A 138,308-nucleotide genomic window follows, 5' to 3' on the forward strand; every position below is an offset into this window, starting at 1 on the left:
GAGCCGGTGAGAGAAATTCTTCACTTCTCACCAGAGACAAGAGCCACTTGTGGGCGCCCCTCTCTGGGGAACTTCACCTTGTACTTTCAAAAGTAAACCCTCAATCCCCGCCATGGCGCAGAATGAGCGGCTCAGCAGGAAAGGCCAGGAAAGGAGCAGTGTGGGAACCGGCCCCAGGCTGGCGGTCCCAGGTGCCCCCGGGGCCACCGCCTGGCCCCAGAGGGCTCCTGCCGGCCGGGCGACAGTCCGCTTGCTGTGTGGGGGATGCAGACCCGCAGAGATGTGTATCAGGTTGTCGGGGGGAACGGGGGCCCCCACCCCGCCGGATGGGCTCTTCCGCAGCAGTCAACCCAAAATAGATTCGGAAACTTAATTTGTGTTCGTGATTGACCCTCTGTGTGCTTTACAATGAGCTCTGTTTTTAGAAGCCCCAGAGCGGGGCCCACAGGGACACGCTGGGAGAGGTCGGCCCCGGCAGATGGGGGCAGAGAGGGGACCCCTTCAGAGGGCAAGGGCCCGAGCTTCCTGCCGGTCTGCAGGCCAGGCAGAGGCACGCGGGACTGGGGGGTGGGAGGCCCACCATGAACGTCCCCGAATGTCACTGTGGGCCTGCAGGCGCCGTGCCCGGCGGGGCCTCTGCCCCCGGCTGTGCTGCCGGGTTTCACAGGGGGAAGAAAGACGTGCCCCGTGGCAGCTGCATACACCGATGCACCGGATCGGAGGGGGCTGAGGCGGGGCCCGGGGAAGAATGCGAGGGCTCGGGTGACTCAGAAGCCACTTGTAACTGTCGTTGGCCCGCGGAAGGCCTGGTGGCGAATGCCCGCACAGGGGGTGTCAGCCCGCACGCGTGACAGAGACAGATGGCCCGATTTCACACACAGGACACAGGCGCCTTTATATGGCCAACGGGCGCTCCCTCCACCTGGATTGGCTGATTTTATGCACAGCAAATATTAGGCCAAATAATTACGGGGGCCCCTGTTTAGAACAACAACTGTGACTGTTTTTCAGAGAAGTTGCCACACTAACTCGGTCTCTTAACAAACTGCCTCCTCTCACCCAAAATAGGGCTGTAGGCCCCGGGGGGGGGGGGGGGGGGGGGAGGCGGGGGGGGGCGGTTTTCACAATAGCGTTACTGCCATCTAGCGGCCACGGCCAGCCGCCGCCTGCCAAGGATTCAGCTGGGCTGTCCACCCCGGTATGGAAGAATCTAGAAGGGCCCCCCCCCCCCAGCCCCAGGGGGGTTCAAACAGTAGGGGCAGCTAATGGGCCTTGCAAGCAGGGCCCTCCCTGGTGGGTTCGCACGGACATGGCAGGAGACCCTGCCATCTCCTGGAGGGCTCATCTGCAGAAGCACATCTAGGGTCCCGTCTAGAAGGGGAGAGCCTGAGCAGGGGTCTCTGAAGCTGTGGGTCTTCCTCTCTGCTGGACGGAGATGGAGCACTGGACCCTGCCCCCACGCCCCAGGCCAGGCAGAATACACGGTCAAGAGAACCTGGCGGGATGTGCCAAAGCCCCACAACTCAGTCCAGAGGGGAGGGGGCCCACCAGGACCCCAGGGCACACCGAACGGGTCCAGCTCTGAGACCCAGGCCCCTGCAGCAGCTTTACCCCCAGGCCATCAACTGCCTCCCCCTTCTCCCGGGGGCCTGTCCCTCTGAGGACACGCTCTCCAGAGGCAGGAGCTTTGTTTTCTGCCTGAGCCCAAACCCCCCGGGGCTGAGTGGGCCTGCCCGAGCCCACAGCACGTTCAAAGTCCAAGGGCCTAACACGGCTGGCCCCGGAGAAGTTCCAAAATGCCCTGCGCCGTCTCCTCCCATGGGGTGAATGTGCTTGGAGCACCAGCTCCGCCTGGGGCTTCACTGGGGATTAGGACTAAGTGCAGGCTCTGCCCCGCGTCTGCCATGGTCCTTGAGATCCTGCCTCACAGGGCCTCCCTGGGCCCCAGGAGGGGGCCGCTGCACAAACACGTCCCCCGCACCAAGGTCACGGTCGTGATAAGTCACGCCCAGGACTTGGGACTCTGCCCGAAGCCCACTCACCAGCTGCACATAGGCCACCTTGTAGTCTGGTTTCTTCATCCTGACGTTTCTGTAATCCCTCTTCCTGTTGGAACCTGTTGGGGAGGGGGAGACACACTTTACTCCAAGCACGAGATTTTTAGTCCAACTCATCCAGGAACCCACTTTCTAGAAAGAGGCAAACATGTTAAGAATTGGGTGGTCTCCTACTGATGACAGTGCGTCACAGCCGAATGTGACCGGCTCACAGGTCCAGGCTGTGTTTGAGGAGCCAGCACCACCACCGTGGATCTCTGCTCCGTTAAACGCCCAAACGTGTCTAAAAGAAGTCAGGAGACCCACTTCTCCCGTTTGTCAGCATAGCGACCCAACACAGAAGGCTGCCGTCCCTAACAACTCAGAGTGCAGTGGGGGGTCAGGGAACCAAGAGGAAAGTGCCCTGCTGACCCCGCTTCCGAGGCGGTCGAGGACAGAGCTTAGAGCAGAAGCAGGGTGGCCCACCTGAGCTCCAGCCCGGGCTCTGCCCTGTCAGCAGCGTGGGCCTGGGGAAGTCGCTGCAGCCCCGAGCACCTCAGCTCCCCAGCAAGAACCAGCCCCCCGCAGAGGCTGGGAGGAGGCCTTGTGAGCTCTGGGGGCGCACCCACCCCCACAGAGGGCAGCAGGGGCCTAGCACGCACCGTGCTGCACCCTTGTCCGCACGGCGGCCACAGGCACGTTGTAGATGCGCTCGAGGTAATTCCTGAGGTCCACCCTGGTCATCCTGGGGTAGAGACGAAAGAAAAGCAAGTCCCAGCCAGGATGAGATGAAAAGCAGCCACCCGACCCCACCCGGTGCTCTCTTGTCCCCCACATACGAGTGGGGGGGCCCTAGGGGCCAGGGTCCCAGGCAGAGCTCTCTCCAGGGAAGGGCCAACATGGGGGTGCCCCCAGGCTGCCAGGAGCCCAGCCCACCAGGTGGCCACGGTGCTGGTGGGTTAGGCCCCCTCCCCTTTCCACCTGAAATAGCATCATCACCGTGGCCCTTGGCCACTCCTGCCCGGCCTCTGAAGGCTGCCACTCAAGCTCAAGCTGACCCCAGGCCCATGCACTGGGACGGTCACATCCTGAGGCACCCTGCAGCCTGGGGGACAGTGCCCGGGGCCTCTGCGAGGGAACCACTGGAAAACTAGGTTTTTGGAAGCTGTGGTGAGAAGCTCTGAGAGCCTGGGCCCAGGCGTCTGGGAAGAGCATGGAGCTCAATGCAGTTACAGAGGCGCTGGGCCCTCCACTGGGCTTCCCCCGGGTGGGGGGGGCAGTGGGGGGAGGGGAGGGCGTTGGGGGCAGCCCGGCCTCACCCCAGGCTCTGCAAACAGCAGGCCCTCGGTCAATATTTGCAGAGCAGCTCAGAGGGCTGCCTGTGGTGTTTTCACAGCGGGGAGAAGCCACACGTAGGAGCCAGGTCTGCGACACCAGCAGGGCAGCCGGCCCCCAGGGGCACTCCCCAGCCTGAATTCCTCAGGGGCTTACTCCATGGGGATCCGGAACTGCACAGTGTCCTCAGGCTGGACCGAGCCGGGCCGCACCAGCCGAATGAAGAAGTTTGTTCGGAAGACACGGAGCTGGGGGTTGCCCAGCTGGTACAGAGGGTACCTGAGAGGGGGAGATTTGTCCACATCAAACACAGAACACATGACCCCGGGGTCGCCCCCAGCAGACCTCCGTTTGTTTACCCGTTGCAACAGGAGTGGGAAGCGAAGGGGGGGGCAGCTCTCCACAAGCCAGCGCCCCAGAGCCCCCTCTGCTCACTGCACAGTTCTGCCCAGTGTGGGCCCCAAGACCCCCAGTGCCCATCAACTCGTGCGGGCTGTGGGCCCTTAGGAAGGGGCTATGGAGTGACTCAAGAAATAGGCCCGTAGAGAGCGTAGAGAGCACACCCACCGTGGCCCCCAAAGCTGCTGGTGGCCAGGCTTGGAGACCACACTTAAAGTGACAGTCCCACAGGCAGGCTGCCTGCCGTGGAGTTGCTCCCAGCCCTGGCTCACCCCGCAGCAAGGGCGGGTGTCACTTGCACACTCTCCGTGTGGGTGGGAGAAGCAACCGTCACCCCCACCCTGAAAACCCCCAGGGCGAGCAGAGGCAGCTGGAAAGCAGTGAGAGGCCACCACCACCCACAGCTATTGCCAAGTGCACTTGCACTCTGGGCTTGCGAGGGCAACGCAGCCAGCCAAGGGGGGCGCCTGTGGTCTGCAGAGGCTGCCGGGAGGCCAGGGGGCCGGGCCTGGGGCGGGTGGGCGCACAGGCCACGGGTCTCACCGGTAGCCTTGCTGGCCACTCTGCAGCACTGCCCGTGGCCCCTGATTTGGAGGACAACCAGCACCCTGAAAGGGGGGCTCAGGGAGGCCAAATTCTATGCTGGGCACAGGATGAGGAGGGCCAGGGGGTGAAAGGACCAGGGCGAGCCTCAGGGCTGAGCAGGCACCTGGGGCATGTGGACGGTACGGGGGCTCCGGGAGGCTAGGGCACCGCAGGACTGAATGGCCAAGTGCCATCTACCCAAGGTGGCCAGTGACCAAGTCAGGGCGTGGCAGTGGCCCAGCAGCACGCCCTGGGGCAGTCTCCACCGCAGGGTGGGCAATGGTGAGAGGCTGGAAGGGTGGCTTCTGAAGGGTGCAGGCCTCGTCCTCTCAGGGCCCCCCCCCCCCCCCCCCCCCCCGAACAAGAGGTCTGCCTTGTTGTACCCTCCGTTGGAGTTTGGGCCAATGGCTGGCCACCCAAGGGGCTCACTTATTCCCCCTGGTGACCAACTGCGGCACTGCATGGGGGCAGGGGCAGGCCCTCTGGGGAGCTGTGCGGGTGGGGACGCAGGGGTTCAGACCCTCCTTCTCTCCAGATCCCTGGGCTTGGGGATGGAGGAGTGCCCTCGGCTGGGGGTGGAGGGAGGCCCAGTGTGAGGGTTAGAGGTTCAGAGGCCTGAGGTGGGCAGGACATGAGTCTCCCGTGGCGTCCACGGTCTCGCAAACCCCCTGTCCTTCCCCACCCACGGGAGGGCCAGAACAATCCCAAGGGCCGGCCCGAGCGCTGCTGACTCCCCTCCTCCTGGTCTCCCATCGCAGGCCCGCACCACCTGTGGGCCCACCCCTCTCCCTCGGCCCGCCTGACCCTCCCGGATTTCACAAGCCCGACACTCCACACGGCTCAAGTGCAACTCAGAATTTCTCCTGCCTGCTCCCAACACAGCGACCTGGCAGGCTGCCACAAGCCCTACCTCCCTGCGGCCCCGAGGGTGACTCACCCGCGATCCCACCCTCCCCCTCGCCCTCACCCGCCAGCCCGCCCCGCCGGCTCTCCTCCCGAGCCTCCCCGGCCGCTGCGTGGACACGCCAACCCCGAGGCCAAGCCCGCTGCCCGCCTGCTCCCCAAGCCCGCGCAGGCGCCTTGGCCCCTCTGCCCCTGCCGGGGCGCACTCGCGCCCCCCCAACACAGGGCCCCTAGCCGCGGACCCAACCGGGGCCAATGCGCATGCGTGCATGCGAGCACTCATTCATTCAGGGGGCCGGTCGCGCTCGACGGGGACACGAGTGCGTCAGCCTCAATTGTGGGGGGCGGGCCGCGGGGGTCCTGGCGACGCGGGTGGGGGCGACCCTCCCGGGCGGGCGCTCGACGTCCACGCCGCGTCCGTAGCCCCCTGACCGTCACCGCGCCCCTCCCCGCCCCCCCCCCCCGCCGGCCCCCCAGGCCCGCGCCCCCGGCCACTCACAGCACATTCCGCGCCATCGCCAGCTTCCGGGCCGCGGGCGGAAGGAGGGGCACGCACGGACCGCGTGGACCCGTCACAGCGCCCCCTGGCTTCCGGGAGGGCCCGCGGCGCCCCGCCCCTGGCCCCGCCCCGGCCCCGCCCCGCGCACCTGCCCCACCGCCCCACCCCAATCACCTGTCGTCCCGTCCCGTTCACCGGTCCCGTCGCCCCGCCCACTAGATAGCCCCGCCCACGACCCGCCCACCGTCCCGCCCATCGCATCGCCCCACCCCGCGCACGTGTCCCCCCACGGCCCCGCCTACTGCCTCGCCCACCGCCCCCGCCCCGCCCCGCCCCATTCACCTGACCCACCGCCCTGCCCCGCCCCGCCCCTTCCCGTTCCCCTGACCCACCGCCCCGCCCAACGCCCCCGCCCCACCCAGCGCACCTGCCCACGCTGCCCTGCCCAGTGCCGCTCCCATCGCCCCCCACCTGCACACCTACCCCACCGCTCTGCCTCCCGCACCTGCAGGACTTACTGCACCTGTCTCATTCTGCCCCACCTTCCTGTCTCCTTGCCCCTGACCCACGTCCCTACCCCACTGCCCCTTCCCTGCCCGCTGCCCCTGCCCCACGCACCTGGCCCCTACCTGGCCTGCATATCTGAGCCGCACCCTTGACCTGCACGCCCTGTAAGAGCCCAGAATCCCTCATGCCCCTGGGTCTCTCCCAAGTCCCGCAAACCCTTCAAGTGTCCAGAACCCATCTTGCCCAGTCCCCTCACCCTGCCCAGGCACCTCACCCTGCCCACTCATTGCCCCTCACACCCGGCCAATGCCCTGCAGACCCACTTAGTCCAGCATGTCCCCCCTACACCCTTCTGTACCCCCTACGTCGTGCCCTGGTGCCCACAGCAACTGTAGACCATGGCCAGCCACCCTTCCAGCTGCTGGCAGAGGTGGGAGATGGGAAAGTGGGGGAGGGGTGGGTGAGTGGCCCTCATCTGAGGCCAGTCTCTCCACTAGGCCAGGGTGGCTTCATCCCCTCCCTGATCTGGGGCTCCAAGGCCCCTCCCAGCCCTTCTGGCCAGCCCTGGGCCCCACTCCCCATCTCCTGGAACCCCTTCCTCCTACAGCTTCCCACACAACCCTCACTCGGGGGACCCCCACTCTGTAGGGCACATCTGGAACCCTCCCCCCCAACAGCATGAAGACCTTTGGGGAGGACCAGGCTGCAGCCCCGAAACCTCACTCTTGACTGGTTTCCTGGGCTCCATGGCTTCTGGCCATTCCTCAATCCCTTTAGCTGCCTCCCCCTGCCCCCCTCCCCCACCCCCAGACTGGCCTGTTCTCTCTGACCAACAGCAACTTCAATGCTCTTCAAAGCCAAGAGGGCATGACGTGGGTCAGGCAATCTGCAGGGAGAGGAGGGACCCCCAGGAATCAGGGGAAGTGTCTCATCTCTAGGGTGGAGGTGGATCATGGGGAAGGCTGCAGGGAGGCTGGAGCTGATGGCTGCCTCAGGCTGAGAAGAAGAGGGACTGGGTTGGTGCTGGAGTGCATAAGTGGGTTCACCTAGGATGGAGGTACTAAAGATGAGGAGTGGGCACTAGGGACGAGTTAGCTGAGACAGCGGGGTTCAGCCTGCCTGCTGGGGGAGGCACGGAGAAGGGAGAAAGGCAGGGCCCCAGGCCCTGTGTAGGAAGAAGTCAGTGGGGAGGAGGCACACTGGGTGGCAGGGAGAGGGATGCAGTGGGAGCATGGGGGTCCCTGGGGCCAGGAGGCTTCTATTTAGGAAGCGCTGACTCTGGCCATATTTGAACTCCAAGGCATGATGTTGCATGGGAAGGGTCTGCGGAGGTGTGGCTGGATGCTGGGCTCCGAGTTGTGTGTGGCTCAGGGGGGAAGGCAGTCAGTGGACTCTGTATCGGTTGAGGGGAGCTACTGCTCCAAGGAGAGGGGGTCCCATCTGAACAGGGAGCTGAGGTCCTCAAGGAGGTTGCGGGCAGGAATGGGGTCTCCATGGTGCAGACCCCTCGACACTTAGTCCCCACCTCTCTGATTCTCTGCCAACGGGGCTCCTCCCCAGCAGCCTGGGATTTCTGAGCAGAGCTGGTCTCAGAGCTGGGGGCACCTGCGTGCACCTTCTCTCTTCCTCCTTCTCTGGTCTCATCAGATCCACCCCATCACCAACAGCATGGCTTCCCTGGGCTAGGGTTGCCAGATAAAATGGAGGATGCTCCACTAAATTTGAAGCTCTGATAACTTTTTGTTTGTTTGTTTTTAATTGTTTTTTAATAGACATTATTTTTAGAGCAATTTCAGGTTTACAGAAAAATTGCGCAGAGAGTACCAAGAAATTCTTGTATCCCCACCAGTTGTCCCTATTGTTTTGTTGTTGTTGTTGTTGTTGTTTAAAGATTTTATTCATTTATTTGACAGAGAGAGAGACAGTGAGAGAGGGAACACAAGAAGGGGGAGAGGGAGAAGGAGAAGCAGGCTCCCCACGGAGCAGGGAGCCCGATGTGGGGCTCGATCCCAGGACCCTGGGATCATGACCTGAGCCGAAGGCAGATGCTTAACGACTGAGCCACCCAGGTGCCCATTGTCCCTATTGTTAACAGCCTGCACTAGCTGGTACCTTTGTTACAATTGATGGACCAACACTGATACATTATTACTAACTGAAGTCTCCTGTTGACCTTAGGATTCACTCTTGATGTTGGGACGTTCTGTGGGTTTAGACAAACGTATAAGGACATATATCCACCATTGTCATTATGGGGTCATGCAGAGTAGTTTCATGGCCCTAATCCCTTGTGTTCCTCCTGCTCCTCCCCCCAACCCCTGGCAACCACTGATCTCTTTGCTCTCACCATCATTTTGCCTTTTCCAGAATGTCACATTGTTGGAATCCCACAGGGTCTTGCGTTTTCAGATTGGCTCCTTTCACTCAGTAAGATCCAGTTAAGCCTCCTCCATGTCTTTTCATGGCTTGATAGTTCATGTCTTTTTAGTATTGTTAATATTCCCTTGTGTGGATGGATTACGGTTCATCCATCCACCTACTGAAGGGCATCTTTGCTCCTTCCAAGTTCTGCCAATTATGAGTAAAGCTGCTACAAACATCTGTGTGCAGGTTTTTGTGCAGGCATGAGTTTTCAGCTCCTTTGGGTACATACTAAGGAGCACCACTGCTAGATTGTATGGTAAGAGTGTTTAGTTTTGCAAGAAAATGCCAAACTGTCTTCCAGAGGGGCTGCCCCATTCTGCATTCCCGCTGCTCCTCATCCCTACCAGCATTTCGTGTTGTCAGTGTTCTGGATGTTGGCCATTCTGAGAGGCGTGCAGGAACATACCACTTTTATCTTTGCGTGCATTTTCATTGGCTGACGTCTGACACCCCCACCTGGGCCCCCCCTTCAGGGTCTGGTGCTGGGGAAGCCCTGGGAGTGACGTGAGCTGGCCTGGGGGAGGAGGAGCCCCCAGTGGGCAGACAAGGAGTGGGCCCAGGCAGGAACCATCCTGTGAGGGCAGCTTACATGCTGAGCTTCCCAGGCCAGGTTGGGGAGCTGGGGCTCCTTTCAGAGAGCGGCGGGAGACTCTGGGCTAGAGGGGACGGACAAGGTGAGCTTGGAGGTGACTTCAGGCTGCAGACCAAGAGGGTAAGAGGCAGGAGAGAGGACATGTGTGCACTCACTCATTCATTCATTTTACCCATATTTGCTGGGAACCTACTATGTGTCCAGTGTCCTTCTAGGGGTTGAGTCCACAGCATTAGAGCATACAACATTAAACCGTTAAATTTACTGCCTCCATGGTTCACGTCCCCCACGTGAGAAAAATGGCACCCAAGTAAACCAGCGAGATACATCAGATGCTCTTGGAGCTGCATGTAGGGAAGGGTAGCAGGAGGTGGGAAGGGACAGCACGTGCAAAGGCCTGGTGGCACGTGTAAGCCCATGGCCCTCAGAGGCTCCTTGTCACCTGAGTGAAGGGCAACCTTAATCCTCTGCCACCCCGTCTTCACGGAAGGGCTCCCCCCCCTCCGAGGGCAGGAACAGTGGGCAAGGATGGGGTTGAGAAGGCTTCTGGAGGGAGAGGGTCCCAGCTCCCCGGAAGCGGGGTTCTGGGCAGGCAGATGCCCACAGACCAGCCCTAGGTAACCCTGGGGAGCAGGGGGCCTGGTGGGGAAAGAGGAGAGGAGGACCTGGAGGGGCAGGGGTGACTGAGACATCCCCCTGCCCCGTCTGTATATACAGCTGAGTCTGAACTGCTTTGTAGGAGTAAGCACAGTGGTCACCTGGCTACCTGGTTTGACTTTAGTCTGCACTGGGCTCCAAAGGCCAGAACGGTGGGCCTGCCATGGAGACAGGCACGAGGTGACACGGTGACACAGGTAGAGGCTTGCTTGCTTCTCGAAATCCTGCCTCCTCAATTGAAACCCATGAGAGACCATAGCAAACAAAACATTCTGGAAGGGGACAGGGCATCTCCCTCCCCTCCCAATGCCAATCGCAAATCCAGGTTGTCACCTGTGCCTCTGAGTGGTGGGCTATAGGTTGGAGCTTCCCACAAGCCCCTCCTTGGGTGCTATTACTAGATCATCAGTTCATTATAAAACCCATGATCGGAACAGCTTCACAGGGGGAGGTGTGGGGGAGGCCGTGGAACCTCCAGCTCTCTGAGGGCACCACCGTCCCCGAATCTCCACAGATTCGCCAGCCCGGAACCTCTCCGAGCCCCTTCCCTGGGCGTTTGTTTTATGGAGGCTTCATAACATGGGCGATCAGGGGGCGGGACTGAAAATCCCAACCCTCCTCCCCTGGCACCCAGCCCCCAACCTTAGGCCCTCTCACAAGTCCCCTCGTGAGCGTACACCCAGCTGTGGGGGAGAGGGGCTGGTTAAGCAGAACAAGACACCCGCTTCACCTTCGTGGCTCTGAGGGGAGTTCCGGAACTGCGGACAAGGGACGGACGGTGGTAACGAAAGATGCTCCAGTCATCCGTAGGAATTCCAAATGTTTTGGAGCTGAACTGCAAGCCAGAACCAAATATCTACGAGAAATATACTTGGGTCATCTGAACGACCAAATATCTATTTGCTATAAATCTCAGGAGTGCAGTCTGGTTTTGTACCATGGGAGACGCCAACTGCCAGGCGTGCCCCTCCACGTGGTAGGTCTCCTGGCTTTCTTGTTCCAGGGGCCTCAGGCGGTGAGCAGTCCAGCAGGGCCGGTGTCCCTGTGACGCTGAGTGCCTCCCGTGTGGTTGGGATGGTTCCCTTCTGTGTGAAGGCTCCGTAAGGAAGGGGTGGCCCTGCTTGCTGAGGGTTAGATTGGCTGGGCTGCCCAAGCTAGGGCCGCAGGCTGGGGGTCCGCAGGCCAGTCCTCTGCACCTCACTGGGTCCCAGTCCCGGCTTTGGGGTTCCCAGTAGGCCACACTCCCAGAGCCCAGCTCACCTGCCCAGGAGAAGGGATCCCACCGTGGGACGCACCTGCCTTCATGGGCCGGCTGTGAGGCTCTGCCCTGTGAGCCCACAGTTCCCTCCCCAGGAGCTCCTGCACCTGCTCCGTACCTGTGTCATCTTCCCCTTGACACTTGTTCCTGTGGGAGCATCTGTAGCCAGATCTGGCACACAGTAGCAAAGCCTCGCGACCGTCGTCGCCCAGGGGTAAGACGCGGTGTCTCACGTTTGCACTTCTACATTTCTCATTCATCGCTCATTTGCATTTCTGATTCTGTGACTTGTCTCTTTATGTCTTTTGCTCATCTGCTCCCTGTGACGGTGTGCCGAACTGTGTCCTGTCCAAGGTCCTATGCTGGAGCCCTGGCCCCCAGCACCCCGGGGTGCGGCCGCATCTGGAGATGGGGCCTTCACAGAGGGGCTGGAGGTAACACGGGGTCACTGGCATGGGCCCTGATCCCGTGTGACCGGGGTCCGTACAGGAAGAGGGAATCAGGACACAGACCCGCACGGAGGGACGACCCCGTGAGGACCCAGGGAGAGCAGGGCCGTCCGCACACGAGGTGAGAGGCCTCAGGAGGACCATCACCCCAAATGCATCCTTGGACCCCTGCAGCCCCTTCTCTCATCCCTCCCTGTGCCCCTCCTCATTCCCAATCAAGCAACCAATGACCTAGTTAGCTTGCATTTTCTGGAGTTTTCTATAAATGGAAGCATATAGCTTGTCCTCTTTTCTGTCTGGTTTCTTTCTCCCAGCATAACTATTTTGGGATTCATCCGTGCTGTTGCGTGCCTCAACCCTACATTCCTTCTGATCGCCATGGTATGGATGGGCCACAATTTGTTTATGCATTCATCTGCTGATGGACATTTGGGCTGTTTCCAGTTTTTGACGATTAAAAATAAAGCTGCTATTTACATTCATGTGAAAGTCTTTGTGAGGACAAACATTTCCTTTTCTCATGGGGAAATGCCTGGATGTAATGACCACATCACATGGCAGGTGTATGTTTAACTTTTTGAGAAAACAGATACTGCCAAACTGTATCGTTTAACATTTCCACCAGTGATGTGGGGTCCCTCTACATTCTGCCCAGCATTTGTTATGTTTAGAGGGCTTTACAATTTTAGCCATTCTTATGGAGTGGCATCCTGTGATTTTATCTTGCATTTCCCCAATGACAGGGTTTTGCATCTAGTCACGAGCTGTTTTTGCCATTCATCTATCTTGTTTAGTGAGGTGCCCATTCTAATCTTTGGCCCATTTTTAAAAATTGGGTTGTTTGCTTTCTGATTATTGAGTTGTGAGAGTTCTTTCTGTTCTCTGGATCAGCCCTTTATGAAATATGTGTTTTGCTAAGGTTTTCTCCCAGCTGGTGTCTTACGTTTTCATTCGCTTTACAGTGAAATACAATGAAATTTGAAGAGCAAATTTTAAGCATTTTTGATGAATTTCAATTTGCCAATCTTGGTGGTGGTGGGGGATTATGCTTTTGGTATTATGTCTGGGAAATCTTTGCTGATCCATATTCATAAAGATTTCCCCTATGTTTTTATAGTTATTTAGGTCTACAATCCATTTTGTGTATTCAAATAACCCTCCTCTTTCTTTTTCTTCTTCTTCCCTCTCTCCCTCTCTCCCTCCCTCCCTCCCTCCCTGTCTCTCTTTCTTTCTTTCCTTCTTTCTTTCCTCTTGCAGGTGGATAGCCACCTGTTTTAGCGTGATTTATTGGGAGAGCTATCATTTCTGCATATGTGTGGGTCTATTTTATTCTCTTGATTTATTTGAATATCTTTACACCAATACCACACTGTTTTGGTTACTCTAGACTGATCCTAATTCTCAGAATGTTAGCCTGATTTTATTCCTCTTTTCAGGGATTGTTTTGGCTACTTTGGGGTCCTTTGCAATTCCATATGAATTGTAGAACAGGCTTGTACATTTCTACATAAAAAAAACCTGCTGGGACTTTGGTTAGGACTGTATTAAATCCACAGGTTACACTTAGGGAGACTCGGCACCTTAACAGTGTTGAATACGCCTTCCAATCCATGCATACTGTTCATCCCTCTGTTCATCCAGGTCTTTAACTTCTCAGCAATGTTTCATATTTTCAACATGTAGCTCTTCCACACCCTTTTTTGCATTTATCCCTATTTTTTGATACTATTAGGAAGTGGTGTTTTTTAAATGTCAATATCTGATCATTCATTGCTATTTTACAGAAGTACAACTGACTTTGTATGGCGACCTAGTATCCCAAAACCTTGGTAAACTTACTTGTTAGTTCTTGTAGCTTTTCCTATAGATTCCATTGGATTAGATGATCCATTTGTCTGTGAATAAAGCAGTTTTCCTTTTCCCGCTACAGTTTGTGTGAATTTTTCTTGCCTAATTGCCCCAGCAAGAACCTCCAGTACAATGTGAAATGGAAGTGGTGAGCAGACATCCTTGTCTTGTCCCTGTCTTTAGTGAGAAAATTTTTGTCTTTCACCATTAGATGGCAGGTATTAGGTTTAGGGAGTTCCCTCTACTCCTGGTTTGCTAAGAACTTTTCTTTTCTTTTCTTTTTTTTTTAAAATCAGGAATGGGTGTTGAATTTTGTCACATGTTTCCTCTGCAACTATTGAGATGGTCCTATGGTTTTTCTTTTTTAGTTTGTTAAAATGGTGAATTACTCTGATTGACTTTTGAATGTTATACAAACCCTACATTCCTGGGATAAACCACACTTGATATGTAATCCATTTTATACATTGTTGAACTCCACCTGCTAAAATTTTATTTTTGCATCCATGTTTGTGAGGGATAGCGGTTTGTAGTTTTCTTGTATTGTCTTTGGTTTTGGTATCAGGAGAATGCTGGCCTCATAGAATGAGTTGGATAGTATTCCCTCTTCTTCAACTTTTTTTTTTTTTTTTTTTAAAGAACTGGTATGTAATTGCTATTATTCCTTCCTTAAATGTTTGGTAGAATCCAATAGTGAAGCCATCTGGGCCTGGACCTTTCTTTGTGGGAAAGGCTTTAACTGCATTCCAGTTCTTTAATCAATGCAACAAGGTTCCTTGGGTTGTCTACTTCTTGAGTCAGATTTGATTTCAAGAAATGTGTCCATTTCATCTAACCTGTCAGACTGATAAGCATGAAGTTGCTCACAATAGTTCCTTATTATTCTTTTATCTCTTGACATCTGTTCAATCTGTAGTGATGTCACCTTCCTTGTTTCTGATTTTGGTAATCCCTGTTCTCTCTCTCTTTCCTGACTAAATTGATTAGAGTTTTGTCAATTCTTATGGATGTTCTCAAAAAACAAGTTTTGATTTGATCTTTTAAAATTTTTTCTACTATTTTTCTGTTTTCTATTTCATTGACTTTCATTTGATCTCTGTTATTTCCTTTCTGGTGCTTACTTTGGGTTTCATTTGCATTTACTTTTCAATTTTCCTTGAGGTGGGAGCTGAGGTCATTGACTCGAGATCTTTCTTATTTTCTAGGATAGTCATGTGGTAGTATAAATACCACCCTCAGGACTGCTTTAATGGCATTCCGTGAGTTCCCTTATGTTGCATTTTCATTTTCGTTCAGTTGACAACACTTCCTAATTGCCTTTTTTTTCTTTGACTCATGAATTATTTAGTAGTGTGTTATTTAGATTCCAAACATTTGAGAAATTTCCAAGGATCTTTCTGTTATTAATTTCTAGCTTAATTCCACTATGGTCAAAGAATATAATTTATGTGACTTGAATCCTTCTCAACTAATTAAGTTATGTTTTATGGCCCAGAACATGGTCTGCACTGGTAAATGATGTGTATTTGAGAGGAGTGTTCTATAAATGTCAAGCAAGTCAAGTCGGTTGGCAGTATTGTTCAAGTCTCCTATGTCCTTGCTGATCTTGTGCGTCCTTGTCTGATTAATTGTCGAGAGAGGGTGTTGAAATCTTTGACCAGGACCAAGGATTCGTCCGTCTCCTTTCAATTCTGTTGGTTGTTGCTTCATATAACTCTGTCATTCCTTGTAACCAGTTGGTATGTTTGTTTGTTAAAACGAGTTTCTTCAAACTGAGGGTTGCTGGAGGGGAAAGGGGGGTGTAGGGCTGGGGTAACTGGGTGATGGGCATTAAGAAGGGCACATGATGTGATGAGCAATGGGTGTGATATGCAACGGATGAATCACTGAACTCTACCTCTGAAACTAATAATACATTATATGTTAATTAACTGAATTAAAATAAAATAAAATGAGTTTCTTATAGGCAGCACACAGTGAGGTCTTGCTTTTAAATCCAATCTGACCATCTCTGCCTCTTAATTGGGGTGTGTAGACCATTTATACTTAATGTACTTATCCGTGTGGTTGAGTGTGAGTTAATCATCTTGTTACTTGCTTTCTATTTGGCTCACCCATTCTTTTAACTCCTTTCCTCTTCTTCTGCCTTCTTTTGGAGTTCATCAAGTCTTATTTATTCCCTTTTATCTCCTCTGTTGGCTTTTTAGCTGTGACTATTTGTTTTATTTTAGTGGTTGCTTTAGGGGTTTTAGTTTACAGTGTTAACTTATCACAGTTTTTTTTTTTTTAAGATTTTATTTATTTATTTGACAGAGAGAGAGAGACAGAGAGAGAGGGAACACAAGCAGGGGGAGTGGGAGAAGGAGAAGCAGGCTTCCCGCTGAGCAGGGAGCCCAACGCGGGGAGCCCGACTCAGGGCTCGATCCCAGGACTCCAGGATCATGACCCAAGCAGAAGGCAGACGCTTAACAACTGAACTACTCAGGCACTCCTACAGTTGGTTTTGATTGATTTTCTCCTCCTTATGGGTCACGTTCTCCTATTTCTTTGCCTGTTCGATCATTTTTGATCTGATGCCAGATGTTATGAATTTTTCCTTGGTGGGAGTTGAATGTTTTTATATTTCTACAAATATTCTAGAGCTTTGTTCTGAGATGCAGTTAAGTTACCTGGACACAGTTTGATCCTTTCTGGTCTTCTTTTTCCAATTTGTAAGGCAGGTCTGGAGCAAGTGCTCCGTTATTTATCCAGGGTTAATTATTCCTGCTACTGAGACAAGACATTTCTGAGTACCCGATGCCTCACAAGTATTCACTTTTCCAGTCTGTTTGCTGGGCACAGACCATCTTCCCACCCCTGTGTGAGCAGCAGGCATTGGTCTCTGCAGTCCTTTTCAGCGGCTCTCTTCTCAGTCTTGGACAGTTTCTGCTGAATGCTGGAGGAGCCCCTCTGCATGTCTCCAAGGGTTCTCTCCCTGGACACTCCACAGGTCCTCCATCCTGCACCGAAGCCTGGAAACTCTCTCAAGAAAGCAAGCTGGGCAATTGTAGGACCCAACCTGACTCTTTCACATCTCCCTGGGACCACTGGTGCTTACTGCCTAACGTCCACAGTCTTTTTTTTTTTTTTTTAGATTTTATTTATTTATTTGACAGAGAGAAAGAGACAGAGAGAGAGGGAACACAAGCAGGGGCAGTGGGAGAGGGAGAAGCAGGCTTCCCGCCAAGCAGGGAGCCCAACATGGGGCTCGATCCCAGGACCCTGGGATCATGACATGAGCTGAAGGCAGATGCTTAATGACTGAGCCAACCAGGCGCCCCTAATGTCCACAGTCTTGAAAAACATTGTTTTATGTATTTTTGTCCTTTTTTTTTCTTTTTGGGTTGTTTCAGGCAGGAGGATAAATCTGGCCCGTTACTCCATCTTGGCTAGAAGTGGATGTCTGCCTTTTGATAAACATTTTTTGGTATATAGAAACCTAAAATTTCCAAGTAATGAAATTTACTGAGCTTTTCCTTTACTTCCCTGATGTTTCCATTGTTTGTGAGCTTAGAAAAATTTCCCCAGCATGAAAGCAGACCAACGTGCACCTACATTTCTCACTAGTTTTAGTTTTAATAATTTTTTTCATACTGAACTCTCTAATTCTCCTGGCATATATTTTGGTATTTGGCATGGAGTGAAAATCTCATTGCCTTTTCTTCTTCACACTCACATCTGATTTTCTCAACCTCCTTTATTAAATATCCTACCACCCCTTTTTCATTGAGATGCTTTCAGATGCTTACATAGACGTGGTATCATGCTGATAAATACTGTAGAATTGGAAGAAATTTTGCAACTGTCAAGAGCAGAGGGTGTGGAGTTGTAATTCACAGTCTACGGTTGAGTCCACCACTTAGTGAGTGGCTGTGTGACCTTGGGACTTGGTGTAGCCTGTTCTGAGCTTCAGTTTGCTCTTCTGGAAAATGCATATGATGAGAATATTTGCCTCTTTGGTCTACTGTGAACATTGCATGAGGCAAAGCAAAAGAAGCTTTGTCAGACCATGGATCTGCAGGGAGCACTCAGCACATATCAGCTACAATACCTTCACTTTAGAAATCTGCTCTTAATTTTCAAGTTTTTCTTAGCTATTCCTGCCTATTTTTCCTCTTCTATGAATTTGAGATTCATCTTGCCAACCACCTCCCCACCCCTGGCTCACCCTTCTCTCCCAAGTACATCCTATTCGAATTTTGGTTGAAAATCTGGCAAACCTATACATTAATTTGGGAAGAACTGATTTTTATAAACTTCTTACTCAAGAACAAGTTGTATTTTTCTCTCTCTCTCGTTTTCTTTTTTTTCAAAGTTCATTTTTATGTTTCTCATTAAACTTTGTCCTTCTCTTCCTACAGACCTTGGACATTCCTAAGAGGGTTATTGCTAAGTATTTTACACTCTTTGTTTTGTTTTGTTTGAGAATAATATTTTTATTCCACTTTATCTTCTTGCTGGTCGTTGCTACAAAATAATAAAAAAATGTCTATTTAAAATATGTATTTTGCATCTGGCTACTTTCCCGAGTTCTCTCATTTATTCTGAAAGCTCTTCCGTTGACTCTCTCGGGGCTCCTAGGAATGTGGTAGTTTGGTTTCCTCCTTTCCAGAAGTTATACATCTTATTTCCGTTTAACATCTTTGTCATTGTCTTCAGTTTCCAGCCCAGGGCTGAAGAGTAATGGTAAAAGCAGGCATCCTCATTTGGTTCCTGTCTTGGACTGAAATGCCTTCGTGTTCCACCACCAAGCGTAGATAAAGGAAGTGCTTATTTATAGTTTTCTATAGTTTCTTGAGCCTTTGTTTTGTTCTCAGAAATAAGGATTGATTTTTGGCAAGTGCCCTCCCCCCGATGTTTAACAATTATGAACTATTTAAGATACACCAGAAGGTATAAATAAAAATAGGAAGAACCTGCATCTACCCACCCACCACTTGGCTTAAGAAATAAAACATGATGAACCCTGTCTCAATGATCTGGGTCGCCCCTTCACAGTAAAATCCCCTTCTCCTGCCTGGAAAGGACTCTTCATCTGCAATGTGTGTTCCTCACATCGAGGCATGGATAATTTGTTTTCATACTTTAAAAAATGTTATGTAAGCAATTTTTTCCTTCTGCAACTTGCTCATGTTGTATTTTCAAAACTTTGCCAGTGGTTGCATTTAGCTGTAGGTCCTTTCTTTTAACTGTGTGCAGTCCATCTGTGACTATACCATGATTTACCTAGCTACTGTGCTCTGGATGAGGGCTCGAACTTTCTGTAATTGCCCACAGCGATCTGTGCCAGGAGAGGAACTGGCACACCTCCTCGAGCTGATCAGGTGTGGCGAGTCGCCTCCGCGCACCCCCTCCCAAGTGCAGGTGCCCACCGCCGTGCCAGTGCTGGCCGCGTTCAGACCCGGTTCTGCCGTACCTGCTTCCCACCTCCCTCCCTCCCTGAGCCCTGAGGGAGGCTTGCAGACAAGTCTCAGAGCAAGGACCTCCTCCTCCACAGCCATGTTTCCACCACCACACCACCAACACAAGGGTCGCAAAATGTCCTCTGGCGTCACTTTGGGCTTTGGATGTGGTATGCAATCAGGGCTGATGCGTTGTATTTAATTGGTCAATACCCTTCCTTCTTTTTTTAATTTTCTTTTTGGGAGGCAGGGGGCTTTTAGGTCAGGGACGGTTTTGAAGAGTCTGGGCCAGTTGTCTTGAAGTGGGTCCCACAGCTGGATTTGTTGGGTGGTTTCTTCATGATTCGAATCAGGTTGAACTTTCGGGCTAGAACATGGCTCAGGTGGTGTGTCCTCAGCGCAACCCCTTGCCGGGGGTTACCGCTTGGCTAGTGTGCTGCCACCCGCTTGCTTCCCCGTTTTCAGGGTACCTCGCTCTTGACAAGTAATGGGCAGGTTGCTCCATTCACCACCCAGGGACTGGACTGGGTGCGCCGTCCGCGCCGTGCCGTCGTTGCCCCAGCCAGTCCTGACCCTCGCCTCCAATAGCTGTCCCGCCCGTGGCTGCAAAGCGGAGCCTCTCCCAGCCTGTCCTTTGCCACCTGCATGCAGCAGCTGGTGTGCTCCTGGAAACACGAGCCCCCCTTCCCCTAACCGACATCTGTCCTTTGCCCCCCTCGTGTGTGTGGACTGGCATTTTGTGGCGGTGTAGGGTGGTCTCCTGCTTCCCACTTCCGGTACATTCACTCACCATCCCGGGCTCTTCTCTGTGAACTCTGTACCCCCTTTGCTCATTTTTCTCTTCAGCGGCTTGCCTTTCTCCTCACGGTGCCCTGAAGTTCCTTATATACGCCCAACACGGACCTGCATCAGGGATGTGCTACAAATACCCGCTCTTAACACGTGGCTTGTGGTCCACTAGGCTCAAGGCATCTTTTGGCGCAGATGTGGGAAGAGACGGCAGGACCCAGATGCAGTCCCTTGTCCCGAGCCCACGCCACCAAACTGAGACTTAGTAGTGGCCCAGTTGCAGGGATGAGGTGGCGGCTGACAGAGCCCCACATCCCCCCAGGCAGCCAAGGCTGCCCTCCCCCGCCCACACCCCTCTCCCTGTGCGACCTCATGCCTTGTTCCCCGGGGCCCCTTCCTGCCGGCTCCACGGCGCTGCCTGAGTCCAGAGCCCCGCGTGAAGCCAAGAAGGCCTTTAGAGCTCGCTCACTTGGACCCTGTTTTTTAACCGAGAGAGATTCATGTTCTTAAAACTTTCTTTACGCCTGTGGAATTTATCAAACTCTTGTTTTATGGTTGGGAGGTTTTACACCTGGTTTAAGAAATTCCCCTGTTCCGATGCTCTCCTATAGCTGCTTCCTAAAAGTTGTAATGTTTTCCTTCTCAGATTTAGTTCTTCAAACAGGGGGTGGGGGTGGGGGGGCTGATTTTTGGTGGCTGGTGTGAGGAGGTGGTACCCTGTTTTATTTATTCTCAGTGTTGGTCTGTCTGCCTCCGCAATACCCGCCCCCCGACACAGCAGGTATGCCCGTGGCCCTGCACGTGGGCCTGTCTTCTGTGTCCATGTCCGAGCCCGTGGCCCTGTACGTGTCTATCTGGGAGCCGGCACCTCCCCTCACACGGTCTGGGCTGTCCACAGCCCCCTTTCCTTCCCCACGCATGTTAGAATCAGCATGAATTTACATTATGTCCTTGTGGGAACATGGTTAAGTTGCCCTGAATTCATAGATTAATTTAGGGAGAATGAACACTTTTAAGCTATTACTGCTTTCTTTTAGGGAACATATAACAATCTCCAGGTATTGGTGCTTTTTAGATATTTTCAATAAAGTGATTTTATTATCTCTCTGGTTGTCTTGCACATGTTTTGCTAGATTTATCCTTATTATTGTTATGTTTTAACATTTCTGTTGTAAATGATATTTTTAAACACTGTCCCTAACTCTCGATCTTTCTATCTTATGCTCTCGTGTACCCACACAGAACTCTTAATTCTAATAATTCAGAATTGCAGATTTTCTTTTTTTTTTTTTGTAGATAATTATTTGGTTGGGAATAGTGGCAATTTTTTAAGGCACAAGTAGATAAGACAAAATACTTTTCTCCTTGCCCTCCTATTCTCTCTTTTTTTTTTAAAGATTTCATTTATTTATTTGACAGAGAGAGAGAGAGGGCCTGAGAGGGAGGCAGAGGCGCAGAAGGAGAGAGAATCTCAAGCAGACTCAGCGCTGAGCATGGAGCCCGACCTGGAGCCCGATCCCACGACCCTGGATCGTGACCTGAGCCGAAATCAAGAGTCAGATGCTGAACCTACTGAGCCACCCAGGCGCCCCTCCTGCCCTCTCTTTTGTTTTTTGGGAAGTTTTTCTTTCTCGACCTAAAGCTCTGGCCCGGACACCTGGGTTCCCCCCAAGCCTCTGCTCTGTTAGTGACTCAAGAACCACCGCATTAGAGAGGAGGATGTCGTTTAAAACAGTTCTTCGTACTCTTGGTGGCTCAACCTCTTTAAAACAAAGTCAGTCTATTCACGTTTTGCTCTTCACCTTGAGTCAACGCAGTAAGTCCCATTTCCCGTAGAAATTGGCCATTTTACGCAGTTTTCAAGAATACCGTCATGAAGCAGTTTCTGATGCGCTTGTGCCAGTAGCTCTGTTTCGGCTACAGCTGTGCTCTCGTTCGGCTCCTCACCCTAACCCTCCTCATCCGGGCCTTCTCCCTCCCGCTTGCCCATGAGGCTGATGTGGGACGATGTCACCAGCCCTTTTGCAAAACCGACGTCCGACCCTTGAGCTTGTGCATTCACTGGGAATTCCCATCATCTTCTCTTTCCTCATTATCCCATGCTTCTCTTTCCCTGGGTTTCGGTTTCAGGCTTATTTTCCAATTTCTTGAATTAGATGCTTAACATTAGCATTTGGGGGGTCCCTCCCCGGGCTTTTCCATTGGGCCCCCTTCAGTCCCCAGCCTCCTGCTGCCGCTCAGCAGAGCCCAGCCTCCCCCAGATGTGTTCACATTTCTAAACATATGCTAATGAGTTACCTGCCCCCCGCCTCCCCCCCCCCCCATGGGACTTGGCCGCAGAGGGCTGGCCTCAGGCTCCACGTGCTGGGTGCTGGTCTACAGTTGAGGCAGCTCAAGGGAAGGCATCACACGTGCTCCCCGTTTGCAGGAACGGCCTTCCACCAAGGCCCATCTCTGCCGCCTGACTGTCTGGTTCATATCAGCCCCCATCACTCTGGTCCTCCCGGCCCGGCAGCAACGGAGATGTGCTTTAAAACCTCCCACTGAAACCCCAGACTTGTTCGTGTTCCCTGTGGTTGCGGGTGACTCGGGAGCTCACACTGCTCTGCATCTGCACCACTCCAGGGGTCAGGTGGGGGGCTGGCCCTCCTGCCCTTGTGCTGACCAGCTCCCCAGGGCAGCCTCTCAGAACTAGGCAGCAGGTGTGGGGGGTGGGGGATGGAAATGGGGGCTCCGTGGCTCCCACCCCCTGTTCTCTTAAGGTGTCCCCCTTTGCATTACTGCAGTAACGGTCATTGGCTGTTAGTGCACCTGCATACAGGTGTGGCATGTGGAGCGGGGGGTGCATGTATGTGGGGGGCATGTGTGTGCCGGTGAATTGGTGTCTGTTGGGTGTGTGGCTCCATGCGGGATGTGTGTTCATGTGGGGCACGGATATGTGTGTTGGGGCAGGCACACGTGTGCATGTGCTCTCTGGGGGTTCACCCTTGTTGTTGGGGTCCCGCCACCCCATGGCAGACCGCAGGGCACGCTTGCTCTTTCCCTCCACTCTGCAGAGCCTTCCCGGAGGGGCGGCTCCGGACTCTGAAATTCAGCTTCCTCCATGAATACTCCGCTGTGCAAGGCTCTACGTCTTCATCCAATTTTTGTGATTTATATTTTCCATAATTCTGTTTGGTCAGGATTTTCAAATTTATTACACAGTTGTGCACTGTGTTCTCTTATAATATAGAAAGAACGGTCTGTGTTTGCTGAGTCTGCTCTCTTGACACGTGCTTTCCTGCTCCTTTCCTCTGGGGGCGAGAGGCCCCTCCGGCTATGTGCACCCCCTTGTTCCGGACCCTGCTTCTGCCCCCACATTTCCGGGGGACGCCTGTAAGCTCTCCTACTGTGTTCCCGCTCCCCTCCCCCAAGACCCCTCTAAAGGCAAAGCTCTTCTACCCCAAATTGGCTTCAGAGCAGACTCAAGCGGTGGGGGACTGCTCACGGGGGGCAAAGACCCCCGCTGAGGTGGAGAACTGAGGGTCATAGGGGCTTGCAGGGTCGGGGGGACAGATGTGGAGGCCACTGGCAGGCCCGGCCATGTGCCCTGACCCCTGAAGGGGACCCCAGTGTCCCTCGGACCCCCGACTTGCGCTTCTGTCCTCCCTAGCTCGGCCCCCTCCTCCAGTCTGCGCGCCCCCAGCACCCCCCATCCAAGAGCCAGCGCACACTTGGTGGAGGGGAGTCTGCCAGCTTTATTCACAGACCCCGGGAGATGGGGGCAGCCAGGACAGAGACGTGGGGGGTGCTTGGGGGTGGGCCCTGCACCCCCATGCCTGGGGGCCGGATGCTGCCGCACAGGCTGCACGGGCCGAGGGTCTCTGCCTCTGGGAGCTCCTCTGGCTGCTTCACTTCCAGCGCCCGCCGACTTTGCCCTTGGCTGGGGCCCCGGCCTTCTTGCTACTGCAAAAGGAAGCAAGTTGATCTTCAGTGGCTGGGTGTTTGGGCCCCCGGCCCAGCCCCTCCTCGGCCCCCGGCAGACCCCCAGCCCTGGCAGCTCTGCCCACGCAGGCCGCTATCAGGGCGAAACGCCCAGTCTGACCTCAAAGCCCCGGGCACACATTCCAAGCAGCGGCGACTCACCTGTACCTGGCCCGGCTGGGCCTGGGCGCCTTGTGCTGGGACAGTTAGTGTGGTTAGGGGAGGGACCAGAGAGCACAGGACACCCCCTAACCCCGGCCAGGAGCTTGGGCTCCAGGGGCCCCACCTCGGGGAGACCCCAGGCCTGCCAGGGAAGCCGTCTCTGCAGATGGCTATCATCCTCCCAGGGACTGTGGCCTGGAAAGAGCCTCCTAGGTCACAGCCTCCTGGGGCAGGAGAGGCTCTGGACAGTCAGCTACCTTGGTCCCTGACTCTTGGCCAGCAGACCAGGCCTGGTAGACTTGGGGCCTGGGAGGCCTCTGTCCGGCCTTTAGTCCCCTGTTAGAACTGGACCGTGGAGTGGGGGGAAGTCAGCACCTTGCAGGGTGGCCATCCTTAGGATCCTGCCCTGTCTGTCGGAGGCCCTCTGTGCACCAGGGAGCCAGGAGGGAGTTGGGTGCTGGGTCAGGATGCCATGGGTGGGGAACAGGGTGTGTGGGCCCCGGAAGCTGACCCTTTGGGACGACTTCTGGCTGGAGAAGGCCATGCAGTTCCCAAGGCTGGCTTCGGGAGAAGCCCTGGCCCCGGTGGCCGTGCCCGTGGTCCGTCCTGCAGGGGTTAGCCTGAGTACCCTTACACGCATGCACACACGCATGCACACACACATGCACACGCGTGCACACGCATGGAAGGGCTCTCACAAAGCCCGCATCAGCCTCACACAACAGAGCCCAGGGAGGAGGGGGTCACCTTCACTAGTCCCCCAGGGCGGAGGATCCCAGCCCTGGGAGCAGTAAGGGGGCAGGGGCCAGCAGAGGAGGGAAACCCCCGTCCGAGCAGTCCTGGGGACACTGCACCGTGTGGGGTGGGAACGGGCTCAGCGCAGGCTGGGAGGAACATCCCAACACAGGTGGAGCCAGAGCACAGGCCTTCTCCAGACCTTTCCCAGCCGCTGTGCTCATGGGTCCCGCAGACCCCAGGGTGACCTTATGGACTGAGGGTTCATGTTCCGAGGAACCAGAGGCCCCCCCGGGGCTGCAGGGAGACCCATGACAAAGCCCGGGCTTCTGATGGCCTGCGCCAGCTCACCGCTGAGGCAGCTCAGTGTGGGGATGTCCAGGAGCCCCATCTGGCTTTGCCAGGCTCCTGGGGAGCTGGCCCGGGACCGCCCATGTCCCCGCAGTCGGCCTCCTCCTAGGCTCTGGGGTGAGGAGAGGGCAAGAGGAGCCTGCAGGTCCAGGGGTGCGGGGCCCAGGCATGCGGGCTCCAGTGGCCGCTGGTTAGTCTTGTTACTGCTCTGCCGAGGGTCGGTTGCCACCAGGACTGGCCGAAATCGCTGGGCCCGGGGTCGGGCAGCGGCGGCCAGCCCCGTGGGGCCACGTGCCCCGAACAGAGCCCCAGGGAGGGGCTACTCACTGCTTCTGGGCCTGGTCGATGCGGCTCCTGAGGTTGGTGATCTGCGAACAACACAATGACTTACCTGGCAGGCCCGGGCAGGGCCACACGGGTTGTGGCCGGCGTGCCCTTCTTCAGTGGATTCTCGCCGCCTCGCCGGGGCCGCCACGCCCTTACTGTGTCCTGGCTCCTCTGGGTGGAAGACACCAGCCCTCAGCCCATGGGGCTCTTGCCTCTGACTTACTTTTGGTGGCCCGCGCTGGAGACCCGGGCCAAGACACACAGCAGCTCTGGAGCTGGCCACTCACCTGTAGCCTGCGGCAAGATGCGGGGCAGGGGCGTGGGGAGGGAGGCGAGGTTGGCAGAGCCCATGAGTCTGGTGGCTGCTGAGCGACCAGCCCTGCGGTCCCCTGGCTCCCTCCTCCTGACAGCCCGGGCAGAGAGGCTCAGGGAAAGGCAAAGCCCTTCCCCCACCTGCCAGCAAGGACAGCAGGTCAGCCTCAGCAGCCACGGACTGCAGGTGGTGGGGACGAGGTGGAGGCTGGAGGCCGTGCCCACCGCCGCCATCCGCAACGAGCCAGTTTGCCATGCGAGAGGCTCACCGTGCATTGCACACCACGAGCCTGGTCCAGGGTGGACTCTGCCTACTTACAACTTGGCCAGTACCTCCACTCTGGCCCGCATGTTCATGATCTAGAAAGACCAAGATGGTTAACAGGCTGGGCGGGTGGCTGAGGCTTTGGGGCCTTGCTGTGGCTGGGCTAGCCCAGCCCTGGGCCCTCATGGCCCTTCCAGTCCCCCCCGGGGACCCACCATGGGTCGTGCACATGAGTGTCAGGAGGCAGTGGGTCCCTGATTCAACCCCGTGGACCCACTTCTGCAAGCCAGCCCTCCAATCCCAGGGGACCACCGGGAGAGGGCAGTGCTGTCCCTGAGCCTGGACACTGCGGAGCCACAGGGATGTGTGTGCTCGGCGGGGGGGGGGGGCAGCCCCAGGGCCAGTTGGATGGTCCTCCTCCTGGTAGAGGTGAGCAAACTGAGGCACAGAAGGACCAGGCAAATTGCCCTAGGGCATGGCTCTTGAGAAGGAGCCAGGAGTCACTGGACACCCTCTGTCTTGGTGGCCTGTAGGGATGGCCATGGGAGATGCCCCTTGGGTGTGAACTGTCTTCCACCAGGGACTCTGGAGGACACTGAGGGGTGGGGGCCATGCCTCTGACAGGGAAGCTAGAGGTGTTTGAGTCTGCACAGAGCAGGCTGGTTACCAGGACGGCACCCTCTCCCCAGGGCCCGAAGGGCCTCCGAGGGGACAGTATCTGCACGGGACTGCTGTTCTGAGTTGTGAGCCCCTCGCAGGCAACTCTAGGGAGCCACCCCCCACATGACCCAGTCCCAGACCCCTTTCCCAGCTGCCGAGCGGGGACGCGTGGCACCCTTCTGCCTGCTCTGACCGAGGAGGGGACAGCTCGGGGACCGAGCCCGGGGCCCCCAGGGGCTCTGAGGAAGCAGATGTCTCTGGCGGACACAGCTGGGACCTGGCTTTGCAGAGAAGGCTGTGAGGGAGGCCACCCCGGTGCCTGAGAAACCTACTGCTACCCAGGGTGGGCTTTCCACAAGCCCCAGGCAAATCGGAAACTGGACCCCGAGACTGCTCAGCCCTCTGCTCTCCCTTGCGGCCCCTCAGAGCAGGGCCGATTGCTTGGGGGCATGGAGGCGGGCTCAGAGGGTGCCCCCAGCCACAGTCCCTGGCAGGGTCCATGAGGACAGCCAACATGGGCTTCTCAGGCCTGAGGCTGTGGGGACTTGGGGAGGCGGTGGCCCCCAGTGGGCGGCCAAGCTGCAAGGTGTCTGCACTCACATCATATTTCTGGCGCTTCAGCTTCTCCCCAAACTCGAACTTGTCGGTCTCCAGTTTGTAGAGGGTGTCCCAGAGCTCCTTGGCCTTGTCCCTGGGAGGGTGGCAAAGGTGCGGCTTGGCTGGGTAAGCCCTGGGAGGCAGGGTCCAGGCCACCTGCTGTCCCCCTCTGGCCACCATGGAGAACCTGCCCAGCGGCCTGGCTGCCACCCCTGGGCCGCGACACCTGCCTACCTCAGCTTGTCCTCGCTGAGGTGGTCGATGTTGAGCGGCTTGCGTCTCTCTGCTAGCACCTTCTTCTTCATCTCCCGGGCGGTCTGCTTCTTGCCTCTCTTCTGGTCGGCCTGTGGGGACACAGCAGAGCGGCCTGGCCTCAGGAGGGGAGCACCGCACGGCTCAGTGGCGGTGGCTGGGTGTGCTGTCGGCGGCCGTGGCTCTGAGGCCCGAGCTCACCTTGGCCAGGTAACTGCTGTAGTTGGCGCCCATGGAGGACAGGGCCTTCTTCTTCTTCAAGTCGTCCTCTGCTCTCCTCTTGGCGTCTTCCTCCTCCCTCCGGGCTTTCTCCTCCTGCGGAGACCCCGTCCCCAAGGCCCTCAGTGCTGGGCCGGGGCAGCCCCCAGCTCCCGGGCAGGCTTCCAGGACCCACCCTGGGCTTAGCACTCTCTGCAGGGGCTGCGGGGCATGGGGACCTTAGCCAGGGTCTCCGGCCCCGACCGGTGTCAGGGGGCTGCTCAGGAAGAGGAGAGGGAATCTGCTCTGGTCACTGGCTTGGGGTCCGGGGTGGGAGAGGGGACATGGGCCTCACCGCCAGTCTGTTCTGGCGCTCCCTCTCCTTCTCGGCACGGATTCTCTGCTGCTCAGCTCTCTCCGCACGGCGCTTCTCCTGCGGCCAGAAGAGCAGGAGCAGGTCAGCCCAGCCTTGCCAACCGCAGCGCCCCCCCGCCAGAGTGCCCGGCACCTCCACCCCCACCCGCAACTGCCCCGACTCACTATCCTCTCCTTGAGAGCAATCAGCTCCTCTTCCTCCTTCTTCCGCGCTTCAAAGTGGCTGTCGATGAGCGCCTGGAGCTCCATGAGGTCCTTGTTCTGACGCTTCTTCTGGATGTCCTGTGAGTGCAGGAGGCCCCTTCTCTCGAACCTCATCTTGCCTGGCCCACGGTGCAGCAGGTGGTCCCTTCCTGTGCTCCAGGAGGGACACCCTGCCTCCTCTGGCCACCGCGAACTCCGAGGGTGGCCAGGGACCTTTTGCCCTCGCCACGTCCCCGCGGCTGCTGCCCTCCTGAGGACCAGGGGCTGCCCAATCCCTTAGCTCCAGTGCAGGAATGGTGCCCTCCCCATGGGTGAGTCTAGGCCCTGCACAGCCCTGAGGTCATCAGCACCCCCGGGATGGACTGGCTCTGGCTTGGCTCTGTTGTCATCCCCAGAGATGTTCCGAGTGGGCCAGACAGAGAGGGAACTGGTGAGTGAGGTACTTTGTTAAATAGATGGATGGATGGATGCATGGATGGGTGTGGATAATGGATAGATGGACACATGGATAATGGGTGGATGGATGATGGATGGATGATGGATGAGTGGGTGGGTGGGTGGATGATGGATACATGGGTGGGAGAGGAGGGAAGACAGATGTCTCACACTGAGGGATTTTCCTCTGGTCCAGAAATAAATTAAGGCAGAATTGCCTGCAACCAGGAAGTGCTAGTTCTGGCTGCTTGAGAGCAGATGACCTTCACAGATCTGGAGCCTGAAGGCTAGGGGTTGGAGGGTGGAGGCCGTGTTGATCCGGGTCCCATAAACTTACATCAAAGTCTACTTTCTCCCCTTCCGGGATCTTAGGAGCAGTGAGTCTGAAGAAGAGAGAGGCTCGTGAGCGGGGGCAGGGGGAGACCCTACCAGGGGCCTGGCCCTCCTGCACTCCCACCTGGGCACCCAGCTGCGGACACACTGCCTGACCTTTATTCTAGTCAGATGTATAACCCTCTGTCCCCAGTGTGGCCTGACCCCTTTGAGAAGGTTTCAGTCTCTTCACGTCTCTCTGTTTTACCAACATCTGGACATCGAAAGGGCTGTTTCAGCCCCGTCTGATCAGGAAGGGCACTCTCCCTTTCGTTCTCAAACAAAGAAATGCAGCTAGGCCAGGCCAGAGGCAGGCTGGTCACTGCAGGCCCCCGAGGGGTGTTGGCCTCTGTGGTCAGGAACAGCTGTCTTGACCCTTTGCGGGTCTCCGACCCCTCTTGAATCTTTCCTTCTGGGGACCCAAAGGAAGGGGGCTGGGCAGAAAGCAGTTTGGGGAAGAAACGGGACCCCCGGATCCGGTCGGCCGTAACCCGCCATCAGCCCTGGGCCCAGCCCCCGTGCATTCCAGATGGAGCAAAGAGTTAAAACAACAACAAGGTTTTTTAAAACAAGCCACAGAAGGACGTGGAACTGAATATGGACCCAAATGCTGGAACGGGAGAGGCTTTCCTAAGCTCAGAAGCACCAGAAGGTCCCGCTAGGGGAAAGATAGCCAGACAACTCCACGCAAATGAAAAACTTATGTATGTGAAAAAAAAAAAAAAAGCAAAAATTGAAAGGGGAAAAAAAACCCCAGCCCAGACTAGAAAAATATTTTCAGCAAGCACAGAGAAGACTTATATCCTTGTGCAAACCGATGGCTGAGAGCACGTGGAGACGTCTCTGCCGTTAGATAAATGGGCAGGAGGCACACGCTGCCAAGTCTGGGGAAGAAAGGCGGCCAGTTAGCAAGCACGCGGGAAGGCGCTCCTGGAGCCATCCGAGGCGTGCGGACCAGAGCGGCCCTGAGAGGCCCCCCTCATCCATCAGTGTCCCTGGGCGCGGCGGCAGCGTGGGGCACAGACCCGCTCACGTCCACGGCGGAGCCTGCACTGGCACGGCCCCCATGGAAAGCAATTTGGCAGCAAACGTCGAAAGCCTGAAGAACGTTCATACTCTTTGACCCAGTAATTCCAGTTCTGGGAATGTGGCCTAGGGAAATAACCCGAAAGACAGAAAATGCTTTCCACCCAGCATTATTTATGATAGTAAAATATTGGGGAAGGCCTTAATGTCCTGCAGAAGAGGAACGGTTAGAAAAATTATGGTTTGTCCAATTGATGGAATATTATGTGGCCATTCAAAATATTTAAGAAGACTATGTAAAAACACGGAAAAATACTTATGAATAGTGCTAAATTTTAAAAAAGCAGAATTGAAGTTTGTATAGACAGTATGATGTTTGAAAAACAGCTCAGAGTTTAAATCTTTTTTTCCGAGCCCTACGCACGGAAAGAGTAGGAAGAAGTAGGGCTTTTATTCCTCCCTGCGCCTTCCCGCAGTCTGGCTGGCGGGCTGAGAGAGTTATAGACGGTTTTTTTTTTTTTCTTCATTGGACTTTTACGTATTTTCCAAATTTTCTTTAATGAGGTGTTTTATTTTCATAATGAAAACACAAACATTTTTTTAAAACTAGAAAATATCTGGGACCCAGCAGTGTTATTTAAAATTGCTGAGAAATAAAAGTGCAGGGGCTGGGGGCGTGCTGGCCGGACCCCTGACGCGCCGCAGTGCCCGCGGACCCCCGAGGGCGTCCCACACGGGGGGCACAGCCCCGGCGCGCTGGTGCAAGTCCAGCCGGACAGCGCGGAGCGCAGGAGGGACACTCAACTGGACCGGGGTGGGGAGTCACGCACCGTGCGCTTGCAAGTGCTCGTCGAACACAGAAAAGTCAGGGTCGTCAGGTTAAAAAACAAAATCTCTGAGATGCTCACAAGTGGGTAAAACGTGGGAAAGACCCTCCAGATGAGGACGACAGTGCCCCAGAGGACCCAGGGCCATGAAAGATGGCGGGTCCACTGGTGGTTCTGTTCTGAAGGGGCCACGGGGGCAAGACCCTCCCTCCACCCGCCTCTCAGGGCCGCCTCTCGGCTAGGGCCTGGGGGGGTTCCCATAGCAGGCCGGCAGCCACGGGGGACCAGGGAGCCCCCCTCTCTCTGTCCCGTCTCCCCCAGCCCCCACCCCCCTTCTTCGTGGGCCCCCCACCTCCTCCCACAGGGAGTCCTCCTTGCCTACACTGGACAGTGGGGCACAGCCACACCCTGCTGGGCCCCCAGAGTTCATCTGTGCTCCTTGCTGGGGAAGAAGCACCCAGGTGAACTCTGCTCCCTACCTGTGGGGGAAGGCACCAGCCGCCCCAAATAATCCCATTTTCATCAGAGGCTTTCGTCAGACACCTAGAGCTTTAAATACCAAATCAAGGAGCAAAGACGTGGCCACCTTCTCTCAGGGGTTTGGGGGTGTACCCTCTACAGAGCCCAAATGCATTGTCTTCTGTGGGACCCCAGTTTCCCAGGTGACCTTGGTCCTGGTCCCCCGCCCCCCCTCAGCGTCCAGCCCTGCCCGGAGCCCACATTCACCTGGGTCTTGGCTTCTCCTCTGGTCACCACGGCGCCAGCATGGGGAGAGCGAAGAGAAACTCGGTGAGTGGGGTGGCCCCCTCCTGCCTACAGGCCCCTGGGGGCTGGGGCCTCCCGCCCGCACGCCCACCTGCTTCTCCCTCTCCAGCTGAGCCTACCAGCCATGCTCCTGTCCTGCCAGCAACAGGAAAAGGTCCCTGTGGGCTCCCAGGAGGAGAGCTCAGGGCACGTGGACCAGGACGTGGCCAGGAGAGGGAATGCGGGACGAAGGAGGGATTGGAAACCAGAGACACAGAGTCCTCAGGGGCCAGGCAGGGCAGGGGGAAGGAGGAAGGAAGGTGGTCTGATGGGAGGGGGCAGAGATGGGGACTGAGGGGGAGGGGAGGATGCACCCCTTGTCCAGGCCCTTGGTCTGTAGGCCGGTCTCCACTGACCGCCCCACTTCTGTCTGGGGCAGAAGTGTGCAAGGGCTGGGCTGCAGAGCCCCGTGGCGGACGCCCTGTGGAACAGCAAGGCCTGACCCCGGGAAAAGGGAAGGAAAACAAGGCAGGTGAGGGAGAGGGGTGGGGAGCCAGGGGGTCCTCTCCATCTCAGGGTCTGTCCAGACACAGCCTGGACCCTCCCACAGCGGGCCGTGGGGCCCAGGCTGGATTGCCCCCAGGGGTGAGGGCACTCCTGACCTCCCTGCAGAGCCTTAAGAGGCTTCTCTTCCTGAGGCTGGATGGGCCCCCCAGCTCTCCCTCCACCACCTCCTGGGCCCTGCCGTGTGGCGGTCCATGTGGGCCTCCAGACCTGAGACGAGCCCCCGCCTGCCTGCATGATCCTGGCTGCCCTCATGTGGGGGTGCTTCCTCTGACCACCCCCACCCCCAGGCCTCGGAGAGGTCCTGGTTGGCCGGGTCACAGCCTGGGGTCCACACAGCCTAGCAAGGTCTTGCCCTCAGCCCTCGGTCTCTGCTCTGGGCCCTTGGCCGATCTGAACCCAAGGAGGCCTGGCTGAGAACATGTGTTGGATCTTCTGCACTCCGTCCTCTGCCTGCGGGAGCCCGGGCAGGGGCCTGGGGGGCTGCTGCACATGCACTGGGTGTGGCCCCCTTGGCTCCCCTTGGCTCGGGTTCCCCTGGGTGCTCAGGAGCCCGCCACATGCCCACTGACAGCACTTTGGCCACTTAGCAAGTGGGCTTGATGTCACCCTCTCCCTGCACTTTGCGGGGGGTGGGGGGCTGTGAGCATGGGGAAATGGAGCAAGAAAAAGGGGTGCTTTGGGAGCAGGAACCTGACAAAGGGGCAGAAGGAAGGCTTGGTGGGGAAGAGGGGCGCTGCTGAGGTGTGCTTGCCTTCTCTGGGGGCCGAGCTGAAGCGGTTCCCGGGTGCAGGGGGGCGTGGGGGGCGGCCGAGAGCCGGAGAGGGAGCCCGTGGAAGGAGGGGCCGCGTTGCAGCACTCCTGCAGCGGTGGCTAGCGGCGGGGGCGGGGGGGGCTGATGCCACCCCCACCCCCCCACCATCTGCCTGCCTTTCTGCCTCGGCCTCAGTGTGGGCTCCAGGGTGCCCTGCTGACCATGGGCCCCTACAGGCCCGCAGCCCCCTGGACGCCTCTACCTGCTCGGCCGAGCGTCCGCCGCCCCACGCGGGGGCCAGCACGCCCCTTTATCGTGCAGGCGGCCTCTCTGGGGCCCAGGAAGGGAAGATACTCTCAGGCTTGTGCTCGCGGTTCAGGCCCAGCCCGGAGGCCCCCGCGGCCCCACCGAGCAGAGGGGCCAAGAGCTCCCTGACACGGGCCCCTGACTCGAACCTGCGAGTCCCCTGCCCCCGCCCAGGCACGGCCCACCCAGGGGCCTCCTCACGCCAGGGCGTGCCTGGCTGCGGCCCAGGTGGTGGGTGGGATGCGGGACCTGACTGATTGCTCCTTTGCACGCAAGGCCCCTGGCTGTTCCAGGTCGCTGCCGTAATGCCTCGAGCCTCAGCCTGACTTTCTGTTTCACCCCACTTGGCCCTCCACCCTCCCTTCAACCTCACCCCTCCTGACTCCCCCTCTGACGTGCTATCCAGGGCAGGGTGGAGGCATCTGCCCTCTCTCCTCCTCTGCTCTTCTCCACCCGGCCCTGTGCAGTCCAGAGGGTCATAGTGGACCTCAGCACCCTCCTCCCAAGGCCAGCACCCTCTCGGACCATGGGCTCAGCACTCGGTCTTGGGGCTGGCCACGCCCACCTTCCTGCTGGTGGCCCCAGAAGGGCCTCATCCCCACACCCCTGAGGGGTGTGCGCCAAGGGGCCAGGAGGAAGCCTGCACCCAGACCCAACTTTCCCACCGTGTCCCCAGCCCGTGGGAAGGTGGTGGGAGTCAGGCAGGGAGCGAGGCCGGGGCGGGGGGATGTGCGGGGATGTGCGTGGGGGCGGGGACGTACCTTCTTGGACCTCCTCTGCAGAAGAGCACAGTGGGGCGGGGGGGAGAGAGAAAATCAGCCGTGAGCCTGGGCAGAGGCTGGGGGCAGGGGTGGTGGGAAGGGGCAGAGATGGCGGGGTCTGAGCAGAACCACACTGTGAGTAGGTTACACGGGGGCCCTCTTGTTCCTGCGTGGCCTGGGTGCCGGCTCACAGCCACACGTGGTCACGCGTGTGCACGGGCACCCACACGGGACTGAAGTCATGGCACATACCTGGTTCATGAACTTCATGGGGGAGGGAGGGCCACAGAACAAGAGGTCAAAGGAGGAAGGATCCGAGGTTAATGGAAACACCGGTCGCCATTCGGGAGGGTCAGTGGCCGAGGATAAGGAGCAGGGAGCATGCGGGAAGCCAGTGAGACATGGTGAGTGTTGGCGGGCACCGCCACCCCCAGGTCCTGTCCCTGCCTCGCTGACCTGACGGGGAACTGGGGCTCAAGGGTGGACTTGTGGGGGGCATGGGGTCCCCACCTGTCCTTCACCCCCCAGGAGGGACTGGCAGGGGCTGACAGGCTCTGGCTGTGGCCTGGTACGGGGACACCGGAACCGGCAGGGCAGGGCCCACAGCCCAGGGGAGCAGGCCCAGAGGGCACCCCACTTCCTGCCCCCACTGCCCTTCTTGTCCTGGCCTCCGAGGGCACACTGACATGGGCACCCGCCTTGGCTGCTCTGGCCACTGATCAGAGCGCAGGCTCCCCAAACCTCTCATTGTCCCCCGGGATCCCGAGGAGGGGCCCACGGGGCAGGTCTTGGGGACATGGCCGGGGAACGTCCCTGCTGGGGGCTGATGGGCTGTTTCTCCATCACCCCATGCTCACCCGCCATCTGGCCTGGGGCCCTGACCTGGTCAAAGGGTCAGATTTGGCCGCGGGCTCTCAGTTCCCCACGCTGGGCCGGAGGCCGAGTTTCAGGGCTGGCAAGGCCAGGCCGGTCCAGCAGTCCGCCCACCGACCCAGTCTCCCTGTGCTGGGGGCATGAGTCCCATCTGCCGCTCAGCCTGAGTCAGGGGAGTGCCGGGCCCCCACTCTGGTCAAGCACTGGCCACGGTTAGTGGGTGATGTTAGGGCCACATGAGGGAGTCCTTTGCTGGCTGGCACCTCGCTGCCTCCCTGCCCTCTCCCCCACCCTGCGTGGGCTCCAGCCAGGCCCTGGGCCCCACATGGGGACCAGAAGTCCTGTGTCCTCATACCTTCTTCACGGACTTCTGCAGGTGGAGGAGCGCCAGGTGTGCAGGCGGCAGGAGGAGAGAGGAGAGGTTAGCCAGGAGCACACAGCACGTCCTTAGAGGGTGGGGGCACACTGGGGGAGGGGCGCAGAGCGCTAGGGGTACCTGTGGGGGCCGGGGCCCTGGACCCCGCTTACCTTCCTCCTGGGCCTCTTCTGAGGTGGGAGCGCCGGGAGGGAGAGAGGAAACAAGGACAGTCATTTAGGGGTGCACCCGGGGTGGCGGGGAAGGAGGCCAGTCCCCCAGGAGAAGGGGTAACTGGCCCTCAGAGCCGGAGGTGGGGAGCCCTGGAGACCTGGGCCTATACCCTGCCTCTGTCCTGTGACCACCCCTGGGGCCCCAGGGTCCGGCTTCTTGCTCCCTCCTTGGGGCCTAGGCCCCCCAGATGGGCCTTGGGACCCGCCGCCTGCCCGCCCGCCCCAGCACGGGTGTGTCTTCGCGGGAGGGCCTAGCCAAGTCCTGCTCCACGGGTGACGGAAGTGAGGGCAGGGGACAAAACCCACTGTAGTAAGAAACGCCCGGGAGGGTCCAGGCGGGCAACGCGGTCCCTGCGCATGCCCGAGGTGACGTGGACACTGAGGGTCTTGGGGGAAACGGGGGCAGGAGACCCTTCCTGTCCGCCACGTGGCCTTCCCTGGGGAAGGGGCAGCTCCCCAGGCCCACATGGCCTGTTCAGAAGTGTGTCTTTCCACCTTTTCAGCACAAAAAAAAGAAATGTTTTGCTCACGTTGTTAGGGTAGCCAAGTGTTTTCAAAATATTTCCAAAACACAGCACCCAGCATGCCTCACAGCTGGGCCCTGCCTGGTGAAGTTGCGTGAACGCTTCCCCGGGCCTGAGCGCGTGCCAGGGATTTCGGAAGAGCACCCACCCACCCGGGCTTGAGAGCCGCCTCTCCGCGCGGTTCCCAGGTGCGGCAGCTCCCCTGCGCCCCACACCTGCCCAGGCACGACCGGGAGACTCCCACAGACGCCGGGCCGCGCGAGGGAGGGGTCTCCGGATGAGCCCGGAGGTTATGGCCGCAAGGTGGGGATGCTGGGAGACGCGGGGACACAGAGACAGGGGAGGGAGAGACAAGCGGGGTCCACACGGCCGGCCCTTGATATTAATGAGGGTGAGTCGTAAAGCACACGTCAGGTCTGTCCACACGGCACCACCAGGATGGGTATGACGAACGATTAACGAGTGTGTGTCTATTAGTGGATGAAGATGTGGGGGATTAGAGGTGACAGCAAGTGGTCATTAGTGATGAGGAGGACGGGGTCCGGGAGTCCGAGAAGCCCAGTGGGGGTGAGGCCGCGTCCCGAGCCGAGCGGGGCGGCCTGGGTCGGGGGCGGGGGCATGTGGGGCCGCCAGGATTACCTTCTTCCTCGTACTGCTCTGCAACGGGGTAGAACACGGGAACCGTGTTAGCGGGCTGCCCTGGGAGCCAGCTGCCCCACCCCGAACCACTGAGGAGGGGGCCTGGGGGGCTTGGGCTCTGGATACCCCGGGAATCCTGCCGGGGCAGGGGACGGGGGGCCCAAGTCCCCCTGGGAGAGCGCGGCGAGGCCGCCAGCCCTGGAGGCCCTGGCCTGAACGCTGCCCTGGACAGCTCTGCAGGGCCCACTGGGTGTACAGGGGCAGGGTTCAAACGTGACCACATCTCGGGATGTGTCCTGGGAGGAAGAGGGGGCCCCGAGTGCAGGGGCAGGAGTGGGGAGCCCATGTTCAGAGGGGGTCGGTCTAGCGCCCACGGCAGCCAACGTGGCAAAACTCGGGCTTCCCACCAGGGCTTCCCGAGGAGAACCGTGCTGTCGACAGCCATATGGGCCTGTCTCACGTGTGACTTTGTCCCTGAGGGTGGACGCAGAGGGAGAATCATTTGACACTTACCATCGACCTGTTCACTGTTGGGGCCGGGGGTGGGGGGGGCGGAGAGAGAGAGAGAGAGAGAAGGGGTGAGCTGGGCTTTCACCCCGTGTCTCCTAAGACCGCGGGTCCTCTGGCCTCTGCACACAAGCCCAGGTTCAGGGGGCCCGCGCAGGGCGGGTGGCTCCTGGGACTGGTACTCACACTTCCTCGTCCGACATGGTGGTGGGACTGTTTCTGTGGGGGAAGGAACGCGACCAGAGTCAGAATGGCCTTGGTCTGGAAGTGCTGGAAGGGGCGAGCGTTGGGCTCCTAGGGCTGGGGGTGTGAGGGGACATCCAAGGACAGGGTGGAGGCCAGCTCCCGGCCTGGGACGGGCCTCCTCCGCAGCAACCCCACCCCCCAGCCCTCCTTGCTGGACTCTGACCCCTCCCCGCCCCCCTTCCTGCCCTGGCCCCAGCCTGGAGCTTGGAATCTTGGGGCTGGACGGGATGTTGGAAGGCCGTGGTGTCCACCCCCACCCAGGGCAGACACCCTCTCTATAGCATATTCCCCGAGGAGGGTCATCCAGAATGCACGGTGCTTGTCCAGACTATTTTGGACAGCAGAGAAGCCCTGCTGGTGTGGCTCGAAACCTGCTTCTTGATGGTCTCTGCCTTTGGGCTGAGGTGGTTCGGGGTTCGCTGGGAGCCCCTAGGTGACAGAGCCCCACTCCCCCAGTGGGCGTGCTGAACCTTCCTGGGTCTTCGTGCCTCACCATCCCCGTGACAACCCCTCCCGGTGTGAGCCCAGAGCTCCCTTCCCCAACTGATAGTTTCCTGCAGGGACCCCACATTCTCCCGTGGGGGTGCCCTGGGAGTCCCCCACAGCCCCTGTTCAGTCCCCTCTCCCAAAACCACAAGGGTGCATGAGCCATTCTCCTTGTCTTCCCCCACCCCCAACCCCCACCCCCACAGAGCAGACTGGGCCCCGAGCTCATGGGGCCAGGGTCTGGGCTGTTTCTCTGTGCGTCCCCCAGCCGGGGCCCTGAGCAAGAACTTGAGCGGACAGCCCCATCCGGCCGGCCCCTCTCAGCCTGCTTTCCCAGGCCCCGTGGATGCTCTTGAATTTGTCAACGTCTGCAGAGAAGCTCTGTGCTCGGGCCCGGCCGCACGTGTGCAGGTGCGGCCGGCGCCCGGCCAGCGCGCTCGGGGACACTCGTTCCGTGAGCTGGCCACTGCACATGCCTGAGGGGCCCGGGGCTTAACACATGGCGTTCAGGACAACATTTTGCAGCTTAGTGGAAGACGGTAGTTGTGCCCCACCCCCCCAGCCCCGGGAGCTTCGTATACGAACACAAGCTCATCATCTAAAGATGCATGTACATCACATCACCAAGGTGGGAACGGCTTTCTGAAGCCTCTGTCCAGAATGTTAATTTTCCCAGAGCAGTTTAAGCTCCATGCAAAATTAACCCCCAGATCTCTGCTCCCCCACCCCAGCCCAAGAAACGGCTCTTTCCTGAAAGAGGACTCTGCTGCCCCCTCAAGTTAGAGCCTCCCGCCTGTGTGCAGCTGGGGGTCTCAGCCTTCCTGGTGGGCCACTCTCCAGGGTGGGAGGGCCAGTGAGAGCCCGGGGCCCCCCTCGACCCTGGCAGGGCCCTACACCTGTCAGCAGCTTCAAGAGGGGGCGGTTGTGGCCTGAGCCCAGTGGCTGGTTATTTTTAAGAAGACAGTGGCAGCTGAGGTGTCCAGAAATAGGCACCCAAATTAGCCAAGACACCTCTGCCCAGAAACCCAAGACGCGGGGAGGGGGGCTGTGAGGGGAGCCGCCGGCTCAGGTCTCCTCCTGGCCAGCTCCCCACCCCCCCCCGGCCCCCACAGGTGTCCCAGGCCTGCCAGAGCTCCTGCATCTTGCTCTCCCGTCTTCTGGGCTGGAGTCCAAGGGGGGCACCAGGAGGACCCCCGTATCCCCAGGCAGGGTGCCCGGAAGCCCCTTTCGTGAGTCAGGGCAGCAAAACCTCACCGACGTGGGGGAAGCTTCTCCAGAATCCTGCCCCTCCGCCCAGTGGAGCCCCGAAGGCTGCACCACGGGGCGGCTCTGTGCCCCCAGCTGGCTGGCTGTCGGGGAGGGGCCAAGGTGGGGTGTGCTGGAGGGCAGGGGGCAGCATTTCGACAGCCGGGAGGGAAGTCAGTTGTCCATTTCGTGCTCTGCCCTCAGTGTGGAGTGGGGGAGGGAGGTAGAGTGAAAATAGCTCCTGAGGTCAGAGCTCCTTGGAGATGTACACCCTCCTTCCCTCCTTCCCAGGTGACAAGATGGGGTGGGGAGGGTGGGAGGCCCTGCCCCCACCGGCTGGGGGCCCCGGGCTGCGTCACCCGGCACAGCCTCAGCCCCCATCCTGCCCTGCAGGGGCTCCTTGCCCGGGTCCCCCCCCCCCATGATGGGATGGCCAAGGGCACGCAGAAGGAGCCGGCAGGGGAGGCGCCGGGAGGGCGGGGAGGGCAAGGAGCGTGGGCGGGGCCTCTGGGGCGCAAGTGCTCCTCCTCCACGGCTAGAGGTGGGGGACGGATCCCAGGTCCCCACTCCACCCCCGGCCTGGCCCTGTTTGCTCCTGTCCTTGACCTCTGGGAGCTGGCCCCGAGGCCCCCCAGCCGCCTCTCCCCATGGAACCGCTCCTGGGGTGAATTACACGAGACGCCTCATGTTTGGCTCTCCAAATGGTTGGAGGCTATGACCACTTGAGGCCAAGAGCCCCCCGCTTCTGAGGGGAGCCGGCCTCGGGCCCTGAGCTTACTGGAGCCCCATGGAAAGGCCCAGATGGCCCCGGGGGCGAGCCAGGACCCTGCGCCGGGTGGCCCTCTGAGCTGTGGCCCGTGTCCTTCCTGGGCTCTTCATCTCGACCCCTGGGCCTCCCTCCAGCCCTCCACCCTGCTTCCCTGCAGGGAGCCCGCACCTGCCTCCTCAGGCCTCCCCGGCTGCTGGGCTGTGGTTTGGAATATGGCTATTCCCCATGTTCAGGTTGGAGAGCATCACCCTCCATGCCAGCACCCTTGGGACCTGGGGGTGGCTCCGTGGGTCCTCCAAGCTGCCGTGCTCAGAGGGGAGACATGTGGGAACATGGCTTCCTGGACCCTCAGCAGCCCGGGACCCCAGATGCGCCTCGAGTGGCGGGCCGGCCCTGCCCAGCCCTGGGCCATACCAACCTGTGGCTGAGTCTGGAGAGACGGGCTGGAGCTCCCTGTGGGCAGGACCGGCTCAGGCAGTGCCCGCTCCGCTCACGAACTCATGTTATAGTGACATTTGATCTTGCCCAGCAGCCCATTGGCCAGGGGCTGGGTGGCCGGGCGCGGGGGGCAGGCGGGAGGGGGCTGTGCCCATGCAGGCCCCTTACCAAGTATAGGAACAGCCGAGGAGGAGGCCTGAGGAGGCGAGGATGGGGGCGCGTGTGCGGGGAAGGAGATGAGGAAGAGTGTCAGCTTCTATTTTTACCACCCTCCCCCGCCTCCGCCGAGAGAGAGGGCACATTCCTGACGGGCTGAGGAGGGCTGACAGGACCGACCGGGTGGCCCGGGGGAGGCAGCCCAAGGCTCTCTGAGGGCCGGGCTGCCGTGGGGGCCCCTGCCTGGGGCCCCGACTCCCCTAGCCCAGCCGCCCTCCCTGCGCGGTGTCTGGGGCGCGCGTCCTCTGCCACGGGCCCACCTGCCTCCTCAGTCACAGCACGTGGCCCGAGGTCCCGGAGCCCTCCGTGGAGTGGAGGGCTCTGTGAGTCCCCGGCCAGGTGTCTGTCACGTCTGAGCCCTGCTTAGTGACCAGACCTGGGGCCTACGGGCCAGACGGGCCCGAGAAGTAACAGCCCAAGCAGGATCTTGAGTGCTAAGGGTCCTCATCGACCCCAGTGGCTGCCCCCCCAAGGCCAGGGCTGCACCTCTGCCATCAGCCTGGGAGCTCCCCGTCTGGGGGTCCAGATCCTGGAGACCTCTCCCCCCTCTCTGCCGGTGGAGCCTGGCCCTTCTGCCCGCGGGACTCCAGGTGATACCATCCACCCGGCAGACATCTTGCCCGGGCCTCTGATGGTCCCCTTGCTTGCCTCTCGGATTAGGGAAACCGAGACTCAGAGAGGGGCCAGAGCTGTTGGGCACCTCTTTCCAGACCCGAGGACTCCAGGCAAGGGGCTGCCGAGCACGGATGGTGGGGTCTGTGGGACGGCTTGGCCCAGGGCAACAGCTGGTGGGCCAGCACACAGGACAGGGGTGAGCCCTGGGGAGACGCAGATGAGGCCCCTGCCCTCTGGAGGCTCCGAGTGAGGGACGACAGCGTGACTGGCAGGAGACTCCCACGCCCTAGCCCCAGCTCCACGCTGGAGGCTCCGTGCCTGCTCTGGGTCCTCAGAGGCGTCTGGAAGGGTCCCACAGGCACCCCATTCATCCCTCCATGTTGGAGATAAGGTCACAGGGACCCAAGACAGGAGACGCATGCCCATAGCCACACAGTGAGGGGACAGAGACCCTCGCCTGCCCGCCTCCCCGAGGCCCGATCTGCTGGGGATGGCCCTGCCCTCCTGTCTGGAAGTTGTTCCCTCCAGCGGTCCGGGTCCTCGGATGGGCAAGGGCTTGGCGGGCCACATGCCGCTGACCCTTGGCCAACTCTGCCCAGTGAGATCACCTGAAGAATCCCTTCCAGGGAAGGTCCCCGAGGAGCTCCTGGGGGCCCGCCATGCCTCCTCCCCATGGTGGGGCTTCTTGCTCTGCTCACAAAGACCTGAGGACACCCCCCAACATACATACACAGACAGATGGGGGCACATATGTGGGGACAGCACATTTGGGAGCATTTGGCCTCGTCAGTAGGCCGTGCTGGAGTCTGGCCTGGGAAGCCCCGGGCAAGCCCAGCCCCGCTCAGACTGCGGGTGGCCCGCTCCCGGCAGCTGCCGGCTGCCCCTTGGTCAGGCCAGGTCATTCTTAGGAGCTGCACCTGCAGATGGGCATGCCACAGGCCCTGCAGTGGCCCTGCTCGGCCAGCAGAGGAGGGTGGCTGCCCGCTCAGCGGCCTTGGCCTCTGGCAGGTGCTCTCCCTTGAATGGGCCGAGCCAGAGAGCGGGCGCTGAGGTCAGAGGAATCGCACAGGTTTTATTTTGGGTATCCATGACCTCCTTCTCGGGGCACCAGGCCCGTGATGCAGTGGGACAGTATTGCGCCGGCACTGCTGGACAGGCCGCAGGCCTCCGAGAGCCTTCAACAGGTAATCCACACCCCAGTCCACCTGGCCTGGCCCGGCCCGGGTGGGAGGAAAGGGCAGGGCAGGAGCCTGCCCTGGGGGCCGGAGGAGGTCTGGGGACCTGGGGTGGAGACAAGGGATAGGGGTGGCCCAGCCCTGGTTGGGGCGGAGGACTGATCTCAACCCCAGAAAGGAGTTGGCTAGGGGGACCTCAGGGAGAGTGCAGCCCAGGGACGGTGGCGGGTGGGCTTCTAAAGCCGGCAAAGCTGAGCGAGGCCACAGAGTACGGGGAAAGCCGTGAGAGGGAGAGGAGGCCCCCCCAAAGATCTTGACTCCATCTGTCTTCAGGGGTGACCCCAGCGGTGGGGGGGAGAGCAGGCTCCCCCCAGTCTGGGTTCTGGCCCCAGTTTGCATGGATGGGGGTGGTGGGGCCCCAAGGGACCTTGAACGGGTCCTGGGCACCCACACTGGTGCCAGCCCCACAGGCTTGGGCTCTGCCAGGCCCCAGATAGAAGCTGCTGACACAGCACTTTGGGGACAATCCTTCCCCAGCCCTGTGCATCTGCCACACCACACGCCTTGGGTGCTTCTGCACCATGGTAGCTCACTGGTTTGCTCCTGCTGCGGGGGGGCATTCAGTGCCTGGGACAGGGGAGCTATGGGGTAGCTGGGGATCTCAGGCAGGCAGCACAGAGCAGGGGTCAGTGCTTGAGCATCCCAGGCCAGGTACCCCTCGGGCAGTGGCCCTTCTGGTCCTCTGGACCCTTTAGGTGGGCAGGCCCTGGCCCAAAGGCTCCGAGGGGTGGAGGCTTGACATCATGGCAGCAGTGGGGTCAGTGGCTCTCAGAGGAGTCAAACCCTGGGTCCTCATCCCTGAGGCTGGCCTGGGGTGCTGAGTATCCTGAGAGGGGCCCCCGTGGGTCAGGGCAGCCTGCGTGGCTGCCTGCCTGGCACCGTCCACCCCATCTGCCTCACATCCCGCAGTGCCATCCACTCTGGTTCCCGGCTCACTGCCCAGCCATGGACACCATGGCCACCTCTGCGGCTGCCCTTGGCAGATGTCCCATCCGGGCTGGGTGGGAAGGGAGAGAGCGGTATGTGCCCTGGGAGATGCTCCCCAGCTGGTAGAGCATGGCCCTGGGTGCAGTCTCCGGGGTGGGCCGCGGATGAGAAGAGATGGCTGTGGCTTCGTGGAGTTTTAACAGTCCTGACTTGTCCATATTTACACTATCCTCGGGGAAGCAGGCAGACTGTGACCCTGAAGACTTCAAAAAACGTACATTCTGAGCAGAGCCAGGCCTAGAATGCCAGAGGTCCAGCGGTCCTGCTCTTCGAAGGGGTTCCCCAGACAATGAGGCCATCCGGGCTCAGGGCTGGGAAGCACGGTCGTGCTCTCCCCCTTCACACTCTGGTCCACTCCCCCCACCACCCACCTGCCCATTTGTTCCCATGCGTCCATTCTCATATTCACTAGCTTCCTTCTTTCCTCCCTTCTACTGTCCATCCAACCAGCGTCCAGCCATCCACCAGCACACCCACCCACCCAGCCACCTAGCCACCCACTGTCCGGTGCACACTGACCCGACTGCCTCTCCACCTCTTCTCCCGTCTACTGTTCTCACAATGATTTTTCTGTCCATCTACCTTCTGTACATCCACCCATGTACCCATCCATCTATTCTTTATCGACCCATCCATCCATTACCCAAGATTCATCCACCCATATTTCTATTTATACATCAATCCATCTATCCATCCATCTCTCCAGCCCTTCACCCATCCACCCATCTATCTACCCACCCTCCCATCTATTATCCATCCATCCACCCACCCAACCACTTACCCACCCTTCCATCCATCCCTCCACCCATCCATCATCCATCCACCCTTCCACCCATCCACCCATCCATCCATCCCTCCATCCATCCACCCATCCATCCATCTATCCATCCATCGATCCATTCTTCCACCCATCCATCCATCTGCCCACCCATCCATCCTCCACCATCCATCTTCTACATCTGTCCATCCACCCTTCCAACTATCATCCCTCCACCCATCCACCCACCCACCCTTCCAACTATCATCCCTCCACCCATCCATCCACCCACCCACCCTTCCATCCATCCATCCATCCATCCATCCATCCATCCATACATCCATCCATCCATTCTTCTACCCATCCATCTACCCACCCTTCCATCTATCATCCCTCCACCCATCCAGCCACTGATGCTTCCATCCATCCATCCACCCTTCCATCTATCCATCCATCCATCCATCCATCTACCCACCCATCTATCATCCCTCTACCCATCTACCCACCAACCCTTCCACCCACCCATCCATCCATCCATCCACCCATCCACCCATCCATCCATCCATCTATCCATCCATCGATCCATTCTTCCACCCATCCATCCATCTGCCCACCCATCCATCCTCCACCATCCATCTTCTACATCTGTCCATCCACCCTTCCAACTATCATCCCTCCACCCATCCACCCACCCACCCTTCCAACTATCATCCCTCCACCCATCCATCCACCCACCCACCCTTCCATCCATCCATCCATCCATCCATCCATCCATCCATACATCCATCCATCCATTCTTCTACCCATCCATCTACCCACCCTTCCATCTATCATCCCTCCACCCATCCAGCCACTGATGCTTCCATCCATCCATCCATCCTTCCACCCCTTCAACCATCCATCCATCCATCCATCCACCCTTCCATCTATCCATCCATCCATCCATCCATCTACCCACCCATCTATCATCCCTCTACCCATCTACCCACCAACCCTTCCACCCACCCATCCATCCATCCATCCATCCATCCATCTACCCATCCATCCTCCACCCTTTCTTCCATCCATCCATCCATCCACCCATCCGTCTCCACCCACCCATCGTCCATCATCTACATCTGTCCATCTGCCAAATCTTCACTGAGTATCTCCCAGGTGCTAGGATGGGGGATAAGCCCAAGGGGGTGTGTTGTTTTCAGGGGGTGGCACAGTCTAGGGGCAAAGACCAGAAAAGCACACTTTTTCAAGGGCAGTAAAGTTTAATCAGGCCATTCAAGGGGAGGGTAGCATCACAGATGTTCTGGAAGAAGACTGGACCTCACCCGTCAACTGCACCCCAACTTAAGCCACCATACACCTCAGATTGCAGAGTCTAACACTGCAGAAGGCCATGGGACCGAACGCTATCTGATTCTGGAGGCCAGAGACCTGGCTGCTACCACTGTCCAGTGTGGGTAGGGAGGGATTTCCAACTGGGTTGGCACTGCTCCCTTGTTGCTCCCCCAGTTAGTGAACACAGAACGAGAATTTGGAACATACGAGGAGCTTTATTGCACTAGAAGGAGGAGGCTGCAAGCAGGGGTTGGAGGGGGGCGGGGCAGGGTCTGAGAACGTGGTGCAGGATTCACTGTCTCTTGATCTGGAGGTTCCCCAGCAGGTGTTCTCTCTCTGCCCAGCCTGGGCCTTCCTTGGGAAGCCTTGGCCTCTGTGGGGGTGGCCCCTTGGGTCAATCACCAGTGACAGTCCCTTTCCTGCCCCTGCCATGAGAGGCAGAGTGGGGGTCAGAGAGTGGGAGGGGAGAGAGGTCAAGGGGGTGGAGGAGCAGAGAGGTGGCGATTGTGCTGGATGATGGAGGGGTGCGGGCAGGCCAAGCAGGTCATGGCAGTGGCTCCCATGGCAGGGCTAGGGTGGGCATCAGGCTGGACTCTCCCCCTCGAGCGTGGAGGTTGCTGCCAGAGGCACCCGTAGTCTCAGGAGAGCTGAAACACAGGCGTGGGTGGGAGCATGAGGCTGCGGTCTGGGGAGGGGCTACCTGCCCTGCCCTCCGTGCTTCCAGTCTGTCTCCGAAGGCCACCCTCGCCCTACCTACACTCCCCCCTCCCCCCAGGGGCAGCCTCCCTGTTCCAGCCATCGAAACCCTGCGTCTGCTTCCACGGTGGAAGCTTGCTTTCCCGACGCTGGGCCCCGGGGCCGTGGGCTTTTGCATGACTCCTGGTGGAGGGGTTTCTGCCCATTGCCTGCTCGCCTGCTAGCCTGGCAGCCCCAGAGCTAGACCTGGCATTCCCGTGGTTCCTGGGGTCCTGGGCCCCCAGAAGCAGGCACAGCCAAGAGTGAGCCCCGGGCAGACCCCTCAGGCCCCTCCCCAGGCAGATCCACTCCTGCCTGACAGAGCCAGCCTCCACAGGGCAGCAGCTCCAGGCCTCCTTCCTCCCACAAACCGGCCGGCCTCTGGCTTGGCCCAGACGCCATTTGTCAAAGTCCTTGCAAGCACGTGGCGCCCAGAAACCAGGGCGGGCGGCTTGGCCAGGACCACCCCAGCCAGGATGTCTGCGGGAATATCCCATTTAGCGTAGCTCAGCGAAAATTGCTCCCACCTCCCGGCCAATCTACCTCTGATGATGCAGCCTCAGCTTTCCTGAGCCTCTGGCCGCCACCCTTACCGCTGGCTCACAGTGGACGAGCCTGTGGTCAGACTGGCGACGGCACGGCGCCCCTCACGCGTCTGCGGGCAGGCGCTCTTCCTGCCCTGGTGGGCCGCTGGCCCAGCACGTGCCTCCCCCTTGGAGCTTGCCCACGGGTCTCACGGCCCAGGCTGTGCACCCGGGCGGCACCCTCGTCCATCACCCACTGAGGGGCTCAGGCCTGGGTGGACTCCTTTCTAAGCCAGCCAGAGGTGGAGCCACCCTGCCGAGTTGCTGATACAGACAGATTTGCCAGGGACGCACCTGGCAGGTGCCAAGTGCTCGGGAAGCAGAGCTTCTGATGGTCAGGTGGTGACCCCTTGGCCTCAGGTCCTCCCACATGATGGGGAAACCACGTGCCCCTGCGGGAGGAGGGCTGGCAGGGCTGAGAGCTAACCTGACGGCTGTCCCTCTCCTCCCCAGGGTGCGACAATGCTCATCGTGGCTGGCCTGTGCCCCCAGGGGCCCTCTGGACCCCCACCGCCCCTGCTGCCCAAGCCAGGGAAGGACAACGTGCGTCTGCAGAAACTTCTGAGGAAGGCCGCCCGGAAGAAGATGACAGGGCCGCCTGTGCCACTGGGGGCTTTCCGCACTTCCCTGTCCCCTGTGAGCGAGGCCAGCCATGACCAGGAGCCCACGGTCCTGCGCCCAGCGGAGGCCCCACGCTCCACGGAGGCCCCGCGTCCCGCGGAGGCCCCGCGCCCTGTGGCCGCCCTGTCCCACTCCCCCCACAGCTCCATCATCCACCACGTGGCACCACCCCTGCAGAAGTCCATATTCCCCTTCAGCTCCACCCAGCGCAGGAGCCTGGCCGCTCACTTCAAGGCCACAGGGCCCCAGCTCACGACCCCGGCCCCAGACCCCGCCCGGTCCCCCAGTGGCTTCACACAGGTCTCAGCCCCCACAGCAGGGGTCACCCACGTCAGCCAGGTGCACATCCGGCTAGTGCCACCCCCACAGGCCAGGACCCCTGAGCCCCGCCAGACGGCCCCAGATGGGGGACCTGGGAGGCAGGACCAAGACACAGCCCCGTGCCCTCCTGGGGCCCAGCCCCTGGTTCCCGTGGCCCACGTCCGCTCACTGCCCACTGAGGCCCAGGCTGCCAGTCCCTGGCCTGAGGCACCCCCTGTGCCCAGGCCGCTCCCAGGCTCTGAGGTCTCAGTGCCCAGAGAGGCCAGCACACAGGTTGTGGTGCCCATCGCCCCCACCTACTGCTCACCGGCACCCTCGCCTCACAGGCCAGCCTCTGAGGGCCCTGAAGCTGAGCCCTTGGAGGAGCCCCCTGTGTCTGGCCCTGCCACTGCGGCTGAACTGGTCTCCAGACCCTGTGGAGCCTCATCCCCTGCCCCACTCTCAGGTCCACACCCATGCCTTGTCCCCAGAGTTGCACCCAAGCCCCAGCTCAGTGGCTGGACACGCCTCAAGAAGCAGCTGATGGAGGAGGCAGAAGCGTCCCCATTCCCGGGGCCAGAGCAGAGCCCAGAGCGCGGGGAGCAGGAGGTGACAGCCCCCGTGGGCCCAGTGTCCCGGCCCCCAGCCTCCCGGGCCTCCAGGATGTGGAATGCTGTGCTGTATCGCATGTCAGTGGCCAAGTCCCAAAGCGGCCCGGCCGGGCCCAGGGACGGGGCTTGTACCCTGGCTGGCCTGAGCCGCTTGCCCTTCCTGTGCAGGCCACGATTCAACGCTCGGAAGCTGCAGGAGGCAGCCACCCGGCCCCCTCCCACAGTCCACTCCTCTGTCCTGGACCTGAACCCCAAGCCCAAGAACTTCAACCGGACGGCGGCCGGCTGGAGGCTCCAGTGAATGGCCTGGACGGCACCAGGGCCCAGGACCACGGTGTGGACAGAGGAGGGACAGGGGGTCCACCTGGGAGGCCACGGCCGCTGAAGAGGACACCAGGGCCAGACGGATGCTGGGCAGCCAGGAGGGGGCAGGTTGGGTGGGCGGCAGCATGAAGGACGGCGGTGGGGCGGGGGATGAGGCCGGGGGCAGGTGGGGCGAGGGAGGAGGCCGATTCCAGAGGAGGGGCCTGCATTGGGGTAGAACGTGGGGGTTGACGGGGCAAAGGATTGGTGAGAAGGAAAGCACACACCGCAGCTATGGAGGGGGGCGGGTGAGTCCACCTCGCACGGGCCGGCCCTCGGCTTGGGACCCAGGGCAAAGAGGTGCAGGGGTGCACCGGGGCTCCTGAGGGGCTGCAGGCAGGCAGGGAGGGCCTCTGAGCATGACATGAATGCTGAGGCTCGACAGGGTGGGGAGGACGCTGGGGCTGTAGGCTCTGCGGTGCCCCCCGGCCCCCGCCCGCCGTGAGAGCCTGGGGACAGATTTATGTTGGCTGTGCAGAGTGGACCCGGTCAGGGTGATTCGGTGGTCGGTCGGCACCCGTAGCTACCTCAGTGGTTTGACTGACATTTCGGGGAGCTGGACCCCATGCCTTGTCCCTTTCTTTGCCCACCTCAGTTTCTCTCACCCAGGGGGCAAAGCATGACAGGGGCCCGCTGCTAGGAGATAGGGGGAGGGTCTCACCATCAGTCGGGACCCAGCTTCAGTGGCTAGGTGAGGAGGGTGTCCTCAGTCCTGGGGCAGGAGAGGAGCCCAGCGGAGGGGGTGAGGGAGGGAAGGGCACCCCAGGCCTCACGCAGCTCTGGGGCCCCCAGTCTGCAGCCAGCTGGGGTCTGACCCAGGGGGAGGGCCAGGGCTCTGATGGGGTCAGCAGCGATGGGAGAGGGACATGGCGATGCCTGGGAGCAGGCGTCTTCCCCGGAGGGAGAAGAGGCCAGCAGGCGGCCAGCTGCATCACCCAAGGCGTAATGGGTGCCGGAAGTGGACCCTGGGACCCAGGCTACTAATAAAGTGTGTCTAACTGCGGCAGCGGACCACGTTCCTTCACTTGTGATGGGCAGGGTGGTGGGGACTGGAGCGGACCCCTGATGGGAGCGCGAGACCAAGGCTCTGGCCCCTCGAAGACACAGACCCAAGCTCCCAGGACCCCTCCCCGTCCACTTCCTCTGACGCTAGTCCTGCAGTGGTCAGGATGAGCTCACCCACCTCCCAGAAGGAGGTTCGAGCTGCCTTGCACAGTAAAGCCGTATAAAGCTGAAGCCAGCCGTGGGAGAAAAGCAGTCGCACGCGGTGTAAGAAGGGGCTTGTTCAGGGAAATCTGTAGGGCAGGGAGACCGAGCCAAGCCTAGGTTGCGGCCAGCTCCGAGGCCGCCCTGGCAGCCTGTAACAAGCAGGCCCTGTCCACGCCACCACATTCCCACCACATGACGCCTCATGCTCGGGCCACTGCCCTGGACTCACCAGGAAGGGCTGCCTAGGGCCCCGAGCCCTCATCCACGAGCACCTTCTCATACTTCCCATGTCCGGTGGCCACGAACTTGTACCTCTTTCCAGATGGGGTGCTCTGCTGGGGAACGAGACCAAGAGCAAAGGTGAGAGCAGGCGATGCTGCCTCTGAGGAGCCCTCCCAGATGCACTGAGGATGGCCCCTCTTTGCTCTCAACTGCTGGACCCGCCGTCTTTACATCAACCACATTTACACCCTACCTTAACTGTCGATGATGTCTTGGAGCCTCCTTTCTGCTCCCAGAGGCTTTTCTTGCTCATGTCTCCAGCCACAATATCCTGGGGGCAGAGGAAGGACATGTTACGGGTGTAGACCCTCGACTATGGAGGATTCGAAGTGCTGGTCCTCTCTCTCCTGCCTGGGCTTTCCTGACCGGGGCCTAGGCCTGCCCACCTGCTTCCTTATGTGAGAGCCCAGGGGAGGAGGTAGGAAAGGGAAGGTGGCACCATCTACCCGCCCTGGGCCAACCAGTTGCCCCATATGACCTTCCACTCTGGGGGCCAGCGTGGTGAATGCCACCCCCCAAATGTCCCAGTGTTCTGTCTACCCACACTTCAGCCTGGACGGTCTCATACTTGTCTTAGCAAGGGAACCCCGACTCACCCTGGGATGAGTCCTACCTTGCAGGAGGGGGCCTTGGCAGTGGACTGAGCCTGCACCTCTCCTGTCTCCCACCGGCTCTTGGTGCTTGCCACGGCCATGCTGGGCAGCTCAATGGAGGGCTGGCGGGTTAGCTTGGAGGTCCGGCCAGCAGTCTGCAGAGGAGAAAGAGCCCACTTATTGAACAGCCACATGGGACATGTTAGAGAGACCAGTGGGAGACCCTCCAACACATAGACGATGTCCTCTATATCTTTGTATTTCCATAGGAGTGCTTTCCCAGTGAAGGGCTAGAGCAGGGCACTCTGAAAAAAAGGCATGTTCCTCCATTTGGAGTACTTGTGAAACATTCTCTTAATCCGAAAAGCACAGGTGACATGGTGGGGTTAGAGACAGATATGGTGCTGTCATGCTGCTCATGGCATAGGGCTGGAGGAGCATGGGTAGAATGGAGGGGTGTTGGTTGGAGAGAGGGGTATTAGGAGGATGGAGGGGTTTTGGTTGCATGGAGGAATGTAGGTTGGAATAAGTAGTGGTTGGATGGAGGGGTGGTTGTTGGATATAAGAATATAGGTTAGGGCACCTGGGTGGCTCAGTGAGTTAAGCATCTGCCTTTGGCTCAGGTCATGGTCTCAGAATCCTGAGATCGAGTCCTGCGTCGGGCTCCCTGCTCAGCGGGGAGTCTGTTTCTCCTTCTCCCTCTGCCCCTCCCCCCACTCATGTGGTCGCTCTCTCTCGCTCTCTCCCAAATAAATCAATAAAGTCTTTTTAAAAAAAGAATATAGGTTAGATGAGAGGGTGTTGGTTGAATGGAGGGGTGTAGGTTTGAATGAGTGGTGGTTGGATGGAGGAGTGTTGTTTGTAAGGAAGGACACTTGTAGGATGGAGGAGCATTGGTTAGATAGAGGGGTCTTGGTTGGATGGAAGGGTATTGGTTGGATGGAGGGCTCTTGGTTGGATGGAGGGCTCTTGGTTGGATGGAGGGGTACTGATTAGACAGAGTGGTCTTGGCTAGATGGAAGGGTATTTGTTGGATGGAAGGTGTAGGTTGGATGGAGGGCTCTTGGTTGAGTGGAGGGGTATTGGTTGGATGGAGGGGTCTTGGTTGGATGGGACAATGGGTGCATGAATGGAGGAGGGACCCAGCAGAAGAGGAGAGGCCTAAAGCATACCTCGATGGCCTGGGTGTACTGCTCCAGCCGCTCATCAATCTTGGAGATGGGCAGTGCTGGCTGGGACTTCTTCACACTGTTACTGGAGGGTAGGAGAAGGGTCACACCCCATGCTCTCTCACTTGGCTTGTACACCCCACCGCAAGCCCCTACCAGATCTCCCTCAGGCCCCTGGATCTCTGGCCCCCAGACCCCTCTCTTCAACCCTCTCTTGGGGAACCCTGAGTCCTAGTCTGGAAAAGAGCAGGCACACCTCTTCTTGACGGAACGGTTCAGGGACTCGGTTCTGTCGATGAGCTGCGGAGAGCAAGCCGAGATGTGAGCCTTCAGCCAGAGCCCACACCAGCCCCCCCCATTGCCCCAGTGGCTCCCGTCCACCAGTCCAGCCTTCCACGATCCATTTCTCAGGGTTGGGCTGAGTGCTGGGCTTGGGGGAATAGCAGAGAAAGAGCAGGAGGTGCTCCCTATTCCTGGAGGTGACGTGTGGCTGCCTCTCTGGGGCTGTCATTTGGTCGTGATTCTGGGAAAGAGGAAAAGGCAGCAGGCTCTGGGGCTTGACCTACTTTGGTGCTGGGGCTCAGGGGAGGCGAGCCCTGCTCAGCAGCGCCCTCCAAGACCAGGGGGCTGGGTGTCCTGGGCTGCTGGCGTTTCTGGTGCTAGAAACAGAACATCTGAGGTTATACGATGAGCACCCCCTTTGCACCCCTCCTGCCCCATCCAGGACTTGTTGGATCAAACATCTTCCCCTCCCTGGGCCTCAGGCCCTTTCCAGCCCTGACATGCTCTGGTTCTCGAATTCTCTGCAGTTCTCACTTGATCCCAGGGTCAGCAAGCCCCTCCACCCTCTGAGAATGCGGGTGCTAGAGTCTGGGGGTGGGGCGGTTCCCCCTTTAAGCCGGCCGAGCAAGGCTCATAGAACATGCAGTCAGCAGACACAGACCCAGCCCAGCGGTTCAAGTGTGCCCACCCCAAGGGGAGCCACCCCCACCTGCTCATCTGCCTCCTCAGCTTCTGCTGGCCCCAGGCTGCCCTTCATGGTCCCCTCTGGGCTCTTGGGCTCTATCTCCTCTGTTGCCGGCCCCTCCTGGAGCTCTGAGCTGGGGCTCAGATGCAGCGCCTCCAGGCAAACGCTGGCTGGGCTCTGCTCATTTCCATCCTGGTTCCTGCAGGCATGCTGGTGGGACCTGGGGAGGAAGAGGAAGGCAATCCCACAGAAGGTCGTTCAATTGCTTGTCTCAAGTCCCTTCCCGTTTCCAAACCTCAGTTTCTCCATCTGAAACACCAGTTGAGCGCCAAGGAATCCTGAGACCCCAGCCTCATTGGAGAAATGGGTCCAAGGACCTCAGAGCCAGCCCTCCGTCCCTGGGGCCCCTTGGTGAATGGTGCCCACTGCCAGAGTTCTGCTGCTCAGGGTGCTCTCTCTTGCCTGGGGGCCACCTGCACTCTGAGGCTGGACCCAGTCTCCAGGCCCCAGCTCAAATCATGCTTGTCCGTGTCCCCCCTGCTGGCTGTGGCCCCCACTTGCTCCTGCCCTGCTCCGCGAGGGAGGCAAGGAGCCTGAGGAAGAAGGGTTTTGTGAAGGAGTGGGGCAGGGTCTGTGGGTGGTTTGGGGGCTGGTCCGCTGGAGGACAAGGCGAGGGCAGAGGTCACAGTGAGGATCGCTGCCTACTGTCAGCCAGCGTGGCTCTGTGTTTGAGCAGGACTGAACCTGGGTTAAGACGGGAAATTCTCGAATTTTCCATGATTTCACGCCCCTTGGTGTTGGTGCCAGCTCAAGACCCAGACCCACCGCCCAAGGTGGGTCGGTCCCAGGCAGCGGCAGGCGCACAGAGGGCCCATTCAGCGGCGGCAGGTACTGGGACGCGGCAGGTGTGGGGCAGGGAGGAGGGCTGCTGGAGCGCTGGAGGGTTCGACGGAAGAGCCAAAGTGCCCCCTGCTGTTGGGACAGCTGTGGCCCACGGCCGGCGGGAGAGGGGAGGGAGCCGGCAGGGCTAAGCCACCGGACGCCAGCGCACAGGCCAGCCTTGCTGACCCCAGATCCGTTTCAGACATGCAGAGTGTGCACTGACTCCCAAAGGCAGATGGGGGAAACTGAGGCCTGGAAGGGGCACCGGCGGGCAGAGGGCCGGCCAGGCAGCTGGCTCCCAGGGTGTGGGAGCTTGCTTGTAGGGCAGAGAAAGGGTGGTGGGAGAATTGGATGGGTCTTAGCTAGAGCTCGAGGCTCCTGAGGGGCCTTGAAGGGCCGGGGGGTGGCCCAGAGAGGGGAGAGACATGGGTCTGGGGACATTCAAGGTAACTGGGGGACCCTGCCCCCCAAGCCTGCAGCTCCTGAGCAGAGCTTGGACCCTGTCCACAGTCGGGGGCCTTGAGCATGCCTGCAGGGTGTGGGGAGCACTCAGACCCCTGAATCGGGGTGGGGGTGAGGCTCCGGGCGCAACCCCCATCCCATCCCTGGGCCCCAGGGGCGCTTCGGCCCCCACCCCCGCCTGCCCGGTTCAGACCAGCAAACACGTCTGCACATCTGGAAAGCTTGTCCCTCCAGGCCGGCTCACAGGCCCGCACATCTGGAAATACCTGCTCCCCTCCGTGGGAATGGAGATCAGCCAGCCCCGAGGGAGGAAGGGGCGGGCGGGCGGCAGGGGCGCAGAGCCTCCATTACGTAAGTGGGCTGCAGATGTGTGCTGACGTGGCAACACCCCGGCCCGGGCCGCAGCTGGTCTGGACGGGGCCCAGGGGCCCTGGGGAGCCCAGGAATGAGATTTCCTCCCCAGCCCTCCCCGCAGCCCCTCGGCCCGCCGCCCCGCTGTCTAGTTCTCTTCCTCCCTTCCCCCTGCTCCCAGCTCCAGGGCATTTTGCGGGGCTGGTGGCCGGTTCTCAGGCACCGGTTGGGGGCTTGGAGAGAGCCCCTGCCCGGCAGCCCTGCCTCCAGACGTTGACCCCCACTTGCCTGTCCGCCTCCTGCTGCCCCTCCGGACTCTCGCCCCAAGGGGGCTCCCCGCAGCTGGAGGTCTCCCCGGCCCCCCAGTGCTGCCGTTGCTGCTCCGGCTTCTGGGACCAGTCGCTGAAACCCTCATCCTCGTCCAGTTCTGGAGCCTCTGAGGGCTTCAGGCTGAGGCTGAAAGAGCCGCACAGGGTGCTCAGAGCTGGGCCAGGCCATGAGGGGCCGTACACACACTACCCACACCCCTCCTCCCTTCCTCAGACCCTGGGCTCCAGGGGTGGGAGACCCTTTCTGCCAGAGGCAGCACCCCGTGGCTGCGCTGAGCCTCCCCATTGTCTCCCACATAGTCTGGAGCTGCCTGAGGCCAAGGTTGTGTCTCACCCTATTAAGCCAGGGCCCCCCAGGAACAGGGCTCTATCTCCCTCATGAGTCTGAGGTTCCCAAAGAGCTGGGCTGTGCCTCCCCCATCAGTTCAGGGCTCCCTCAGAGCTGGGTTGTGCTTCTACCATCAGTCTAGGGTCCCTTCAGAGCCGGGCTATGCTTCCTCCATCAGTCTAGGGCCTTCTGAGAACTGAACTATGCCTCCCCCGTGCCTCTTGAGAGTTGGGCTATGCCTCCTCCATCAGTCTAGGATCCCCTGAGAGCTGGGCTGTGCCTCCCCTATCAGTCTAGGGTACCCTGAGAGCTGGACTATGCTTCCTCCATCAGTTCAGGGCTCCCCAAGATCCGGGTTGTGCCTCTACCATCAGTCTAGGGTCCCTTCAGAGCTGGGCTATGCTTCCTCCATCAGTCTAGGGCCTTCTGAGAACTGGGCTATGCCTTCCCCATCAGTCTAGGGTTCTCCGAGAGCTGGGCTGTGCTCCCCCATCAGTCTAGGGCCTTCTGAGAACGAGGCCATGCCTCCCCCATCCATCTAGGGTTTCTTTTGAGCTGGGCTATGCCTCCCCCATCAGGCTAGGTTTCCCTGAGAGCTGGGCTATGCCTCCCCCATTAGTCTAGGGTCTCTTGAGAACTAGGCTGCGCCTCCTCCATCAATCTAGGGTCCCCCAAGAGCTGGGTTGTGCCTCCCATCAGTCTAGGGTCCCCTGAGAGCTGGACGATGTCTCCCCCTTCAGTCTAGGGCCTCTGAAGAGCTGAGCTATGCCTCCCTCATCAGTCTAAGGCCCCACAGGAGCTGGGCTGTGCCCCCCTCCATCAGTCTAGGGTCCCGGAGAGTGGGGCTGTACTCCCCCCTCAGTCTAGGGCCCCCTGATTGCTGGGCCGTGCCTCCTCTGTCACCCTGGGGTCCCCGTGTGCGGGGTTGTGTCTCCCTCTGCCCCCTCAGCTGAGCCCCCAGGGCTCTGGTGACATGCTCCTTCCCAAGGAAGCCCCTGCACCCCGTCCCCCCCACGGCAGGCCTGGGATCTGGTGCTGGTGGGCTCCCCCTCTGCCCCCAGCCCCTGCCATCTAGAACGAGGACCCGGCCTGAGGGGCCATGACCGCTGCGGCACCCCACCCCGCCCGGAGCTGCTGACTCGGAGAAAATGGAACAAAACAGCGGCGGGAGGAAGGGGGGCATTATTGTAAAAACAGCCCAGCCCGGCCGCGGAGGCCTCCTGGGCCCAGGGAGGAAACGAGCCGGCCTGCGGCCCGCCAAGTTGGACGTGGCCTCCATGAGTCACCGGCAGCGGGGAGCTTGGGCGGGGGGCTCCGGGGCCAGGGCCACGCAGCTGGGGTCAGTGTCGGTCCAAGCAGGGGCCAGGACTGCGCAGGGCGGCCAGAGCCTGAGTCAGCGCTCTGGGAGGCTGGCTGGGAGGGGTGGCCGCACGGGAGTCCATCCGGCCGGCCGGCCAGTAGGCTCTGCTGGCGCCGGGGGCTTCGGGGACCCTCACCCTGAGAACTCTCCCCACTCCTGCTCCCGGGCTGAGCTCCTCCGTGGTCTCCCCTGCTCTGGGACCTCTAGCCCAGGGCCCCGACCATCAGCACCCCCCTCTCTGCCCAGGGGTGAGGGCCGGGCGAGCTGGTGGGAGGGGGCAGCTTACAGGGTCTCCTGCTCGGGCAGCTTGGGGGACTGGCCGCCTCCGTCCTTGTCTTGGGCCCGCAGCTGCCGGTCCCTCTCCCGGCGGCGCCGCTCCCGGGCGGCCTCCTCCTCATCTTCCGCGCTCCGCTGAGTGGTGAGCCTGGGGGACACGGAGAGACGGTCACACCGCAGCCCGCGCCCTGCCACTCTGGTCCAAGCCGCCTCCTGTCTAGGCCTCAGTTCCCTCGTCTATAGAGCAGAGTTCATGGGAGCTGGTCGCAACGGTGCCCTCGGGGCCCAGGGGGCGCTCCCAGGGCTCTGCAGGCCTGGGGATGGAGGGGCTCCAGGGACAGGCAGGCTGGAGCAACCCCAGTACTGAGTAAGACCCCTGTGTCCCCTCCACCAGCTAGGTTCCCTTGGCCTAAGCAGAGCTGGGCCGCAGAAGGCATGGAAAGAGGCTGCCGGAGGTGCCACACGTCCTACCTGCATCAGGTGGATCGGCCTCGGCCAATCAGGCACTGCCGGGCTGGGCTGGTGGATCAGCCTCGGCCCAGGGACCCCCTGGGTCCCGCCAGGGGCAGGCCTGGCTAGGCAGCCACCTCCTTAGCCGACCCGCCCTGCTGGGGTGCTGCCTCCTGCTCCCCAAGGGCCTGGCATGTTGGAAGGAGGTGGCCCCCCAAAAGGGCCCAAGGTCCACAGAAGAGGCTGCATCCAGCTGGAGGCTGACTCCTCTCTGGGCTGTTTCACAGATGAGGAAACTGAGGCCCACCGCAGAGCCAGCATCGGAGAGCTTCCTCCATCAGTGCATGCTGGCCCCACAGCTTCTCGGGGTCCCTCGCTCAGGGCTACGCAAGGGGGGCCTGGGACAGGGGGTCCACAGCCTGGTCCCCCTGGCCCTGGCCCAGCAGATCTCAGACTGTCGGGGTCCGGGGGGCACCCCAGGCCTTGGCCACTGACATGGCCCTGCCTCCCCCAGCTCCCCCGGACCCCGGGAGGGGAGTCCTGGTCTCTGCTTCTGCAGGGGTTCCCACCGCCCCAAGCTGGGGTCTCAGTCCCGTCCTGCTGGTGTCCGCTGCTTGACCCCACAGCCCGCTCCTTCTGGGCCTCCATCCCTTGGCCGGGATGGCCGGCTCCACGGTCTCGGCAGCCCTGCCAGCCATGATCTAATCTCTCCTCAGCCCTCCCAGGGCCTCCCAGACAAAAGCCAGGCCCCTCCGCAGCCCCCGCTCGGGGCCCCCTCCCCCCGCCGCTGTGGCCCCCGAGACCTCCGCCGCGCTCAGACCTCAGCACCCCCGGTCCGCCCACCCTCACGCCTCGGCAGGACCTCTGGCTCCCACCCCCGGGGCCCCGGGGAGCCCCTCCTGCCCCACACCCGGCTCCTATCCTGCTCCAGGCCCTCGGCTGGGAAGCTGCAGGGCTGTGTTTTCTGGGGAGGTAGAGCCTAGGGTGCTCTCAGGCTGTGGGGACTTGGGGTTTGAGGTCCGTCCCCGCCATTCACCCCCGCAGACCCTCTTCATGGAGGGTGTGAGCAGGTGGATGCAGTGGGAACTTGGTGCTGTGTCCCTGGCTGTGGGGTGGAGTGTGGGCCCACCAGCCCTCTTGTGGGGTGGCCCCCGGGGGCACCCCAGGAGGGATTCCTGGCCATCCCTGACTGCCTGGACACCTTGTTCCCCTTGCTCCCGTGTCCTAGCTGCACATGCCTATCAGCGAGTTTGTGTCGGGGTGTTGGCAGTGTTCCGGCCAATGGGTGGTGCGTGGGTGTGAGTACGTGGGCCCAGGTCGGGTGCGGGTGGCCCGGGAAGGTGTGCTTGCATCCGAGGCCTGAGCTGAGCCTCAGGTCCCCCTCCAGCCTGCTCTTGGGAACCCCCGTGGGGGCCTCTCTCCAACATTGCTCCTGCTTCCCAGGCCCCTCTGCCGAGATCTGAGCGCAGAACCCACAATGTGTCTGGTCACCCCAGACACAGACATGGGCTAAGCCTCTGGGGTCTGCCCATACGGCGATAGGTCCAGGCCACAAGAGCCCTGTGCGGGCCCACACTCGGCAGGGCCCCACGCATGGACACACAATGCGTGGCTGGTCCTCCCTTGCACACACAGAGGCATGCATGCACACACACACACTTCCTCCATGGGCTCTATCCACACTCAGGCCAACGTCGGCAGACGTGCCCGCCCTCCATACGTGGTCCCAAACGCCCCCCGCACGCACACACGTGCCCATACGCGGGTGTCCATCTGTCCACGCAGACTCAGAAGTGGGAACAAGGTGAGAGGCAAAATGGCAGGTCCAGTACCCCCACCCCGGCACCCTCACCATGGCCTCGACAGCGGCCCAGGATGGAGACCGAGGCATGTTTTCTGAGAGCAGCATTCCCGAGGAGCCGACCCCTCCGAGGGTCACCCTTCATGACCTGACTTCTGCATGTGGCCCCGAGCCCCCACTGGCAGGAGCTTGCAGGGAGCAGAGCAGGGCTGCAGGGTAGGGGTCTCCTGCTGTCCCCCAAGCCCCATGCTGGGAGACCCAGCGGCCTAAGGACAAGGAGCCCTCCCCCCCTCGCCTCCTCCCTCCCGCCAGCCCCAGGATGTGAGTAATGCAGCCCCTCCTGGCCCCTCCCGTGACCTCACCCCTCACTGTTCCACAGCTGGGCTCCGTTCTGGGAACTGAGAGGGGGCGGCTCTCCTGGGGTGGGGTGGGGGCCTCTGGCCTGGGAAAGGCGCCCCCCTTCCCCGGCCAGCAGCCCAGACCCCTTGGCAGGCTCCATGGAGCTGTCAGGACACGGGCGATGGCCGCCCCCCACCCCCCCACCCCCGCCCCGTGGCCCCTGGCTCAGCCCGAGTGCAGCTGTAAGGGATTTGGTGTTCCTTAGCAAATGCAATTAGGCTGTTTCCTGTGTCTGTTCTCACTCTGCGCAGCCAAGGGTTCAGCCCCAGGGGCCGCGGAGTGGGGCTCTGCACCCCAGCATCAGGCTCTGCCGTGGGGCCTCGCTCCACCCAGGTGCACAGTGTGGCCAGACCCCAGCAGGCCCCAGGAAGGCTCACAGCTCCCCATTCTGGGTGGGGGTCCCCCAGTCCAGGGGCTGCTCCTGCTGGTCAGGTCCACTGCCTACCGGCCCCGACTCGAGGCACCAGCCCCCCCCCCCTCCCTCTGCAGCATCCCCCTTGTGGCCCCCCCAACCACTAGGGTCCGAGGATAGAGGATTGGAGGATAGGGTCCTGAGCCGACTGGCCTCTCCAGCTGTCCCCCCCCCCCAAGCCTGCATGGGCTGGTCCCAGCTTGACTCTGCCCCCTGCAGGCGGCTTGCGGGCCACCCCACCTGTCTCTCCTGCCAAAGGTCAGCTCAGAGTCACGGGGAGAGCTTGGGGGCTGGGCTCGGGGGCCAGGCTCCAGGGCCAGGCCCGCTGGAGGAGAATTCTTCCTTTAGGCTTGCAGGGGACACTCTCGGCTACAGGGGTCCCGGACACAGCGCGTGGGAGCTGCCCGAGAGGCTGGGGAGTGGGACTGGCCGCCCCGCTGGGAGCAGAGAGCACAGGTCTCCCTGAGGACCAGCATGGTCTCTGTCCCCTCCATGCCCTGCCTCCCCAGGGTCTCCAACACTGTCCACCAGTGGACACTTGCTGAGCGACTGGTCCCTCATGAGTGAAGGCGCGGGGTGGGGGGCGGTGAGCCCACGGAGAGGCCTTCTTAGCGCAGGCTTCCAGGGGTCCCCAACTACCAGAGAGCAGGGCCCCGAGGGCAGAGGTCAGCGGCCCTGGCAGGGAGTTCAGCGATGCTTACGGCCGTGCAGGGAGGGTTCTGCGGGTGTGGCACGGCCAGGGTGCTGGCTGTCCCCCGTCCGTGCCGAGAGGCAGCTGGGGGGAGCCCAGAGCGCAAAGGCAGCCCCAGAGCAGCAGGCGGGGGGGGGGGGGGGGGGGGCGGGGCGGCGGGAGGCGCACACTGCTGCCCCAGGCCAGGGGTGTAGGCAGGGAGCTGCCGCTGCCGGGAACCTAGCTCCCCGACGCCCCGGCCGCCTGCCCTCCCGGCCGCCCCTCCTCCAGCAGCACCTTTCTGGCTGTGCCAGGGCCCTGGAGCGCATGGGGAGAGACGACCCCTTTCCTCGAAGGCCCAGCCAGTCAGTGGGCCAGGTAGACAGCCCCCCGGGCACGCCCAACCCCACTGGCCCGGGGAGCCCAGGAGGCGACTTTGAACTTGGGTCTGAAAGATGAGCCAGGGCTCCTGGGCCAGGGAGAGGGTACTACAAGAGGAGAGCCAAGGCGGCCGTGGCCAGGAGGGGCAGCTGTGGGGAGATGGACAGGAGGGTCTCCGAGCCCCTCATGGGGCACAAGAGGCCTGGGAGGGGGACTACCAGCCAGGAAGGTGGCGTGGGCCGAGGGACAGCAACCTCCAGAACTCCGTGCACCCCGGGAGGGAAGGGGGGCGGGTTGGGGGAGGCCCCAAGGTGAGCTTGGGTGAGCAGAGTGTGGGGTGCATGGGGACTCCCAGAGAGGTGGTCAGGAGGGACCCAGGCCAACCCGGGGAGAGCCCTGGGGATGAGTCACCCCTGAGGGAGCTGAGGGGCAGTGGGGGAGCACCAGGGTTCCGGGGTGACGAGGGAGCGGAGAGTGGCCAGGGGCACAGGGAAAGGCCTGGAGTGCCAAGCCCCTAGGGCCCCTTCCTGTCTCCCTCCCTCCTCCCCCATGCTGGGCGCCTCTTAGGGGTTAGAGCTGCAGGGGCGGGGCGGGGACAGCCTGGGCCTTCACCCCAGCCCCGGGCCTCAGTGTCCCCGCTGAGCGCTTGGCTCCTCCCCTGCTGTGCAGGAGTGCAGCCCTTCCTGACCCTCCCCTTTGTGGTCGCTCCCAGAAGGGACAGCACCCGGCGGCCTGGGGGTGTTGTTAGGTCTCTGGAAGACCCAGGGCAGAGCAGCTGGGGACCCTGGGGGCTCTGGAAAGTTCTGAGCAGGGAGGAGCTCAGTGGAAGGCAGTTGGAGGAGACGTGAGAATCATCGGGGGGGGGGGGGGGGGGGCTGAATGGAGGGAACCACAGGAGGTCACCCCAGGAGGAGGGGCTGGGGCCAGGGCAGGGCTGTGGCTTTGGTCTCTCTGATCCCCTTCCCAGGGTGAGGCCCCGGGCCTGGCCTCTGCTCCCCAGCTGTAAAAAGGGGTGCAGGCCTCGCTCAGTAGGGTGCAAACCAAGACCCCTCCCCAGGCCACCCTAGGTCCTGCTTCCTCTTGGCTGGTGCTATTGGCAGACCTGGGCCCCCAAAAGGAAGCTGAAGCACCACGGGGCAGGCCTGGCCCACACCCCACACCACAGCCCTCCTGGCCCTGGTGGGCAGGTAGGTGTCATCTGAGAAGCCTCCCCGGAGGAGGGGACATCTGCCTGCAAAGCTGGCTTCCCCAATACCACAGGAAGGCTGGCTTCCCGAAAGGCACAGGCTAGGGGCACAAGCTGGCCCTGAGGTGTGGGGAGGGAGCGAGGCCCTGAGGGGCCAGCACCGCTGGGCTGGTGCTGGGGGACATGGGGCACAGCGGCAGCCTCCGGGAGCCCACAGCTGGCTGGACCATGTGCTTTGTGAGCTGCGTGCCGCAGGCCAGGCCACATCCAAAGGTGGCCCCACGCATGACTCCAGACCCACCCAGCCCCAGGCAGAGGAACAGGGCCGTGTGGCCTGGTCAGGGGCTCTGGGCTCTCTGAGCCCGGCGTTGGTGGGAAAGGCCAAGCGGCCTGCCTACTGGCATCTTTCCACACATGTGAGCCCCGAGCCCCCAGCCAGGACTACCTTCTGCCTGGGCAGCCCCTCTCACAGCCGAGGCCGGCGCCTCCTTCATCACGGTGTCATCTCCGTAGGGCCCTCACTGGCCCTCTTTGTCCAGCACCCTCCCTCGTCCTTCCACAGTGGGGGCAGCCCTTGGGGGCCTCTTGTTGGGGGGGACCCCCTAGCTGCCCCACACGGCCCCCAAAGCCAAGGAATCCCCCTTCTGCCCTTCTTTCCTGGCCGGCCCCAGGGCCAGACTGCGAAGGGTGGCCCCTGCCTCGGGCCTCAGGCCACAGGGACCCTTCCGGGGCACAGGCGCCAGGCCCTGCTCAGCCTGAGATGGCCCCACCACTGGCTCAAAATGCCACCTGGTTCTCACCCCATTCAGGGGGGACTGTCACCCCAGCGTGCAGCTGAAGAGTAGGGTTGGGGGGTCTCCCCCTGGGAAGGGGAGGCAGGAGACCACAGTCCCCTGCCGCCATCCCAGGCTCCCGCCCTGGGCTGGGCTCCCACCCCCCCCCGATGACACCCCCATATCTGCTGCCTGCCTGCTCCATAACCTCCCAGGCAGCCCAGGCTTGTGGTCCAGCCCTCTTCTCACATGCCCGGGCTGGCCTGTCCCCCTCAGCCTTGGGCTCCTCCCCCTCCCTGAGCCGGCTGTCTATCCAGCCGGGTGCTAGGGGCCCACAGTGAGATCCCTGCTCCTAGGGACCTTAGGGGCTGCCAGGAAAGCCAGGGCTGACCTCAGGGCGAGGCTCAGGGACCCCAGAAGAGGGCCCCTATTTGGAGCCGGGGGCGGGGGGAGCCCGCAGGAAGTCCCCTCAGGGGAGGGGCGCCTGTGCCTGTGCCCAGCCTGGAAGGACAGGGGAAGGGGACGTGGTGGGCGGATGCCCGTCAGAGAGGATGGGGCAGCTAATCAGCATGCAGGTGTCCTCACCCTTCCCCTCTGCCCCCATCATCCCTCCCGGGTGACCCATGCTCCCAGCACCTCCCACGCGGGCGCCCCTCGGGGACAGAGTGGTGTGGAGGGCATCTGTGCCCACGGGCTCCCTTCCTCCCCATCCTGCCCCACGCCCCACGCTGAGCTGCTCTGCTGGTCGCTGGCTCGGCCAGCCCGCCGTCCACGCGGGCCAGATGGGTCCCTCCCTTGATAGCCCCCGGGCAGCCCCTGGCCCCCAGTCTCCTGCCACTACTGTCCCCCCAGGCCTGCAGCGCCCTGGCTTCCCGGATCCACGAAGGCTGTGGGGGGGACCAGCCTCCAAATGCCGGTCAGGGCAACCCCAGCTGAGGCTGGCCCATCACGCCACCGGCCCCAAAGGCGTCCAGGCCGGGCAGGTGGGACCCTCCTCGTCTGCTCAAACGGCCCGCCGGGAAGGGTGCCGAGCAGGGAGTCCTGGCTGCCCGGGTGCCCACTCGCCGACAGGGCGTGAGGGAGAGGGAGTCTCCGCCCCCAAAACCTTCCTAGTGGGGGCTTTGCCTGTTCAGGGGTCCCCTCTACAGCCTGGCTCCACAGAGCCCCGACCCACGGGCCCATGAAGAGCTTTGGGTCACCCAAGCCCCTCTCTCCCAGGCTTCCCCCTGGTGCACACAGGCTGGGTCGGGGACCGTCCACTTCTGCCCCAGAGTGGGGTCCAGAGCAAAGCCCGACGTCCTGCTGGCTGGCCCATCACCTCCCTGTTGCCGGGGGGGGGGGGGGGGGGGGGGCTCCTACCTCCTGTGATGTGCTCCCCGGTCAGCCTCCTTGCCCTCGCCCCTCTGGGCCTGGGGTCAGAGGTCAAGGCCAACCCTCTTCAGGTTCGGCCTGCCTGTGGGGCGCCGGTGTGGCTGTGACCGGCCCCGGCCCTGCACGTGCGGTTCCCCCCTCTGCCCTGCACACGGTACTTGCTGCGCAATCCCTTCTCTGAGTCCCTGACCGCAGCGCTGCAGGGGTCTGGGCCAAGTGTCGCGGCCGCCCAGGAGACTGCCCGGGCACCCCGCCCCCCGCCACGCCTGCGCAGCCCTCGGGCCCACCTCCGGGACCGCACGAGGGGCTGACCACAGGGCCTCACCTCCAGGCCCTGCCCAGGCTCCTCCTGGCGCTGGACGGCCCTCCGGGGGAGCCCGTCACTCCCAAGATGGGCTGGGGCTGCCTGGCACAGCTCTTGCCGTGCTCACGAGGCCAGGCTTTGGCACATTCCGTGACACGCGACTGGTGGCTGGCACCGGCTGCAGCCTCTGCCATGGCTCTCCCCTTTCGTCCTGCCCCGGGGCGGGGTGGGGCGCAGGTTCTCCTGACAGCCCAGGGGTCCCGCACACGGCTCTCCTCCTCGGGCTGATCCCGTGGCCTCCAAACCTGGCCCCAGGTGCACGGAGCAGCTTGACCCTCTGCCTGACGCCGCCGCACTGTTTCTGCCGCTGGAGCCCTGGGTGCCCTGCCTGTCCCCCGGCCCGGCCCCTGCTCTGAGCTGCTCCTTGATCCCCGGCCCCTCTGCGCGGGGCATCCGGGGGGCACAGGGGGCTTGGCAGGAGAGAAGGAGTCAGGGCCGGGCCACCCCCTTGGCCGAGCGTTCTCTAACTCTGCAGAGACCCCCGCCAGGCCTCAAACCTCCCCGAGCCTCAGCCTCCTCATGCACACACATGGGTACGTGGGGCCAGCCTTGGGATGGTCTGCCGGCTGAGGTGGGGTGGGACCTGCCCCGCTCTCGGTCCCTGAGGGCCCCGCCAGGAGCTGGGAGCTAAGTGACCCCCCACAGCCAGCGTGCGGCTCGTCACCGCCTTACAGGAGAGGAAGCTGAGCTTAGCAGTGAGCGTTCTGCCCTGGGGCTGCCCCCACCCCCAAGGCAGGCAGACTGGGGTTCCCTCCCCACAGCGCCTGCAGGCCGGTGCCGGACAGCAGGGGGTCGGGGGCGGGAGAGCCTGGGCGCCGCTCGGGGGCCCCGGTTCAGAAGCACACAGCCCACCCTCCGTCCCCTTTCCCGTCCTTCCTCCCCGTGGGGGTTTTTGTTCCTCCGCTCCGCCCCCTCTTGGCCTCACTGGCTTCCCTCCCTCCTTCCTTGCGGCTCCTCCGCGCTCCCCCTCCCATCTCCCCGGTGGGCCAGGTGTGGGCAGTAGACGGGGCTGCCGCACCTCCTGCACTCAGCACGTGCACCACCTGGCCCTTGGGGCCTCCTTCCCTCCGCTGCTGGGGACAGCGTGGGACAGATGGTGTGGAGCCAACGGCCTGGGAGGAGCAGGGTGGGAGGGACAGCGAGGGACCGTGTGGGAGGGACACGTGGGAGGGACCGTGTGGGAGGGACGTGTGGGAGGGACCATGTGGGAGGGCACAGCATATAGGATGGAAGGTGTGGGAAGGAACACCCGTGGGAGGGCCACGTGGGCGGGACCACGTGGGAGGGACGTGTGGGAGGGACCATGTGGGAGGGACAGCGTGGGATGGACCATGTGCGAGGGACCGTGTGGGAGGGACACGTGGGATGGACCACGTGGGAGGGACCACGTGGGAGGGACACGTGGGAGGGGCACGTGGGAGGGACCGTGTGGGAGGAGATTAGTGTGGGAGGGACACGTGGGAGGGGCACGTGGGAGGGACCGTGTGGGAGGAGATTAGCGTGGGAGGGACACGTGGGAGGGACACGTGGGAGGGACCGTGTGGGAGGAGATTAGCGTGGGAGGGACACGTGGGAGGGGCACGTGGGAGGGGCACGTGGGAGGGACCGTGTGGGAGGAAATTAGTGTGGGAGGGACATGTGGGAGGGCACAGCATATAGGATGGAAGGTGTGGGACGGGACAGCGAGGGAGGGGCCACGTGGGAGGCCCACTGTGGGACGGGCATGTGGGAGGGACAGCGAGGGAGGGGCTGACAAGGCCGCCCGGCCCCCCTCTCCCCTGGAGCGTCCCCATGCCCTGCCTCATCCATGCCCTTTGCAGTTTGCACTCGCCCTCTCGCTCCTCTTGGCCACCACCCTGCCCCAGCCCGCCCCCTCGCCCGGTCCTGTCTCTGTCCCGTCTTGTCCCTGCCCGGTCCCCACCCCTGTCTCGTCCTGTTTCTGTCCAGTTCCCGTCCCGGCTTGTCCCCGCTTGGTCCCCATCACTGTCCCCGTCCCGTCCCCACCCTGCCCTGTCTGCTCCACTCCCGACCCCACCCCGGCCCCGCCCTGCCCGCCCCGTGCCCACCCCTGCACACCTTCTTCCTGCCTCCACCGGGACCCCCGCCCCGTGCCCCCTCCTCTCTATCCTCCTTCACTCGCTCTCACTTCTTTTCTCTCTTTTCGTCTCTCCCCCCCCCCCCACACCTGTTAGGACACATTTTGGGAGAGCCTCACAGCCTGCTGGGCACACGACCCCCTGCCCCCCACCTCACCTCAAGCCCACTCAGCACCTTTCCCTTCCCAGATGGGCAGCACCCCTCCTGGCCACGCTCCCACCCCTTGGGGTGGCCCCTGGTCTGATCCCACGCTCTCCCTGCCCCCAGGGGCCGCCGAGGCTTCCTCCACCCCAGGTCCCACCTGCCCCTGGACACCTGTGTGGGTTGGCCCCGGGCCACCAACCTGTGCTGAGCCACTCCGAGCTCGATGAGGTGTTCCCGGGAGCCCTGCCCACTCCAGCCAACCCTCGGGGCTCAGGTGCCATAGGGTGCCCTCTCGAGGCTCCGGCAGGGGCGTGGGGGGAGAGCCCCCAGGTGCCCAGTGCACCCGGGGTTGCTGCTTGCTCGCCGCCCTGTCCGGCTCTTGTTCGTGGGATGGGACTGGAGCCTGAACCTCAGTGCTCTGGGCTCCGGCCCTGATGCCCTGCCCAGGGGGCTGGGCCACTCAGGCTCCGCACCCCCGCGATGCCAGCTCGCCTGGGCTCCTGGGGCAGCTCTGGCCGGCAGACCGCCTGGTCCCAGGGCAGCACCACCCACCAGACGCCCGGGCTCTGCCAGGGTGAGGGCCAGCCCCCCCTCCCCTCGGGCCCTGGGTGGGCCCGAGGCAGCCACGCCCCTTTGGACACTGGTTTGGAGGCTTGGCTTCCCCCCCACCCCCACCCCGACCCCCACCTCCTCAGGCTGGCTCATCCCTGGCCCTGCTGGCCACACCGGGGTCCCCAGAGGCCTCCCAGACCTGGCTGCCCAGGGTGGGAGGGCAGGCGTGAAGATTGCCGGCATGTCTATGGTGAACGTGTGCCCAGAGCAGTGGGCAGAGGGGCTTTTGCCTCAGGGCTCCTCCAGCTCCCAGAGCCTCCCCGGCGGGACCGTGAGCCTGAATGCCAAGAGAGACACCAGCAGGGTGACCCAGCCCCTTTGGTCCGTGCCAGCCAAGGCCCCCCTTCACCAAGCCCGGTCCCCCGAGACCATTTGACCAGGCAGGCAGCTGGAACCCAGGGGTTCTGTGGACCTGAGTGGTGCTCCCTGCTCATCCTTAACACTGGCCTGGCCCAGGATGGGCCTGGCTGAGCTTTGGATCGCCAGGGGCAGTAGGAGGGGACAGAGGACGGAGCCGGGTCTGGGGGCACAGCAGCAGGAGTCGGCTCCGGCCAGCCCTGCCACCTGAAGCCTCCTCCTGGGCGGTGACAGTTGGCGAGGACCCGCACCGCGGCCGCGGGGATGGTGCCGAGCTGAGACAGGGGTACGGATAGGCATGGGGACAAGTCCCCCCTCCCGGGCCGATTTTTAACCTACTTAAACTGGATTCAATTTACACCCACCCCTCCTGGCTTCCCGAATGCCTCCACTGAGCTTTGTCACAGAGAGGGGCCCTACCCCGCACCCCGGCGGTCCCCAGCGAAGGATTAGGGTGACGCAGTGGGCACGGCTGTCAGGTCCCCTCTCCCAGGGTGACCCAGGGCAAGTCACTAGCCTCTCTGAGCCTGGTTTTCTGTCTGTCCAGCAGGGACAAGGGGCCGTCGGCCCGGGCTTCGGGAAGTGAAGCCCGTGAGAGGCAGGACAGGTGCTAATATCGGTGAGGGTGGTGGCAATGCCACTAGCCACCTGGCCCCTGGAGTCCACGGGTGGGTGGGGGTCTCCCGGCCCAGGGCTGGCTCCGGGCCTGCACTGACCACACACCTGTGGAGCATCACCATGTGAGCTGTATGATTCGCTCACCGAAGCCGGACACAGGCACCCTGACATCACTCTTTGGGAGAGACTCTCTCCTGCTCCCCGTGCGGCCCCCCGGCAGCAGGACGGCGCACGGAGTTCAAAGGGACGCGTCCTTCCCTCTCTGTGCCACTGGCCTCTGCAGGTCCCTCAGGGGCTCGGGGCTCACTCCCCAGCCTGTGCCCGCCCCCCGCCCCAGCCAAGCTGGAGCTGCACGTCCAAGCCCCGCCGCTGCCTCCACTGTCCCTGCTCGCCCAGGGCAGCAGCCTAACACTGGGTTTGGAAGCAGAGCCAAAGCCACTCTTGGACAGACATTTGTGACCCAGGTCCTCCTGGGATGAGGGACCTGAGTCCCGTGCACCTTGGGGCTCTTCCTGCATGACTGCCCTGCTGGGCTTCAGTTTCCCCCTTTGTTAAGCAGTGCTGGTGAGCCTCACGGATTGACCCTGGGCACCCGTTAGTCCTCGGGCCACAGAGCTTTCTGGAAGGGGACAGCCGCAGTGACTCCTGGGAGGATGCTTCCCGGCTGGGCAGGGAGGAGGAGCCCTGCCTGGGGGTCCCTTGGTCAGCAGCACCAGGGTGGGCCTGGCAGAGCCGGGAAGGAGCAGGTGTGAAGCCCAGGAACGGGGGTCCACCTTCCGAGCGGGCAGGGTGGGGCTGCGGGGGACCATGGCCAGCAGGGGCCCCCTCAAACCCCGTTGCTGGTCCTGACCCTGAGTGGTGGCCCGTGGGCCATGCCTGGGAGGGGCCAGGAGAGAGCCGTCACTCAGTGTCTGAGGGACCCGACCGGCCGGAGCAGGAGGGGTCTGGGGCTGCTCTCAGCCAACCTGCACGACCCGCACGCCGTGTCTCTCCTCCCTCCCAGAGTCAAGGCGTGGGTGGAGCTGGGGAGGCTGATGCCTGTCCCTCCCTCCAGGAGCTTGCAGTCTGCCCAGCACGCTCCATGCCATTGAAGGAGAAGCCAAAGAAGGCTGCATGGAGGAGGCAGCATTTCAGCTGGGCCTTAGATGCCTGGAAGGGTAGAGAAGGAGGAAGGGCATTGCAGGCGGCTCAGAGTAAAGTGGTGAGCAGCCCGTGGAATGGAGTGGTGGCTCTGGGCCCGCCCCTGGCCCTTTGCTTCTGTTCACTCCTCTTCAAGGTAGGTGACACCACGCCACTACTTTACAAAGGAGGAAACTGAGGCCCAGGGAGGATAGGGTCCTGGCCCAAAGCCCAAGACACGGGAGCCAGGATTCCAGCCCAGGGAGACTCTGACTCCGAGGCCCAAGCACTCACCACGGCCCTGTGGCGCCTCCCATGCAGGGCTGGTGCACTAAGGGGGTGGTGAATGTGGCCGCGAAGTCCGGCTTCATCATCTGTAAAGCAAGGGGTGACAGGGTGGTCCCCAGGGGCCGGCGGGAGCATAGGCAAGGCCTTGGAAGCGTGCCGAGGACACCCCTTCACCCTGGGACCAGCGGACTGGGCCAGAGGCCCCGGGGCCAGGGGAAGGTGTCTGGGAAGAGAGTGGTCCTGCCAAGGCCAAGCGGGCGTGCAGGTGGGCAAGAGTGTGCAGAGCCGTGGGCCGAGAGGAGGAAGCGGGCCGCGTGCACACAGCCGGCGCACGTGCACAGCCCTCGCCCTGCCCTGGGTGCCCGGGCTCCTGGCCCAGCTGCCCGGCCCTGCCCGCCCTGCCCCAGCCTGGGCCGGGGGGCACCTACCTCACCAGCTTGTCCAGGCCCCGTTTGCCGGAACTGCTCCTCAGGAGGGCCGAGCCGCTCATGCTGCTGGCCGGCCGCCCCGCGGGCCGGCGACCTGGCTTGACCCCAGCCCTGGGGACGCGGCTGCTCCTTCTTCAAAGGCTGCCGGCCTCTGTCTGCTGCCCTCCCCCTGCTCCTCCTCCTGCTACTGGGACCCCTCTCCCCCTCCTCTCTCCTTCCTTGCTCCTGTCCCCTCCTTCGCTCCCTGTCCCTGTCCCTCGATCTCTCCGTCTGGCTGGCCGTCTGGGCTCTCTGGCTTTGACACCCCCTCCCCGTCTGCTCGCCCTGTCTCCCTGTCTGTGGCCTGTGTCTGTCCACCCCGGGCCCCCTGGCCCTGGGGGTCTCCCGGGCCGGCTCCCCGCGAGCTGCCCCCCGGGCGTCTGGGTGCCCGTCTGTCTGTCCCCGTCTGTGCGGCCTCACGGACTCTGTGGGTCTCTCCTTCAGGACGTTTAGCAGCTGCTTCCCTTTTGTTCCCCCCAGCCCCCTTCTCCCCCCTCGGCCTCCTCCCCCTCCCCCTCCTTCCGAGACTAGTAAAAATGTCAGAGAGAAAACCCTCCAGCCCAGCAGCCCTGGGGCTTAGCAGGACCTCAGCGGCCTGGGATGGGCATGGTCTCCCCTCGGCCACCTTGGCGGCCGCTCCAGCCTCACTCTGCTCTCCTGCAGCTCATCCCCACCACTGGCGGGGCATCTAGCCCCCCCCATCTGCCTCTCCATCCCTCCACACCTCTCCCCTCGCCCTGGGCCTGGCCTGGCTGGCCCTCTGGCCCTCCTCTTGTCCTCGCCTTTATGGGTCTCTTGGGTCAAGCCCCCCTGCCCTGCCCCTCTCCCCTGCCCTGCCCCCTCCCGGCCTGGGCCTTCTGCTCCTTCCCCGCCAGCCCCCAGCCCTCCCTGCTCCCACACTCAGACCCTGTCTCCTCTCCTCTCCCTCTGTGTCTCTCTCTGCCCCTATCTCTGTTCCCCTCCCTCCCCCTCCCTCCCTCCCCCTCCCTTCCTCTCCCCTCCCTTCCTCTTCTCCCTCCCTCCCCCTCCCTCCCTCCCCCTCCCTCCCTCCCCTCCCTCCTGGTTCTCCAGTTTTCCCCTTGTTTATGCCCAGCTCTCTGCTCCACTTATCACCTCGAGGGGGAATCCTCTCTGCTCCCCAAATGGGGAGGCTGCTGCCCTCCCCAGCACCCGCCGCACTGCACTGGGAGGTCAGAGCAGGGAGACCCCAGAGGCAGAGACGAACATGGCCTGCCCCGTTTGGTAGCAGAGAGCACGCGCCCAGGGTGGCCGGTGGGCACAGGGTCAGTGCGGTGCCCTGGCCGGCGGGCCCCCTGCCCCTCGTGCTCTGGCCAAGGCCCGGGAGGTGCAGCCCAGCCCACTGTTCCTCTGGTTGGGCTCAGTCGCCGTGACTCACTTGAGAACGCTCGCGGGCGAGTGACCGGACAAGGCGGGTACTGGACTCATGTCTGCAGGGCGTCACCGAGCCCAGCTCAGTGCCCAGCAGTCATGTCCAGCAGCTTGCCCGGCTCGCCAACCCTCACGGCTGCTGCACCCAGGTCCCGCATGGGGAAACCGAGGCTCAGACTGGTATCCGAGGTTGCAGAGCTGGGGTCGGCAGAGCCAGTACCACAAGCTGGTGTGCTGACTGCCTGCCCCTGCTGCCCTCCTTCCCCATAGCACGGGTGAACAGCCCCTCTCACTTCCGCAGCTAGCCTGGCCTCTGCTGGGCCAGGGGGCCAGGTCTGAAAGCACCTGGGGGACGTGAGGCTGGACGAGGGCGCGGCTAAGATCATCCGGGCGAGTGGCGCACACGCAACCAAGTCACTCTGAAGGCCGTGTGTGTCTGAGTGCCAGCCACATGGCCCATAACGCCGGTCCGCGGTGACTCAGGTAGGGGCTGACTGGTGCAGACTTCGTGGGCGTCACGAAGTCTGGCTCTGATTCGTCCCCCGCCTCCCCCACACACACACACCAGGCTGGGTCCTGTGGCCAGCCCGGGAGGGGAGCTCACAGCTCTCCCCTCCCACAACCCCCGGGGGAGCCAGAGAATGTGAGGGTGTGCCCCAGAAGCAGCTGTGCCCACCATCCATCCCAGCATCCAGCCAGAGCTGCAGATGCCTCAAGATTCTAGAGGAACAGGAGAAGGGAAAGGGGAGCGGGGTGCAGGGTTGGCCCTCAGGTTGAGCCAGATCGCCCAGGGGAAGTGAGCCTGTGCCTCATTTCCATCTCAACCTACGCATCTCTCCCTTGCCTCCTGCTCCTGGTTCTGGAATCCCAGTCACAGACAGCCAGGGAGGAAATGTGCCAAGACATATTTCGGTTCAAAAGAAGGAAAAATATTCCCATGGGGAGAAGGCTGCCTTGGAATGGCAGCGGTTCTCTGTCACTAAGAACTTAAAATACAATTATTTGATTCTCTATCAGAAATGCTGATGGATGGGAAGTGGCAAGAATAGATCTTTAAATGCAGTGGCCAGCATCCATCATTTCATAACTAGGGCATGTCCTAATAGGAATGATAGGGCAGAGTATTTGATATCAACTATTAACTCTACTGTTACTTGTCAATGCATCTATCCATCCAACCATCCACCACTCATCTGTCATTCATCCATTCTCCCATTCATCCCCCATCCATCCACCCATCCATCCATCCACTCACCTACCTACCCACCCACCATCCATCCGTTCATCCATCCACCCATCCATCCGTCCATTTATCCAACCATCCATCTATCCATCCATCCATTTGTCCACCCACCATCCATCCATTCATCCATCCATCCATCTATCATCCATCCATCCACCCATTAACCACCCATCAACCACCCATCCATCCTTCATCCATCATCCATCCACCCATCCATCCATCCGTCTACCCATTAACCACCTATCCATCCATCCACCCATCCATCCATCCACCCATTAACTACCTATCCATCCATCATCCATCTATGATCCATCTAGCCATCCATCCATCCATCCGTCTACCCACCATCCATCCATTCACCCATTCGTCATCTATTTATCCATCCATCAATCCATCCAACCACCCATTAACCACCCATCCGTTCACCCATCCATCCATCCACCCACCCACCCATTATCCACTCACCCACCCACCCGTCCATCCACCCACCCACCCATCCATCCATCCACTCACCCATCCATCCATCATCCATCTATCATCTATCCATCCAGCCAGCCAGCCATACACCCATACACCCACCATTCATCCATCCATCCATCCACCCAACCACCAACCATCTACCCATTCATCCACCCATCCATCCGTCCATTTATCCAACCATCCATCTATGCATCCATCCATTTGTCCACCCACCCACCCATTATCCACCCATCCATCTACCCATTTGCCCATCTATCCATCCATCCATCCATTCACCCATTCATCATCCATCCATCCATCCACCCACCCATCCATCCATCCATCCACTCATTAACCACCCATCAATCCATCATCCATCTATCATCCATCCATCCACCCATCCACCCATCCATCCATTTATCCATCCACCCACACATCCAGCCATCCATCCATCCATCCATCCACCCATTAACCACCCATCAATCCATCATCCATCTATCATCCATCCATCCATCCACCCACCCATCCATCCATCCATCCATCCATCCATCTACCCATCCATCCATCCATCCACCCATCCACCAACCCATCCATCCATTCATCCACCCACCCACCCATTCATCCATCCACTCATCCATCTATCCACCCATTATCCACCCATCCACCCACCCACCCATCCATCCATCCACCCACCTACCCATTCATCCATTCACTCATCCATCCATCCGTCCATCCATCCATCCACCCATTAACCATCCATCCACCCATCCACCCATTATCCACCCATCAATCCACCCATCCATCCATCCACCCATCCATCTACCCATTCACCCATCTATCCATCCATCCATCCATTTACCCACCCATCCATCCATCATCCATCATCCATCTATGCATCCATCCATCCATCCATCTGACCACCTCCCATCCATCCATTCACCCATTCATCATCCATCTATCCAGCCACCCATCCATCCATCCATTCATCCATCCACCTGTTAACCACCTATCCATCTATCATCCATCTATCATCCATCTATCCATCCATTCACCCACCCATCCACCCATCCATCCATCCATTCCCTCATCCATCCATCCATCCATCCACCCATTAACCACCCATCCATCCACCCATCCATCTATCCATCCATCCACCCATTCACCCATCCATCCATCTATCCATCCACCCATCCATCCATCATCCATCCAACCACCCATTCACCCATCCATCCATCCACCCATCCATCCATCCACCCATCCATCCATCCATCCACCCATTCACCCATCCATTCATTTATCCATCCATCCACTCACTCACCCATCTATCCATCTCCATCTATCATCCACCTATCCATCCATCTGTCAACCCACCATCCATCCATTCACCCATTCATCATCTATCTATGCATCCATTTATCCATCCATCCATCCACCAATCCATCCACCCATTATCCATCCATCCATCCATCCATCCATCCATCCATCCATCCATCCGTTGACCCTCCATCCATCCATTTACTCATTCATCATCTATCCATCCACCCATGCATCCATCCATCCATCCTCTTTATATTGTTATCTGTCTTTCCATGCATCATTATCAATCCATCAACTTCTCAGGATACCTATCCATTCAATTATCCATGTAAACACAATAACCTTCCTTTGATCCATTCAAGCATTTATCAATAATATATACCCATCCCTCCATTCATCCATCCACCCCCCAACACCCACCCATCCAACCATTTATCTAAATGTCATAATACATATAAAACACTTAGAAGAAATACTCAGCCATCCATCCACTTGGAACTCAATATATGTTAATTACTATTATGTATATATTCAACCATCAATTTTTATATCTATTTGACCACTACTCAACCAGTGAACTATCTGTTCATCTCTAATACACCTTTCTATCTCTCCAAATATTTTTGTCTTTACTCTCATCCATCTCTCCAAATATTTTACTATTGATCAATCTCATTTATACACCCATTCATATATCTATCTGTCCAATATGTTCACCCATATTTCCATCTAGCAAGTCATGAAGATGTGCATAAATACATACATGTTTATATTTCCATATACATATTTCCCATTACTTTGCCCATTAAGCCGTCCAAATGAGTTAAAACTTAAAATAGTTGGTGCAACCTAGTAAACCTTCCATAAAGGTGATTACTTTTATCCATAATTCACTCATCCGTATCTCATCCAACCAACTATTGATTTATTCATAACTCCATTTATCCTTATATATTTTTCAACAAACTTATTGAACACTTACTGTATCCACTTTTTAGGTACCAGGGATTTGGCATTAACAAAGCCCATGCTCTCACAAGGCTGACATTTTAGCTGGCGCAACAACGACAAAAATAAACAGTAAGTATATACTGTAATATATCAAATGGTGGTAGAAAATACTATAGAAAATATAAATCAGGGTGGGAGGATATGGGGTCTTGGAGGAAATTGATATTTTATGTATGATAGTCAGAGAAAACCTCATAGGAAGGGATAATCTTTTCCTTATTTGAAAAGAGACTTGAGAAAGATTAGAGGTGGCTATATACATTGGTGGGAAAAAGTATTCTAGAAAGAGAACACTGAGTGAAAAATTCCTGATTTAGGTGCTCCTGTTCATCAATCTACCTCTTTGATAGTTTATACAGCATCAACCGTATGCATATTTACTCACCATCAATCTTTCCATTCATCTATCACTTCCTATATTCCCCTATCTGTCCATCTAAAAATCAATCCATTATCCATATCCATCTATATGTCTTGATAACCTTCTTTTAGCCTATCCAATCATTTATCTGTCAGCATTCCATCCATTTGCCCACCAACCTACCTATACTTCCATTTCATGTGTCCATTCACCAGTCTATCCATCCATCCATCATCCATCCATCCATCCATCCATCATCCATCCATCCATCCATCCATCCATCCATGCACCCATCCATCCATCCATCCATCATCCATCCATCCATCCATCCATGCACCCACCCATCCATTCATCCATCCATCATCCATCCATCCATCCATCCATCATCCATCCATCCATCCATCCATGCACCCATCCATCCATCCATCCATCATCCATCCATCCATCCATCCATCATCCATCCATCCATCCATCCATCCATCATCCATCCATCCATCATCCATCCATCCATCCATCCATCCATCCATCCATCCATCCATGCACCCATCCATCCATCCATCCATCATCCATCCATCCATCCATCCATGCACCCATCCATCCATCCATACATCCATCCATCCATCCATCCATCCATGCACCCATCCATCCATCCATCCATCATCCATCCATCCATCCATCATCCATCCATCCATCCATCCATGCACCCATCCATCCATCCATCCATCCATCCATCCATCCATCCATCCATGCACCCATCCATCCATCCATCCATCATCCATCCATCCATCCATCCATCCACCCATCCATCCATCCATCCATCCATCCATCCATCCATCATCCATCCATCCATCCATCCATCCATCATCCATCCATCCATCCATCCATCCATGCACCCATCCATCCATCCATCCATCATCCATCCATCCATCCATCATCCATCCATCCATCCATCCATCCATCCATCCATCATCCATCCATCATCCATCCATCCATCCATCCATCATCCATCCATCCATCATCCATCCATCCATCCATCCATCATCCATCCATCCATCCATCCATCATCCATCCATCCATCATCCATCCATCCATCCATCCATCATCCATCCATCCATCCATCCATCCATCCATCCATCCATCATCCATCCATCATCCATCCATCCATCCATCCATCATCCATCCATCCATCATCCATCCATCCATCCATCCATCCATCCATCCATCATCCATCCATCCATCCATCCATCATCCATCCATCCATCCATCCATGCACCCATCCATCCATCCATACATCCATCCATCCATCCATCCATCCATGCACCCATCCATCCATCCATCCATCATCCATCCATCCATCCATCCATCCACCCATCCATCCATCCATCCATCCATCCATCCATCCATCCATCATCCATCCATCCATCCATCCATCCATCATCCATCCATCCATCCATCCATGCACCCATCCATCCATCCATCCATCATCCATCCATCCATCCATCATCCATCCATCCATCCATCCATCCATCCATCCATCATCCATCCATCATCCATCCATCCATCCATCCATGCACCCATCCATCCATCCATACATCCATCATCCATCTATCTATTCATCCCCCCATCTGCCCACCCACCCATTCATCCATCATCCATCCACCCATCCATCCATATTTCCATCTATCCACCCATCCATCCACCCATCCACTTACTCTTCCATCCCTCCACACATCCATCCATCTATTCATCATCCATCTATCCATTCATCCACCCATCTACCCACCCACCCATCCATCTATCATCCATTCTATCCACCCATCCATCCATCCATCCATCCATCCATGCACCCATCCATCCATCCATCCATCTATCATCCAGCCAGCCAGGTGTTCCTGCTTCCTACCTTTCTTCATTCACTTTTATTTCATTCATATTTTTCTCCATCATTAAGTCTTTTAGTTTCCTTTTAAGTCTTTTATTCTTTTCTTTCTTCATGGTTCATGAAGAAGATAAAAGAGAAGACCCTCATGGCCCAGTAGGCTGAGCATTACAGTAGAACCTAAATAAGGGCTGGAGAAGTAAGAATCTGTTCTCTTGTTCAAACATTTTCAACACACACACAGACACACACACACCCCACATGCTCACGGAGCGGTATCCCAATGAAATGTGCAACAGGCATGCCTGTGGGGCCCAGGTGGGGGTGGCGAGAAAGGGTAATGGGGTGGCCTCTGTGGCTCCTGGGTGACCCTGGATAGAGAAATGTTCTGACTTACAGAGAAGGCAGCCTCCAAATGTCTTGAACACTTATCTGTCTTACGTGGGCCAGCCCAGCAAAGAAAGAGGGGCCAAGGTGGGGGGTGGGTGGGTGTCATGAGGAAGCTGGGACTGGTTTGGGGATAGGACCAGATAAAGACTGAAGGTTTCTTTCTAGGTTCCTCCAGAATCAGTTGGCTAGATCCATCTCTCCTGAGTCCCATTTCTCCTTTGAGGGAGGTAGCTGAGGGAGGAGAAGACAGCCTTGGGTTACCTCAGAAGCAAAACCATCAAAATAGCCAGTCACACCCAGGGAGGGGTACAGACACCTGTGGGAAGCACAGAAGGAGCAGCATCTGAGATCCCACCCGCCAGGCACAGAGCAGGGCACTGACCCTTCCCCATCCTCCCACATAGCCCGTGTGCTGCGGAGGAAGCTGAGGCTCGGGGGGGGGGGGGAAGGCGCAGAATCTGCCACTCCCCCCAACTACTGTCACACCCCACACCCCTGCTGTCTTCCACACATCCACATAGCTGCTCCTGCTGCAGTGTCTAAGGCCCAAGTCTCTCCCACTCCTGCAGGGGGATGTGGGTGCCTCATAGGGGGTCACAGACAGGTTCTGGCTTCCCAGACAGCCCCTCCCTGCAAGCCAGAGCAGATATTGGTCCCTCCCCCACCCCACCAACTCCCAACTTCCCAGTTCAGAGGCAGTTAGCAGATGGAGTTTGGACAGGACTGGCCTGGTCCCAGGAAAGGGCAAGGGGCTTTCTTCCCCACCTCCCACCCTCACCTCTTATCTGCCTGTGTCTGGCTCCACAGGGCTGTGCTGTCCAGCAGGGTTAGGAGGCCTGATTTCTTCAATCTCCTAATCTCCTGGCCACCTCATACCCCACATAGGCCCCCGGCCCCTCTCTCCAGCCTCGTGGTTGTGGGGGAGGGGCGCAGGCTGGGGGCCTGTGGCTGTGTACTCCCACCCACTAGGAGAGGTTTGAGAACTCCCTTTGCTTGTTGCCCTGGATCCCCAATCTCCAAGAAGGTGTTAGAAGGCCCTGGAAAGATTCCTTGAGAGGAACAGACTGGGGCCTGGGTGAGACACCTCTAGAAAGAATCAGCTTGTTCTGATGGTGCCACATCCCATTTCTGCCTTTGGGGAGGTCTCTGGGGGTGTCTTCTTAGCTACGCCCTATTCTGGATGGGCCCCAGGAAACATCACCCTTGCCCCGACGGGAACCCAACAGGTGCAGAGCCATCTGGCAGCACTGCATGGGGTTTGCAAGCACCTCCAAGAGGCAGCCCAGACATCCTGGGTTCCCTGAGGCCTTGTCAAATCCCCAGCACCCCAACCATGAGCCCACAGGGGGCACAGGCTCCCCAAAGAGGGTCCCTGCAGGGCAGCATCCTTAGGAGACATGCCTCCAAGCTAGGGCCAGCCAGTGTCCCTCCAGGCTCGGGACAGTGTCTCTTGATGGCAGTCGTTTTAAGCCTTGGTTTCTCCTTGTGAAGTGCCTCTCTGACCATGAAACGAGAACCTCTGTTTGAAGAGCTTGATGGAGGCTGGCACATGGGGAAACTGAGGCCTCAGGGGGCCTCGGGGTTCCAGAAAGAGGTGCTGGACATGCCTCTGGGGCCCTGTGTCCCTCATCTTCCTCCCCCAGGCACTGGGAACTCAGACCCCAGGAAAGCTAAACTTTGGACTGCTGGACTCTCATCTTCCTGACCAAGGGCTCACCAGTCAGTCTGGCACCCTTCCAGGGAAACTGAGGCAGAGGCAGGCTGGTGGGGTCTGCAATGCCACCCAATCTGGGCCTGCCCCATTCTGCTCCCTGAGACCCTCCTGGCACTGCCCCCATGTGGCTCCAGCGTTGTTTTCATGAGAAGGCAGATGGGGGACCAGGGAGGGGGCCAGGATGCAGGGGAGGATTTCCGGCTTCCTGAATCACCAGCGCCGGGGGCCCACAATGTCCCCAAGTGTGCTGTGGTGTCCTCTCCCTGTCCCCCACCTAGGGAAGGAATGTGACAGGGCCCAGGTGGAAAGCAGGAGGAAGCCAGTGACCTCCACCAGCCCCGGCACGGGAGGAGGCATCCATCATCTGGGCTGAGCTCAGCCTCCCCATCCCCGGGAAACTTCCAGGTGCCTGAGACCACTGACCTGGAGGGAGGAGGAGAGGAGGCCCATCTGGGTGTCCCTAGGCCTGACCCAGCTCTGACTGCTGTCCTCAGGTCCGGACCCTGGGCAGGGCTGGGGAAAGAGCCCCAGCATGCCACCCCCAATTCACCCACCCTTCAGCCTGCCACCGAGGCTGGGTCCTGGTCCCACCCCTGCCCCTTAGTGGCCTTTGGTGCTGCTTGCTTCTGCAGAGCCGTGCATCCTGGCTCTACCAATTGGTGGCCGGGCTCCCTGAGAGGGCAGGTAGGTGGAAGGGCCACCAGCATGTCTGGCTGCATGGGGGTTCTGACCTGTGGGGTCCTGGCCCCCTCCAATGCAGCAGGCCCACTCCCCCCCCACCCCCCGGCTCCCTTAGCTAGACAGGAAGATGAAGTCCAGGGTGTTCATGGCTCCAGGCCAGCTCAGCCCCTTCTTGCAGCTGCGAGCCACCTGTAGCCCAGAGGGCAAGGCCAGAACAGTCTGCAGGGACAGATAGCCCAGAAAGGGCCTCTGCTCAGAGTGACCCTGAAGGTGGTCCCTGCCCTCTCCCGCCTCTTAGCTCAGCACAGGGAGAAGTGATGGAGGCAGCATTCCGGAGTCACCTGGGACCAGGAGCCATGTCTTGCCCAAAGGGCAGTGGGGGCCAGAAGCCTAGGGGTAAGGAGACAATGGCTCACCCAATTGCTGCCCCCATCAGGGTCATCCAGGGCCAGAGCAGCCCAGCCAGCCTGGGGCGGGGGGTGGGGAGGAGGCCAGCCCAGGGCTCCCAGGACAGAACGAGGGCTCCCAAGACAGAATCAAGGTGCCCGGGACAGAACCAGGGTTCCCAGGACAGAACCAGGGTTCCCAGGAGAGAACGAGGGCTCCCAAAACAGAACGAGTGTGCCCAGGACAGAACTAGGGCTCGCAGGAAAGTACCAGGGTGCTCAGGACAGAACCAGGGCTCCCAGAGCTGAACTAGGGTTCCCACAACAGAACCAGGGTTCCCGGGACAGAATTAGGGTTTCCAGGACAGAACCAGGGCTCCCAGGACAGAACCAGGGCTCCCAGGTCAGAACCAGGGTTCCCAGAATAGAACTAGGGTTCCCTGGCTGGCCCAGACCTAGGTGGTGGGCACCCAAGGTGGGCTGGATGAGCCTTGGAAAGCTGGGGCAGGGACGGGACAGCAGGGATCGCTCTAAGGGTCTGTGCTAAGCCTGCAGTGGTCTGGCTCCGGTGGGAACTGGGAGGTGCCAGGAGTGCCAGACCTTGGAAGGGAAGTGAGGTCAGGGTGACCAAGGCAGGCCTGTGGTGGCCGCCCAGAGGCACGGAGAAGCTGCCCTGTGGTGAGAGGTTCCGCACGTGGGGTCCAGTGGCTTTGTGGAGAAAGAACGTGGTGGATAAGGGCCTGGAGACCACCAGGAGAGGGCATCTTGCCAAGCTGGGGAGTGGGCTGGGATGTGGCAGGGCTGAGGCCTGTCTGCAGGTGAGGGGCAGCTCTTCTGCCATGTGGACACAGGGAGGACCCAGCACAGCATGGTCGGCCCTGGTGAAGTTTGGGGTGCACACGGGGCCTTCAAAGGTTTGGGGTTCCAGGATTTGGACCTGTCAAACCCGGGATCCCTGAGGCATCCGGAAAGCCCTCTCTCGGGGCACCTGTATGGAGGCCCCGGCCCTGCCCTCCTCGGGGTCCCGGGCCCATCACTCCCCACAGGGTGGGGTGCGCGGCCACACCTCAGCTCCTCCAGGGAGGCCCCGCAGAGCCATGCTAAAGCCCCGTGGCCTTGGCCAGCTCTGTGGGATCCCACAGCTGGGCAGCTGGAGCAAGGAGAGAACATCTTGACCTGTCCTACAGGTGAGACAGAGGAGGGGCCAACGCCCTGCCTGGGGCTTGCTGCTGGGGTCACCCTGGTCCTGGGCCCCAATATGACGTTCTGAGGGGGGACCCATCCTGGGGCAGTCTGAGGGGGGAGGCCCGGTCCTGGGGCATCTGAGAGGTTGGCCCCATCCTGGAACCGTCTGAGGTGGGGAGGCCCCGTCCTGGGGCATCTGAGGGGGCAGCCTATTGCCTCGTTGGAGGGGTGCGGCCTGACCTGGCTGGGTGGGAGTGGTAGGGCAAGGTGGGGGGGCCTGGCAGCAGGTGTTGGCTGCAGTGCCCCAGCCGCAGCAGACCCTGCCCAGGCTTGGCCGTCCTGGGGCTTCCCAGGCCCCACATCCCCACCCTGGGCACCAGGACTTCTCACCACCCTGGACAGGAAAATCCCCGGTTCCCTTAGTCACCTTGTGAAATGGGAACCCTGCCTTACCCTGGGTCTCGGTTTCATTCTGACACTGCACTGGAGGGGGGGTGACATTCGCGGGGTACCAGGCTCTAGGGCGGGGGGCGGCCAGCTCCTTCTCCAGCCGCAGCCCCTGACCAAGCTGCACAGGTGCAGCCCCGCCTCCCGCCTGCCCAGGCCTCGGCTGGGTCCACGCCGTCCTCTCTTTCCTCCGCCTGTGGGACAGCTGGGAGGGGGGGCCGAGGACGGGGCCAAGGAGGGAGGCGGGGGGGCCGCGGCCAGACTGCTCAAGCCGTGCCCTTCTATGGGCATGCGGTGGCCCGAGGAGCCCGGGGACGGTGCTGACGTGAGGAGCCATTTCTGAGTGGGGCGCAGCTGTCTGCCGGTCACCCCTGGGTGGAAGGACACGCGAGCTCCATGGCCCCAACCCTCGCGATGGGTCCCCTAGCGACCTGTGAGGGGCTGTGTGGCTCCCACAGCCCCAGCCTGGCTCATGCACCCTGACCCTGACTGCTCTTTCCAGACGCCCCAGTGCTTGGGTCCCTGAAGCCCCCGAACCAGGGCCCCCTGTGGGACCGGGCAAGGAGAGGTGACCGTCCCCCGCCCTCATGCACGTGCACACGTGCGCGCACACACACACACACACACACAGGCTCACGGCCGATATTTCCATCGTTTCCCTCATTATGAATAAAGGCATGGTCCCAGGATCAGGTAGCGGCCACCAGCCTCCGCAGGCAAGTCGGCCCCGGGGCTGCTGAGGCCCGGCCTGGTGGCCCCACCCGGCCCCACCCAGCAGCTGCTCTGCCCTGGGGCAGGTGACCACGGCCCACAGCACTCTCCTCTCTAGGCTTGTGGTCGGCGTGTGTCCTGCCTCTCCCTCCGGCCCGGGCCACCTGCTCCTTGCCTTCCGCTCCCCAGGCAGCAGCCCCCGGCCACGGTCTCCCTCCTGCGCGGGGGGCCTCTATCCCCCACTGGCGTCCATCGCTGGCCTGTCCCCCACAGATCTGCCCCTCGAAGCCCCACTGTCCCCAAAGCCCCAATCTCATCTGTGCCCCAGAGCCGTCAGACCCCCACGGCCTGGCTCAGCCCGGATGCCGGCCCACCAACGCCCGCCGACAGCCCTTCTCTGCCCCTGTGCAGGCTGCCACCCTGCGGCTCCACAGGCTCTCTGCCCGGCTCTGGCCGCAGTGGTGGGGGTGGATCTTTGCCGGCACACAGCCGCTGCCCATGCCCCCTCATGTCCCATCCCCAGAACAGGCACCAGCCATCATCCTCGGCCTCCTCCATCGCCGCGAGGCAGGGGGCAGCACGGGGACGGAGCCCCAGCCTGGCCTCACGCACAGGCTTCGGAGGTCACGGGGCCAAGCAGCCCCTCTCAGCCAGTCCTCCTGGCCGGGCTCCCCCCCCCCCCCCGCCACCCCCCTCACCTCCTGCCCTCGGTCGGAGCTCTGGCCCGGGCCGACCCACCAAGGCCCGTCTACTCCCAGGCTGTCCGGGCCATGTCCGAGTCCCTGCATCAGGTGTCCAGGTGTCCCACGGACTCGTGGGCAGAGCTGGCCTCTCCCCGCAAAGCCCACTGCAGAGGCGTCCACTCAGTGTGTGGAGAGACGGGGTCCCAGGAAAGTACCCTGCCGCCCTGTGCTGCCCTGAGGCCCCCACGGCACCGTCCACCACCAGGCGAAGTGCCCCAGCCCCCGTGTAAATGCGCTCGGAACAGATCCCTACCCGGCATCCTTCTCCGCCAATAGCTCTTCCTGCTCCTCGGAGCTGGGGTGGCTGGGAGCCTCCGCCATTGGGCTGGCGCCGGGCTGATTCGGGCTGTGCGTATGTGCTGTGGTTCTGGGTGCTTCCTCAGGCGGCGGGCCCCAGAGCCCCCACCCCCAGCCGGGTTTCACTTCCCCCTTCCGGCTGCAGGTTGAGGTTTGAAGCACACTGGGGCTGGGGTTGGGGTGTTGTTTTCTAATCGGTTGATGCAAGAGGAGAGAAAAAAACCAGCCATCAGGAAGTGTTAGGCAAGTTGCAAGGGCAGGGGTGACAGAGAGGGGCCCTGGGAAGGCAGCGGGGGGTGCAGGGGCTGGGACGGTGTGCGCATGCCTGCCTGGGAGCCCCCCACGCTCCTCGAGAATCCCCTGCAGGCCTGGCCTTGAAGTCTCTTTGTGCTTGGCTGGCTCTCCATGAGCACCCCAGGCCTCCAGGTGAAGCACCTTGGCCTCTCTGGATGGAGCTCTCCTGGGCGCTTACAGAGTGGAGCACGGATGCACCCGTCCTCTGAGCCTTGGGCCTCGAGCCATCTCACCCCATCGGTGCAGGCTGAGTGCAGATGAGGGACCGGGTGGTCCTCAAGGCCCTGCTCCAAGCCCCGCCGACCAGTCTGAGCTCTTCAGATGGCTGACAGCTGGGGCCCTGCAGGAAATGCCCCGTGCTGCACACCCCCACCTCTCTGTGCCTCCTTTACTTTCCTAAACTGTTGGGCTCCCTGCTCTCTGAGCTGCCCTTCTGCCGACCCCCTCACCCCCATACTCAGGGAGCTTGGAGCTGACCACATCCGGTCAGCGTCACCGGGGTCTGGAGGCAGGGGGCTCAGGGGCCCCCCCGGGAGGCACTGGCAGGACAAGGGGATGGACTGAGGCCATGTCCACCCTTCACAGTCCTTTACTGCTGGGAGTCGCCAGACCAGGGGCTCAGAAGTCAGTGAGGGGTGGCATGGGGCTGTGAGGGCCAGAACCCAGAATTGGCTGTGAAGGCGTCAGAGACTTCCCTGGCAAGCTGGGCTGACCCCGGGCCCCAAGAACGAAAGGAGGGAGTGCTAGGCCATCTTGCCACACCCTGGTCAGCCATGGGCCTAGAAACCCTGCTGGACGTGACCTGCAGAGGACCCCAAGGCAGAGGGAGGTGGGGACGGGTGACAGGGCCCCCAGAGTGTTCAGCCAGCAGGTGGGGCCTGCCCGAGGGACAAGCCGATGGGGAGGCCGTGAGCCCCCACCCGCCACACACACACCAAGAAGCCTTCCCACTTGGAGATAGGAAAGGGTCCCGCACTGGGGGTTACGGGGCAGGGCTGGACTGAGGCCAGGCCCAGGGGCTGCACGGAGGAGCCCCCAGGGCCCCCAGGGCCCCCTCAGCCTGAGGCCTCTCCTGTCCCCTCTGTGGTTTCCAGGGGTCACTCGCTGTCCACCACGGACAAAGATGCTGTGGCTGGATGTCCATCCGAGTGGGAGCTGGGCCCCAGCATGCCCAGGGACACAGACCATCCCGGCGCCCCGTCAGGGGCTGCGACCCTGAGTCAACCTGCCACTGGGGTCCTTCCCTCTGGCCTGTGGTGAGGTTGATCCCAGCATCCTGGCTGTTAACAGTAGGGGTCTTGCCAGGATGGGTGAGGGCAGATGGAGGCCGGGCACCCCCCGACACATGGCTTCCCTACCGTGTGCTGTTCACTGCCTGAGGGCTAGGCCTACGCCCTGACGCCAGGGGCCCGGGGCAAAGTGAAAATGCGGGGCCTCTGAGTCAAAAGCTACTAGGAATTTCCAAAGGGAAACAGTGGCGCTTGAAACCAAGTGCAGGCCCCTTCCAGGCCCACGAGGCCGGCTCTGCCCTCCAAGGCTTGGCCTGACCTGCCCGGCCCCCCTGTTTCATCTCCTCTCAGAACTTGGCACCTGTGTTCCCCAGACTCCAGGGCCCTCCGGACTGTGCTGTCCTCCCCCTCTGCCGACCCCCAGCCCCAAAGGCCCAGAGGCAGCCCGATCCCTCCTGGTGGGGGTTAAACTGTGTCCCCCCCCCAAATTCCTAGGGGAAGTCCTGACTGCCAGGATCTCAGAACGGAACCTGATCTGGGAATAGTGTTCTTGCAGGTGAGGTCATTAGGGTAGGCCCCTCAACCGATATGACTACGTCCTTATGAAAAGGGGGAACTCGAGACAGACTCTCTCGCAGGGAGAGGCCATGTGAGGATGGAGGCGGAGGCCGGCGGGGGAGGGGATGTCTACAAGCCAGGGAACTTCAAAGAAGCCAGGAAACCACCAGCAGCAGGGGACAGCCCGAAACGGACTCTCCCTCTCAGCCTCAGAAGGGACCCACCTGTCTACACCTGGAGCTGGGCCTTCCAGCCTCCAGGACCAGGAGGGACGATGCATTTCTGCTGTCGACGCCGCTCTGGCTGTGGGGCTCTGACAGCCGCCCGCCCCCCGTCTCACCAACGCCTGCTGGGGCCAAAAGGCAAGAGGCAGTCCGCTGCTCTGGGGGCGCCAGGTGGGGCCGCGATGCCCAAGGACGCTCTGTGGGGCCTGGGGGTACATGGGGTGCACCTGGCCACCTGGTAAGGTACCTGGGAGGGAGGGGCTCAGACACGGCCGCCACCCCCCCGCAGGGGCACCTGGGCCTCCCTCCTTGTCACCCCCACTTCACAGAGGACATGGAAGTCAGCATAGGTCTGCCCCCCTGCTCAGCAGCGTCCCCTAGACCCCCGGGCCATCCAGCCCTGGCCACTGGGCCTCCTGCGCCTCCCTTCACAGGAAGCACCTCCCGGTCCCTCATCTGCACTCAGCCTGCACCGACAGGCATGGATGCTGTGAGAGGCATCCCGGGGGCCCAGCGTCCATCCTGACGGCAGCACCGCTGCGCCCTCCGTGGAGGAGATGAGTCTGCCCGAGACACAGACACTCCACCATTTGTCCCCCCTTGGCATCGTCCAAAGTGCAAGAGGGTGGTGTCGAGAGGGTACCGGTCTCGTGTTGTCCGTCTTCATGCCTCCAAACCCTCTGAGCCCGGTGCAGTGTCCGGTGACACAGTGAGTGGTCAAGTGAAGCCACAAGCTGACCCCAGGCCAGACCGGAACCAGCTCTGCCGGCAGCCGGTGGGCGCCAGGTGGGCTTCTGACAGCGCACGTGCTGAGCCGAGGAGCGCGAGGCCCTGAGAGCCAGGCCGGGAGGAGGTCTCTGCAGGGCGGGCAGCACAGAAGGACCTGGGGGAGGGGGTACTGACTCCACGCTGTGGGGGGGACACCAAGGCCACTGTCCAGGGGCAGCAGGCCATAGGCAAGGTGGGGCCTCAAGGGCCCGGGTGGGACGGGTTCCCCAGGGAAGGAGGTGTCAGGACCACACACTCAGTGACGTTGGGTGACAAGACCGGAGGGTGGACAGAATGAGCGAGGAGGGGTTAAGAGCAGGGTCGACACACAGACCAGGTCAGGCCAGAGAAGGACAACGGATGGGTCGGAATCTGACCTGGCAGAGCGTGGGGGCACAACGAGGCCCACGGAGGCCTGAGCTCAAGCCGCCATGCGTGGAGGGAGCATCACCACGTGCCAGTGTCCAGGGCCGGCGGTCCATTCGGCACAAAACCCCACTTCCGTTGCACCTGCCACGCAGCGTCCTTGTCACCTGCTCCCTCACTTACGTCACTGCTCCCCCAGCTCAGCGCTCAGCCCCTCCTCCACGAGGCCCTCTGTGCAGGATGCTGTTGGGGACCAAGGCCTGGGCGCTGGGGCGCTGCTCGCCTCCCGGCCTCGTGGCCGGCGACAGGGAAAGTCCTGGCGCTGGGGCGCTGCTCGCCTCCCGGCCTCGTGGCCGGCGACAGGGAAAGTCCTGGCGCTGGGGCGCTGCTCGCCTCCCGGCCTCGTGGCCGGCGACAGGGAAAGGGCTGTGAGCACAAACCTGCCCCACGCAGGTGCACCCCGGCCACCTGCACACGCGCCAGCCTCACCCACCCACACCCTCCTGTCCTTGACCTCCGGCACTTTGACTCCCGGCCCCTCGCCCTTCCTGGCCACAGCCCAGCTGAGGTCCCCCTGGGGCTTCCTGGGGCTACGTGTCTACCCCGACCTCCAGCATCACCCATGGCACAGGCCACGTCCCTGCACCTTGGCTGCCCTCCTCCTCCCTTTGGGGGTCCTTCCTGGGCTGCATGTGGCTGGGGTCTCCTGGAGCAGCATTCTCCTCCCCGCCTCCCCTGCCTGCCCGTCACTGGGGCATCACCCAGCACTCACTTCTGAGGACACCCAGACCCCCATCTCCAGCCCAGACCCCTGCATCCAGCAAACCCACAGCTGAGAGCCAGCCCCTCACCTGCTCTGAGCCCCCTCCCTAGAGAGCAGCCCCCAGCCTGGTCCCCTCAACATGGGCCTGGGCGTCCCGCCTTGTGCAACAAATCGAGGGGACTCCGCCCCTTATATAGCTCCTCATCTGCCACTGCTGCCCCTCCCAGGAGGTGGCCGTGGTTCCTACGCCCTGTCCCACACTCCAGCCCCTGTTCTCCACCCTGCAGAGATCTTTCTAGAATGCAGAGCCGTCCCCACCCACGTGCTAGGTGCTGGACCACACGCTGGGCAGAAATCCTGCTGAGGCTGTGTGTCTGCAGGCCCTTCTGCCTGGGATACTCGGACGGCCGGGCGGGCGGAAGAGAGGCGCGGAGGCCAGCGCGGAGCTGGTCTCCATGTCTGCTCGTCGGTCTGGTCTGGTTTGCCACATCCTCTGCTCCCTCATTCGCTCACTCACGTGGTCATTAGAGAGCAACAAACACCATCAGATCCGCTTGCCCGTCCAAGACTTAACAACATCCCCCAAACCTACATGGATCACGGTGCTTCCGCTCCATCTGTCCCTGCTCGGACCACCGCCCTGGGGGATCGCTACCCAGAATTTTCTGTTTGACATTTCCTTGACTTTAAGGAAAAAAAAACCTCATTTTGCCACACAGTGAGTCTTCCCAAACCCAGTGAGCTGAGCCGTGCGAGCCGGGCCGCCAGTGTCCCTGCCGCCTCTCCTGGTGGGCATGGGCCCTGGACGGCTGCCCGGGTCCCCACTCTGTTGGGTCCAGGGGTTGACTAGGCTGGGCCCCAAGCTGCAGGCTCTCCAAGGAGGGCCTTCAGGGAGCGCCTGGAAGGATGAACCCAGATCCCTGGGCGGCAGCAGGGCCCGGGAGCAGAACTCAGGCAAGGCCGCAGGGGAGGCTGACGTGGTCCCTCGAGGTGACCCACGGCTGAGGGCATACCCTTCCCGTGTCCGGCTGCTGGCATGTCCAGAGGGCAAGGGCACGGCGGGCGGCCTGGCCTCCCTGGGCACCCCTCCAAAGATCTGAGCGGAGGGAGCTTGGTGGGTCACCGTGTCATTCCCCACAGAGGAGGTGGGACAGCCGTGGCCTTGCTGTGACGGTCCTCATCAGGGCCTGTCTGGGACATCGTCCCTTGATGTGTGAGGAGGGCCACGGTCTTGGGAAGAGCAAAGGCAAAGCAAGCCCTCCCCCTGGGCCTGCTGTGGGGCAGGCGGGAGCGTGGACCCCAGCTCCGTGTGTCCCTGCTCCGTGGGCACAAGCCACCCTGGGAGCTGTCTGATCCTGGACTGTGCCCGTGTGCCCCCTGCAGGAGGAATGGGGGCTGCCCACATTGCATGGGGGAGGGCATGCCTGCATGACCCCCGGCCTGGAACCATGCCATATGGACAGGGTCTCTGGGCCTGGCTGGTCCCCTTAGGATGACCATGCCGTGGTCCAGAACCCTGGCTCAGACAGGACTCGGGCCATCAACCCGCGGTCCTGCCGTGTCGGGCATGTCCAGGGCAAGCCTTGGGGGTTGGCCGGGGGCTGACCACACCGCCCAGCCCCAGGGTGCAGGCGCCCCGCCCCCAGCAGCGCCTGAAGTCCCAGAAGCCTGTGCCCGGCTGCCCGCGGCCCCTCGGCCCGGGTTTCCCCCAGCACGCAGCAGTTTGCTGGGCGCCCAGGGGCAGTCTGTGGGCAGTGAGGCTGGGCAGGACCAGACCAGACCAGTCATGGGGATTGGAATCCTTTATTGACCACTGAGACGAGCCGTGTCCTCCCTCACTCTGGGGGGGGTGCCAGGCCGGGCGTGGGGGTGGCGGGCGGCCTAGGACTCGGTCTCGAACATCTTCTTCCTGCCCTCCATGCCAGACTTCTCCTCGATGTTCTTCCGCCAGTCGCCCACGTCGCGCAGGTCCCGCTCCTGGGGAGGGGTTGGTATGGGGCTTAGGAAGAGGCTGCAGACCCCCTGTACACCCCAGGCGGGCGCTGGGTGGTGGTGCTAGGCCACGCTGTGGGGTGGAGGGGACCGTGACCTACCTTCTCGGTGTCCTCCTTCTTGACCTGCTTCAGGTTGGCCCGGAGGTCCATGCACACCTTGTGCTTGGAGCCCAGCAGCGCCTTGAGCATGGCGTCGGCCGACATGCGCACCCTCCTCAGCGGGGGCCTCTTGAACTTGCCTCTCAGGTCGAACAGCTTCTGGTTCATGTCCTCCAGCTGTGTGAGGCAGGAGCGAGGGCTGGTGGGAGCCAGCGGTGGCCAGCCCCCCCCCCACCGGCTCGGAGCGCCCCTCCCCGCGTGCCCGGCCCCGCCCCTTGCCCGCTCACCTCCTTGGTGCTCTTCTGGACCCTCACTTCCATATCATACTTCTCCTCCTCGGCTGCGTCGATCTTGGCATGCAGTTGTTTGCAGAGCTCCTGGGGGTGGGGCAGCAGGTGGGGGGGGATTGGGCGGCGGTCCACCTGCCCTAACCACCTTCTTGACCAATGGGGAAACTGAGGCAGCAGGCTGGAGCGCTGCTCGGGGAGGGTACCTGCACTTCAGACATGGAGCCGGGGAGGTGCAGTGGGGGGCAGTGCTCAGACAGGTAGTTCTGCTTCTCCGACTCACGGCGACTCTCTTCCTTCTCCAGCTCCGTGGCCGCGATCTGGAGCATGACGCTCTGCGGGGGACAGGGAGCGGGGGGGGGGCAGGCCAGTGAGGGGCCGTGGGGGCCCAGCCTGCACACACCCCAGGGTGGCCCTCTCGGGGGGCAGCACCTACCTTCAGGTGCTGTCTCCGGGCCGTGATGGCCCTGTTGCGCTTCTGCGGGGTACGGGGGGAGGAAGAGTCAGGGCCCATCCGGGTCCCCAGCACCCCCACATCCCTCCACGCTCGCCCACCGCGCCGGTGGGCCCTGCCTGGGGGACAGCTGGACCTGGGGGCTCCTGAGGCCCTGCTGGAGGGCCTGGGCCCAGGACACCTGGGCCCAGGTGGCAGGTGAGGTCCGAAGGCTGGGGGAAGGGTGGAGAAGGGGCCGTGCCTAGGGGCAGTGGGAGGGGCGGGGGGGTCCCGGCAGGGCGCCGTAGGTGGGGGGAGCGGACAGAAAGAAGAAGCGATTCTGGTGACCTGGCCACAGCCCCACTTCCCCTGCCCTGTGAGGCACGGAGGCTGCATCCTCTGCTTCGTCAGTGTCTGGGTGGTGGGGTGGGGCACTTTCACAGGGGTGGGCTGGTCAGCTTCCCTCGAGCTCTGACCTCTGACCTATTCCAAGTAAGGGGTCCCATCCCCTCTGTGTTTCATGCTCCCCCCAGCCCCAAGCAGGTACTCACCTCCTCACTGTCCCAGGGAGGGGGCAGGTGGGGTAGGGGGGAGAGAAGAGAGAGGTTAGGGACATGGTTAGGGACATGGATGGGGCAGTGTGATGGGGTGCGGGGGGGAGGTGGCCAGAGCGGGCTGGGGAGCTGCAGAGACCTCCCCCCCGGTGGGGGGAGGGTGGGGGCGTCAGGGGCCCTGGGCTTGGAGCTGCACTTACTCCCCCATCCTGAAGTCCTGGGCTTAGAGCCTGTGGAAGAGAAAAGGCCTGGGCATGAGCGCCATGGTCCCTGTCTCCCCAGGTGGGGGCAGCCCTCAGACCAACCCTGCTGCCTGTCACGCTGCCCCCAGCTCCGACCTCCTTGGAGGCGCTGTCTTGGGATTCCCAGGGTGAGAAGAGGAGAAAGTGTTCCCGAAATGTCCCAGGCGGGGCCTGGGTTGCTGCAGCTGTCCCTGGCGGGGGGGTGGGGGGCAGGTGGCCATCAGAGCCGTCCAGCTATTTTTAGTTCTGTTCCTTCGGCTTTGGGCCCAAGTGCATGCAAGAAACTGCTCCCCACTTTGGCCTGGGGTCCCTCGACCTGTCGCATCTCCTCCTTGTCTCCCACCCAGAAGTGAGGCCCGGTGATCAAGGGGCTGTCCACGACCCCTGCCCCCCACAGCCACCTCCCAGTGCATCTCCGTCTGGCTCCCAGCTCCATGGAAGCCCCCCCAGAGAGGCTGCTGGAGGCGGCCCCCAACCTCCGGGACCCCCACCCTGGGACGTCGTCCTGCAAGCTAGCTCAAGAAGTGCCTGTCCTCGGCCTAAGCTGGCCCGGCTGGCCTCACCTAGCGTCTGGACAGCAGTGCCGGGAGCGAGGTCAGGCCGGCGGCGGCAAGCTGGGCTGGTGGGCCCAGGGGGAGGGGTATAAATGGCCTCCCCCAGGCTGGGCCCCCGCTCAGAAAGGGCATGGAGCCCTCCTCAGACCAATGGGGGCACAGGGGCCTCCCCACCTGCCCAGGCCGCCTGGCCCGGCCCAGCCGCGTGCTGTCGTCCAGTCCAAGAAGTCTTGGTCGGGGGGGTGCCGAGGTTGGGTTGCTCTATTTAGAGCTCAGTGACAAGTTCGAGAAGCCTCCCTTGTTCTTGCAAGGAGCCTCTGGTCAGCGATAGGTGGCCTTGCTGGGCCACTGCAGGGCACAGGCTCAGGGTCAGCTGAGGGATCACTCTGGTCCTGAGCAGGGTCCACACCTCAGTTTGCCCTCTGCTTCCCCAGGGGGCCGGCTTCCTGGGGTGGAGCAGCTCCCCTGCAGCTCAGTGCTGCCTTTGAGCTGGGCCAGGTGTTCCTGGGCATGAGCTGGCCCCAGCTCGGGGGCAAGGCCTGGCCCCCCAAATGTGGCCCACGGCAGTGGCAGGGGCCCTCTGGGTGGGGGCTGCCCTCCCCCGGCTGGGATCCTGCCCTCCCGGGAGCAGGAGGGAGGGGGCCTGGACGTGCAGCAGGCCAGAACGCCCTGCCCTGGGGTGGTTCCTGGCTCACTCGGAACACGTCCTTCAACCCAGGGATGGCGGCACCACCCGCCTGGGAACCTCTCCCTGACCCGAGGGGCCTGGGGCCCGCCTGGGCAGGCCCAGCACTGCTGCCCTTCTCACCCTGGCCCGGGCCTGCGCCCCCCGCCCGGGCCCCCACCCAGCAGACACATCCGGAGGACCATGACTTGGCATCCTCTGAGCTGGGGGTGCGTGGCCCCAGCCCTGCCGGCCTCAGGGCCGTGGGGAGGGTCAGGGGAGCTGAAGCCGTCCAGATGTGTGGGGATTAGAGCTGCATTCCTGGCCAGGGCTGAGCCCCAGGAGGCCCGAGGAGGCTTCCTAAGACATCTACTGCCCCCTGCTGTCCCGAAGAGGAAGCCCCGCAGCAACAGCCCTTGGAAAGTGTGGGACCCTGCAGGGGGCTAGGGCGCCCCTTGGTTGGGGTCCTTTCCCTCCACTGTCACCACCCCCCAAACGCCTCCCGATTACCCCCTGTGTCCCCCTGGGGCCGGCTGCAGTCTCCCTCCCAGACCCCGCAGCCCCACTGACAGAGAGGTCTTCCTACCTCTTCCTACGATCCCCAGCGGGCTTGGAGGGGACCCCTTCATCCCCCTGAGGGCTCAGACACTGGTCAGAGGCCTCAGGGCCTGGCTGAGCCTGGAGAGAGTCCTCTCCCCACAGCAGTGATGGAGGAGTCCCTGACCCCACAGTGTCCCCACGGGCTCAGGAAAGACACACGGCCCCAGCAAGAGGAGGGATTTATTACAGCAGCCCCCTGTCCCAGCAGCACTGGGACAGCACCCATACCTCACTCCCGGGAGCCAGGCAAGGGCAGGTGCAGGTGGGGCTTCAGGGCCAGAGCCCAGTCCGCCTCCCTGGCCGGCTGCAAGTGGTACCACTGGGCAACAGGCCGCCGGGCGTGGGCCAGCATGTCCGCCCAGTGCTGCAGAGGCTGACCAGAGGCCCGGGTGCCGAGCAGCACCTTGCCCACGGGCTCAGCCTGAACCCGTGGGCCCCGGGCCCAGACAGCCAGCACCAGATCCACACTCTGGGTAGAGGCAGGCCGAAGCGCATGGGGAAAGAGAAAGACAGCGGTCAGTTTGGCGCCAAGGGTGCTCCCCCCGACCCCTTCCTCCAGGCAGCCCACCTGGATCTGACTGAAGGGCACAAGGAAGGTAAAGACCTTGTTGAAGTAGGGGGCGGTTGTGCCTTTGCGAGCCGAAGTCTTTCTCTTCCTCCACTTCCTCTGGTTCAGCATGAGCTGGACCTTCACGTAGGGGTCTGGGCAGGTGAAAGGGATCAGAAGTGTCCCAGGTCTGAGCGCTGAGCATAGGGTACCCCCTCCACGCAGAGGGGCAGGTACGGTTCTCACCTGCCAGGCCCGGGCTCAGGCCTCGCGCCCCCAGCACGACCACAGTCAGCCTGCCTGAGCTGGGCACATACCGGAGCCAGAAACACAGCTCTCCGGACTGCTCAGGCTGCGGGCAGCGAGAGGGGACCTCAGTTTCCTGTGTGGCACCCAGGGCAGGGCCAGGCTGGAGCCCGGCAGTCCGTGGCCTCACGTCCGTGGCGCCCGGCGGGCCCAGCTGGTACCACTGCTCTAGGATGTGCTGCAGGTCGACGGCACCCAGCGTCAGGCTGAGCTCGCCCAGCGGCTCGTGGGCAGAGAAGCGCCTGAAGCTCAGCACCCGCACGTGCAGGGTGGTCCGAGACAGCTCTTCCTGCAGTACCTGCGGGCAAGGGTGCGAGCTGGGCAACCCCATGCGGCCCAGGGCCCCCGGCTCACCCAGCCCAGACGCATGTGGAAGCAGCAGGTCTCCTGGAACGTGGGGCAGAGCATGCCGTGGTGCACCTTTGTCTCGTGCCCGTGCTCTGCCTGGCTAGACAGGCTGACTCAGGCGTAGGGGTCCGCCATGCCGCCCGGACCACAGGTCCTCAGGTCTGCAGCCTGCTTGAGGCCCACTTTGATCTGGGAGTCAGGGGTGGCTCAGCCCCCTGGGCCCTCCCTGGTCAGCCCCGAACCCAGCACCTGCCCAGCACACAAACCCTCCCTGAACCTGCAGACCCTCTGCGCCTGCAAAGGGGGGGGGGGGGTCTGCACTTCCTGCCTTCCAAAGTCATACTCCAGGGAGAACTGCAGGCGTCCCCAGTGCTGGGGGCCCCCGGGGCAGTCTCCGAGTTATCCATGTCAGGTTGCACCTGAGGTAGGTAGGGGTAGGTGACAGGTGGTGCTGGGACGCCTGGGGAGGCAGCACCACGTCCTGGGCCAGGCCACACAAGGGCTCACATCCTCAGCTCAGCTCTGTGAGACGGGGCTTAGCTTACGGATCCCCCCCAAATCCATCTCGAGCACCACTGCCTTCCTCAAGAACCTCCTGTGGCTCCCCGTGGCCCGTGGACCAGCCTCTGGGCCTGCAGGCCTTAGTCCCACCTGCCCCCCTTTTCTCCTGCCTCCCTCTCACCTTCGCTCCTCACTTCCCCTGCCGGGAGGGCCCTCCCTGCCTCTGCTCCTGGGCGACCAGACCAGCATTGGGCGCTGAGCTTGCCCCTGCCCCTGGGCCTTGAGCTGCCCTCGGGGGCGGCCCAGCCCGGAGCTGGGCACCGGGGAGCGCTGGTGCCTGCTCCTCCCCAGGTGGGTGCTGGTGGTGGTCCCTTGAGGACTGCCCAGGCCCACAGCCTCCCTGTCCCCGGGCTTCTTCCTGTGGCCGTGGTGGCAGCAGGCGGCACAGAGGATGCAGGAGACCCGTGAGGACACCAGCTGCCACGGCGATGGCAATGAGCACCCAGCGGGGCCCTGGGGGTGGACGCAGAAATGCAGCTGAGATGCCTCTGTGGACAGCATCTTCCCCCCTCCCCCGCCCCAGGGGTCCCACAACTCACAGGGGAGCCTGACGATGAGGTCCGGAATGAACCCGGGTATAGCCATGGTGCCCTCCGGGGCCGGGGTGCTGTGGGGGCCCGGGGGGTGCCCCATCTCCCGTCCCTGCTGGCTAGGAGCAGACAGCCGGGTGGCCGACTCACCTCTGGGGCTGGCCCCCCAGCCCCCAGCCCAGTGCCCCATCTGCCCAGCAGCAGCGGGCCCAGGGTCTGCCTGGGCAAGGAGGCAGCCCAGGGTGGCCAGGGGCAAGGGCTCTGAATGGAGCCAAGGGGAGGGAGGCGCTGGGCTCTGGCCAAGGTGCCGGCTTGGCTGCCATAGGCCCAGCCTCCTGGCCACCTCCCCAGCCCCCAGCCCCCAGCCCCCAGCCCCCAGCCAAGCAGGCCAGGCCTCCTCATTACAGAGCCTCCTCCTCCAGGAAGCCCCCTCCTTCCCGGCCTCTCTCCCCGGGGCCCTGGGCCCCGCCTGGGGGCTGTTGTCGGGTCCTGACTCGTCCCTGGCCCTGACCTCAGGCCCGCCCTGGTTTGTCAGTCACACAGGTGAAGCCCTGTTCACACGTGGGGGCCGCTGCGAGCCGGGAGTAACCGGGGAACATGGAGACGGGGGCTCTGAGGGGCCAGGGCTCTGCTGGGGTCGTGGGGGCACGTAGGGAGAGGAGTGGGGGTCGGCTGCTGGGGGGAGCCTGTCCAAGCAAGCCTGGGCTGAAGATGCGTTCCCGGCACGGGCGCCGTGCCAGGAGCGCCCGGGGAGCAGGGTGAGGTGGGGGCAGGCAGGGACAGGGTGAAGCTGACAGCGGCCAGAACATTCCTCGCAAACTGACTCAGCAGCCACTGCCCAGACCTGCCCACCTGCCGACCTGCCACCCTTCTTGCTGGTGGGAGGGAGGGTGGGCCTGGCGCAGCCTACCTGCCTGGGGCCCGGGGCGGGAGCACACCTGGCCCGCCCGGGCGGGCTGCTCCCACCCACATCAGGGACTGGGGATTCGGAGTGGGCGGTGGCGGGGGGGGCGGTGGATGCCACGCTGGGGCACACTGGGACCCCAGACCCATGGGAACTCCCCCGGCTCAGCTCCTCCTGGCCTCCCCTCCTCTGGGGGGCACTGGCAGCCAAGGTCACAGTTCCTCCAACTAGGGGCTCTGCCTCTTCATCCACAAGAGCCTGCCACCCCTCGACCCAGGGGCCCGGGCCACACTCCCTCCAGGAGTAAGCGGGCAGCAGGGCTGGATCCCCTCCCTTCTGCACCCCGCATGGGGAGAGGCAGAAAGGAGCCCCACCGCGATTCCCCAGAGACGACAACCATGCACATGGCACTGATGCCCCCTCCCCCGCGGGCTGGATGCAGGCCGCCCCGCTCCCAGAGCCCCTGACCCTTCCTCGTTCGGTGGAGGGAGCTTCCGCTCAGAGTGCCCAGGCCCCGGGTGTCCCGCCTCCCAGGCCCGGCTGTGCCACCCCTAGGGGGCTGTGTGTGCGCTGTCCCTGTGGGGTCTTGTACAAATAGGAAGGGGACAGCTGGGGGAGGAGCAGACAGCCAGGGAGCTGCAGCACCGGGAAGGGACGAGGTGCCCGGCCCCGCACGCAGGAGAAACAGCGCTCGGAGAGAAGGGCCCGGGCCTGGTTTAACGCCCCCCATTGCCGTCTTGAAATTCTAACCATTTGGCACCAAAGGCTGCACGTTTTCTGCATGGGCCCTGCAAATGACGGGGTCGATTCTCTTTGGGTTCCCTTTGGGTGAGCCCCTGCCATGGGGTGCGGGTGCTCAGGGAAGCCCACAGGCCTCCACGCCCTCTGTCCTCAGGACACTCTGGGTCTGCTCTGCACCCCACGTGGCTGGTGGAGGGCCCTGGGGAGGGGCGGCGGATGGCCTGAGGGCTCCTGGGGGTCCTGCAGGGTCCCTGGAGGGGGACGCCGGAGGCCAGATCCGGAGCCCCCAGCCCCCACATGGAACTGAGAGTGAAGCTTGACTTTCCGGAATGCCAGAGCCCATTTGTCTTCTGGAATTAAAGTTGCTTCACTGGAGACTTATGGTTGAGAGTTCCAGGTGCGAGGTCAGCACCGCATCTGTGTGCGCGCGTGTGGACTGGCATGCGTGTGCCTCTCCCCGGGTCCCTGGGCGGGGGCGGGCGGGCACGGACTCTCGGGGGTTGGGGACTGCAGGCCTGGCAGGATTCCCGGGCCATCCCAGGGAAGGTGGACCCTGGGACCACAGGACATGTCTGGAGGCTGGCCCCGGAGGGTCCCAGGACGCTGGGGATGCGGGCCACAGCGCTGCGGGGCCCCCAGGCCTGGGGGGAGGCACAGGGTCCCTCAGGACCCCCGGGTCCCCATGGTGGTGAAGGTTCAGGCAGGCACGCAGCCACCAGGTGGCGCCGTGGGCTCCAGTGGACCCAGCCACGTCCCACTCCAGGGAAGCACGGGGTGAGGGCGACCGGGGGCAGCCAGGTAGCCCCAGGCGACTCTCCGGGCCTGTGCGGCCGCCAGCGCTCCTGCAGCAGCGCCTGGGGCTGCCTCCGGGGCTGCCTTCCCGGCCACCACCTCCTGGATCCCCCTCTGCTCCGGCTTCCGTGGCGCAGGGGGAAATCCCTCTCTAGCACTAAGGCTGTTTCCCGGGAAAGGAGCCGCGGGGCGTCCTTCCTAGGTGGGGTCCCGGTCCCAGACACCTGTCGTGGGGCGCCCCTCCCTCCACCGTGCAGACGCAGCCCTGTGGCTTGTGCTGGGGCCAGCCTGCCTCATCCCCTCAGGAGCCCTGGCTCTCCCAGGCAGAGGGGGCTCCACGTCAGCCTGGGGCCCAGCACCCCTGAAAGCCAAGCCAACCACCCCCTCCTTCTTCAGTCTGACTGTTGTTACCATGGGAGCAAGTTTCCGCGGGCCCTCCTCCTGGGGAAGAGCAAGGCTCCCCAAACGTCGGGGTGGCCGCCCCCCAGGTGTAGCATGGTCTCACCTGCTGCACTTCTGTGGCTAGCCTCCAGGCCATTCTACCCCGGCACACGAGGGCCGCGCTGGGAGCCGTGGCCTCCAGGGAATGAGACCATAGTCTTGGTGGGGGAGGGGATGTGAGAGGCAGGGCTTCGGGGAGCCCCACCTCAGGGTCGGAACTGCTGGCCCTCCGCAACCAGGGAACTCCTTTGGGAGGAGGGTCCCTCCCGAGACCCAGGCGCCAGGTGTCCAGGCAGGGGTCCCTCCAGGGACGCTGGGGTCTCTTCATCCTCCCAGAGGCCTTGCGAGAGGGGGGTGACGGCCTATTTGGGCTGGACATCGGGAGGGGCAGCAGGAGGGAGGTCAGGCTGGACTTGGTTTGGGAAGGTTCTACACCCCAAGGGTGGTGCCCTGAGTCACAAGGACATCTGGGTTTGGAGGAGCATAGCCTTTGGGCACCACTAGAACCAGGACCACGCCGTGTGTGCAGGGCAGGGCCCCTGGCCGGGTGGCGCTGTCCCCAGGTGACTATCTGAGCCTGCCTGGTCCTGCTGACGCCTGGGCTTCTGGAGCCCAGAGAACCTTCTGGAGGTCACTCCATCCATGCCTCTGCTTCTGGCTGGGCCGGGCCTGTCCCCAGAGGTCTCGGTTCCCTTCGGGCCAGCAGGCCGGAAGTCCTGGCCCACCTCCCTCCCCCGCCCTGGCTCCGACAGACCCAGCAGGCCTATGAGCTCAGCCCCCATGCAACCCTGGCCAGCTCATCTGGTCTGGTCACTCCGGCTCAGGTCCCTCCCTGGGCCGGGCCCTAAATGGCCCTCCCAGGCCAGGGTGTCTCTCTAAACCCATTCCTGCTGCGACCGGACATGGAGCTGGTTAATGCTTAACAGGAGAGCTGGTGACACGGGGGTGGCCAGCCCGGCTGGTCGGGCAGGACTTCCGGGAGGCTGCTGCAGGGACGCGGCTGGTGGGAGGCGGGCGTGCCGGTCACGCGCGGCTCTGAGGACGTGTCCCCCTGTATGGGGCTCGGCTCTTTCTCTGAGTCCTACCCAGTGAGGGGAATCTGGAAGAAGCAGTGAACACCTCGGGGACCAGGGCAGCCCCGGCCGTGCTCCGGGGGCAGGCCGGCGCCCCTGCTTTGGGGGCAAGACGCAGCACTGGCCGCATGTGCTGGGGGGTCCTGGCATGCGGTGAGCACATGCCCCCGCGTGCGGCTCTCCCCAGCCCCACTGTAGGGTCTTTGTGCCTTTCCCAGGATACGGGCGCCTCCATGGCGAGACGGGCGTCTGAGGCTCCAGGGCGGGATGGGGAAAACCAAACAGAACTGGCAGCCCCCGGCTAGCCCCACGGCCCCCGAGACGGCGGCTTGGCAGCCAGCAGCCACACGGAGGCCCTGGCGGGGCTCCTGGACGGGGGTGCTTCCTTTGAGGTTGCCTGGGGAATGTTTGAGGTTGGAACTCATGGCAAACGCTGGCTCGGGGTAGCCAGGAGCTGCCGGCACGGAACCGCGAGACGTGCCAGGACAGCACGTGTGCACCCTGCCCCGCGCGGGCCCCGGCGGCCACCCCCTACTCCTCCGGGCCCCAGGGTGCTCGCCTGGCCGCGGCCCCGGGCGGCGGGGTGGAGGGGGGACCCTGTGCCCGTTTGCTGGCTCTCAGCCTGCATGTGCCCCAGTGCCGAGATTCCGGGTCTCCGCACCCTCTTCGTCTGGGGTGCCCATACCCCATTGTCTGAGCCTCCGGGAGCCTGCACCCCACTCTGCCCCATGCCTCTGAACACTGACGCTGAGGTGCTGTTCGCAGAGCTTTGTTCCCTTCTCCCGGAGTCTCTGTGCTGCCTGTGAGCCTGTATTTCTGGGGGACGTGGACCCCTCCCTGTGGAATGTCTGGGTGATTTAGGCCCCATTCACCTGGAAGCTGGTGGATGTCTTCCTCATCACGTGACCGCGTGTGGAATCCATTGACCAAGGCCCCCGTGTCAGAAAACTGGGATTCTCTGTGACCCAGGCATCAGGGCCCTCCTGGGACCGCCGGCACCCCTCCCCACAGACGGCCCCTCCCGGGGGCTTCTGGGACCATGTGGCCCGTTCCTCCATAGCTCTGGGAGGGCCCCCTTCACCAGCTCTCAGGGTCTCTGTTCATCGGGGGGTACCCTTGGCGTCGGGGCAAATACCTGGGGACACGCCTGAATCCCTGAGCATCTGACGACCTTCTCCCCTCACACCTGAGGTCTGGACACCGGGACTCTCCGGGCTGTGGTCACCAGGTGCCCGGACAACCCGTACCCACTCGTTGGCCCCTTGGGTGCCTGGATCCCCCCCCGACACGTCTCCCGTAGGCCGGAGCACCAGGCCAGGCCCAGTGGCCTCGTTCCTGTGGTTTGGACGCCCTGTGCTCTATCCACCCCTGTCTGTGCGTGTCACCCTTGTCTCTGGCTATGTGTGCTATTCATCTGCGTGCTGGGCCTTTTGCTTGCCCTCCCGCCCAGGTGTCTGGGACGCCTGCGCTAGGCCTCCCACAAGCGGGGCCCCCACCCAGACGGGCCTGGGGCCCTGAAGCCCATTACACTGAGTGTCTGGGTTCTGGAGCCCATTAGTCTGAGAGCCTGGGTCCCATACCCCACTCATTGATGTATGTGGGTCCTGTACCCTGTTAGCCTGAGTGGGTCCTGAACCCCCTCAGTTGGAGCATCTGGGTTCCTGTACCCCCAGGCCCCCCTGCTGAAAAGCTGAACTGCCCACCCCCCCCCCCCCATGCCTTAGCATCTACAGCCTGGTGGCCTGTCATCCGTCCTTGTGGATTCTGTTCTTGAGGCTCGGGGCCCTATACCCCGTTCCCTGGACCATGGGGTGACTTCTCTGCCATTCAGCCCCCTCAGCTTTTCTGAGCTGGATGGTGTGCACCCGGTCCAGCTGGGAGACTATAGACCTGGAACCCCACTAGTCCTTCATCTGGGTGCCTTGGGCCCCAGGCACGTCACACCTGGCTTATAGGGGGTGCCCCTCTCCTGCTCCTCCAGCCGAGGTTCTGGCTGCCCAGTCCAGGCCACCTTAGCACGGTGCAGCCGGCAACCCCCCCGCCCCACCCCAGTTCTGTGTGGCTCTGGGTTACTGCCCGTATTTGCAGCCTGTTCGCTCACACAGATGGGGGCCGGGTGCCTGCCACCCTGAATTTCTAGATTCCACCACCCAACTCTGAATGTGGGTCTGGCCCTCCGTTCCCCAAGCCTCCCAATCTGGCTGCATCGTTCACCTGAAGACTCGAACCCCAGACACGCACCGCTCCGGGCAACCCATACCCCACTCCTCCGACTTCGACCATCAACCTGACAGTGCTCTGCCCCCTGTTTCCTTGGCCTTGGGGCCGTCCACCCCTAGTTGCTGAGTTGGAATGCTGGCTACCATGTTCTCTTCTCCGGCTGCCTGAACCCCAAAGTCATCAGGGTCTCAGGCGGCCTAGCCCCTCACCATCTGCCTCTCACATAGGCCCACATCCTGGGGCTCAGGCCCCATCTTTCGACGTCTGGTCCCGTTCGCGGGCGTCTGGCCTGCGGAAGCCCATTCAGGCCCATCCTGGCCTCTCTGTGCTGAGCTCCTGCATGGCTCTAGGCAGGCTGCTCCTTGCTGTCTAAACTCTGTCTGGGGGTTCCGTTTCCCTCCCTTGGGGGTCTGAAGCCTCCACACTTCCTGGAACATCTGAGGGGTGCCATCCCCCACTGTGCAAGGGTCTGGGTCCTGGCCCCCCGTGACCATGCATAGCCAATGCCCAGTGCCCCATGGATCCAGGAACTGGAAACTGGCCCTTTGTGGATCTCTAGATGCTCACGGGGATGTCTGGGCTCTGTAGCTTGCACCCCGCTCCTGAGTGCCTGAATCCCGTGCACTCGTGACACTGGGTCTTGGGGTGCACTGTTCCCCCTTTCACTGGGGATTTTAGAGGTGTGTACCCTTAGCGGCCTACACTGCACCCCTCACGTAGGCTCGTGTCCCCGGCTCTCGGGCCCCACCGGCCCGTTCCAAGTTCTACCGCGTCTTTGGACGCCCGCGGCCCATTCATGGGTGTCCGGCCTGTGTGAGCTCATTCATCTTGCCCCAGCGCCTCTGTGCCCTATTCATGCGTGGCTCTGGGCAGGCTGCACCCCGTCCGCCCACGTCTCAAAGACAGTCTGTGCTTTGTCGCGCCTGTTCCAGGAACAGCTGCCGAGCAGCCAGCAGGCACATTCCGGGGTTTGGCCGAAGGCCAATGCAAACCCTGGTGTTGCTGGCACTGGCCAGCGGGGCAGGGGCGGGGGATGGCCGTGGGGAGGGGAGAGTGGGGACCCTCAGCTCGGGAGCACGCGATCAAAGCCTTCCGTACACGGGGCATGTCCCGGACAGGCTGCCAACAGGAGTGGCTGTGTGCACGTTCCAGACCCCTCCACCGAGCCCGCCATTTCCTGCCGGGAAGGGTGGGGCAACCTGGCTGGAAGGCTTGTCCCCCTCAGCTCAGGGCAGGGTCCCAGGGCCCCAGGCCAGAGCTGGGGGTGGAGGCTGCTTGGGGGGTACCATCTCGGCAGGCGGCAGACCCCTGGCCGCCCAGCCGGCCGCCTCCCCACCTGGGGGCTGTGGGGCCCACGGGACAATGGGCCCCTCGCTCCGGCACCCCCCCCCATCCAGCTCTCTTTGGATCTGGCCTCGCTCTGCCTCCATTGTCTCCCTGCCCGTGTCAGGGGTAGGAAGGGAGTGTGCATGTGACCTCTTCTTGCCCAGGGGGTTCCCCGCTTCCCCCGGGTCCTCGTGTGAGCCAGGGCCCAGACGCACCCCCCAGGGCCCCTGTGTGCGAGAGGCCTGGTCAGGCCAGGACGTGCAGGCTCCCTGGGGGTCAGCGAGGGGAGGACACACAGGCCTGTGTTCTCTGAGTGTGAGCCGGGTCTGTCCAGGCTTTCTGGTTCAGGTTCCCGGGGTGGGGGCAGGCTGGTTTGTATTCTCTGGGGCATCCCTGGGTGGACCCCGCTCTCAGGACCCCACAGGTCCAGGTTGGAGCACCCTGGCTCTTCCATGCCCTGCTGTCCTTCCCTACCTCCCTCACTCTCTGTGGGCCCCGGCCTGCCCCTTCCCGCTCCCTTGCAGCGCAAAGCCTGGCCACTGGCTCTGTTCCCCCCACCTCTGTCGCCCCCCAGTCCTCCCCAGGGGTGTGGCAGGCCCACCCAGGTTTCTGGCCAGATGCACAGGACCCCACTCTCAAACATATTTGGGGAGGTGGTGGGGGGAGCTCGGGCCATGGGGACCCAAGCCTGGTGGGCACTGCAGGCCATGGGCCCTGGGAGGACTTCTGGACATGTCTACAGCAGGTGTACCCTCTTCTGGGCCACCTCCCGGGTTCGTGGGCTGCAGGGACACCCCTGTCGGGTGGGGACAGCGAGCGGGGGACACCGAGCCTGCAGTGACTTACACATCTCAGCACTCGCAGAAACTCCGCAGTCCAGGTGTGGACTATGGGCAAGGGTTGTGATGCCCCATAACGGAGACTCAGGGAGCGAGCCGGGGCGCCCCCAGACCCCCACTCCCACCCCAGTCCCTACACAGCCACGTTCCAGGCCTGGAGCGTCTGCTTCCCCCACCCCGGCCCTCGCTCAGGTTTGGGGTGTCCATGAGGCGAGTCGGGGCTCCCTGGCCTGCATCCCAGCACGCAGCTGGTTTCCTGCAGGTGATTGTGAGGGTGCTGGTTGGCCCGGGACCCTCCCCACAGGTCCCCCTCCTGGGCCTCTCCTGGCCCACAGCTGCCACCCCCGGGGTGGCCAGAGTCCCCTGCAGAATGCAGGCCCCTAGGTGCGCCCTGGCCCGGGAGGTCGGGCCAGGGCCTAGGTGGCGGGGTGGCCCGGGCAGGGCCGGATCAGTCAGGTTCCAAGCTCCCCCTGCTGTCCGCTGGCCGCTCCTGGAGGCGGCCTGACCTCCCGCTCCCGCCCGACCCTGTGCTCCCTCCCTGCCCGCCCAGCCTGGCTCCGCCTGCTGCCCAGCCCTGGCCTGGCCGCCCTGGCAGGCGTGTGGGCGCCCCCTTCCGTACACAGGCCTCTCGCCGGGCCCCTTCAGCACAGGCCACGGCCTGACCCTCTTCCCAGAGGCCCGTCCTGGGACCCCGAGCCTCCAAAAGTCTCCGTCCTGGGGCCCCTACCCACAGAGGCGCCATTTCGGGACCCTCTTTCTGGATCACGCCCCCCCCCCGGGGGGCCTGGTCTGAGCAGAAGCCTCTGACTGGAAGCCTGCCCAAGCAGCCCTTCATCCTGGGACCCCTCCTGCCCCCCGACGAGCTCAGGGCCTGCCTGGCTGGGACCCCGGGAGAGCCAGGTCATCGTGGAAAGAGGTGTAATTTCCTGATCGCGGGCCTTCCCCCCAGCCAGAGGGCCACCTGACGTCCTAGACGGGGAGGCATCCAGGACCAGGGATGGAGTCACTTTGTGCAACTGGGAGGGATGGAGAAAGGAGCCAGGGAGGCACAGGGTGCTACCCAGCTCCCAGACCCTGGGCCGGGCCGGGACGGGGTTCCCATCAGCTCACAGATGGAGGAACAGCTCCTGGGGGCACAGGTGGGGTCACAAGGTGGACAGTGGCCTGGGGCAGAGGAGCCGTGAGGATGGTGGTGGGCCGCCTGGGGCAGCAGGTGTTGGGGAGGCCGTGAGGACGAGGGGAAGACGGTCCGGCCCAGCAGACAGCGCAGAGGGGCCTCCCCTCCCTCGGCTACAAGGGGACACCGTGCGGCCAGCCAGGGGCCGTGGAGCCTGCAGGCGGCTCCAGGAAGCCCAGGTGACCCCCTCGCCCGTGCACAGGGGTCCTGGCGCACACGTGCACGTGCCCCCTCAAGGGGAGCTGATGCTCGGGAGGCCGCCCCGTGGACGGCTCGTCCTCTGCCCTCCCACCGCTGCGGACACACGGACCTGCTCTGGGCGGTAGGAGTCCTGGTCCCACAAAGGCCACCGGCTCCGGCCCACTGCTCTGCCCGGCTGCAAGCCACACACAGACACCTGTGGGCGCTGCTCTGGCCGCGAGCAGGTGGCTCTCTGGCCAGGGCGTGATCGGGCACCGGCCGGGCTACCGGTTTTCTCCGGCTGCCTCCACCCCTCCTGCAAGCCACTGGACCACAACCCTGGGCCCCAAGCAGCGCAGGTGGGGCCTCACGTGGCCAGCACCCAGCCCAGAACCAGCCTCGTCCCAGGGGATGGGGGAGAGGCCCCCTCTGCCCAGGCCCCTGCTGCTCCAGCCACATCTACCAGCCGAGAGCCCACCCTGGCCCTGGGCTGGGCTTCTCGCTCAGATGCCAGCCTCCCAGCCCAGCCTCCAGCCTCTAGCCGCCCCTTGGGCCTCTCCCTCCTCTGAACTGGCCCCAGCCAGGGGCAAGAGACTGCTACGCTGACCCTGACCTTGGGGAAAGAACTCCCCAGGTCCAAGCAGGCCCAGCCCACAGTGCAGCCCATCAACACGGGGCTCAGGCCCACGCTGCCTCAGATCAGGGGCACAGACTGCCCGTGGGCAAGGGGACCCTGCTCTCAGGAGAAGCCTGGCCTGCCCTGGGGGGGCGGGGGGGGGCAAGGGACTGGTGGGAAAGGAGCCAGGGAGGGAGAGGCTGGGGGCCACAGGCTGAAGGAGCAGCTGGTGCTCAGCACGGAGGCAGCAAACCCACAGGGCTACACCTGGCCGTGGGAGCCCCAGGGTTCCACCAGCACGGCCCCTTCCTTGCCAGGAGCCCCAGACAGGTGCCCGGCAACCTCCCTGTTTACCCCACTGCTCGTCCCTAGGTTTAGCTTTGCACAGAGATGGCCCAGAATGTCCTTAACCCAAGCAAGCAAAGGGCTGGTTCCTGCTGAGGCTACAGGTTCGGGAAGCCGTGTGTCCTAGGACAGGGACCCAGGAGGGCTGGGTCCCAGCCTGGAGGGGCTGACCTCAGACCCCATCAACTGTACCACCCTCTCCTCGCTTCCCCCTGTCCATCCCCCCATGTCTGACCCCCTGCAGCCCTGGCCCAGGCTCCTGAGGGCCCAACTCCTGAGACCAGAGAAGTTTTGGAGACCTGAGGCCCGGAGGATGAGCCAGGGTGGACGTGCCTGAGGCCAGCTCGGCGGTGGAGTGTGGGAGTTTGTGCCCAAGGGCTCTGCTGGTCTAGGGGTCCCAAGGAAAGGGGCCGCTGCCATGCAGTTCTCCCAGGAGCCTTCAGCCATGTGGAATGGGGGCCCCTGAAGCCATTCCCCCATGACTTTGCTTGGTGAAGATGCAGCGTCTCATCTGCCGGAGGGACCGGACACCGGGAGCGCACTGTGGCCAGCCCAGCTGCAGGACTCACCACGAACCTGGAGAGCTCTGAGGCCCCTGGGACGTCTCTCTACCCTGGCAGAATGGGGTGTGGGCCTGAGGGCCAGGCAGAGGATTTGGGAGCACCACTGACCAGCCTGAGACCCTGGCCTGCTCAGCAAGAGAGAAGGCTGGGGAAGTACGACGCGCCCATTCTTGCAGGGAACACCATGGGATGGGGGACATGGAGGCTGGCGCCCACGGGCCAGTCGGGCTCTAACCTGAGCTGGGCCAGGGACTCGTGCCTGAGGGGACCCAGGTGGGCTGTGCTAAGGTCCCACAGGTGTCCAGGCGAGTCCCAGGAAGAGCAGGGGATGCCAGAGGCCAGAGCACGGGGGGCTGAGTCTGCCTCTGACCCTAGCGCCAGGTGGAGCAGGGCCGGCCACAGGGGCCCGCAGCCAGTGAGGGAGGTAGGCCAACCGCACCGGCCCCAGTGATGGTCACTGACTCTCCCTCACTTGGCAGGTCTGCTGCTGAGTTGTGGGGCCCACTTTCACTCCTTGCTCTGAGGCCCCCAGGTCCTGGGGTGTCTGCGGCAAGCTTCGGGACCCCGTGGGCATCCCTGGGAACGGGAACAGGGCCCCTCGGGGCCATATGGAGGGAAGGGATCCCTGAGACACACGCCAGCCCTGCTCACAAACGCTTGGCGGTCCAGGGGAGCTCCTGGCCCCCCTGCCCGGGCCCAGCCCCCACGCAGATCCTTGTTCCCCTGAGGTCCTCTAATGGGATGGGCCCCACTCTCCCAAAACCCCCAGCTGCTCCCCCTCCCCGGCCTGCCCGTCGGGACCATGCATTGCAGCTGGAGAATCTCTCATTTGGAGACAAGGATCCTCACCCAGATTCGGCCACTGTCACGCAGTGGCCAGTCTGGTCCCAGCTACGCCCACTGTCCAGACGACTTTCAGGCACACCCCAGACACACACCGTTCTGCTCACAGACCCTCCGCCCTCACTCATCGCGTCTGGAGAACGCACCAGTAACCCTTCAATAACCCTTCCACGTCAGCACATTTTCCCGCATGCCCCCCGAATGGGTTGGGGCGGCTTCTTCATGTCTAGACCCCCACAGAACTCACATGGGCACTGCTGCCCTGTCTCAGAGGCCCCCTTTTTGATCAATAAGCTTCCCCTATAATTCTTGCCATTAATTTGTGGAAGGAACAAACTCACGGGTCTTACGGAGTTTCCAACATCCCAGACTTTATGGATGATTTTCCACACTTTGTATTTCTCGTTAGACCTGATTGGTTTGAGGTCAAGTTGTTTGGCAAGACTGCTTCAGAAGGGGAAGGCCCTTGAGGGTTGGTGTGTCCCTTCCTGTGACACCAGGCAGGTGCATCCCCTCCACTGTCGGTGGGCGGGGTGTGGCCAGCTAGAGCCATCTGCCATCAGGGTCCCCATCATGGTTTCTCATGGTTTTAGCAGCTCCTGGCAACACTTTTGGGACCCGGAGTCAGCAAAGCAAATCCTGCTCTCCCAGAGAGGCTCCTAGCCTCTGACTTCCGAGAAGGCCTGCACCCTCTTCTAAAGGGCTCATCCGACCGGCTCAAGTCCAGCAGGAACACCTCCCCTGATCAACTCAAAGGCAGCTGGTTAGAGGCCTTGCCTACCTCTGCAGAATCCTTTTGCCTTTGCCCTAGTCCACCGGTGGGAAGCAAGTCACCAGCCTGGCGTGCACCCAGGGGAAGGTGTGGTGCATGCCTGTTTGACTCATGGTATGTTTCACACCACATGGTATGTCCCAACTTGCTGTCCCTGTTCTCTTGACTTGTGCCCAGACTGCCTGTCTTTGACCAAAGGGAACCCTTCCCCGTTGACGAGTGTGCCGTCTTGACATGACACAGTGGTCTGGATGGATTTGTGAGTCTTGTGAAAGTTGTGTCCAGTTCTGGAACCAGCCATTTCTCTAAGGATCCTGGGTCCCTTTCACAGGGATGCTGGTGAGTACTCGGAGGCCCCACTTGGGGCAACACGGTGCTCACTGCTGCTGGTTCGGCCACTGTTTCTAGGTCTTTTTGTGAATAGAAACAGGAAATTTGTGTTTTTTCCAATTTTTTTTATTGTGATAAAATAGCACAGAACATAAAATGTACCGTCTTCACCGCCTCTAAGCCACAGCTCAGGGGCACTAAGCACATTCACACTGTTGTGCAGCCATCCCCACCATCCGTCTCCAGAACTTTCCACCATCCCAAAGGGAAACTGTCCCCCTGATACCAACCCCATCCCTCCCCCGGCACGCATCGTTCACTCTCTGTCCCAAGTCACCGACCCCCATACCTCCCCTGGTCCCAGCGCCCACTGTCCACTCTCTGTTCCCTGTGAATCTGGAGACTCCAGGGACCTAATGTGAGTGGAATCCTGCAGTGTGTTTTGTGACTGGCTTAGGAAAAACATATTTTTAAAAATAAAATCTATCCTGGAATCACACTGTATGTCCAATTTGGATGCAAGATTTCAAGATTTTTCTTGGTTCCATAGACTGTATATTTCAGTCTGTCTTAAACATTGGAAGTCTTGTTTTCTAAGGGCACTTAACACAATTACACACACACACACAACCCACATGCGACAGATGTCCTCAAATGACTATGTTTTAAAGTGGCCTGAAATAAACTTTCTGGGTGGTTAAGTCACCGACTGGATGGACAGCCCAGTTCACTCTTTCCCACTTTCTCTCAGCCAGGGCTTGCTTTTGCCATTCCGACATCACTGTGTTTTATACCACATCAGACATTTCTGTGATTTGAGGTCACAATGGAACAGGGCAAGGCCACCCCCCGTCCCTGGCTCCTTGGGGCTGTTTCTTCTCTTGCCTGTAGGTACTCATAGCTGCCACCTGTTTTAAATGTTATTTATTCACACCGCAGACCCTTTGTTAAAGCGACGACTGCTGGTGCCCACCCCGGCCTGCCCCTGCTGCTCTCCCACCCCAGGCCGGGAGGCCAGCTGTCCACATGGTGTGGACGTCTCCCTCCTTCCCCCGCCACATAGGACTCGGTGAGTGGGTGCCCTGTGGTTTATCCAACCAGGCCTCACATAGGGCCATGTGGGTCACTTCCAATTTTGCAATTTAACAGAGAGTGTCGCCATATGCATGGGCGTTCCTCCTCCAATACCTCTGAAGGCCACTTGTGACAGTGGACAGTGGGTAACTGCCATTCCTTTTGCCTTGCCCCTACATGTGAGCCAACCCTTCCAGAAGGCAAGCTCAGGCTTCCTCCTTCTCTTCCCCCTGGTCATAGGGGACTGCCCTACGGCCATAAGCATGAGCTGGGGGAGGGCACTGTGCTGGGTGACAGGTGGTCTAGACTAGTGGGTCATGTAGCTTACACGTGCGTGCTGGTTCTCCTTGGGCTTGATCGTGCAAGACCATTTCCAAGTCGCTGTGGGGCCCATGACTGACGGGTACAGCAGAACCCATCCATTGAGCTCAAGCGGGTGCTTGTCTCTGGCAGGATCCTGCAGTGTGCAGCGGCTGCTTCTCAGAACGTAGATGATTCTCGGCTGTAGGTGCATCCACGTGCCATCTGGTCCCTTGGTTGGCACTTCAATGCCATAGGGTCTGTGGGACTGGATGTTTTAATCGGTGGGGCTTCTGGCCCTGCAAGCTGGGCCTGCTGCAGGGCCTGTTGAGGCTGGTGGCCTTCTGTGTCGCCCAGCTCGTGGGCCAGAGCAGAATTCCCAAGTGTGGAGTATGTTTCCTCCAGAGCCCAACTGAGAGGAGAAGGCTCTGTTCACATTTACTCAGGTCAAAATGAAAACAGAGAATTTCACTTCTGATAGCTCTAGGGGCAGCTGGTCACCAAGACTGACCCACCCAAGACCACACTTGTCTGTGATCGCTGTTTTCCCAGCACTGTGTAGATACCGTTTCTACATTCTGCCGGGAGGCAATTAAGAAAATGAGCAGAGACTTATAATTTATAGCAAAATGGAGAACACAAGGCTTAAATATCTCCCCACACAAAATAGCCGTACATGGGAAACTGTGATCCTTTTAAACACTACAGCTGGGCTTTCCAAAAAACAAGAGCAGTCCCCAGAGGATTTTAAAAAAAGGGAGGAACTCAGCCTCTGGAAATGGCCAAGTAGATTGTTTTGACCAACTCTGCTGCTGAGAACAAATAGAAAAACTGGTGGTGGGGGGGCGAGATGACCCCCAATGAGATTTTCAAGACACTGGAGGGCTTATCATGGTTACTTATCTGTCCAAGCTAGAGCAAAGGAGGGAAGGAGCCCGGGAGGTGAGGTCAGACTCTGGGACCACTTTTTCCCTTTGGGAGATTACGCATTCCTACAATTTCCGTAGCTGAAAGTTTGAGAAGTTGAGGAGAGCTGTGAGTTGTCTCCCACGGCAGGAGGGACAAAGAGCATCTCAGAGGCCCTGGTGAGAACCACAGACTTTTGTTGGGACCCTGGAATGCCACCGCAAGGAGGGAGGATGAGCTGAAGCAGACCCGCCCTTTCAAGAACTGAAATCCCACTTGGGGTCAACTCAATTCTCGCTTGAACTAAAATGATCCTCTTTAGTATGGTCACCCAACAATTGCAGAAGAAAATGCTCTCTGGAGGTGATACTATCCCACGGAGCTTCTAATTCTCTCTTGAATTTTTTAAGCAGCAGGCCTGGAACTCTACCAGAAGTGAGAACACATGGAAAAACATGGGAACCACCTGCAAACAGAGGAAAAATAAAGAATAGGAACAGACCCACGAAAAAGTCAGATGCTGGAAGTGTCTCTAATATTACTAATAATTCTCAGGTTGTGACATTCAAGAACTTAAGGAATCAGGTGGAGAAATTCAGCAGAAAACTAGAAATTATGAAAAAGGATCTAATGGGATTTGTAGAAATAGAAAGCACAGACGTCTCAGTGGTGGTGTGATGGGCCTAACAGCAAATTAGATGCAGCTTAAATGAGAATTCTTAAAGTGGAAGAAAGACAAGATGATTTAAAAAAAATACAGAAAGGAACAGAAGAGCTGTATGGGACATAATGGAAATATCTAACATGTAATTGGACTTTGGAAGGAGAGAGTGGATGGAATCCAAACAATATGTCAAGAGGTAATGGCCGAGACTTTGCAAAACTGACCTAAGCACCAAGTCACGGATTGAAGAAACCCTATAAACTCAAAAGAAAGAAAGAAAGAGAAAATCTGGCAGCTAGATATATTATAGTTACCAATGACAGAAAATCTTAACAAGGGCAGAGTAAAAAAGACAAATTACTTGAATGGAAGCAACAAGTAAACCGTCAGCCACCTTCTCAACAGAAATATTAACAAACCCCACAAAAAATGAAGTGATCTCATCAAAGACTGAAAACAAAATCTACTGACCTAGAATTCTATACTCGTTGAAAATATCTTTTAAAAATAAAGCAAAAACTGAACGGCAAGAAAACACATGACATGATTTAAAAATGGGCAAAGAACATGAATAAACATTTCTCAAAAGGAAACATAAAGATGGTCAACAGATAATGCAAATATCCTGGACGTCATTCATCACCAGGGAAATGCACATCAAAGCCACACTGAAATATCACTTTGCACCTGTCAGAATGGCTAGAACACAGAAGACAATAAACAACAAGTGTTGGGAGGGGATGCCGAGAAAGAGGAACTCTCGTGCGCTGTTGGTGGGAATGCAAACTGTGCAGCCATTCTGGAAGACAGTATGGAGGCGCTTCAAAAAATGTAAAAATAGAACTACCATGTGATCCCCAGTTCTGCTTGAGTATTTTCCCAAAGGAAACAAAAAACAGGATCTCAGAGAGCTCTGCACTCCCATGTTCATTACAGCATTATTCACAACAGCCGAGATATGGAGACAACCTACCTGTCCCTCGGCAGATGAATGGATAAAGAACATGTGGTACATAGATACAGTGGAATATTATTTAGCTTTAAAAAGGAAGGCGGTCTTTCCACTTGTGACAAGATGGATGAACCTGGAGGACGTTATGCTCACTGCAATGAGCCGGACCCAGAACAACAATTACTATCTGATATCTGATCTCACTTAGACGTGGAATCTAACAAAATCAGTGTCAGACAAACAGAGTTGAATCTTCTAGTGTCAGCTATAATAGGCAAGTATAAAATAAAATGGTCAGATATGCAAGAAATTTAAAACATATGACCCATGGTCAATAAAAATAGCAGTTAATTGAAATAGACTCCCAAATGACCCAGATTTGGGATTTTAGCATACTTTAAGCAACTATTACACATATGTTCAAGACTTGAAGTACAGTCTTAATATATGAACATAAAGGAAAATGTTCAAGAGGAATTAAGACTGAAAAGAACCAAATGGAAATTCTAGAACTCAAAAGTACAATGACCTGAAATGAAAAAGTTACTGAATGGCCTCACTGGCAGTTATATGATGACAGGAGACAGGTCCGTGTAGCCAAAGACAGACCAGTAACAATGATCTAGAGAGAGGGACTGAGTGACCTATCAGAACACATCAAATAGTCTAGCATAAGTGTAATTGGAATCCCCAAGAGCAAGTAGAGTGAGAAAGTCACAGAAAAAATATTTAAAGAAAAATGGATGAGAATTTCACCAATTTGATGAAAAGCATTGACTTTGAAGTTCAAGGTCAGTGAACGTCAGTCAGGATACATACCAAAAAAATCATATCTAATGATACATTACACACTGGGGCCAACAGTGTAGATTACGTCTGACTCCTCATGTGGAACAACAGAGTCCAGAAGACAATGGAGCGACATTTCTGAAGCGCACTGACACACACACCTGTCAACCAGAGTTCTGTATCTGGTGAAAGAAGCCTTCAAAAATGGGAGTGAAAGAAGAGCTTTTGGATAAAAGATGGGAGGGCTTATTGCCAGCAGACCTGCACGAGGAGAAATACCAGATGACCCTCAAGGATAAAGGAAAATGATATCAGGAAGAATCTCAGCTATCCACCTGATGAAGACCAGGTGTTGCTTAAGGCTGGGCTGAGAGGGAGAAATAGACACTAAAAGGGTGTGAAGACATTTTGGGAACTAATGGGTAGGTTTAGCATGTTGACTGTGTGCTAATGTATGTCAAGAGTTAGCAAACCATATACTTTAAATGTTTGCAGTTTGTTGTACAGTAATAAAGCTCTCTTTAAAAAGTTCTGGAAGTTTAACATGATGAGTTCAGGATATTTTGTAAAAGTGTTTTCTGGGTCTGAAAATGTACAGGACTCGACTGGTGAAAATCAGTGAGTAAATAACTAATTACAAGGTACAACCAGATTAGAAAGTAGTCTTGCAGTTTTCCATGAAGTTACACATACACCTCTCCTATGGGCCATGTATTTTAGAAACTTACAAAAGAAATGTGTAAACACGTATCTTCAAAAAGCCTTCTATGCAGATATTCAGGGCTGCTTAGTCATGGTGGCCCAAGGTTGGAAACAACTCAAATGTCCATCAGCTGTTGACAGAACAAACAAATCTGCCATCTCGATTCCAGTAATGACAATAGATCAATCACTGAAACACCCACCAACACCGGTGAATTCTGCAGACATGATACTGAGTGGAGGAAGGTAGATGAAAATTAATACCTGTGAATTTCGAGAGCAAACAAAACTCATTTGCTGTTGACAGAACTCAGATCCGTGGTGGCCTGGGACAGACAAATGGGAATGTGAGGGCAGGCGGCACAGTGTGGATTAACTGCAAAGAGACATGAGTGGGTTTCATGGAGGGATGGAGGTGTTTTATACCCCAATACAATCAGAGTTCAATTAGCGTCCATGTGTTAAACCAAACGGTGCTGCACACTTAAAGTCTGTGCATATGATTGGATTTAACTTTATCCTCAATAAAGTGGATGAAGTGCATCCCCACAAACAGTGAAAAGATAATGTACAGAGCTGATTCTTCAGAATGAAAGGGCTCCTGGAACTCAGTGAGGAAAAGAGCAGGTAATTCTACTGAAAATCAGCAAGTCACCGAAACCAGCTCATCACAAATAGCATTTCCAAATTTCCTACAATTATGCGAAAAGGTGCTTATTGGCAGTTGGGGAAATGCAAATTGCAGGTATAATAATATGACACACTCCCCAGGTGGGCGGGAATCTAAAACTGGAAACACCACGCTCTGGGAAGGATGTGGTGCTTCAGAGGTTCGCATGCTGCTGGCAAGTGTCCATCTGTGCAACCGCTCTGGAACAATGGTGACATTGTTGAAACTGCCATTTGAGGACATCAAAACTTGCCAAATACTGGTAAGTTCATGTACACATGTGCCTATGTGCATATGTACATGCATATACACACATGTGCACGAACACACATACACAGTGCACACGCATGTACACACATACAAACAGGAATGCACATGCATTCGATCCACATACAACACATGCAGACATGTGCGTACCTATACACACATTTATGTCCATGTGTGTACACCCCGAGCATGCACCTGCACACATGTGTATGTGTCCACACATGCACATGCATCCCCACATGCATGCACATACATGCCTCTGCATGTGTGCGCCCATGCTATGGGCACACAGGTACACAATGTGTATGTGTCCACACACACATGCATCCCCCACATGCAGGCACATACATGCCTCTGAGTGTGTGTGCACATGCTATGGGCACACAGGTACACAATGTGTATGTGTCCACACATGCACATGCATGCACATACATATACATGTGCTCACACACGCATACACACATCGCATATCCGGGACACATGCATGCTTATTTGCGTCCTCCATAATCTTGTATGCCCTCTGTAACTCACTCACATTGCCGTGTAGTACTCATTGTATAAATACTATGTTTATTTATTCACTCTACTATTGATGGGTATTGGGTGATTACCAAGATTTTGGCAAATACAGTGCTGGGATGATATCGGAATCAACACCCCTCAATGGCTAGTGGTTACTAGGTAAGCAAGGAGAGGTTATGGTTGCATGTGCATGCGTGAGACATTTCTGGAGTGCCAGCCGTGTTCTGTGACTTGACCTGAGTGAGGGCTGTGTGGCTGGCTCCTCTATAATACTTTGTTAAACTGCATATATGAGCATTATGCATTCTTCTTCATGTTTCACCATAATGAACGGATGAATGTCCGATCGAATGAAGGTACATCTACTGTTTACACCCTCAATATTCTAAAGATGCCCAATATTTCCAAGAGAACCTTGAGATTAAATGCAGTTTGGATCAAAATTCTCACCAGTGTTTGGTGGGACTTGATAAACTAACTCTAATATCTGTGAAGCAATGCAGAGGGCCAGGAGGAGCCAGACCCTCTGGGAGAACAGGAAGTCGGGAGAACCTCCCCAAGCAGACTGCATGAGCATGCAGAGCTATCACAGCTAAGATAGTATGGTATATGTATGCTCGGCGAGTGAGGACTGACAGGAACGGGGTGAAATGGCACTCCAGAGGACAGGCCATATGTGTTGAACAAGGGACACAGGGCAACGCTGGCCCCGGCCAGTCACTCTAAAACGTGGTGCTGGGACAAGAGGGTATCCATGTGGATGAAAAGAAATATACAAACCCCTTCTGTGGATCAATGTCCCAAACATTTAAAAGAGACTCTACAAGAGGATATTTTCATGACCTAAGGCAGGAAAAGATTTCCTAAACCAAATTTGAAAGGAAACTAGATTGGTGTATTTCACTACATTTTTAAAATCTAGCGAACTCCCTAAGTTCCATTCATCGAAAGGCACCATAAAAAAGGGTTCAAGGAAAAGCCACAAATTGGACAATGGGTTTGCAACACGTTTAAAAGCAAAGAGATAGTGCACAGTCAACCCCCACAAATCAATAAGAAAACAGAGCAGATAACACAAGAGAGAATGGGCAAACTATTTAAACAACCATTCCACAAGCATGGAAATTCAAACGGCCGGTAAATGCATAAAAAAAGATATTCCCCCATGTGTAATCAGGGAATGCAGATTAAACCTGCACTCGTCAGTAGACATTTCTGAGAAGAAGACACACTCGTGGCCAGCAAGCAAGTGGAAAGACGCTCAGCACCATCAGCCATCAGGAACGTGCAAATCAGAGCCTCAGGAGGAACACCTCGCACCTGAGGAGGAGAGGTGGACGAGGGTGTGGGGCGCGGCTGCTGGGCACGCAAAGCGGTTCCGGCCACTGTAGGAAACAGTCTTCTCCCCCGGGGCGTGATGCACCCGAGACGCGTCCACGCGGCCGCCGGGTCGGTGTTGCCAGCCTATTCTTCGGTTACGTGGACGTGTCTCCGTGCGTTTATCCGTCCCCACGGGGAAGTTCACTGGGATTGTTTACAGCATTTCGTGATTATGAGGAATGCTGCTTTCGGCCTCAGTGACAGGGCTCCCTGGGCTCACCAACCACTTCCTCTTCCGCCCGGTGCCCGCAGCAGAGGGCAACCCCGCTTGTGCCCCCCAGCCAACGGGGCTGGAGGGAACGGACCCTCAAAGCGCATCCGTCTCTCCATTTATCTTGGTTTTTATTTTCTTCAGATCTCGCCCTCCCCCCCTCCCCCTCCCCACCTGACACAGGCTCATAAAGGCCGGGGATTTGCGTCCCAGCTGAGCACTCCCCCATCTAGGACGCGCCGAGACGGTATAAGGGGCTGCTAGCAAGCCCACCCACCCAGGAGGGAGACCTTATGCCGGCTGTTCCGGACAGTCCGCCTTCTGCCCTTCGGGGACATTAAGGACCTTCTTAGGCCGCTTGCTCTGCGGCCTTCCTTGGGAAGAACGCGAGAGCCGCGTGGGCCGCCAGAGCCCCTCACCCCGTGGCCCTAAACTGTGCTTCCTTCTTCTCCTCCCTTATTTAGCTGGGATTTTGCGACCGTGTGTTAATTTTTCTCTATTATTTTTCTGCCTTTTACTTTATCGGCATCTGCTCTCAGTTTTAGTTTTCCTACTAAGTTTAGGTGGAAATGTATTTTAAATCTTTGTTCTTTGCTAAAATAGTCCCTCTAAACTATTCATTTCCTTCTAAGCAATAACTGCATCCTACCATGGTGTGTTTTTACTTTCATTTTTATTTAACTCCAATGCTTTCTAATTTCCCTTATAATTCTTTTTTTTTTTTTGGCCAAAAACCAAATATTTGGAGGCTTTTTAAGGCATTTTTAATTTTTTTCCTAATTTCCATTTGGGTCCAAATAAAATATTCTATAAGACTTACATCTTCTGAAGGTTTTGAAACTGATTTGCACCGTCTTTAGTTTTGGTCTCGGGACAAAGTCGGCTTCACAGAATGAGTTTCAATTTTCTGGAAGACTTTGTGTTAACATTGGTGCTAATTCTTCAAGGCCTGGAGATTTCTTTCCCGGGGGTTTTTTAATTGCACGTTTAATTTCTTCAGTAGTTTTGGGGACATTCAGATGATGTATTTTGTCTCAGTCGAATATGAGTAGTCTGTGGGTTTTTAGAAATTGGTCCATTTCGGGGCGCCTGGGCGGCTCAGTCGTTAAGCGTCTGCCTTCAGCTCAGGTCATGATCCCAGGGTCCTGGGATCGAGCCCCGTGTTGGGCTCCCTGCTCGGCGGGAGGCCTGCTTCTCCCTCTCCCACTCCCCCTGCTTGTGTTCCTGCTCTCACTGTCTCTCCCTCTGTCAAATAAATAAATAAAATCTTTAAAAAAAAAAAAAAAAGAAAGAAATTGGTCCATTTCTGCTCATCTGTCATATCCGCGAGTTCAAAGCTGCCCTTGATTTCTAGCATTGCCTTTGTTGGAACAGACCATTTACTTTCTACCCACACATCTGGAACTTGCAAAGTCTTCGTCTCACACCTCGCTCTGTCCTGGGACTTAATCCTGGGGCACAGTCTGTGCTCTGAGGCCTTTCTGGGGTTTTGATGGATGCCCTGGGTGTGTACCAGAGTCTCTACTTTGCTGGGATTCAGACTCTAACTTTGGTGCTGCTTTGGTGAGCATCTTCTGAAAGCTCCGAGCTCTTTCAGGCTCCTGCTGTTGTTCTCAGCCAGGTTCCTGGATTTCCTCCTGCACACTCTTGGTTTAGGGGTCAGGAGCCCCGGATCTGGAGTAAGTTAATGCAGGTTGTTCCCCTCTCTATGGCCCTTCCCTACCTGGGATTTCCTCCCTCACCACAAACTCTGTCCTCTGACCCTTGAGCCCACCAAGATGGAGCCTGCTGCTCGCACGGAGGCCGCCCTGCTGCCCGGGTTGGAGACCCTCAGGATCAGAGCCCCCAGGGTTTGCCCTTACATTGAATCCCATTAGGCTTCTGCCTGCTTGTAGCTCTGCCAAGTTCCTCTAGGAAGTCAAAAAGATATATATTTTGTCTACGGAGAGCTAGTCTGATACAAGCTACTTGCAGTTTCTGGAACCCAGGCTGCTTGGAGGATTCAACAACACAGTTGACAAGTGCGGTCTAACAGACCGATTTTAGTTCCCTGTATCCGACAGTTAGAGAGTCAGCATTCTCCACAGGCACACATTTGTGACACCTGATGACAAGTGAGCCCACAGAGTCAGTCTCACATATGTCAGTGAATTTGCATCACATTGACCCCAGTCTCTGATCATATTACAAAGAAGTTAGAAAAATAAAGCAACAAGAGCATATAAGATGCATTTTTAAGCCTGAAAAAATAGACATTCTAAAATAGCTGGAGAGCAAAGAATAACTCATAATGGAAATTAGATAGAGCTTGGCACAAAGCAATTATGAAAACAGGAAACACTGTGAAGCAGAGCCTCAGTAACGCGGCCGGCGCTGTGCTCGGAAAACCAGGGTCTCTCCACTCGAAAGGACACCGGGCTGAGATCAGAGGGGTGGCCACAGTGCATATGAAGGAGAAGACAGTGAATAACCACCTTCCCAGAATTTGAGAGAAACACATTTTTAAAAATGCAGTAGGAATTAATGACATTGAAAACAAAGACGTATCAGAAGTGCTCACAAGACCCGAGAGAGAGAGACAGAGAGAGAAATGGAGAGAGAGAGGGAGAGAGATGGGAGAGGCTAAACCTCCAATATCAACAGTGAAAAGGAGACAAATACAGGTGCATCCAAAATTTTTCAAAATAAGAAAACGCTATCAACAAGTGCATACAAAGCAATCTGAAATTGTATTTGGGATCAACAACCTCCCAGAGAAAGAACATTAGGCCAATCCAAGAACAAAACCCAAGTGTACCTGCAGCTCGGAAGACATGAAATCAGAGGTAGAACCCACCAGAAGGAGGAAAGAAAATCAAGGAACGGATCCCAACCTCACACTCTCTCTGTCTCTGTCTCTCTCCAGTTACTAAATACAAGGTAATTCTTGACAACGCTGCTCATACATATAAATTTTAGAACCAGGTTGTCTAGTCTGATGGGAAACTGTCCTGAAACTGAACAGAATTAGGCAGGTTACAGATGAGTCTGCAGAGAGTTAAGCCCTCCGGTCCCTTGCAGAGGTCTATCCCTCCGCTAATTTAGTTTCCTTTCAATCCTTTGACACTTTGTTTATAATTATCTCCACAAATGTCATAAACATGTTTGTTAGGTACCTTTTTTTTTTTTTACTATTGTAAATGATGTGTGTAATTTTTAAGTATATGTTCTGATGCTCCTAGTTTGTACAAAGGCATTTCATTTTTGTGATTGTTGTATATTGATCTTTTATCCAGGAGTTTTGCTAAATTCCCTTATTGATTTTTTTTCCTGTAGATTCTCTGAGCTTTAGTAGTGACATCATCTGAAATTGATAAGAATTTTCTTCCACCCTCTCACATCCTCACCCTTTTCCTCCCTTCCTTAGATTGATTTGGTTAGTCTATAGGCTGGCCAGGCTTTCTGTCGATGCTAAAGAACAAACCGTGACCGTGGGCATTCTTGTTATGTCTTTGATTTGAAAAGGACACTTTTAGTATTTCATCATATAGTATTTGCCGTAGCTAATTGTTATCAAGCTGAAGAAATTCCCTTCGGTCTCTAATTGGCTATGATATTCATTTAAAAAAAATGATGATCAGATGTTGAATTTTATAAGGAAAATTTCCACAGCCTATAAGATGATCATATGGTTTTTCTTCTTTTTCTGTTAATGGATTTTCTTGAAACATGTTTAGAATTCAATTTATTGTTTTTGACTAAGTAATATGTTCACACGGCTCTAAACTCAAAGGGGTGTACGGTCAAAACTCTCGGTGGACAGTTTCCCCTCTCTCTACCTCCCCAGACCCCCTTCCTCCCAGAAGACTCCTGTGTCCCCAGATGCATTTGTGTCCATCCTGAGATATCTGGTGCAGTAGAGAAACATTAAAAAAATATTATTGGGATTCCTCTTTTTTATGCATACCGCACCAATTATTCTGTGCCATATTTTTTGGTTTTGCTTAACAAATGTCTCAGAGATCATTCCGAGTGTGTATAGGGACCCTTCTTATTCTTATTTCTACCGTAACCACATGGTGCCGCACGCACGGGTGTTCCATACATACTTAACCAGCCCTCCGGGGATGGACATCCAGGTCTGGCGGACCCCCGCTAGCATGCAAGGATGTCTGCATGACAAATCCCGGAATGCCAACTGCTGTGTCAAAGGTTATGTACGCCTCAAATTCACTACATTTTATCAAATTGTCTTTGCAGAGGTTGTTTTGGTTTATATTCCCTCCAGCAAAGCACCCGGGACTTTTTGCCCCATTCTCTTGTTTTACAGACCTGTGTGCCTTTGTTTGTTTTGCTTTGTTCTCATCTGATAAGAAACTGATGGTATCTCTGTGTTCTCATCCACATTTCTTTTATTGTCTTCATATATTTAGGCCAATTGTATTTCCTTTCCTCTGAATTTTTGCTTATCTTGGTTGTCAACGTTTCCATTGGATTCTTTTTAAGAACATTATTTATAGGAGCTCCTTGTATATTAGGGAAACAAAACTTCTGCGATCGTAACTCATTCCGAGTTTGTCAGTGCCCTTTTGACTTTTGCCTATTTAGGTTTTTACTTAATGAAACACTCAACAATTTTTTAACCTAATTAAACATAAAAGAACAAACGTATGTAACCAAATTCATGAGTCTTTCAGGGTTTTGGCTTCTGGGTTTAGTGTCACACTTAGAAAGGCTGTTCCCCCCCACCCCGAGACGCTAAAGCCACAAACATCAAAACAGTAATGAGGATGATGATGGCTAACTCATATCTAGTGACTCATCTGGGCCAGGCCATTTATTCTGGGAGGTGACCCTACCTTTATTCCATTGTGCAGATGAGGAATGGGAGGCATGGAGGCTCGTGACCTTCACAGGGTCACAGAGGTCACACCTGGCCCAGCCAGGACTGGGACCCTGACCCTCAACCTCCAGAGACTCTTCTCACCCACTCCACTCCGCTGCCAGCATGTCTGCAGTGCTTCTTGTAGACCTCCACCTTCGCTGTTTTTGTTTTTTTTTTAAGATTTTATTTATTTATTTGACAGAGAGAGACACAGCGAGAGAGGGAACACAAGCAGGGGGAGCGGGAGAGGGAGAAGCAGGCTTCCCACGGAGCAGGGAGCCCGATGAGGGGCTCGATCCTGGGACCCTGGGACCATGACCTGAGCCGCCCAGGCGCCCTGAATTGGATGCTAATTTATTTTTTTTTAAGATTTTATTTATTTATTTGACAGAGAGAGAAAGCACAAGCAGGGGGAGCGCGAGAGGGAGCAGCAGGCTTCCCGCCGAGCAGGGAGCCCGATGCAGGGGCTCGATCCCAGGACCCTGGGATCATGACCTGAGCCGAAGGCAGACGCTTAACGACTGAGCCACCCAGGTGCCCCCCCCCCCCACTCTTTACTGTTAAACCATCGATCTATCTGGGATTTGTTTTTGTGGAGGTGAGGCACAAACTCACCTTCTCCTCGCTGTGAAATAATGGTTCCGCTGCCACTTTCTTCAACACTCCATCTTCCCCCAATTTGAAATGCCTCATGACCTCAGCCTTCACCCTGTCTCTCCTTTGGGTGTGCTCCATCCCCAGGGAGAGTAGTGATTCCCGTGCCTTAAATTCCATGTATCCACAGACCTCTTGCCTGAACTCCTGAATCCAACTCTCAGCCTCACTGCGTGGGTACCCCACCCCCAAGCCCTGCATGTTCCCCGCCCCAGCCTCCTCCTTCCTCTGATGTGCCCAGCTCTACAAAGAGAAGCCCTGCTCCTTTGGGGGCTTGGGCCATATACCTTAACCCCTCCTTGCTTCATAGCCCACTTTGTATCCATCAGCAAAACTTGTTCTCACTCAAAACACACAAAATATAAAGAAACGGGTATCAGGAACGGTGTGTTATTTCCCTCCAGATCTCTAAGCGGGGTCTGGTAGAAACTCCCATCAGCAGCTCACGGCAGGCCATGCTGATGCCCTTGCTCCCTTTTGTCTATAAGTCTAGTGTCCATATTGAATGACATTCCCAAGACAGGAGGGTCACTGTGACCAGGTCAGTTTTGCTTATAGCTCCCAGTGCCACCTGGGTTGAGAACAGGGCCCTTGAAGTCTTGCTCTGGTTCTAGAGATTTCAAACTAATTCAGATCCAGTGCCCAAAGGCAGAGATGTGACCGCCCCCTCCACAATCACCTTCCTGTAGGCTCGGGGGTGTCCTGGGTCCATGTTGGGGGGTGGAGGTACATCAGGAGGTGAACTTGGGGCCCAGGAAGGCAGCACCTGCATCAGGGGCTGGCTACTGGCAGTTTAAAACCTCTCTGAGCACAAAGGGAATGCCTGCATCCTGAAAGCTCTCTCCAGGCAGGTGGCTGGTACAACTCTTGTTTTCACAGGTTGGTTTCCTCTCTCAAGGACCCCTGCCCTGCAATTACCAGGCATCCAATGCCTGAGAAACATTTTTTCCCCATATTTTTAGAAACTTTGTTTGTTTCAGGATGGAGGGTGAACCTGGTCTCTGCTGCTTCATCTCGGCAGGCGTGGTCTCCCCGATGTGTATCGGAAACACACTAGCATCTGCTGGAACAATCTTCCTTCTATTTAATCTACAAAAGCTCATCTCTGTGTGTTCTTTTGCTACAAGTCTCAATTAGATCACAACACAGAACCAAGCAAAAACTGGCTTCACTGCTCCAGAAATAGTTGTGGCCTACATGTCAAAACCTTCTAAGGAAATAAAAACGAGAACAGAAACGAGTAGTCTCCCATCGAGGAGACTATTCCTGCTGAAATGATGCAGATGGTAGATTAGTGAACTAACTACGCCCGTGGAACTCAGAGAGAAAATGGACTAAACAAAATGAGTAGAGCGTCAGTCATCTTTGAGACAACCCTAAGCAGGATAATTAGTTGTATTCATATTGCATATAATTGAAATCCCAAAGGAGGGGAAACAAAAAATATATATATATTTGAAGAAATACTGAGTGGAAGTTTTCTAAATAAACCCACAGATTCAAAAATGTAAATGAACCCAGGCAAAATCGATACGAATAAACTACACTAAGGCACATAATATTAAAATTGCTTAAAACCAACAAACAGTGATAGAAGGAAAATTTTAAAGACATCTGTAGAAAAATGACATGTTACATATCAAGGAATAGAAGAAGAACAGTGAGCGCTGTTGGAGACAACACAATTTAGAGTTCAGTAGCACAGCATCTTTAAAGCTCTGAAAGGAAAAAAGGTAAATCTGAATTTCTGATTTCAGCAAGAATTCCTTCAAAAATGAAGACAAAGAAAATGCTTTTTTTCAGACATAGAAGGACTGAAAGGACTAATAACCAGCAGATGTGCATAAAAGGAAATTCTTGAAAGAAGTCATTTGGACAGAAGGAAAATGACCCGTGATGACCTATACAAAGCAGTGAAGGGTACCAGAAATGATACATATGAAGGTAAAGAATTATTCTATTGAAAAATGTCTTTAGGGGCGCCTGGGTGGCTCAGTCGTTAAGCATCTGCCCTCGGCTCAGGTCATGATGCCAGGGTCCTGGGATCAAGTCCCGCATCGGGCTCCCTGCTCGGCGGGAAGCCTGCTGCTCCCTCTCCCACTCCCCCTGCTTGTGTTCCCTCTCTCGCGGTGTCTCTCTCTGTCAAATAAATAAATAAAATCTTTAAAAAAAAAAAAAGAGAGAGACACAGTGTAAGTCCTGAGCTGACCAGCAAAATAACAAAACCAAGAGTTACAGCTAACAAGCCATCAAAGGAAATAAAATGGAATCATTAAAATACTCATTTGGGAAAAGAAAAAGAAGAGAAAAGAAGAACAAATAACCTATGGGGCAAAGAGAAAACCAATAGCAAGATGATGGACTTAAATCCAACCTTATCGATAATCACATTAAATGTTGATGATCTAAAATCCCAATTAAAAAGCCAGAAATTGTTAGATTGGATTTTTTTTTTTTTAAAGAAAGCAAGACTCAGCTATATGTTACATTTAAGAAAGTTGCTTAAGGGGCATGTGGGTGGCTCAGTCATTAAGTGTCTGCCTTCGGCTCAGGTCATGATCCCAGGGTCCTGGGATCGAGCCCCACATCAGGCTCCCTGCTCAACAGGGAGCCTGCTTCTCACTCTGCCTGCCACTCCCCCTGCTTGTGTTCCCTCTCTCACTGTGTCTCTCTCTGCCAAATAAATAAATAAATTCTTTTTAAAAATTAAAAAACAAAACTTCAGACAAAGTACATTTTGAGCAAAGTATATTCCAAGGCATAAAAAGGTCACTCCATAATGATAAGTAGGTCAATTCATCAAGAGAATGTAACAATCCCAAGTGTTAACACACCTAATAAGAGTGCTTTAAAATACATAAAACAAAAATTATTGGGGCTGTAAGGAGAGATAGACAAATCCACAATTATTTTTTTTAGGATTTTATTTCTTTATTTGAAAGGGAGAGAGAGAGAGAGAGCGCGCGTGTGAGCGCGCACAAGCAGGGGGGAGGGGAAGAGGGAGAGGGAGAAGTGGACTCCTCGATGAGCTGGAGCCCGATGCGGGACTTTATCCCAGGATCCCAGCATCAAGACCTGAACCAAAGGCAGATGCTTAACAGACTGAGCCACCCAGGCGCCCCCAAATCCACAATTACATGAGGAGATTTCAGCAACTCTCTGTCAATAATTGAGAGAAGAAGTAAGCAGAAAGTCAGAAAGGCAGCGAAGACTCGATCACCACTGCCAATCCAACCAACACAACTGACATTTATAAAACACCCCACCCTGAAAACAGCAGAATTCACATTCTTTTCAAGTACACATGAAGCATTTACCAAGGTGAATCAGATTTTGGGCCATAAAACTATTCTTAGTAAATTTAAAAGGATTCAAATCATACAGAGTGAGGCCACAATAAAACTGAATTTGAACGTCAAAGAGAACAGTATGTGGAAAATCCCTGTGTGGCAGGCAGAATTCTAAGATGAACTCCTGACCTGTGTCCTCTGGTCTTATTTGTTTTATCTTAACAGGACAAAGGGAGTTTTGCATATGTAATGAAGGTTACTATCCAGTTGACTTTAAGATAGGGAGATTTTCAGGGTGGGGCCCAACGTCCTCAGAGTTCCAAGGCAGAGGTCTGAAGCATGAGAGAGAAGAGGTTGGTCATTATGGGAGCGGAGGAGCGGGGACCGGAGAGGGGCCTCAGGGAGCTGAGAAGAGCGCCAAGGGCGCGGGGCCAGCCCGGAGGCACGGTCGTCAGTCCTCCAGCTGCACCGCCCTGAGTTCAGCCAGCGACAGGCAGGAGCAGAGAGGACCCTGGGCTCCCGATGGGGGCCAGGCCACCAGTACCCCGGTTTCAGCGCCGCCCTGCCGGATCCTGGCCCCTGGGACCAGCGAAGAGAAGCGGGTGTTGCTGGAAGCCACCACATGTGTAATTAATTGGTCAGGCAGCAGTGGTAAACGGAAACAGGGTAGAAATTAAGTAACGTGTGTCAGAGAACTCAAAAGGAAAATTAGAGAGCGTTTCAAGCAGATCAAAAATGGAAACACAACACAGAAATACATGAAAATAACCTTTAACATGGATGGACCTGGAGGGTGTAGTGCTGAGTGAAGTGAGTCAGAAAGGGAGCTACTGTATGATTTTCACTCATATGCGCAATCTAAGAAACAAAACAAACCAGCAAAGAAACAAGAGGCAAGAGAGGGGTCGGGGGAGGGAGGCCAGGGGCACAAGGGATGGGGATGAGGGTGTGCACACGTCCTGACGAGCGCTGAGAAGTGAGGCGTAGAATTGGCGAATCACTCTACTGGAATTTACAAAAATAAATTAATTTTAAAAATTCATTGGATTTGGCTTACGTCACGTGAGAAAAGAGGAGAGGTCTCCAAGTCAATGACCTCGGCCTCCACTTGAAGAAATCAGAGATAAAGGGGCGCCTGGGTGGCTCAGCCCGTGAGGCGGCTGCCTTCCGCTCAGGTCATGACCCCAGGGTCCTGGGATCCAGCCCCACATCGGGCTCCCTGCTCAGCGGGGAGTCTGCTTCTCCCTCTCCCTCTGCCGCTCCCCCTGCTTGTGTGCTCTCTCCCTGTCAGATAGATAAATAAAATCTTTAAAAGAAGAAAGAAATCAGAGAAAAAGAAAAACGAAATCTACAGTCGGCAGAAGAAAGGAAGTGATCAACGAGAGAGCGGAAGTCTACGAAACAGAAAATCAGCGAACCCAAAGCTGTTTTTTTAGAAATTAAACAATGTAATCACACTCCATGGCGTCAGATTGATCCGAAACCAGCGGGAGCCAACACAGACTGCGGGCATCAGGAGTGAGCCAGCAGCCAACACCACAGATGCAGCTGAAACACCCCAGGTGAGGGGGGAACATGATGACCGCCTTCCTGCCGTTCCGCCGCGGGGTGAGAGGAACAGGCCCCACAGCCTGCCCAAAGAGGCGCACAAGTCCACTAACCTCAGACCAACCGAAGAGGCTGAGACTAGTTTGAAGCCTTACCTCAAAGGACATGCCTCGAGCGGATGTCTTCGTGGTGGATTCTACGGAACACTTCAGACAAAGAAATACTCACCCCACACACCCTATACGGGGAATTTGAAGAGAACGAAGCACTTTCTGCTCCTTCTCTGAGGCCAACATCGCCCCAATCCCAGAGCCGGGCACAGATATGCCTTATAAGAAAAGAAACGACAGGCCACGAGCAGAAATGCAAAAATTCTTACCATTTAGCAAATCAAATCCCAAAATACATGAAACGGATAATACACAGCCAAGTGGGGCTTCTCCCAGGAATGCCAGGTTGTTTTAACGTTTGAAAATTAATGAATTTAACTCATCATATTAACAAAGGGACTAAAAGAAGAAAAAGCATGTGATCATCTGCAAAAGTGCAGAAAGAGCATTTTATAAAGCCTGACCTCAATTCCTGATACATGTTCCCAGAAGACAGTGGATAACAGGGAAGTCCCACAGCCTGATGACAAGGGTCTATGGAAAACCCCACAGCTGACCGTCCTGAGTACTGTGGGATGGAGCGCTCTCTCGGGCAGTCGGGAGAGATGGCGGGCACCTGCTCTCACCCCTGCTACCCCACGAGGTACCTGAGTCTTCGCCAGTGCAACCAGGCAAAGGAAAACTGCATCCAGACCAGAAAGGAAATAAATCGTGTCTTCCTTATTTGAGGAAGATGCAATCATCTTTGCAGGGACCCTACAAAGTGTATGAGTCACTGGAACCAACCCATGAGTTTAGCAGGATTGTAGGGTAGAAGGTCAGCACCCAAACCTCAGCCTGTATTTCTTACCCTAGACAGGAGCATTTGGAAACCAAGGTTTCAAAATGCCTTTTGCAAACGAATAAAAAACAGAACACGTTGGTAGGTACGTTTGACAGAAGATGTCTTAGGCTTGTGCTCTGAAATGGTAAAATAGGACAAGAAGGGCAAAGCCTTACCAAGTGGGCACAGAGTTCAGGGACAGGAAAAAGCCCATGGGACTCTGACGTATCAGCTCTTCCCAGTCTGAATCAAAACCCTAGGAGAATTTTGGGGTTTCTGTAGAAGTTAACAAGCTGATTCTAGACTTTACATAAAAATGCAAGGATGGGGGCGGCTGGGTGGCTCAGTCGTTAAGCGTCTGCCTTCGGCTCAGGTCATGATCCCAGGGTCCTGGGATCGAGCCCCACATCGGGCTCCCTGCTCGGCAGGAAGCTTGCTTCTCCCTCTGCCACTCCCCCTGCTTGTGTTCCCTCTCTCGCTGTGTCTCTCTGTCAAATAAATAAATAAAATCTTAAAAAAAAAATGCAAGGATGTAAGGTGGCTAAAATCACGTTGCAGAAGAACACTGGGGACTCAGGGAGCTGACATGGAGCCTCGTGTCCGAGCTCCATTAAAGCCCAGACCGTGGGCGTCGGAACAGCGTCCAGACTGGACCCGCACGCGCTGGTCGACGGGTTTTCAGCCAAGTTGCCGAAGCAAATCCACGGAGAAAGGATTACTTTTTAAACAGAAGGTGTCGGAACAACCAGGTAGCCGTAGAAAGGAACATAACCCTTACCTGGCATCGTAGACGAGAGTTCATTCAAAAGGGAGGAGAGACCTAATGTCAGAGATCACACTATAAAGCTTCTGGAAGAAAGCACAGATGAAAATCATACTGGCCTTGAGTCTGGCAAAGATATATGAAACTCGGCACTCCAGAAAACAGTATAAAAAAATCAATAAATTTGACGTCATCAAAAACGTTTTTTTATTTATTTTTTTAAAGATTTTATTTATTTATTCATTTGAGAGAGTGAGAATGAGAGAGAGCGAGAGCACATGAGAGGGGAGAGGGTCAGAGGGAGAAGCAGACTCCCCGCCGAGCAGGCAGCCCGATGCGGGACTGAGCCAAAGGCAGTCGCTTAACCAACTGAGCCACCCAGGCGCCCCCCCCCCTTTTTTTTAAACTTCTCTTTGAAAGACGCTGTCAAAAGAACGCAAACACATACCACCAGCTGGGAGAAAATATTTGCAAAACATCGAGTTTTTGCCAAAAAGTGAAGGATGTAGAGCCAGAATATGTAAAGAACTTTCCCCACCCGATGATAAGACAAACATGACCCAACAAAGAAATGGGAGAAAGGTTTGAAGGCACACTCCACGGAGATTCACAAGTGGCCAATGAGCACGGGAAAAGGTGCCCAAATTCATAAATCATTCGGGAAACGCAGAAGAAACGCACATCGAGAAGCCACGAAACTCCTATTGGTGCAGCTAACCCCGGAACCAGGGCCCTGGGGAGGGTGTGGAGCAGCTGGGGTCCCCACACACCCTGGTGTGAGTGGAGAGCAGACACCGTCTGGACGTGTCTTCACAAACTCCCTGCCTCTCCCACACGACCCTGCGCTCCTGGATGTCCACCCGGGAGAGACAAAACCGGATTCCCACGCGAAGCCTGGCACGAGGAACACCGGCGGCTGGAAGCCGCCCACCTGTGCATGGGCACTGAAATGGACGCATGTGCGTTCTGGGACGCTGGTCGTCGGTGAAAAGTAATGTGACAGCGATTGTGGCGGGCAGAACAGTGTCCCCGAAGACGTGCACGCCCCCACCCTAGGAACCGTGTCTAGGTTCTCTACCCCACGAAGGGGAAACGAGGTTGCACTGGGAATTAGCGTTGCTAGGCAGCTGACCCTGAAGCTGGGAGATTACCCTGGATTATCCCGGTGAGCCCTGTGATCACAGGGTGTTCGGGGCACGAGTGGGGCTTGTGACTTCACAGAAGGCCGGAGGAATGCCCCGGGACCAGGACTGGCTGCCGTGGCTGGCTCTGAAGACGGACATGGGCCATGAGCCACAGAATGTGGGGGCCTCAGGCAGCCAGAAGGGACAAGGAGCTGGGGTGTCCCTAGAGCCTCCTGAAGGAGCACGGCCCAGTGACCCACGGAGTTTGGCCCAGTGAGACCCATCCAGGTTTCTGACCCCCAGGATTGTGGAGTGATATGTTTGTGTTGTTCTGAGGCCCTGAGTGCGTGGCAGCTGGTAAAGGCAGGGACGATGGGACCTCGGGTGCGCAGCACGTGACCTCTTCCGAGCAGGTGCCATGAACATGGTGTCCAGCGGCTCAAAGGAAATGTGCTGTCGATTTGGACTGGGGGGCAGGACCTCAGGACAGGAGAACAGGGGGCACAGTCAGCAAGCCAGCCCTGGGGTCGGCACCCGCGGGGCCGCTCGGGGAAGAGTCTGGGGTGCCCGAGGGGGCGGCCGCGCTCAGCGGGGGTGAAGTGCCAGGGTGTGGGGGCCTGGGGAGACCACACAGACCTGGTCCTGCTTCCAGGTGCACTGGGGACCATCGGCAAGTTTTCAGGGGAGAGGAATGGTCTCTGACAAGCCTCCAAGGCCTGTGCTGTAGTGAGCACAGGAGTTTGGGGGCTCTGGGGTGCAGAGAACAGAGGACTGGCAGCCCGGGGTGCGCCGGCAGAGGGGTCCGAAGGTGGGGATCCTGGGCGTGACCAGAGAAGGCTACAGCTCTGCACTGCGTAGTGGGAAATGCAGAGGTGCAGGTGCGCGTAGGAAGAACCCGCTGGGAGAGCCGTGTGTGTAAGTGGGGGGCAGAGGATGCTGCCTGTGATGGCGGAATGGTGTCCCCCAAATTCATAGGTTGGAGTTCTGGCCCCCAGTACTTCAGAATGCGACCACACGCAGAGATCATGTCTTTACAGTGTTTAAGATGACACAGAATCACCAGGGTGGGCCTGATCCAGCGAGACCAGGGTCCTGACGAGAAGAGGGGATCGGGGCACAGACCCGCACAGGGGAATGACCCTGTGAGGACCCAGGGAGAGCAGGGCCATCCACACACAAGGAGAGAGGCCTCGGGAGGACCCTGCCCTGCCCGCACCTGCATCCCGGGCGTCGGCCTCCGGGACCGGGGGACACTGAGTCTCTGCTGTGAGCCCTGTCCGTGGTGTTTGCAGAGGTGGCTCTGAGCAAATGAGGGCACGGCGCTTCTGCACAAGCCTCAGGGAGCTGTTTGCCCCCAGCAGTAAGAGGGTAAAACTGATAAAACAGAAGCAGGGCTCCCGAGGAGTTGGGGGCAGGCAGGTCCGCTGATGCTGGGGGACTGCTTCCCGGTAGCGCACGAGGTGACGGTGCCCAGTCCTCTGTCGCTGGCCTGCAGGGGAGCTGGGAGGGCGGGAGGAGGGCTGAGCAGGCTGCTGTCACCACCCCACCTGGCCCCCCTGCCGCTGGCAGGGACTGGGGGCTCCCGGCACTGACCCCAGAGGCCCCCTGGGTCTCCGCCGCGGCTGCGCTTGCTGACCGAGCAAGGCCAGCAGGGCGTGAGGCACAGGGCCCAGAAGTGTCAGGGAGCTGCGGAAGGCGCTGTCCGGAGGGGAGACTCCTCTCTGTGGGCCCCCCTCGGGGGTCGTGGGGCTCAGGCTCCCAACCGCTGCTGAGGGGCTGCCTGACCCGTCCATGCCTCCGCGTCCTCACCATGAGGTGGGCCCCTCTCCGAGGTGGGACAGACATGACACTCTGCTCTGGCACGGTGGGCATGCGGGCAGCGTCGTTGCTCCTAACACACGAGCGGGACAAGGAGCCTGGCCAGCCGCCCTGGCTGCCCCGGGGACGAGAGGGCTGTCACTGTGAAAACGGGAGCACGGGCCGGCCGGGAGGGGGGTCACCTCCACGAGGACCGTGTCCCCTTCCCACGGCCGACATGCAGGATCAACCCCACACCAGCCGCCCTCTCACAGTCTGGGAGTGGGGAGTCCAACGTGGGTCTCCCTGGACTAAAATCAGGGCATCCTCGGGCTGGCTCCCCTGGAGGCTCGGGAGCACAATCCGCTCCCAGCCCTTGCCAGCTTCTGGGGTTGCCGCACTCAGTGGCGCGTGGCCCCATCCCCCAACCAGAGAGGCCGCGGCCTGGTGTCCTCCGACTCTCCCTGTCTCTGGCCTTCCTGGCTCCGTCTCGTTGGAACCCTGGGGATTGCAGTTAGCACCCCACCCAAACCCTCTAGGGCAGTCCCCCCTGCACTCAGGTACACCTGCCAAGTTCCTCTGCCCAGTGAGCCACATCCTCTCGGGTTCCGGGGATCCGAGTGTTGTGTTAGTCAGGGTTCTCCAGAGAGACCGCTGGTGGGATGTCTGTCTCTCTGTCCATCCATCTGCCTATCTATCTACCCACCATCTTACAAGGACTTGGGGGCAAAGTCCCAAGAGCTCCAGTTGGCAAGCTGGTGCCCCAGGAGAGCCGGCGTTCCAGTTCCAGTCGTCTGAAGGCAGGAAAAAGCCATCAGGCAGAAATTCCCTCTGACTCAGGGGAGGGTCAACCTCTTGAGCTAGTCCAACCTTCAACTGATTGGACAAGGCCCACCCACCCTGTGGCAAACCATCTGCTTCCTTCAGTCCACCCATCTCGTGTGCATCTCATCCAGAAACAGCTGCACAGACACACCCAGAATCATGTTCGACCGAACATCTGGGCTCCCTGGGGCCCAGCCCAGTTGACCCATAAAACTGACCCTTACAGACATGGGGACCTCTTCTTGGGGCAGGGGTGGGGCGGGGAGGAGCCCTAGTCAACCCAGCACAAGGACAGAGGGACTGGGCAGCAAGAAGGGACAGAACATGGCACGGGGACTGAGGGTCAGGGACGGAGTGAAGCAGTGCTCTTGCTCTGTCCCCCATGGGGGCACGGGGCCTGGACTCCTCGAGCTGCCGGGCAGGTCCTGAGACCTTCCGTGGAGGGGCAGGGTGGGCGGAGGTCAGAGGTCCCAGCAGGTGGGCGGACCGGCAGGGCCACCCAGGTGGCAGTGGCCTGTGGGAGGGGACCTGCGGGGCCCATGGGCTGTGGCCACTTCGAAGGGCCTTCAGGAACACAGGCCCCTGTGGGCAGGGGGGAGCTGTAGCCGACAAGAGGGGCCGCCTCCCCCAGGCGGTGCTGCAGGGCCGCGGATGGGACAGGGCAGGTGGAGCCTAGGGGCAAAGACCAGCCTCCCACGACTGCCCCCCCAACACACACTCCGAGAGCAGAAGCTGCCTGAGAAAGGGAAGGAAGTTGCTGGCTGCGTCTGCCGACCACATGAAGGCTTCTCATCACGGGCTCAGAGGTCAGCAGGGCCTGGGGCCTCTCCAGCCGCCCCGTGCCAGGCGCCCAGGGGCCCTGCGGTCATCTCGGTGGCCTGCCTGCTTCTCTCTGACTCTGTCTTCCCCTGTAGGGCTCTCCCTGGGGACACTTCTCCCCATGTCACCAGCTGCCCCTCTGACCGCATCGCTCACATCCCTTTGGGCTGGTCCTTCCAGGGATGACAAACGAGCGGTGGCCGCCACCCGTCCTCTGCCCTCTTCCTGCCTCACTCCTGCGCTTGGCACCTTCCCCCTCCTCCTGTCTCTGCTGCCCCGGGAGCGGCTCCAGCACCTCAGGGCGGCCCCCGGGCTCCTCTGCTCACGTTGGGGCCTTCCCACTTGCTGCCCTGTCCCTTGGCCTGGACGCTTGCTCCCAGTGGTCAGGAGGCTCACTTTCTCCCTGGGTCATCACCCTGACCTCCCATGTAAGCTGTGACATGCCCCCGGGCAGAGCCCTGTGCCCCCCTCTCGATGGCTCCTCGAGTGGCTGTCCCCTCCTGACTCAGGACATTCATCCCTCCCGGGGCTGCCCCCCCCCCCCCCGGGCCGTCTGCTCCTGGGGGGGGGGGCCCGGCTGGTCCTGCTCAGCCCACGTGGACGCCGCACAGATATCTCCCTGGTGCGGCTGCTCCACCTTGGCCACCTCTGCAGACACTCTGGCCCCAGGTCTTCCCGAGGGCATGCCTGAGGGGACACCCCCCCGCAACCCAGCCTACACGGAGGAGACCTCTGCCCAGGGCCTGAGCCTCCTTTGAGGCCACCATCCTAGGAACTCAGGGCAGACCCATGAGTGGTGAGCTGCGGCCGAGAGAAGGGGTCTGCTTCCTGCCAGTTAGCACCCCGCAAAGGCATCGCCTGTAAACAGACTCAGCCCTTGACTTCGGCACTCGAAGCTCCTCACAATACACCGGGACCCGCCCGTCTGGCCTCCAAATCTGCAGCACCCTCCATCCGTGCACCATCCATCCCAGCCACGCCAGGAGGAGCCGCACAGAATTCTCCCGCCCTGCCCTGCCCTCGCTGGGGGCCCCCCAGGTGCGCTCCTTCGGGGCCTCCACTCACCAGCAAAACCCCTTCCACCTCAGCTGCCCTGCCCTCGGACCCCAACCTCCCTGGCCTCTGAGTCCCCCAGTTCTGTCCTCACACTTCTCCCATGCTCTGGGGTCCTCCCTTCAGCCCGGGACCAGAGGGGACATGTAGCTGGGGCCCCTGGCTCCGGGGGTCCCAAACTGACCGGCTCGGCTGCTTGCCACTTAGAAAATCCAGAGGCAGACAGATGAGTGGTGATGACGCAAGAAAGGGGTTCATTCCCGCGAGGCCTGGGAGGGCTGTGGACTGGCCTCTCACACGCTGTCTCCAAAGCACTGCAAGTACCTGCAGGTTTATGTAAGGAGGATGCGGGCGAAGGTGGGCGGGTCTGTGCAGGTGGGCAGTCAAGGTCGACCACTACCTTGGGGTCAGGCACGCGGGGGGTCCCACTGGCTCGGGGCCGTCCTTGTGCTGGAGGGCTCGTTGCGCTTCCCATCAGGGCACGCTTCCCCTGGGGTCTTCCGCCTGAGTTACGGGATGAGCTGGAACAAGGAGCTTCATCAGTTAGAAAGTACAGAGCAAGGTCAGAAGGGAGGTGGTCTAAGTCCTCGTTCAGACAGAGGGGGTGGGCCACGCCTGGAGCGGTGCCCCCCCCCCGCCCCCCACCCCACTGCAGGAGAGGTCTGTATCATGATCCCATTTCGTAGACTGGAGGCCAAGGCTTAGAGAAGCTGAGGGTCTGCCCAAGCTCTCTGGGGGGGGGGGGGGCATGTGTATCCACCCACCCAACCCATTCCCCATGGCCATGCTTCCTGGCAGCGTGTAGTGGGAAGTGCAAGGGACAGCCCTGGGTCACCTGCAGGGTGGGGGTTCGCATCCACAGCCCCCACTGCCCCGCCGGGTCCCTCCAGGACTGAACGGGGAGGCCTGGGTGTCTGCCTCCGGGCGGGGCCGAGGTCCATCCTCCCTGCCCCTCAGCTCACGGACTGTCTGAGCCAGAGTCTCCAGAACACTGCCCCCACCACCCCAGCTGGGCATTTGCGGAGGAAGAATCGGGGCATTGTTCACGGGACACAGGGGCCACCTGCCCCCACCCACTCTCCCTGCCCTTCTGAGTCATCGCTCCAAAGAGAGGGGGCGTTGCAGCCCCAGACCCGTTTGTCCGGCTGCCTGGGAGGGGCTGGGTGCCGCAAGGAGCCGGCATCCCCCAGAGCAGGCAGGTACTGACCGCCAGCCACTGGCCCAGCCCTGGGAACGAGCCCGGCGGCCCTGCTGGCCGTGGGCCGAGGGTGGAGGGCTTCAGGAGTGATAATGTTTGTGCCGGGTCAGGCTGAGGTGGAGCAGGTTCTCCCAGCTGTGGAGGTGAGCTGGGGCTGGCCCCCACCACTGTGGGGTGGTCCCCTGCGGACACCCCCCTCTCCGATGCTCTGCTGCAAGGACATCTCTGGGAGCACTGCCGCAAGATGGCCTGCACCCCGCCCGCCCGAGAACAACTGGCCCGGTGTGACCTCTTCCGGAGAGGGTCAGCTGCAGTCAGCTGCCTGGAAGGTAGTCGCTGGTCACATCTCGGGTGGAGCCGGATGAGGGTGCTTGGGCAGCGCCCCTCCACGGCATCAGCCTCCAGCTGCCGAGACACAAGTCACACCTTTGTTCTGTGGGACACACGGAGGCTGAGAATACTTAGGGGAAGCCACAGGCATTGCCCAGCTCTTCCTGACACTCACAAAGCCAGGACCCACAAACAAGCAACCCACCCCACCCAGCCCAGCCGACTTGGAGCAGGTAGTTCAACCACCACGGCCGTCCCAGCTCAACCAGCCTGCCCACCCCACCCAGCCCAGGCCCCATGGCCCATCCCATTCCAACCCAACCCCCATGGCCTCAGCCCACCCACCCAGCCCCTGTGGCCCCATTCCACCACCCAGCACAGCCCCCATGACTCCATCCCATCCCAGCCACCCAATACAGCCCCATGGCCCCACCCCACCCAGCCCAGCCCCCATGGCCCATCCCATCCAACCTAACCCCCAAGACCCCACCCCCCCCAGCCCAGCCCCCATGGTCCATCTTCTCATAGCCCTGCTCCACCTCCCCAAGTGCAGCCCCCGACCCATCCCATCTCCAGCCCCTCAGCTCAGGCTTCCTCAGGGTATCCATCCGGTTGCCTCAGCTTTCATGCACGTGCCCCTGCCAGCCCTTCATGCCCGACAGTCTACTCCCAAAACTGCCCCTCCCTGGGCCTTGCTCTGGCCTTGCCCCTCACATCCAAGGCCCTCAGGGACACCCCTCCCTGCAGGCCCAGCCCACCGGCAGTGTACACTCTCTGGGCCCCAGATTGAGCCACTTTGCCCGGGATGTTCTCCATTTTGACAAGTGACAGAGTGTGTGGGTCGAATCGTGCCCCCACAAAGCCATCTACCTCCCAGTGCCCCAAGCCCATGCACATGTGACCTTATGGGGCAAAGGGACCGACGACCTTGAGACCGGGATTATCATGATCACCTGGGTGGGTGCTTCTCAGGGGGCGGCAGGAGGGTCAGAGCAGAGGGACCATGAGAGGCTCCCGGCTGTGGGGGTGGAGGCAGAGGCCGAGCCTCGGAATGCGGGCACCTCCCCAGAGCCTCCA

General features: G+C 59.3%; 6 protein-coding genes across 10 annotated transcripts in view; 1 reads left to right on the plus strand and 5 right to left on the minus strand.

Moving 5' to 3' along the window:
• Positions 1–5,867, minus strand: part of MRPL23 (mitochondrial ribosomal protein L23) — a 7,298-nt gene extending 1,431 nt beyond the window's left edge. For both annotated transcript variants that reach the window (XM_027579558.2, XM_027579559.2), the window contains exons 1-4: positions 5,758–5,867; positions 3,528–3,650; positions 2,699–2,781; positions 2,043–2,116 (exon numbers count right to left, since the gene is read on the minus strand). In XM_027579558.2, the coding sequence (XP_027435359.1) occupies positions 2,043–2,116; positions 2,699–2,781; positions 3,528–3,650; positions 5,758–5,774 (297 nt within the window). In that variant the 5' untranslated portion in view covers positions 5,775–5,867. The remainder of the gene's footprint in view (positions 1–2,042; positions 2,117–2,698; positions 2,782–3,527; positions 3,651–5,757) is intronic.
• Positions 5,868–23,435: 17,568 nt separating this feature from the next.
• TNNT3 (troponin T3, fast skeletal type) lies at positions 23,436–31,682 on the minus strand. Its single transcript, XM_027579120.1, has 10 exons — positions 31,668–31,682; positions 31,510–31,528; positions 28,896–28,941; positions 28,085–28,201; positions 27,900–27,977; positions 27,548–27,661; positions 27,329–27,438; positions 27,098–27,188; positions 25,261–25,301; positions 23,436–23,667 (listed from the first exon to the last, which is right to left on the minus strand). Exons 1-10 carry the CDS (start codon positions 31,672–31,674, stop codon positions 23,613–23,615), a joined length of 678 nt encoding a protein of 225 aa, XP_027434921.1. The 5' UTR covers positions 31,675–31,682; the 3' UTR covers positions 23,436–23,612.
• Positions 31,683–45,569: 13,887 nt separating this feature from the next.
• Positions 45,570–84,620, minus strand: LSP1 (lymphocyte specific protein 1). 4 transcript variants are annotated; one of them, XM_027581126.2, is made up of 12 exons: positions 70,262–70,832; positions 69,840–69,919; positions 56,802–56,939; positions 54,787–54,954; positions 52,828–53,023; positions 52,403–52,495; positions 52,093–52,136; positions 51,840–51,921; positions 50,688–50,822; positions 50,268–50,345; positions 50,022–50,127; positions 45,570–46,016 (listed from the first exon to the last, which is right to left on the minus strand). In XM_027581126.2, exons 2-11 carry the CDS (start codon positions 69,917–69,919, stop codon positions 50,035–50,037), a joined length of 1,107 nt encoding a protein of 368 aa, XP_027436927.2. In that variant the 5' UTR covers positions 70,262–70,832; the 3' UTR covers positions 45,570–46,016; positions 50,022–50,034. The 4 variants fall into 4 exon arrangements, with proteins under 4 accessions (XP_027436927.2, XP_027436924.2, XP_027436925.2 ...); XM_027581123.2 differs by having other exon boundaries at positions 50,022–50,124; positions 70,262–70,795; XM_027581124.2 differs by lacking the exons at positions 69,840–69,919; positions 70,262–70,832 and adding an exon at positions 84,470–84,620.
• On the plus strand, positions 46,043–48,521 carry LOC113915291 (proline-rich protein 33-like). The gene has a single exon (XM_027581122.1). The coding sequence runs from the start codon at positions 47,151–47,153 to the stop codon at positions 48,519–48,521; it is 1,371 nt and encodes a 456-aa protein (XP_027436923.1). The 5' UTR covers positions 46,043–47,150.
• A 5,882-nt stretch (positions 84,621–90,502) lies between the features above and the next one.
• On the minus strand, positions 90,503–91,629 carry TNNI2 (troponin I2, fast skeletal type). Its single transcript, XM_027580372.1, has 5 exons — positions 91,532–91,629; positions 91,302–91,430; positions 91,096–91,185; positions 90,809–90,985; positions 90,503–90,692 (listed from the first exon to the last, which is right to left on the minus strand). The coding sequence occupies exons 1-5, from the start codon at positions 91,607–91,609 to the stop codon at positions 90,597–90,599; spliced, it is 570 nt and encodes a 189-aa protein (XP_027436173.1). The 5' UTR covers positions 91,610–91,629; the 3' UTR covers positions 90,503–90,596.
• Positions 91,630–94,371: 2,742 nt separating this feature from the next.
• On the minus strand, positions 94,372–97,487 carry SYT8 (synaptotagmin 8). The gene is given in 11 exon segments (XM_035723151.1): positions 94,372–94,611; positions 94,711–94,844; positions 94,936–95,041; positions 95,126–95,293; positions 95,350–95,532; positions 95,665–95,723; positions 95,726–95,762; positions 96,166–96,306; positions 96,308–96,357; positions 96,444–96,553; positions 97,345–97,487. Coding segments are annotated over 11 exon segments (1,371 nt in total).
• Positions 97,488–138,308: the final 40,821 nt, after the last annotated feature.

Source organism: Zalophus californianus, chromosome 11, assembly GCF_009762305.2.
Source record: "Zalophus californianus isolate mZalCal1 chromosome 11, mZalCal1.pri.v2, whole genome shotgun sequence".
NCBI lineage: Eukaryota > Metazoa > Chordata > Mammalia > Carnivora > Otariidae > Zalophus > Zalophus californianus.

What these genes read in the sequence shown, in the direction of transcription:
- LOC113915291 (XM_027581122.1), top strand. Translation starts at nt 47,151, where the DNA reads ATGCTCATCGTGGCTGGCCTGTGCCCCCAGGGGCCCTCTGGACCCCCA.
- LSP1 (XM_027581126.2), bottom strand. Translation starts at nt 69,919, where the DNA reads ATGATGAAGCCGGACTTCGCGGCCACATTCACCACCCCCTTAGTGCAC. An exon ending in GGAGGCGCCACAGGGCCGTG is followed by an intron (nt 56,940 to 69,839) that starts GTGAGTGCTTGG and finishes CGTGTCCCCCAG; the next exon opens with GCTCACCACTCAGCGGAGCG. An exon ending in CTGAGGAGGCAGATGAGCAG is followed by an intron (nt 52,496 to 52,827) that starts GTGGGGGTGGCT and finishes TTCTGTTTCTAG; the next exon opens with CACCAGAAACGCCAGCAGCC.
- TNNI2 (XM_027580372.1), bottom strand. Translation starts at nt 91,609, where the DNA reads ATGGGCCCTGACTCTTCCTCCCCCCGTACCCCGCAGAAGCGCAACAGG. An exon ending in GCTCCATGTCTGAAGTGCAG is followed by an intron (nt 91,186 to 91,301) that starts GTACCCTCCCCG and finishes CCCCACCCCCAG; the next exon opens with GAGCTCTGCAAACAACTGCA. An exon ending in AGAAGGAGGACACCGAGAAG is followed by an intron (nt 90,693 to 90,808) that starts GTAGGTCACGGT and finishes ACCCCTCCCCAG; the next exon opens with GAGCGGGACCTGCGCGACGT.
- TNNT3 (XM_027579120.1), bottom strand. An exon ending in TTGCTCTCAAGGAGAGGATA is followed by an intron (nt 27,978 to 28,084) that starts GTGAGTCGGGGC and finishes TTCTGGCCGCAG; the next exon opens with GAGAAGCGCCGTGCGGAGAG. An exon ending in TGAAGCGCCAGAAATATGAT is followed by an intron (nt 25,302 to 27,097) that starts GTGAGTGCAGAC and finishes TGTTGTTCGCAG; the next exon opens with ATCACCAACCTCAGGAGCCG.